This window comes from Myodes glareolus, chromosome 9 (genome assembly GCF_982192425.1).
Source record: "Myodes glareolus chromosome 9, mMyoGla1.1, whole genome shotgun sequence".
Lineage (NCBI taxonomy): Eukaryota > Metazoa > Chordata > Mammalia > Rodentia > Cricetidae > Myodes > Myodes glareolus.
Genome location: NC_142034.1, coordinates 19,195,056 through 19,316,951, shown reverse-complemented (window position 1 = coordinate 19,316,951; position 121,896 = coordinate 19,195,056). Strand labels below are relative to the sequence as shown.

Genomic DNA, 121,896 nt, shown 5'->3' with positions numbered 1-121,896 from the left:
CAATAAGGAATAATTCCAAAAGTATGTAATTCCACATGCTTGATTCCACTTATATGAAAATTCGGGAAAAGGCAAGCTGACAGAGGCACTGAATCAGTGGTCAGCTGGGCCTGGGATGGCAGTGGGATGAACCACGATGAACCCAAAGGGACTTGATGGGACAATGGAAATACGCCCAAACTGGACAGTGATAACAGTTTTGCATGGCTTTGTGAATTTGCTGAAGATTGTAGACTAGGAAGTATCCTTACCGTGGATGACTTCACTTTTTTTTGGGTTTTGGTTTTCAAGACAGGGTTTCTCTGGGTAACTTTGGAGCCTTCCTGGAACTCACTCAGTAGACCAGGCTGGCCTCCAACTCCCAGAGACCCACCAGCTCTGCCTGGGATTAGAGGCCTGTGCCACCACCGCCATCTTGACTTCACTCTTAACAGAGCTGTTTTGGTGGGGGAGGGGATGAGGAAGCTAGTGGAGCAAAGGTCTAGCAAGGTCTCCAAGTTGCATTTTTAATAGACAAGGCAAGGCACAGCCCAGGTGGCTGCTTGCATTTTTGAAAAGGAGAAAAAGTGTTGGAGGACACCCTCTGCATGGTTTTGTATTTACACCTCTGTGCTAATACATGTCTATATGGTTTGCTTGTCTGCGCCTAGATCTTTCTGGAAGAATTGTTGTACAAAGCTGGTAACAACAGGTGCTGGGGGCTGGGATTAGATAAGCTGGAGGAGCTTTCCTTTTCATGATGCCTTTTAAATTATAAAATATGCTCAAAACTTAACCCTGGAGTCATTTTTTAATCACTGTTGTTGAGACAGGGTCTCAATATGATGCTGTGACTGGTCTCAAACTCTTGGGCTCTAGTAAACCTCCCTACCTCAGCCTCCCAAGTGGCTGAGATTACAGGCTGAGCCATGCCCCTCAAGGCTCAGTCAGTTTTAGGTGTACAGTTCAGTGGTATTAGATCAATTCCTATTCTCTCCCCCTCCCTCCGTGAGCACTCACTCGGAACTATTCCCACCATCCATTTTCAAAGACCTTTTTATCTTGCTGCACTGAAACGCCACACTTTAGATTTGCCACTGGCAAATCCCATTCTACCTTCTGCCCTCTGTGAACAAGGCTACCCTGTGTGCCTCATACAAGTGAAATCCCACTGTGTGTGTGTGTGTGTGTGTGTGTTTGTGTGTGTGGTTGATTTAGCAGACCTTCAAGTTTCATTCTTGTTACATTTCAAAAAATGCCTTCTTTAATTTTTAAATTTATTCTTAAAATTCATGCATTTATTTGTGTATCTGTGTCTGTGTGAGTTTATTTGCACCATGGGCTAGCAGGTGTATGCTGTCTAGCAGATGACTTTGAATCCCCGTATTACAGGCTGTTAGGAGTCCCATGTGGTTGCTGAAAGCTGAACCCGGGTCCCCTGCAAGAACAGTGAGTGATCTTCACGCTGAGCCATCTCTCCTGCCTCACTGAACTGGTATTTCAGAGCATATGAAGTGCTGTTCTGCTATGGCATCCCCACCCGCTGGACTGTATTCTTATTCATCTTCATCTTGCCTTCCTATCGAGCTGTCTATTTATTTATTTTGAGATAGGATCTCACTCTGGAGGCCAAGTCTGGAACCCACTATGTAGCCCAGGCTGACTTGGAACAGGAACAATCTTTTGCCTCAGTCTCCTGAGTGTTGGGATTGAAGACATGTTTTTGTTTTCATTTTCCAGTCTTAACGATAGCTGATACAGCTCGTCTGTACACACGGCGTCCTGTTCACTCATTTATCCTGTCCTAGCGCTCGAAGTTTCCACCCTCTGGCTCATGTGAGCGATGCCAGTATGAAAACAGGTGCGCAATTATCTGTGAGACCGCTGTTAGCTTACATTTTCTAACTATGAATGTCTTATGTAAAAGACAAACTAAAATTAAGGCAGGTGTAATGATGTGTGCCCGTAATTCCAGCATTTAGGAGGCTGAAGCAGGAGGACCATTGGACGTCCAAGGTCAGTCTGGTCTACAAAGTGAACCCATCTGAAACAAGGACAAAACATAAAAAGGGATAGTGCAGGATACATAGAAAGGGGAGTATGCTAATCTTTTACATGGTCCATTTTGGAAGCTGCTGAAAATCCCTTGGTCTCAGAGGGGCGTTCCCCTAGGAGCTGGGGACTAGGAGGTGCATCCCCCACCAGGCTCTGCAACAGCCTGGCCCAGTTGCACCCGCGGGGGTCTCTCTGAGTCACAGAAGCTGGCCTCTGTCGTGCCCTCGCCGGCCTCCCGCCGCCCACCCGCTGCCCTTGGCCCGCCGCCTTCCTGAGCTCACTCCGCCGCGGGCCGGTGACTCAGGGCGCATGCAGCCCAGGAACGCCCGTTCACAGGATTGGGGGTGCAGCTCGCCCCGCCACGTCCCGCCGGCTTGCAGCCTCTGTTTTTCCTCTCTGGAAACTCCTTAGCTGCCACCTCTGCTTGCAGCCAGCCTCCTCCCGGGTACCGCTGCACCCACGCTGTAATCTCCATCCAGAATCCATGAAGGAATTTAGGATGCTAACTCTTAAACTAATTGGGGAGTGGGAAGGAGCAAAGTTATGGTCCTCACTTCCCCACTTAATGAGGATATTGGAGAGGTTTGCAGCAGAGAAGGACCTGTTCTAGAATACAGACTGGAGCAGTCAGCACTCCCAAGGTACTATGTAATATACATCGGATGTGTGGCCATCTCAGACTTTGGAAAGTTCAGGGCCCACGGACAACTTCTATTCTTCCCCTCCTCCTTTTTCTCCCCACTCCCTCCCCCATACATAGGGTCTTACTTTCTAGCCCAGGCTATCCTCCTACTTCAAGAAGCTTAGAATTTTTCCTTGCTTTTCTTCCTTCCTTCCGTTTATGTTCGTGTGTGTGTGTGTGTGTGTGTGTGTGTGTGTGTGTGTGTGTGTCTACATGTACATGTAGGCCAGAGGTCATTCTTCAGGTGGTTCTTTGCTTGTTTTTTTTTTGAGGCAGGGTCTATCTATCATTGAGACCCCAGAAAGTCCTGGGGTTTTTAATCTTGGGACCCTTTTGTCTCTGCCTCTCCAGTGGTGAGGTGAGTCACTGAGCTGACATTTTCCGTGTGGATTCTTGGGATTAGGATCAGGTTCCAGGCTTCCATGTCAAGCACTTTACTGACTAAGCTATGTCCCCAACCGTAAAGTTTCTTTCTAAAATCTAGGGAGTTCTGAGTTTCCAAACAGTCTGGTTCTAGGGTTTGGAACTGGAGACACTGGTTCTGTTCATACCTGTTTCACAGAGCAGGGACAAGCTCACAAGACTGCTGCAGGATTCAGCCCCACTCCACCTGGGGGCCTTTGTCACCCAGTCCTTCTGGTCCCCCTCCAAGATAGCATTCTTCATGTCTGGTACTTTTCCCTGTGGGATTCCAGGGCCCAGCTCTGTGCCCCTTCTTCTGGGCACTTACTGGGAGGAAAGAGCTCCCAGCTCAGGTAGCACGGACCTATACTTCCAGCTACTCGGGAGGCAGAGGCTTGAGGATAATGTGAACTGAAGTTGAGAGAGAGATATATGAGAGAGAGAGAGAGAGAGAGAGAGAGAGAGAGAGAGAGAGAGAGAGAGAAGTCTAGACCCATGTTAAAGACCAAATGACCGAACTTTTTGATTTGAAAGAGTTAGACCAGAATCAAATTGTCCTGGGCTATTTTTTGTCACTTAGAAAGCCTTTCACTGCCCACCCCATGTCTGACCTAACAGCTATCTGTGACGATCAAAATCTTTAAAATGTATTCTCAGCCAAACACTAGCTTCCACCATCCCAAAAGCATAACAGTGCCCTCAGACACCGTCTGAATCCCATAGGGGTGTTTCCCACTTGCTGGGCACACCTACCTGTGGCCCCACAAAGGTCTTGGTAATTGTTTTGAGTAACAACTTTGTCTTGTAACTGATAAAATCCCCGTAAAACGACTTCCACGGTGGGCCATGTCTTTCTGGTCATGTACATTTAACTCGAGAACCAGTACTTTCTTTCTTTGAGGGGAGAGATGTCATTCTGTGTTGCTGGTTGCAAGTTCACAGCTTGCCTGGGTGACTCAGAGAGACTCCGAAAGTGAACAAAGGTCTGGAGCTTTGTGTTGTGGGGCACGCCTGTAGCCCCAGTGATTGGGAAGTCTGAGGCAAGAGGATCAGGAGTTCAAGGCCATGCTCCGCTGCACAGTGGCTTCAAGGCTTCTGAGGCTTCCAGGTCAGCCATGAGAACCCTAGTGAAACCAGGCAAAATGGTTGAAGAGTTAACTCGATGGCAGAACTCTTTCTAACCTAACAGTCACAAGCCCTCAGTTCAATTCTTAGTTCTACAAAAGGAACAAGAAAAGTAGGCCTTTCATTGCCCAGGGTCTAGCCTTGGTTTAGTGACCTTTTGGCTCTGTGAGTTTAGACAGGTTAATTATCCCTTCTGTGTTCCTGGACGCTCATTTGTAAAGGGGAGCAGTAATAAATAGTAATTCCTCTGTCCTAGAGATGGTGTGAGTTAGAGAATGTGGCTTGGCCCAGGGCTACCAAATACAGCATTGGACTCCTATTGTGTGATACATGGCTATATTAAAAACAAAAGAAAACAAAAAAACTTGTTCACTATTTAACTGAAATTCAAAATATTTTTAGTTAATAATCAATGCTACCATATCAAGCAGAAGTCTATACTGTCTTAATAGCTGGGAATGTTCAGTTGAGAATAGGATTTTTTCTTTTTCTTTGACCTACAGTAGTGGTTAAGTGCTATAATAAATATGTGGAATTTTCTGGAAAAAATAAAACAAATTTAACTGGGCATTCTGAATTTGTCCCTTGCTAAGCTTGGCAAATGTATCCTGCCATGGAATTAATCCCCAGTATATATTAGCTGCTGTGTAAACAATAGGCCTCGAGGGGATGGGTTCTAGCTCAGTATTAGAACTTGTACATTAGCACTCATGAAGATCTGGCTCAGCCCTCAGCACCGCCAATAATAATGATGATGATGTCATGGGGTGTTTATTCATTTATTTCTTTAGCAGTTACGTATTGGCATCAACACCTCCTAATGTGCAAGTCACAGTTGTAAGCCTCGGGGACACAGCAGGGAACCAGCCCTGGTGCCCGTCTTCATTGGTACTTCCAGTCTGGCAAGGAAACAGAGTATTAAATTCCGACAATGATTAGTAATTATTGTGACAAGCTCCGAGAAGTCCCAACTGCAATGCCAGTCTACCATGGCCCCCACACTGGTCTGGGGGGTAGTGGCTCATACTTTCCCATTTCTCCCTCCCCTTGCTGCCCCCACCCCCACTGAGAAAAATCTTGGGAAGGATCCACTGGCCCAGGGAAGGAGGGCGGGTGTTGGAAGGGGGCGGGGCTCAGCAGTGGTACCGCCCACTCTCAGCAAGCTGGGTCAGGTGAAGCTGAGGAGAGGTGATGGCGTGGGGGGGAGGTGTCTGTGGAACCGCAGGGCAAAGTGTTCCTCCAGCCTGTAGGCTCTGGGTAGAGGATGGGGCTGGGGGGCGGGGGTTCAGAGTGACTGATCTCTGGTGGTGTCAGGGCAGGAGAGGACCATAAAGATCAACCGACCTGACATTTGATGGATGAGGAAACAGCACTAAAGAGGGAAGTGACTTCTGTAGGTCACACAGATCTTTCCTGGTGGTGTTGCCACCAAAACCCAGGCTGATTCCCTGCCAAGTCCCCACTCCCTCACCAGAGGTGGAGCTAAAGGAGAAGGCCCTGTGAGTGCTTGGCCCTTTCTCCCTCCCTGGGAATCCCCCACGCAGGGTCACCAGAAAGCTTGTGGCCCCCTCTCTCCCACATCCCCCAGGCTGGTTTCACCAGGCCTTCTCTGCATCACGCAGGGGAGTTACTGACAGCCAGCCTCAAATAACAAATGAGGCCCTAGAGGAGTCTCATTTCCTAGGGGTTGAGGTGGCTATTAGCCTAACATTCCTGATGCTCGTTAGCCAGCTCCTGGCGAAAGCCCAACTGCCTAGGAGTGCGCCTTGCTGCCCCATCCATCTGGGAGCAGGGGCCCCCTGGGCACACAGACAGCTCTGGGGACTGGGTGGATGGCTTAGTCCATGAAGAGCTTGCTTGGCTAGCATGAGCCTTAGAATCCATGCACCATGCCTGGCCTGGTGCCATGTGCTTGGGATCCTAACTCTGAGGAGGCAAAAACAAGCAGATCCTTTGTGTTTACTGCCGGCCAACTAAGCTAAAGCGGTGAGCTTCAGGACGAGAGACCCTGTCTCAAAGGGGTGGACAGTGTTCCTGTAGATGACACCTAAGGGTGTCCTATGACCTCTACAGGCACACATACACATGCGCACCCATACACACACAAACCCATGCGTGCATGAACTCCAAGCAATAATAAAATATTAATCTAACCCACAAGTGCTTTGGGCCTTCTTCCAGTGAGATGCTGTGTCTGCTGTGTCCATGTTTTCTCTCATCAAAGCCGAGTGGACCAGGTAGAAGATTTGGGGCCTCCACAGCCTTCTCACCCCACTAGAGCCCTGGCTGTTTTTCCACCTTAGCCAGGTGGGGGTAGTCTGCCAAAGATGGCCTTGGGTTGGGTCTCTATGAAAACAAGGTTAGGGGGACGGGTCTCAAGCGTAGTTCAGCTCCCTTCAACTTCTTCAGGGACACCTACTGCTAGAGCCCTCAGTTGCTCTATGAACATAGTGAGGGCATGTGCTTCAAGGAAACCCCCAGCAGTGACTAATGGTCTGCAACGTCGGAGCTAAGGGACCTGCTAACAGCCATTATCAAATGCCAGGAGGCTGGACTGGTGGAGAAAGGGTGAGCAGCCGCTGGGGATGCTGGGAGTTCCTTGGTTCAAGCTCAAATCACTTTTAGAAAAGCTCATTAATCCGTACCAAAGGCTTGCGACTTCTCATTCACCTTGGGAACCTCTATCCTCCTCAGCGTCCCTGGACATCCACGACCTAGGACCTCTGTTCATATTCAGGCACCTGTCCTGGCCTGCCCTTGGGATCCTGACAGGATGCATCCTCGGCTGTGGCCACTAAGAGCATTTCTTGTGCACATTTGCTGCATTCCCTTTTAAAAAGTGGGCCTTGCCCACCTCTAGTCCCCCCCACCCGCCTTTCTCTTCTACCACTCTGTCCCCAGGGATTGATCTCTGTCCCCTTCACGGCCCACTTCCATCTCCTCTTCTAATAAATCTCCTAAGTGATCCCTGTCGCGTGGCGTGACTTCTCTTCGTGGCGTTTTAGAATAAATTACAAAACCTCTGTATCTTTTTCTGTCATCAGGGTCTCTGACTGGTCCTCTGTCTCAACCAGGTGCAGAATCTGCCAAGGAGTGGCCCCATCTTGACCCAGCTCCATCTCTATGCCACTTTCTGGACTCCTTCGCAGTCCTTTTTGGTGACCTTTTGTTTCTCAGGTGACATCCCATCTACTTGCCCTGTGGAGGCTTCCCAGCAGCTAAGCTGACACCTCAGGGTTGAGATGTGGGGTGGGATCCTTCTGCTCCTCTCTGCGGCTTCCAAGCTGTTCCCCTTCTATCTCCTGGCCTGTCTTTATTTATTTTGCAGTGTTAGGATGGAAGCCATGCCCCAGCTAAAAATTTATTTCGAGACAGAATTTCTCTGTGTAATTCAGGCTGTCCTCAAACTCATAATCCTCCTGTCTCAGCCTCCCAAGGGCTGGTGTTAGAGGTGTTCATCACCGTACCTGCCTATCTCTGGCTCTGCCAAGCACACCCCAGTCACCCATGTCTTGTGATAGCCTCCACTCTGTCCCAGCCACTCCCATTCAGGACGGGGGTTGGGGCTTTGGCTTCTAGCTCATTGCCTGGCATCTGCCCCAGCCTCATTCCTGATGGTTCTGGGACACATGCGTTTGACCTCCTCACCTCTGCTGAGTGCTTTTCCCACGCTCACACCCTGGTCCTTGACGGTGCTGCCAATCATTCTGCCCTGAATTTCCAGTCCCTTGCCTTCCCACTTACTTTCTCTGAATCAAACTTCTAAGCTCCATGTTTCTATGGGACATCATCTCCACTCTTCTTTGTTCATGTCCTGTGCTGATATTTATGGTCTAGCACTTTTAATCACCCTCTTGCTGAAATCCGGGTCATTGCTACCCACTTCGTGACCTCTTTGCCAAATAGAGCCTTGCTCTAGGGGTCCATGGTCTCCCTACTTATGCTGGGGAAATGAGAAGGGACTGAGGCCAGGACACCTGGCCTAGGTACCTGACCTCAAGTGCGTGATGAGTCTTTCTCTGCCCTACCAGCCAGCTCCCAAATAATACACGGAGACTTCTTTATTAATTATGAAAGCTCAACCTTAGTTTAGGCTTGTCTCCAACTAGTTCTTATTACTTAAATGAACCCATTTATATTAACCTATGTTCTGCCTTGTGGCTTTTTACCTTTCTTCCCTCTTGTACCCCTGTTTCCTCTCCATGTCTTCTCGTGTCTCTGTCTTTCTTCTTCCCAGAGCTCTCTCTGTCCAGAAGTCCCAACTCTACCTCCTGTCTAGCTTTTAATTAAACCAATCACAGTGGCATAGGTTTGCACAGTGAAATCATATGTCTCACAACCCAAATGTGCATCGGGAGCTCTCTGGTGTCCTGGTGTGGATACCCACAGAGCAAGTCAGCATGGAGAGAGTCGGGAGGAAAGGGTGCAGGTAGGACACAGAAGTGCCAGGTTGGGGGTGTGCAGGTGGAGGGCAGCCAAGGCTCCAGCAGGCAGTTGGTCCTCACGCTCCTGTCTCCGCATAGACTGGAGCTAGAGACACTAGAGATGTCGCTGTGCCTTGTTCAGCCCTGCAGACTTGCTGACTGGCAACCAGAGGTGGCTGAATGTGTAGGTAGAGCACTTGCCCAGTATGCCAAGGGCCCGGGGTCCTCTCAACAGTATCACAAAACCAGTCCCCAAAGACACAAAGTCAATCAGACTACAGCAGTTCACATCCATGGAACCTTTCAATGGGTTTACATCCCGCCGTAAAATGAGTCCAAAAATCCACAAGTCTTTTCCATACCAGCTGCTGGCTTCCTCTTCACCTTCTACTTCTTTGTTGATCCCCATAGAACATTCCAGATATCAGTCACCTTCCTTCTGTTCCTCAGGAGCCAGGACACTGTCTAACTCTAGTTTGTACTTGCTAGGAGCTTTACCCATTGTATCCCTTCCAGAGAGCCTGCTCGGCCAATTGCCCTAGTCACTCCCTACTGTATCCCTGTTTGTTGTGTTACCATGGAACTGACTTTCTCAGCTTGACTCCACGGTGTATGCATTTATCCTCCCCTCCCCATGGGGGTTCTTGTTCTCCAGGCTCTCTGTCATTACATATTGAGCTCCTGACATATGTTGAATGCTCAGTATATATCGTTTTAAATAAATGAACACATAGCTTAACAGATGGGTGTAAGGAGTGGGTATGGTTCCTATCTGTTGCTGTAAGGACGAGGTACCCTACAGGATAGATGGGAAGTCCTCTGGCAAACAGGTCGTGTGCCTATGGAGGGATCTCTGCATCAACAACACCACACCTGGCCTACTGTAGGTGTTCAGTGGGTGCAGTAGGAAGCAGGATTTTAGGGGTGAAGTACAAGGTGAGGTAGGTGGGGTTTCCTAAGAGAAATAGGGAGGACAAGGCTTCCAATTGTGCTGCCTGCTCTTTGGCTAGCCTTGTATCTTGTCTCCAGGCCCTGCCCCTTCCCAGTGCTTATCCAGCACACAAAAGGTCCTGAGTTTAATTCCCAGCACCAACCACACAAAAACATCCTTGAACACTAATCTCTAGGAAGTATTCCCTCACGCTTGCCCTGCTCCAAATCACCTCTGTCTCCAACAGACCATTGACCCCTGGAATGTACATATCACCCTATGGGCGAGTTTCTGTCTGCATCTGCCTCCGTGTGGGAGGCTGGGATTCCTGCCTCTCCATCTTACTCTGTCAGCACCACAGCCATGTGTGATGCTCACTGTGCCTGTGAATTACACTCCACAGTAAAAAAGTTGTGGCTAGGGACAATGTAAGAAGTAAAGACAATATACAGTGTCAATGCTTGTATATTTGGGGAGAGCATGGGGTATTGGGAGGAAGATGGAGGGACACACAGTGCCATGCTGGATCTTGGAGGGCAGTGCAGGTTTTCCTATAGCACTTTCCTTCCTTCCTTCCTTCCTTCCTCCCTCCCTCCCTCCCTCCCTTCCTTCCTTCTTTCTTTCCTTCCTTCTTTTCTTTTTTGGTGTTTTGCTAGTCAGGGTTTCTCTGTGGCCATGACTGTCCTGGAAATCTCTTTGTAGACTAGGCTGGTCTTGAACTCACAGAGATCCACCTGCCTCTGCCTCCTGAGTGCTAGGATTAAAGGCATGCATCACCATGCCCATTAAAAATAATTTTATGTCCATTCATTCATTCATATCATGTGTATGCATAGACACGCCACAATGTATATGCAGAACTGTAGCATGAATAATAAAAACCCAGAGACAGATATTGGCGTTCAACCCGAAAACTAGAAAAGCAAAGCAGCTAAGCCACTAGAGAAGTCTTACCTCTACCAAGGCTGGGCGACCACAGACTAAGAAGATGAAGCCTTTCTCTCCTCCCATTTTATATTCTCTCTAGTGCTGGGATTAAAGGTGTATGACTCCCTAGTGTGAGGCACTACCCCTTGGATTTGTTTCTGCATTGATCTTGTGTAGCCCAGGGTGGCCTTGAACTCACAGAGATCCATCTGCCTCTGTCTCCCAAATCCTGGGATTAAAGGTTTGGGCCACCACTGCCTGACCTCTAGTGTCTTAACTTTGCCCTTCTGATCTTTGGGAAAGCTTTATCTATTAAAACATAAATAAAATATCACTCTGGAGGACACTTATCAGAACTGGTTCTCAGTGCTCTCTCTTCTTCCACCCTGTGGGTCCTGGTACCAACCTCAGGTCCTCGGGTTGTGCCATGAATCTTATCTACTGAACCCATGCTATTTTACTTATTAAGAGGGTCTGACTCGATTTACCAAAGTTCAAGGGCAATCGTGGGCTTGCCACATATGAAATTATATGTGAACCAGTTACTCCCCGCATACCCTACCCCCAAAAGCTTAAAATATTCCTGCTTCTCAGCAGTGAGCACCTGGTTTCTAGGGAAACTGCTGAGCTACCAAGAGGTTAAGTAGAAGTCGGAGGCACTCTTCTGGGTGACCTATCCATATAGGGCACTAAAGGGAACTGGGATGACTTGGGGGCAGCCCTAACCTTTGAGGATGATGTCATCGTGACAACTGCTCACCCACAATACATCTCGTGGTCCAGTTCTCTGTGGAGAGGCAAGAGCCCAAAGCAGGAATACATGTCTAGTGGTCTCATGAGCATGCAAGAGGAACTATGCCCAACCCCCTCCAACCCTCTGTAAATACATAGGTCTCAAGATCCTGCTCTTAGCTGGGTCTGAGGACACATGTCTGTAAACCAATGCTGGGAGGCAGAAAAAGGAAGATCATCTCAAGTTCGAGGCTAGCCTGGTCTGTGTAATCAGTTCCAGTTTAGGCAGGGCTGTGCGGTGAGGCCCTGTCTCCAATAAAGCAAAACATGCTCCCCAACACAAAAACAAATCTGAACTCAAACCACCAACCAAGCTGAACTTTCTCCATAGCACATGGCAGGGCCCAGAAAGCCAGACAACTTGAATTCTATCCCAGGGATCCAGGCTCCCCAAATGTCTGCCATGGGCATTCTGCCAGCAAGACACTTAAGTGTCTCAAACTTCCATTTTCTTAATGTTTCGTTTAGTGATTTACTTTTTGAAAAACCTAAGTCTGAATAATTTTTTCCTTTTAATTATGTGGTGTGTGTATGTGTGTGTGTGTGTGTGTGTGTGTGTGTGTGTGTGTGTACATGTATGTGAAGGTGAGACCACAACCTCAGGTGTCCCTCCCAGACATGTCTTACTGCCTGGTCTGGGAATCCCACAGACAAGAGAGACCCTTCTGTCTCTGCCTCCTCAGTGCCAAGCGTATCAGCCCTTGCCACCGCACCTCATGCTTGGGCAGCTAGCAGCTTCCTGACGGCTCTCTCCCACTGCCCCAAGTCTTGCTGATTTTGAAGTTTACACAAATCAAAGTGTGAAGACTACTCTCTCTGCTCATCCTTGTCCTGGCCTCTTTGGCTGGCTCACACTTTTGCACAGTCCTGTGGGCGTGCCACGATGCACACTGTTATTTTGTTATAGGTACACAGACTGCTTTCAGCCTGCAGCTCTTATGAACCAAGCCATTGTGAAAATTCTTATTGGTGACTTTTGATCAGCACAGAATTCCTGCCTTTCTTCATGTGCTCACCTTCATTGGATGCAGCCAGTTTCTTAAAGTCAGTGTTTATACACGCACGCACACACGCACGCACACACACACATGCACACTCCTTGATTCCAGCCACTGGCGTTCTAATTGACCCACATTCTTGCCAACATGTGACATCAAGTCTTTGATCCCATCTCTGGTGGGCATACAATGAAACCATGTGGTGGTTTTAATTTGTTTTTCTCCTTTGCCTAATGAAATCAACACACATTTATTAGCCTTTTATACATCCCCTTTCGTAAAGCATTGAGTGGTTTTCCAGATTTTTCTATGTGATTTTCAAGAGTTTCTATTGAATTTCCTGCAGGTAAGTGAGAGTTTATTGTATATTCCAGATATTAATCTTTTGATGGACGTGATCTACGATATGATCTCTCCAGTGAACTCTACTTTGTGGTACAATATTGCTGTAACTAGAACCCCTGTAGCAAATATCATAGGTGCTGTAAAATAAGTAGAATAAAACCAGAATATGCCATTCTTACATTCTAGTTAGCTAGCTTGCTAGTGGGAAGCTATGGTCAACATCCTGGTTCATATTCACCACCAAAGAGTATAAAAAATGAAAAGAAGGTTGAGGAGATGGCTCAGTGTCCTAGGCCTGAAAGTGTGAAGACAGAGTCTGAATCCTCAGTACTCACGTAAAAGCCAAGCAGTTGTGCTGGCTGCTGTAATTTCAACACTTACAAGGCAGGGACATGAAATTCCTTGGACAAACTGGCTAGCCAGGCTCACCAAATCAGCGGATGCTGGGTTCAATCACCAGACCCCGTCTCAGAGGGTGAAGTGGAGAACTATTGAGAAAGACAGCCAACATGAAGTTCATACACACACAGATACATACATGCACACATATGCACATCAAGAAAATAGTAAAAAATAAGCCGGGCAATGGTGGTGTACTCCTTTAATCCTAGCACTTGGAAGGCAGAGGCAGGAGGATCTCTGTGAGTTCAAAGCCAGTCTCGTCTACAGAGCGAATTCCAGGACAGCTAGGGCTACGCAGAGAAATTCTGTCTTGAAAAACCAAAATAATAAATCTTAGAAAATAAGAAAGGAGTAAAAAGAGGATTCTAAGGACCTCTGGAAACTTTCTTTTTGATGTAATGGGAAAGTTTCACAGAGTTAAAAAAGAAACAACTTCCCAGTGTTGTCACCCCATGACCATGGTCATCCTTCTGTGCCCTCATCACTCTGGATAGGAGGTCCTGGCACCCCCTGTAGTCTTACACTGCCAAACCGGCATGTGTGCAATGGCTGCAAAGAGGGTCTGCAGGAGCCATTGGCGGAATGAGATGGCCAACTGAGAAAAGCTGTTTGGCTGCCATCGGGTGTGGCAGAAAGGTGTGTGGTGATATGGTTGTGTGACAACTGGTGGGAGCTCCTGAGCCAGGGGCAACTGGGGCTGAACACAGGGGAGGGTCTGTGAGATGTGCCCTGTGAGGTGTGGTGATGGCAGGAAGACAGGAGTAGCATGCAGAGGGGAGGGAGGTGATGGAATCGATCCGGGGAAATGACCTGGAGAGTCATGGTTCATTCATTCATGCGTGGGTCACAGGGCGCAGCAGCGTGTCAGACAGACAAAAGTCTTTGTTCTGATAGACTTTCCGGTTTATGAAGAAGATGGACTGGAAGAGGCAAAGAAGAGGAATTGTGGAAATGTTGGACAATCTTTCCTGGGGAGTTATGAACACAGGCCTACTTACCTTCATCAGGCACCAACAACGGCCCAAAGAGATTGTTCCAACCAAGTCTGAGTCTTGTTAGTGGAGAATGACTATTGGGGTTACTCTTCAGGAGTATGGGTGCCTCAGGCGGATGCATCACGAAAAGGCCCGCTTCAGTCTGGGTCAGATGACTCATATAAGGGACATTTCGAGTTCCCTGTGTCGCTTGCAAAGTTCTTGTACATTCTTCTACCTTTCTTAAGAATTTCCCGAGCTTCCTTCTCTCCCTCGCTCCACCAGGAGGGAAAGCTTCCTTCTGCAGCACACCCAGGCCTCCGTGGTGCATGGATGCAGGGGTCTGGACTACAGGCTTGGTTGAGACCTGGCAACGGAAGGGCTGCAGTTACAACCCTGTGGGTGGGTGAGCCTGCCAAGAGTGAGGGGAGCAATGGCCAACACTCGGGAGGAGAAGAGACCCTGAAAGCCAGCCCTTGGAGCGACGGGTTGTGGTGGAAACAGGTGACTGAAAGGGAGTTTCTAAGATTTGGTAACTGATCGTTCAATCAAACTTTAACCCCTTGTTGTGCCAGGCTCTGGGCAACCAGAGACGAAAGGGAAGTCTCTCGGGGAGACAGGTGTGTGAATTAGAGTTAAGCAAAGTGCGTGAAAAGGTTCTATTCCTATGATCTATGACTGACATGCACACAGTACCCACTGTGCAGTTACAGAGGACAGGGACTTACTTTTGAGCGTGATATGTGTCTGTGGGTGTTTCTGGATGTAGCTGGGTGCCCCTGGATGTAGCTGGGTGCCCCTGGATGTAGCTGAGTGATCTTGTGAGGCCAGAGGTTAATAGTAGGTACCTGTCACTCGGCAACGTGCCACCAGCTGGACAGGGGCCAGAGGTTCTGCATTCCAGGGCCCTGGCGATGTTGAGGGTGGGGTTCTCTTCTGGATCTACAGCGTCATCTGGTGGCAAAGCTCTTTAAGATCCTCCGCCCAGGCTGGATGCATACTTAGTGTATTCGAGAAAGCTCGGAGTGAAGGGGCTTCTGGAGAAGAAGGTGCCCCGGGTGGTGTGAGAAACAGAGATCCAGTACCAGGACAAAGAGAGGAGGGCATAAGCCACCGGGCACTCGGGAGACATGGAGGTATGAATTAGAGTGGAAAGGAGGAGGTGCTTAGACAGCCTGAGCAACACCCACCTTCTTCTGAGGGACACCCCCCTTCTCCATTTCCAAGCTTTGTCTCTTCTTGGGGCTAAGACACAGTGAACAAGACACTTGGGTTCTCTTGGCTCACACAAGTACCAAAATTCCCCTTCTAGCTCTAGGCGTGTCTGTGTAATTACCCCTCGGGTAAAAGGCCTCTCGTGCCCCCTGCTGGCAGCTCTGCTCCAAGCATCCCAATCACTCACAGGACAAGGAAGTGCCTGGTGAAAAGCTAGGGCTGCGGGATGAGGGTAAAGGCTGCGAGATGAGGGTGGGGTGTGCAGTAGGGTAGGGTGGAACACCGGCCTACCAGGGTCGGGGACTGGTTTGTAGTATTCATCTGGACCCCGGAGGCTTCCCAAGTGGTTCACCTCCCTTTATCTTTTACTCCCAACTGGGAGCGACTCTTCAAAACCTAACAGAGGCAGACCTGGGAGCCATAAGCCTCTAGGCTGGCTCTTTCGAGTCTGAAGGCTCTGTCTAGTGCAGAGAGTCAGTCTCCAAAGGTTATGCGCTGTGTGAGTCAATCTACACGACAGGTTCAAACGCAGACACGAGACGCGAAGAAGAACCAGGTTAGAGAAGAAGCCGAGCGGGAAAGAAGCGGGGAGATGTGAGGGAAAAGGGACAATGGAAAGGGGGCCCAAGAGTTGGCTCGGCGCTTATGAGCACTGTTGTTCTTGTATAGGACCCTGGTTCAAGTCCCATTCAGTTCACAACGGTAACTCCCAGATGCCCACCCTCCTGGTGCACATACATACACACAGGCATAAATGCTCATGCACATAAAATGATAAAAATAAAGTAAAAGGAAATTCCTTTCCTGATCCACCAAAGCAAACTGTCTCCAGTCCAAGAGTGGATTTTTTAAAAATTATTTTATTTGTTTATTTATTTATTTGGTACAGGGTCTCACTCTGGAACTTTGACTGGCCTAGAACTCACTATGTAGACCAGGCTTGCCTCCAACTTATGGAGAGCCACTGGCTTCTACCTCCTGAGTGCTGAGATTAAAGGTGTGTGCCATCAGGTCTGGCAGAAATGGGGTTTTTGAAGTGGTGGAACACTTCTGTTTTGATTGTGGTGGTGGCTGTGAGAATCTGTGCTGGTGACAAAATATAGAACTCTACATAAAGATTCACAACACAGGGTGTGCACAGGCCAGTGGAGTCAGTGAGCCCCATAGCACAGCAGGCTGAAAGGAATCATCGCCTCCCGGGGTTGATGGGGACAGTAGGGTGTAATAGCATGGCGGGGTTGGATGCTAACAATGGCCTGAAACTTCAGCACCAGGAGATTCAATGCTCTCTTCAGACCTCCTCACAACACACCTGCACACATGTCTTACACACACACACACACACACACACACACACACACACACACACACGATACACAGACACATAAAAATAAATACATCTTGGAGGGGGAGGAGGGGAAGACCTTTCTTGGTGTTCTGCGATCCCAGCACTTAGGGTGTGGAAGCTAGAGGACCAGAAGTTCAAGGTTACCTTTGGCTATGTTCCAAGTTGCAGGCCAGTCATGTGACTCTGTCTCAACACCGTACCTACCATAGGACACTGGAAGGAGATCTGGCCACACGGTCCTTCTGATCATCTCCACCTAGTGGTGCATTTGAGTAGAACAGGATGAAGCTGTTGCTGGTCCTCCACTTCCACCCTTTCTTAGTAACAATAATAATAATAATAAATCTACAGGCTCCCTCACCCCTCCAGGCCTGCAACAGACACCCCAGCTTGGAAGGCCCAGGAAAGCAGGCTCGCTTCCATCCCTCTTGCCATCCAAAGAGTCTCCTTCTGCTTATGTCTGACAGGGACACTCTGCTACCACAAATGCTCTTGCCCCTAACTATAAAAAGTCCCTTTCCCGAGGCACTGCTGGGCCGAGGTCTTGGAAAAAGGCTGCTCCAGAACCCTGGGATCAGGAGACTTTTGGGCCCAACATGATGGCTAATGCTGGCTGTCACTCCCCAGAACCTAAACTAGCCTAGGAACTCGGGAAGAAAGATTAACGTGATTTCACAAAAGTCCCTGTACTAGGTTCAGGGCTGGGCAAGCTGCACACATCTCACTGTGTATCCATGCATGTGGAGGTCAAAGGGCAACTTTTGGGATTCAGTTTCCTCCTTAAGTGGTCAGGTTTGGCAGTAGATGCCTTTACCCAATGAGGCACTTCACCAGACTCAAGCCTGAGGCTTTAAGTTGGGACAATAAGATAATCAGGGCTGCGTTTTTAAACCGAGGCTGAATTTGGGGGCCTGAGTGTGTGGGATATGGAAGGGGCTAAGTGGTAGTCCAGGCAGATGTTTGCTCCCGAGACCAGGCTGGTGAGGGAGGAGAGTTGGTAAGGAATGTGCCAGGATGCAGAGATGGACTGGAGGGAGTCTGCCGTCTTCCCCAAGCTTTAACTTGTCCACCTGTCCACCTGTGGGATGGCAGAGCCATTTCCTGGGAGAGAAACCCCATAGGAGAGGAGGACTCGCTTTGGGGAAAGCCATGAACCTAGGCTGAGTCTGAGGTCTGTCCCAGGGCAGACATCACTGATGCTGTGGGTGTCATTCTGGGAGTGAGGACAGGAAGCAGGGTCTGGTCTGAGCATTCCTTCTTCCCATGCTTGGCCAGAGGTGGGAGGAACATGGGGGGACAGAGGAAGAGATGTTTCCAGGAAGGCCTGCATGTCACAGGAAGTCACTGAACCTGGGGACTCAAGGTGTCTCTCACCATGGGTGTGTTGCTGAATCCACAGGAGGGTCTGTGGTTTGTGCTGTGCAGGGGTTGAGGACGGTGAACATGGACACCTCTTGAAGTCTAACTGTACACATAGGTACTTGCCGTCAAGTCTGACAACCCCGGTACCCCAATGGTGAAGGAAAGGACCACCTTTTGTAAGCTGTCCTTTGACCTCCACACACACATGCCATAGCATGCATGCACCTTCAACACACATACACAGTATGAAAACAAATCAATGTAATAAACTAAAACTTCTGTCTTTGAGAGGGGGAGGATAGCTGTGGTTACAGACAGGTGCATGGTGGAGGGTTTCCTAGGGTGACTGTGACTTCTTCCCATGGGTGGCAGGGGGAGTAGGGGATACTGTGGGTACCACAATATCCTCTCCTCCTTGACTGAAGCATCAGCTTCCTCAGAGGGTGTAGGCCCGGCTTGTTAGGAGTGGTGACCAATAGCTCTAATCTGACCTTCTGGGATATGCTTAGAGCTGATAGGAGATGCTCTGGCCAGATCTGTGCTGTCCATCAGACAACGTGGGTGGTTACTAGGCAGCCGGCAGACTTGGCTTCTTGCCACAGGAGGGACAATGCATAAGCTCACCCAGAGTTTCTGGGAGCTTGGTCGAGTCTAGACATGGGGCCCAGTCTTGCGGCCTTCATCCCTTCGCAGGGGTCGGTGGGCACCAAGCTGACCTCCCTGCTACTATTTCCTGGTGACTTCAATTTGGCACAGTAGCTCAATATGGGAAAAGCATGGAGAACCGTGGGTATGTTTAGGAAAGAAAGGGCACTCGTCATCCCCAGGGTTGAGCTAAGGAGAGGAGGGGTTGTTCTGGGGCTCACTGTGGTTGCTGTGTTTTTACGTGATTGCTGGGGTCAGAGGCCAGCCATCTGTGAGAGGGAGAGAGAGGCAGACTGGGCTGTGAGGGGAGCTCCTGAAAGCCAATGATGGGAGAAAGCACAGCCCTCCCCTCCCCACGGCTGCTGATGAAGATGGCAGGGGAGGTCCCCAACAAGTAAGATGCGGGGATCATGGTGGGACCCAGCAACAGCTGCATACCCAGGAGGACAGGAGAAGCTCTAGTTACGGATCGGAAGCTTCCCGATCCATAGTGAAGTGTGAGCCCCAGTGTGAAGTGATTGGAAAAGGGGCCTTGGGGAGCGCCATGGTTTAAGTGGTTGCTGTTGGAATCGGAGTCCTTGTGTGGAAGCACCAGACCTTTAGCCTCACGGCCATTTGAGAACGCACTGCCTGCAAGCTAACGGTGTCCTCATTCCACCCCACCCTGCTGCAGCCTCATCGTGAACATCCAGCTTCCAGCTTCGTGAGAAGTGCATTTCTACTGACTGAGTGGCTTAGTCTGCGGTGTTAATGGCAGCACTAGCTAACTAAGCCAGTGTGGCCACGGACACACGTGCGCAGTACTGTCTGTCACAACCAGAGGACATAACCCAAAGATCCTTCTTTTGGCAAATAATTAGGAAAAGGTAGCTGCTGGTCCTGGTGATGCAATGTCAGTACTTGGGAGGCGGAGGCAGGATGATCAGGAGTTCAAGGCCAGCCTTAGCTCTACAATGGGGTGGGATGTAGACAGACCAAAGATCAGTGCAGGCCGTTATTGAAGTACATTCACCAGAGTAGGAGAATAAACGTATTTTATTTAACAGTTGTTAGGTTGCCTTAAGACTTTAAATATGTAGGTGTATGGTAGGAGGCCTCCATTTGTTCTCTTCTTGGCCCTGCTAGCATCAGGGCTGGGCTTGCCTCAGCCTTACTCACTGGGCCCTAAGCTCCAGAAAGCACGTGTAGACCCCTGTCCCAGAGCACAGTGCTCGGCACACGAGGGCCCACAATAAATATTGACTGCAAGAAACCAAGGGGGACATCGGAGTAAAAGGCTGGCATAGTATGAATGCTCAATAAATATTAGCTATTATCCTTTGTTGAGTTAGTGAGGGTGGGTGGAGCTATCAGATCCATAAACTGAGGTGTGTGCATGGGGAAGGGGGCAGCTGACACATGCTCAACTCTCTGTGCCCGAGGCTGTGACCTTTCTCCAGTGGGCCCCTCCCAGCTCTGCACGGCAAGTGAGTCCTGGGTAGGCACCCAGTCAGGGTGCAGGCAGGGGCTGAGGGCTTCTATTTGTTCTGTTTTTCTTCCCCCAGAACAGCTGTGGTAGGTTCCCTGTTACCTGAAGGGACCCCGCCCCCAGGTTCTCTATTGCCTGAAGGGAACTCCCCACCCCCCTCTCCTGCAGGGTGCTCCAGCCTGTTTGCTCTGCTCAGCCCATCCGTGCTGCAGAGGGGATGGGGAACCACTTCCTCCTCTAGGGGCTGGGTTTGTTGTGGGGAGAGCCATTGCAGGGATTCAGGGATTTTGGAACCTGAAGTCATTTGACTTCTGCTACAAGCCCCAGGTCCCTGGAATCATGCATGGTGGGCGCCGGGTAAGCATGTGGTGGGCATGAGGAACATGGAGAGAATAGGGGTGGCCCAGGGAGAGAGGAAAGCGGAGGAAAAGCCCTCAGGTGGCCTGCAACAGTGTGGCACAGGAGCATAAGGCTAAAGAAAGCAGTCAGTGGCCTGGGCTGGCGGCCAGGGTCAGTCCTCCCGTGGCAGCAGGGACAGTGTCAGTAGCTGCTTCGTGACCAGTGCCGGACCTCCTGCATAGCGCGGGGCCTACAGTCTCCATCCAGGCCTGGCCAGATGCAGGCCTGTGGAAGCCAGAATGCCTTCATCCAATCCCTCCTCCCAACCGCGGCCGTAGGAAGCCCTCATCCGCCCCCACCCCCGGAACATCCTCGCGTTTGCACAATAGGCGGCGCTGTAATCAAGAAAGGGCCCTAAGGAACCCCAGATGGGGATACAGCAGGGAGAAATCACATTTCATGAACTGCGGTCATGAAGGGGGTCACCGTACCCTCTGAATCGAGGGGTGTAGAAGTCACAGTGCAGCGGGGTGGGAAGCGGAGAGCCTCAGAGAAGGTCCAGCCTCATGGCCTCCAGCCACCCAGGGTCCGCAGTCAGTGCGGCGGGAAGATGTCTGCGCACTGCTGTAGGATGAGCTCCACCACCTGGTTCTGGAAGACCATGGTCATGGGCATGCTGGCCTCCTCCATCTCAGGCCGCAGCAGCGTGGGCCCGAACACTATGGCCACATTTTGCACGGTCATACGGTTCTGCTCGCCATGCTCGATCACCCTGTAGTGGGAACGGTGGGGCCAAGAGCTCAGAGGCTAGGGAGTCTTTCAACAGGGGCCGCGGCCACGACCAACCTCCCACCCCTTTCGGCCCTGGGAAGTTTGGCTTGCTCACCGGCACAGGTGCTGGATGAGCAGTCGGAGCGTGTCGTGGTTGGGGGTGGGCAGCGTGCGCACCAGGTCACGTACACAGCGGCTGCGCTGCGCTGGGTCCTGCAGCTCTGGGTGAGGGAAGGAACCAGAGGTGATGGTCTGCTGGCTGTGACAAAGGCGGGCCAACCTCCCCACCCGTCCTCTCCCTAAGCCGCTCACTGATGGCTGCTATGAACTGGTGGAAGTGCGAGAAGGGGAAGAGGGGTTCTGGCAGCTCCCGGAAGAAGAGCTTCAATGCGCCTGTAATCACGTGGACGTCCTCCCAGCGCCCGTCGTCCAGGTCCAGGCGCTCATCTGCGGTAGGGAGAGAGCGGGGAGAGGCAATCAGCATCCACTTGTGTTTTCAGCCCCCAGAGTAGGGACTGGGGAAGAACCTCACCGTGATCCACCTTATAGCGCAGTTTCTGGATGGTGGCCAGGTTCCCACTGATGCGGTACAGTCCGTCGATGTCCAGCCCTGCGGGAAGGGGAATGGCTGAGCCTGGAAGGGCTAGGGACCCTAGCAATTTCTACTCAGGATCTGCCCATCTGCTTCTCCTTGACCCTGTGCTCCCCCAGGGGTCTCCACCCTTTGCTCCTAGAAGCCGGCCATGGAGCTCTGCCCTGTCTGTGCATGCGTACATACCCCGGGCCTCGACAGTGCGGATGCATTGCTGCACGAAGCGTGGCACAGGACTCCTCTCGCGCTCACACAGCTGAGCCAGCGCACATCCAAACACCTGGTCTGGGGGAGAGATTGGTCAGCGCCGCCCAGCCCCGTGCCACCTGAGCCCGGATCCCGGCGAGTTGCAGGTACCTTTGATGTAGCCCTTGTCCCGCAAAGATTGCAGAGTGGGTCTTCTCTGCAGGAATTTGCGGAGCTTGTACCGGACTCTGCTCAGGTCGCTCTCCAGGCCTCCAGGGCTTGGGGAAGGTGAGGCTGTCATAGACCGAACTCGGTCAGTAGGTGGCAGTGATAGCACTGGCCCTAGATCCCCAGCCAGGGCATCACTTCCCGTATCCCCCCTCCCTCCCCGAGGGGACTCTTTGGCTATCTCCCCACCTGACCCCATTGCACACCTGCATTCTGCCGCACATCCTCCTCCCGCCAGCTTCCAAGGCGCTCGCTGGACCCGAAATCAGCACTGCTGGGCTCACCTTCCACCCCCTGGAGCAGGTCTGCGGACTAGAATCAGACAGCCTCAGAGAAGCAAGGCCTGGGGCCGGTTGGGGCCTCTCCCGAGCATCTCTAGCCTGGAGACATCCCAGGAAGAGACAGATTTCTCTTGGCAGGTTAAAGTCCTGGAACCAACTTCCACCTTCCTTGGCTGCAGAGTCCTCCAGGAGCTGCGGGGTCATTCTGCCCTCTCCCTTTCTTTCTTATCCAGGCCCTCTTCAGCAGCCTCCCGGTTCCTGACCTCCTCACAGTTTTCAGTCAACTCTTTACATCATACTCTTTATGAGTGAGACTGGTTCTCACTCATAAACTTGCCAAACCATTGCTGATCGCACCAATACCTCCTGCATCTGGATTCCTGCTTCTATTAGGACAATCAAAATCTGGACCCAGCGCTAACTCTTCTGGAATCAAGAATCAAATACTATGAGGTCATTTCTATCTAAATAGCTGTTGATTCTGTTGGTCACAGCTGGGGATCAGACTCAGGACCATTTGCATACTGGGCAAGTCCTCTGTCACTAAGCTATACATTCACAATGCATGACTGGCACTACCAGGGCTATGGCTCAACGGCAGGGCACTTGACTAGCAGACACGAGGCCTTGGATTCAATCCGTTGACCCTTTATCTTCCAGTTCGAGCTGTCACTCCTGCTAGAGTCTGGTTCTCGGGGTACTTATGCACTTTCCCGCCTGCCACCCTTAAAATGTGAAGCTTCTTTGGGTTGCGGCTGTGCCCTCCCATGGAATCCTGCAAGACCAGCCCCAGAGCGGGAGTCACAAGCCTCTGGACAGCCCCTCTCATCAGCAGATAGGCTGCTTTTGCAGAAATGGCACTATTCCATTGGTGTCATAGGTTCTCCGTGCATAGCTTGGGGTCCTGCGTAAAAGGCCCATATCCCTCTCAGTCAGCCCTGGAGGTCCCAGGCTCTACCTACCAGCTCCTCGATGCCTTTGGCAATGGCCTTGTGCCAGGTGCTGATGATGGCTTCTGAGTCATGCTGGATCAGGTACTCTGAGCCATCTCGGCTTCGCAGCTGAAGGGACACAAGCCAGTCAGTTACCCCTGCTCCCTGGGTCTGTCTTGGAAGAAGGCTTGGAGTGCGTGTGCGTGTGCGTGTGCGTGTGTGTGTATTGAGAGAGAGGCGACCTGCCCCTCCCCAAGAGACTCAGAGTCTAACAGAGTTTCAAAGGCCTCAAGTCAGATCCAAGTTTTCCTCTTTGTTTAATGCTGTGGGTGACAATGTTGGTGGGCGGACTAAGTGGGGTCACTTTCTTCCCGAGCACACAGCCAGTAGTGACAGATCAGAGCTCGGCCGGGCTCCTTGCTGCCGGACATAGAACACAGCAGGCCTCCCCCAGGGCATTGGCAAAGTGATAGAAAATTCCTGCGGGAGCCTGGCTGCTGGAATGCAATAAAAAAAAAATACAGGGAGTAGAAATAGATTGTGATTGGCCGACTCTAAACACAAGAGTTGGCCCAGCTGCAAGGCCTAGCTTTCGAAGTGCATATCAATCTAGCCCTTCGGTCCAGAGTGAGGCAGAGTGAGGCAGAACCTGGCTCAGACAGTGGGGAATGACTTCTCGAGTCAGAGAAAACGGTCTTTTGGTTGTTCTCCTTTTAAAATTATCAGAGGTCAGAGAGATGGCTCAGTCAGCTGTTAAGAACACTTCTTGCTGTTGCAGAGAACCTGGGTTCAGTTCCCAGTGCCTACAAGGAGGCTCACAAGCATCCAGTTCCAACACCAGTTCCAGGGAATCCAATGCCCTTTTCTGACATCTGTGGGGTACCAGGCACACATGTGGTGCAATACATACATATATACACACATACATGGAGGTAAGACATTCACACATTTAAATAAATATAGACCTGAATAAAGCTTGGAAAATCATCAAAAATGAAGCATGCAAGCTCCCTGCAGCATGTCTGGACTGTGCGTCTGACTTTCCTCATAATAAGCTATCAGAAGCAGACCCAAGGTGCCGGCTTAGCTCCCATGGAGCTCTTTGGAAGGGCACATATCCCTCTAGAGCCCAAGTTCATAAAGCTACACATTAGAAAGCTCTTTAAGAACCAAGAGTTAGGGGCTGGAGAGATGGCTCAGTGGTTGAGAGCACTGGCTGCTCTTCCAGAAGTCCTGAGTTCGATTCCCAGCAACCACATGGTGGCTCACAGTCATCTATAATGAGATCTAGTGCCCTCTTCTGGCCTGCAGGCATACATGGAAGGTGGAAGGAATTGTTATATACATAATAAATAAATAAATCTAAAAAAAAAAAACCCAAGAGTTAGGACAGTTGGATTCCCAGGAACCTAGAGAGGACCCTTCCCCTAACAGTAAAGATCCATGTGACCGATCGTTGTCCCCTTTCTCACTTGCTGCCTGGAGAAATGGATCTAAGTTTCCCTCAGAGACCACCAGAGCAACTCTGATTCACTGTTTGCTTCTAGCTTCTCCCCATCCTGGACCCCTAACTTGTTTTGCCAGATACTGGCTACTTTTTTTTTCCCCTTTGATAGTGGTGGTGGTTTTTACCAGTTCACTGTCAATGGAGTTTGTTTGTGCATGTGTGTATGTGTGTGCATGCATGTGTGTATTGTGTGCGTGCATGTGCAGGAATGTATGTGCAGGTGGAAGCCAGAGTTCAACCCCAGGTGTTGTCTCAGGTGCTGTCTACTTTGTTTTTGTGTTATGACAGGGTCTTCTGCTGACTTGGAATCCAACATTTAGGTTAGATTGGCTGGCCAGCAAGCCCCAGGGAATCCATGTCTGCTTTCTGTGCCACCACACAGGCTCCTCAATCTGTGTGACAAGTACTTCACTCACTAAGTCATCTCCTCTGCCCCTCACTGCCTGTGCTTTTCTGGCGTTCTGCCTTGCAGCTCTTAGGGACGGTCAAAACTCCGGAACAGCGAAAGGCGTGGTGCTACGAGGCCTTTGCCAGAGTCCTTTTGCTCTACTTGCTGGGAAAGCCGACCAACTTGTCACTAGTCTATTCACTGGGGACCCAATAAAAACTGGAGTCTGGGCTCTGGCCAGTGAAAGCAGGTCCCTGGCTCAGCCCATCACAGTGAGCGGCTAGACTCAGTTCTCGGTCTCAGACTGGTAGCTGAGAGAAGGTCCCTCTGGGGATGGCAGTTTCACCTCCTAGAGCCCTGCTTCTTACCCTCAGTGGCAAGGGCTATTAGCCCTATACCCAGGGTGGGGACGTTCAGACAACACGATAAACCTGAACTCCAGCTGGGGCGGCCTTGACTTTGAGTCTTGAGTACTCCAGCCCCACTTTCTACAGGACCCCATTCCTGGGCCCTGTCTGCAGTGGGATTCAGGGGCCCCTCCCCCCCAATCCCACCACTCACCTCCAACACATTCTTCTTGCTGGATTTGTCTTTGGGGGCCCAATCGAGAGAGGCCCCCTTCAGTTCGACCGTGTATTCAGGAGTGGAGAGCTTGGAAGGATGCCTCTGTGGGGAAGGAAGGAATAAAGGAGGCAAAATTACAAGAGGCACCCACCCAGACGGGCTTGCTAAAATACCTGGACCGACACACCAGGCTCCTAGAGCATCTTTGTCCTAGAACCTACCAGCCTGCAGAAAGGAAAAGAGGAAGGAACCTAGCCCCATTTTGTGAGCAGGTATGCCAGGCCCCAGCCGCCCAGCTCTCCAGACTGGAGCTGCCTGTCACCAAGGACTGTTCTGCAGGCCCCAAGCGGCTGGAGTGCTTTGTACTGTGGTGAACCTGCCAGCATTCCCCTTCTTTGTCACTATCCAGCTCCTTGGTACTTGGGAACCCATCTTCTAAATCAGCCTTTCCTAAGCCAGACCAGAAAACAAGAGCAGTAGGCCTCCCTTGCTCAGTGACAGGTCTCACCAGGCCGCCCGCAGCTGAGGTTTTGGAGTCCTTGAAGAAGGTCAGGACGCCACCCTCCAGCACCGTCCAGGAAGCGCTCCAGTGTTTCTTCCTAAGGACAGAGGAAGTGGGGGTGGGCGGGGTTGAGATTTGCACCCAGTCTGGAGGACTCACCCCACCTCTCCCCTCACAGAGTTTTAAGAACATAGCTTGGGGCACTGGCCCCACAGAATTGGATTCCCACCATGCAATAGCTGGTAGGCAAGGAACCTTAGGTGCCTCAGTTTCCTCATGGGACTTCGCATGAAGTCGCCTCGAGGATTAGTAAGAGCGTGGCATAAGGGAACTTAGCACTTGGGGAACTCTATCACCACAGCCCACTCTGCCACGGTTGGGGTCTGAACAGGCCCTCACCGAAGTCTCTTCCCCTTGTCTACTGTCTTGGTACGATGGAGCACTCCGGCCTTGTCCAGGGTCTTGATCTAAGAGAATGGGGGGAAGGGGAAATGGCTATGACAGGAAAGCAGGAAGGAACAACGCTAGCAACTCCTCAGCTGGACCTTCCCTTACAGGCTAGGCCTGAGGCTCACCGCACCCTGCCATCCTCCCACCTGCTGTCCCTACAGAAGTAGCCACAGGGAGATTCCCCCAGGGCGTCCCCGCTCCCTCTACGCTGGGGCTTACAGGGAAGGGAGGGGTATATTCCATCAACCCCTGACCCCAGACCCCACGGCCCTTTCCCACCTTCTCCTCCGGAGGGCTAGCCTGGGCTGGAGTGTCACTATCCTGGCTTGATTTACGAATGCTTCGAGGGGCGGGGATGGGGACCTGGGGAGAGACACATTGTCACCTATCACCCTCTCCACCTTCCCCAGCTCTCCCTTCCCCAGCTGTTTACCTGGGGCAGCTCCCACTGCACAGAGGAGTCCTCTAGATTGCAGAAATATGGCTTCCCATGCTGGTCCTCCAACCTCACCCACTGTGGACACAGGGATGGTCAGGGCCCTCAGCCCCGAGTCCAGGATGGTACTAGGGGCTGGAGTACCAGACTTAGGACTGAATGGCATGGGGTCTGCCCTTTAGTCTCGAGGGGAGGTCCTAGTGGAGGAAGTCTGGGGAGGGAATGCCAGCAAGGCTATCTAGGTCCGGCTGCTAGCAATGTCCTACCTGCTCTTGAGTGAACTGGTTGGTGTAGAGCGTCTGCTTGTCTGGGGTAATGTGACAGGACCAGCCAGGGGGTGCCACGGGAGAAGTGGGGTCAGGATCACCGAAGGAGCCCACAGGAGAATAGTCCTCTTCCGGGTAATTAGTCAGCAATTCGGGGTAGTCTGTTTCAGGAGTTGGGGGCTGCAGAGACCAGAAGACGGAGTCAGAGGTTCTTCTGCCTCTTCCACCAGATTCACCTATTACTCTCCAGTCCTCGGGGCCAAGAATCAAGAGAAGTCAGAGACCCTCAGAAATGGCCCTGTCTCTACACTCTGGTCCCGGAAAGCAAGAGGTGGGATCAGAAATGCTCAGAGGGTGGCCCCACCCCCATTCTCTGATTTCTGATTAGCATGGAGAGGGGTCAAGGATGCTCGGAAATCACCCCCTAATTGCCCCCCCCCATCCCCTGATCTCTAAGAAGGAGGTGGGATCAGAGGCCAGTCCCTCACCCTCTGAAGCCCCGGGCTTCGCGGGCTCAGGCTGGGTTGCATCTCCAGCTGCTCCTGGGGCTCCTCCTCCAGGTCCTCAGTCTCGTCCTCCCAGGCAGTCTCGCCCGTCAAGGGGTTGTAGAAGAACACCCTGCGACTCTCCTCATCCCAGTACTGGCCCCACTCTGTCTCCAGGCTCTCCCCGCTTCCCACAGAGGCTCGGGAGGTGGCCGGACTGGTGGCGCCTTCAGAGGCCTCAAAGGGTGAATCCCAGGTGGTCACGCCCGTGTCGGGATTATAGTAGTAGGGGCGCCCAGTGCCCGAGTCGGTGTGCGTCTCCCACACTGGGCTGAGCCGAGGAGGAACTGCAGCGGAGCGCGGCGAAGTGGCCCGAGGTTGCCTCTCTACATTCGCATACACTGGCTCCGGGGGATCATCCACCTGCAGGAGCCGAAGGAGATGACTTTTGGGGTAACTTCAGAGTCGCACAGGGTGGCCTTGGACATTTGCAAACTGGGTAACCTTCAGCAAGCCCTGGTACTTCTCTGACTCAGTTGCCCTTGGTGGAAAATGCGTGCTTTGCCCATGCCAGAAATTATGGTAAAAGAAAGGAAACGCATTTTGAAGGAGCTACCCGAAGTAGCGTGTGCCCCAGACGGGAAGGTCAGCTTGTAAATCACAGACACTAACTCAGCTCTCAGGAGTCTGCACTCTGTGGAGGGGAGGCACTGGCAGCAACAGATCAAGGGCCTGGGACCTGTTCTTTGTGGGGTCTCATTTGGAGTCCTTTTGCAGTCGGTGGCCCCACTAAAGGTTCCCACCACCCTTGACGGCTCCAGCAATGGAATCTGTACTGCTGGGGGTTGCTTTGCAGGTTTATGAATGAGAGAGAGCGAGCGAGCGAGAGAGCCAGATAGGCTGGAGAATAAAGGGTCAAAGAAGGAAGAGCACCCCCCCCCCCCCGCAAAGGAGCATGCCATCTGGGGTTTCATCTGGCTAGGCACAGAGGAGAGGCTGGGGTGAGTCACACTCTCTGCCTCCTCCTGGGCAGAGGGGCAAAGTCTGAGGCCCGCAGAGGCCACCCGTCACCTGCCTGGGCTTGGGCTCTGTTTCCTGCCACTCCTTACTTGCCCCTGGCCTTGAACTTTAAGCTCTAGTTGCAGGGCCCCACCCCTCTGCTGGAACTTCTGGGGCTGATTGCACTCAGCCCCTTTGCAGCCTGTCTATGTTCAATTCCACTCAGCTCACCCCAGGTTCTTCAGGTCTCAGCTCTTGAGAGTGTCAGGTTTCAGATCTGGTCCCAGATCTCCCCAGATCCCACCAACAATGCCAAACCCCTACAGAGACAGCCAGTCTATCAAACCCAAGGCAGCAGGAATGCACCTGGCTAACAGTTTTCTAAGAATACACAATGCTCCCAGCAAACAGTACACCTCAAAAACCTAATATGGTGGACTGGGGAGGGGGGCGGAGCTCACAAAGCATGCAGGGAACCCTGGGTCTGATGCCCAGCACTCAGGATAGAGGCAGAACTTCACAAGTTCAAGGCTATCCTTACTCACACGTGGGGTCTGAAGGCAGGTTGGGGTACCTGAGATCCTGTCTCAAAAAGACCCAAATCGAACAAAATGCTGACAATGGTCTATCTGGCCAGGGCAATTATAAGGCTTAGGTTTTTGGGGGTGGTGCTGGGTAACTGAACCATAAGTGCCGGCCTGTGGAGCTTCAGCGCCAGTTCTTTTTCCTTTAAAATGTTTGGAGATTCCTTTTTTTTTCTTTTTTAGATTCCAATTTTTGTAAAAAGTAGTTTTTTGTTTTGTTTTTTTAAGAAAAACACAAAATGGACCGACAAGATGCCTCAGTGAGCAAGCACGGTGACCTGAGTTTGATCCTCGGGACCCACGCGCTGAAAGGCAAGCACTAACTAGCACAGGTTGTTTTCTGTCTTCCATATATGTGCTGGGACACACTCACACAGTATGTGCTGGGACACACTCACACAGACACAGTAAATGTACTAAGATAAACTCGTCACAAATGTTCCTCCTCTGTTGGCCAGGACACGTGTGCAAGGGAAGCATGGCATACTCAACATGGTTTCTCCCTGGGTTTTAGGAAGGAAGATAGAAAGCAATCATTTGGGACTGGAGAGATGGCTCAGTGTGTTAAGAACATTTGCTGCTCTTGCGGAGGACCTGAGATTAGTTCCCAGCCCCCACATGGTGGCTCACAACTCTCTGACTCCAATTCCAGGGGATCCGATGCCCTCTTCTGATCTCTTTGGGCACCAGGCACACACGTGATGCATGTACATACATGAGTGTTTGTACTCACACACAGAAAAATAAGTAAATATTATCCCCCCCCCCCCCCCACGTCACACATCTTACTCATAAGATCCCTCTGCTTTGCCGTGTGGCAGGAACTGAGCCGGACACTGGGAATGCAGCAGAGAACAAATGGACGTAAGTCCCTGCTTGGCAGAATTGGCCTCCAGTGCACACATGGCAGGTGTGGGGTGTGGTGAGGGAAGCTTGTCAGTGACGGTCACCGCTGAGAAAGACTGCAGAGGTAGGGGCCAGTGAGAGGGCTCAGCAGTGAAAGGCACTTGCCGCCAAGCCTGACAACCTGAGTTCGAACCCTAGAACCCGTTCAGTGGAGCAAGAGAACTGACTCTGCCAAGTTGTCCTCTGTCCTCCACATATGTGTGCATACAATAAAAAAATAGGATAAAAAATTAAAGGCGTGGTGAGACACGGGAGGTTACAGGTTCTGACAAGGTGGCTAGCCCCAGGATGCAGGGGCTGGGCTGAGTCACCAATTCTTCTCCATATCCCTCGAGGCTCATGTGGTGGGGACAGGGCCTTCTGCACACTTCTCCTTTCTCCCTGACCCCAAACCTCATGTGTATTCTTGTATGTCAGCTACCCCAGGCTAGCCCACCTCACCAGAAGAAGTCCCTATCCACTTCCTCACTGTCCTCTTCCTTAGGCTGTCCCCTTGGCCTGACTGTCCTTCTCTCCTGTCCTCCCCACGCTGGCTTTGCTCCTTGGGGAGCCTCAGGCCACTGCCTCTCAGTGGAGAGGTTAAAGACACTCATCCCTTTGTTAGGGTCCGGTGGCATTCTGCCTTGAAGGTTGGGGAGTTGCCCACCAACCTGACCCTCTTTTTTCCTTTCTTCCTTCCTTCTTTCCTTCCTTCCTTCCTTCCTTCCTTCCTTCCTTCCTTCCTTCCCCCTTTCTTCCTCCCTTCTTCCTTTCCATGTGTATGTGCAGTACATGTGTGGGTGCACATATGTGTGCATGTGTATGGTCTGAGATTGATAGTGGCTGTCTCCCTTGATGGCTCTCCACCTTATATATTGAGGTGGGGGGTCTCTCACTTGAAGCCAGAGCTCACTGATTTGAGTGTGATCCCCTGTCTCTGCCTCCCCAGTGCTGGGATTATAGGCAGACCACCATGCCTACCTGGCATTTACATGGGTGCCAAGGATCCAAACCCTGTCTCAGACTTACACAGCGAGCACTTTACCCACGGAGCCCCCTCCTTTTCCCCACGGCCTGCATCTCTTGTGAGTACAATGACGTAGGATGATGTGGCAGATGCCACTGCCCCCCTCAGGAGAGACAATGCCCTGAAGTATATAACGGATCTATTCAAGCACTGCTTTAATGTGCAAGTCAGTCCTGTGGCGAACGCTGGAAACAAACGGCACAGAATGTGAGGAAGGATTTGCTGGGGACGAAAGTTTGAGCCACAGAGCCCAGGAGAGTCACTGGGACAGGACAGACACCAGGATGAGAGGGAGCAGAGAGGCCAGACATGCCTCCTGCCCCACACCTAGATACAGTGGGACTGTGACCTTGCTCTTCCAGGATGGGTGGTGGCGGTGGCGGTGGCCGGAAGGGTCCATGGTGGTGTGGAGAGGCTGAGGTGCTGCTGGGCTTTTTGGAGGAGGGGTTATGCTTGACAGACCATTGGAACTAAGGGATCTCAAATAGAGGACACACCGGCAGGTATGGGGGATATTGAAGGGAGACAAAGTTAAGTCCCTGGAGTGACAGGGCTATCGCAAGAAGAGACGATGCAGAGACGTGTGGTGGGGACAGGAAGCATTAGGAAGATGTGCTACCCCAGAGATACCAAATGCTTGAGGTGAAAGGTAGGGACCCCCAAAGAGGGAAGCAGGCAGAACCCACTCCTTTTTGAAGCTGCGGCCATGGAACTATAGTACTCACTGGTCCCTCAAACTCTGGCCTCTGGCCTCTCACTGACCTCTCCATGGGTCCCCCTCCCTCAGCGATGAGCTAAAGGGACTTTCCTCTGCTGGCGGGGTTCAGCTGGACTCTCATTGCTCCTGGGTCTGTATAGGCCCTTCGCTGTGCCTTTTTTTGGGGTGGGGAGGTAGTGGGGGCTGCCAAGCTGGCCCCCACTCTGGAGATCCACATGCTGTCACAGCGTAAAAATAGTATCAAGTTGCACCATGTAGACATGGGCTGGGTGGGGAAGAGGAAGAGGCCTCCCCACCTCTGGTCAGAGGGCTGAGCCAAGAGAGACCTTTAATTCTCACCACAGAGATCCCCCTTCACTTCTTTATGGTTATGCACTCCTTACCTTCAATCTACCCCCCTCCCCAGGCCAGACGCCCCCTCCCCCGCCCCGCATCCTCGTCCACAGTGGCAGAAGCCCTGTCTCTCTTGCCCCAAGCTGGGCATCTCAGATCTCTCTGTGCACCCTCGGACAGGGAAGGCCTCCGAGAGGGAAAGTGCTGAGATCACCTGACATACACCGCTCTGAGCTTCTACAACCAGCTCCCAGCAGACCTGCTACAGCTCCGAACCCAGAAGGCCCTCGGCAATCCCGTCAGAGGCTGAGCCTGTCCCGACTCCTTCCTTCTATCCTTACCTGTGCCCGCAGGGCCCGGCTCTGCCTCCTGGCCAGTTTTGCAATCATGTCCACCATCCCGGCCCCTCTGAGTTGCTGGGATACAGCCTGGGAAGTTTTTAGGGGGTGGAGCCCAGGATCACAACTCTGGGCTGGCACAGGGCAACTGGGAAACAAGAAGTTGCCTTGAGATGGCGCGAGGCTGAGTCTGCGACTGGTTTCCTGTCGGGGCTGCGGAAGTGCCTGCGACAAAGTTGCCTGGTGGGTGGGGGGTGGCGCATATTGGGGTGTTTTCATGTTTCCGGGCCTCCACTGGCTGTACCCCTGCGCTCAGTGCTCTGGTGACAGAGGACGTTTAAATCCCAGCTCCAGATGTAGCTCAGAGCAGCCTGTACCAAGATGCTCATACCTAAGTCACAGGTGGGATGGAAGATGGGCTCAGGCCTCATCTGGCACAGGTGAAGAAGGAAGGACTGAGGAGAGGGCTTCAGCCTGGGCTAGCCTAGGGTACGGCGTAGCTCCTGTGGCTGTGAGGATGTGAAGGGGAAGGTTGTGGAAAGACGTTCAGATGAGGAACGGGTTTGGACGCAAGTGGTTTGGGGAAGCTGGTGTCTAGACTCTGCCAGCCATGAGAACGGAAGGGGCAGTGACCATACCACTGTCTTCCCACTTGACTGCCTGGCTCTGTCTCCTCTAGACTTGGTCACCAAGCTGCACCTGCCCTCTTCCGCCCGGGTGGTCGCACGCACTGATCTTCAGAGGTGTCTCTGCATCTCTGTGTGAATCTGTCCACCCTCCACTGAGAACTAAGAGAATAAACACCAACCAGCTGCCCACCCCCCTTCTGATTTCTCCTCTGTCCACCGCCTTCTGCAGGTGACACTCCAACCCAACCACACACAGTGGACTCAGCACACTCCAGGTGAGCATCTGTGGCTGCTCCACCAAGTGCCTGGCGACCATCTTGTCTGTCCTGCCCTTCCCCAAGATGCTCTCCCTTAATGAGCCCTGTTTCCATGGGTCCCTGGCTTGTTTCCAGCTTAGACTCTGACCCCCTGCCTAGTCTCCCATTTCAGAAATTGCATGGAGACGCGACAGAATTGAAACACTTGCTGAGAACACAGGAGGCTGAGTCTGTGGTCCTCCGCCCTTCCGGCACCCCTGTCAGGGCTCCATCAGAAGCCCCCAGGACACACACACACACACACACACACACACACACACACACACACACACGCCACCGTCCTGGGGAGCCGGTACTGCTCCGGATGCTCAGGCCAGCTCTCAGGCTAAAGTGGCTTCCCTTCTCCCAGCAAGCGGAAGTGATGGCCACAACTGGTGCCCACAAGCACACCATGCTGAGAGTTATACAGCAGGTGTGGCCAGAGCCACAGGCACAGAGCTGCCTGGCACTCCCTCTGCCTCTCCCAGGCTGGCCTCACCATCAAAACTCTCGAAGAGAGGAGGTGTGTGTGTGTGTGTGTGTGTGTGTGTGTGCGTGTGTAGACTGTACAAGAGGAAAATCTTGTCCTCTCGGTTGAGAGGTAAAATAAATGTCCCAAAACATAGGACATATAAAGGCACATGCCTGTAATTCCAGCACTCAGGAGATTGAGGCAGGGCTGTAAATTCAAAGGTAGCCTGGAATGTGTCCACAGTAGCCTCTTGGCTATTTAGTGAGAGTCTCTAAAGAGAAACAAAAGAAAAAGAGGAAAGGGAGGGAGAAAGAGAGAGAGGGCCTAAATCAAAGACTCAGTCAGGGACCAGCAGGGACTGGCCTCCACCCACTCACTGAGCCTGCCCACTCTGCCACCCAGATTGGGTGGCGGGACAGCAGGAAGGAACTGAGCTTTTTGCCTCAATGTTGCCCTGCTACAACTTCCTAGGGGCCAGAGACTTGTGTTTCTCTCTGTATTCAGCCAGGCCAGGCTGAGAGCTACATGCTCACTACTGTACGGGGGCAACGGGAGAGCATAATAGGGGTTTCACTGCAGCATCCCAGACAAAGCCTTTCACTGCTCCCTGGGGTGATTGTGCAGCCCAGGCCAGGTGCCCTACCTCAACCGAATCCTAAACACAGTGGGGTTAGGGCTGAATTATCTCGATAAACAGACATCCAGAGGTGCGGGGGCGGGGATTTCTATAGCATGGGGGCTGTCCTCTTCCCTGCCCCCAGGGCTGGTTTCTGTGAAAACCCAGCTGGCCGCTGAGTTCCCACACCCACAGGGCGCGCTGGTGAGAAAGCTGGGCGTGCTTCTGCTTTCCTGGTTCTGGGTTTCGGATTGGGCGACCTCAGCACTGGACTCTGCCCCAGCCTCTGTATGACCTCCGGGAACTGCCAGCTGAGCCTGCTCCTCCTGGGTGGGCTTCTCCAGGTACGTGCTAGAAGTAATGCTGGCGGACTGCCTGCAGAGCACATCAAGGACCAGTAAGACTGTGACTTCCAACCTAACTGCAGAGGTAGGGAAGTGCGACAAGGGGTGGCCTTTTACCCACCCACTCCTCAGAGTTTTCCCTCGCTTTAATGTAGGGCGCAGGGGCCTCCTCTTCCAGTGGGCTTCCTGGACCTGGCTCTCCAGAGTCTCACCAGCTATGGAGGCCTCACCCCCCACTCCTCTCTCTCTCTCTGACAGAGACAAAGAAACATACAGAGAGAGGTAGAGACAGGGAGAGAGAGAGAGAGAGAAAGTCTCCCACACCTCCCCCTCCATGGCAGTTCACATCCTTATGCCTTGTAATCTTGGCACCAAAGAGGCTGAGGCAGAATTTGATGCAAAATAAAGAAAAGGAAAAGTTCACAAAGTTTGAGCGCACACATCTGCAGCTGTGCACACTGGCGCTTTGATTAACAACCACCAACGGTAGTAACTGATGAGACTTCGATGGAGCTGAGGTCAATTCTTTTTCTTTCCTTTTCTTTCTTTCTTTTTCTTTTTTCTTTTTTCGTTTTTCTTTTCTTTTCTTTTCTTTTTTTTTTAGCTGAAGCATTCTTATTCCCTGAGTCACACTGGCACCATAAGTGACAGCACCAGGCATTAGTCACAGCTCCTGGTGACAGCAGGGTAGACGCATCTGTGACCTTGGCAGCTGTATACATAAGCCTATAGCACAAGCAACTAGGTAGGGTGTACAGAGCACAGGGCCTGACGAAGGAATGCACCTGCGAGCCTAACCTTTAGGGGGGGGACACCTTTAGTGCGGTGCCCCCCCCCCAATTAGGACAGACACTTCCCTGTGAGTGGCCAGTAGCCTCAGACGTTTGGTTGCTATGTCTCTTGATCACAACAGAAAGTCATGCTGGGTGACCAACCTGTTTGCCATCTAGGTTTGGTCAAATACACCCTATGACACCCACAAGACAATGAAATCACCTAACAATGCATTCCTCGGGATGTGTCCTCATGGGTGAGTGACACATGACTGTTTGTCTTAGGACCTTTGTAACAGTTTAGCTAAGTCTATGACAAAGCACTGAGATTTAAGAGCCACAAAATAAATGAAAATACATTTGAAAATGTTTGTATTGAAGATATTTTTTTTTTTAATTTTTTATGGCACCTGGGATTGAACCCAAGGATTCTTGGCGGCTAAGCAAGGGTCCTACTGATCATCTACATTCTAGATTTTTTTTTATTTTTTATTTTGAGACAGAGTTTTGATAAATTGACCACATTACCCTCCAATTTCCAATCTTCCTGCCTCAGTCTCCCAAAGTATTGAGACTGTGAGTACCAACTTGCTGGACTTACATAAATATGATTTAAAAAAATCTTTTTTCTTTTTAAATTGAGAAGCTAAGACAAGGTCTTTTTTTGGGGGATGGGGGAGACAGGATCTTACTATGTAGCCTTGGCTATGTAGACCTGACTAGCCTCAAACTCACAGAGATCTGCCTGCCTCTGCCTCCAGACTGCTGGGATTAAAGGTGTGTGTCACTCTTGCCCAAGTCTTACTAGGTTGTTCGGAGTAGTCTCAAATTCCTGGGGACAAAGGATCCTCGTGCCTCAGTTTCCAGAGTGTCGTAGACACAAGCACGTGATACTGTGTCTGGTTTAAAAAAAAAAAATCTGTAAGACAGGATTTGATTTCCAGCACCGAAAAAAAAAAAAAAAAGAAAGTTGGAAAGAAAATTTATAAAACTAAAGGTAACAGGTGGAGGCCGGAGAGATGGGTCAGCAGGGGTGAGCTGTGTTGCTCCTGCTGAGGATCCAGGTTCGGTTCCCAGCACCCACACTGAGCCACTCACACCTGCCTGTAACTCCAGTTCCAGGGGTCTGACACCTTCTGCTGGCATCTGCATACACATGGTGCAATAAACACACAGGCAAACACGCATACATGTACATTTTAAAATCTAGAAAAAAAAGTAGCAAATGCTAGTGAGGTATGGGGAAAGCAGAATTCCCCTGCAGTGTGGGTGAGATGTAAATAGTATGCAAATCAACGTGAGTGTTCCCCCAAAGCTAGAAATAGCACGGCATATGCTCCAGCCACCTCACCACGGGCATACAGTCAAAGAAACTGAAGTTAGCATGTTAAGAAGACAACTGCACTACCACGATCATTGTGAGCCAACATACAGAATCCACCCAGCTGTCCATCAAAGGATGAGTAAAGAAGACACGAGGGGATGCTAAACACAGTGGAATACCAAACACAGTGGAATACTGTGCAGCCACAGTAGAGTGAAGTTCCCTGTAAGTGCATGAATGAAACTAGAGGACACTGTGTTAAGTGAAACAAACCAGTCATGGTTTGTGTTCCCACTTCACGGTGGGAAGTGAAAAGTTGGCTTTGAAGAAATAGAACACAGAAGAGTGGTTACCAGAGCTTGGGAAGGGTGTGTGTGAGGGGAAGGAATGGTCAGTGGGTCTAGGGGCTCAGTCAGATGGAGGAGTAGCTTTCTGCACTCCAGAGTCCTGAAGAGCACCTGTGCTTGGCACCAAGTAGTTTTACAGTTAAAAATAGCTAGTAGAGAGGGGTTTGAATATTCCCATCACAAAGAAATAATGAAGTCTGTGATGATCAATATGATTACACTAATCATACTTTTATACACTAATGGAAATCTCACTGTGTGTGCTACAAATGTGTATGACTGCTATGTCAATTAAAAAAATAAAATTAGGGCTGGAGAGATGGCTCAGCGGTTAAGAGCATTGCCTGCTCCTCCAAAGGTCCTGAGTTCAATTCCCAGCAACCACATGGTGGCTCACAACCATATGTAATGAGATCTGGTGCTGTCTTCTGGCCTGTAGACATACACACAGACAGAATATTGTATACATAATGAATAAATAAATATTAAAAAATAAATAAAATTATAGAGTCTGAGAGATGGTTCAGCTGTTAAGAGCACTGGCTGCTTTCCGAGGACCTGGGTTCAACTCAACCCAGCACCCACAGGTAACTCACAATTGTCTGTAACTCCAGTTCTGGGAGATCCGATGCCCTCACACAGACAAATGTGCACATAAAATAAAATAAATACTATTTTAAAGTTGGCGATGGTGGCACACACCTTCAGTCCTAGCACTAGAGAGCAGAGGCAGGAAGAGGTCTCAGGTTTGAGGCCAGCCTGATCTACATAGTAGGTTTCAGGACAGCTGGGATTATACAGAGAAACTATGTTTTGGGGGAAAATTATTTAAAAAAAAAACTCTGCATACATATTTCCGCTAAAACATTCAAGACTATTAGCAAAAGGAAGGGCTGATCAATGCAATTACAACTTAAACAAAAAAAAAAAAAGAGAACTCTTAAGGAGAGTTTGGTCAAGTAAGGAGCTTTAAAAAGGACTTTAAAATATATCGTTGTACTCACCAAAAAGATATCACCATCAGATTCAGATTTGTGGGCTCAAGTTCAAGCAGAAGAAATTCTCTCCAATGTCACAGCACAAGTACAAAAGGGTGGGGGAAAAGATAAACCGGCAGACCGCTCAGGAGAGCAAACTCTCAAGTAAAAGAAAACAAAGGAAGCGAAATCCATACAATAAAGAGAGCCCTACACTGACTGACAGGGACGAGTCTGCTGCCCGGCAGGTTCAATAAGTGTCGAGACTGGATGGAGAACTCTCATTTGGTTAGGGATGCAAGGATGGAGGAAGAAGCCATTGATGAAATGGAAAATATGACAGAGAAAAGGGAAGCCAACTCCACCCTCACCCCCAGAGGGGGAAGACACAAGGCTAACCAAGGAGTGCAAACCACGGCAAGAAAATCCAGATCAACAAAATCCTGCAGCGGGAATTGGCTGTTGACCGAAACATGAGCAGAAGGAATGCTCCTGCTACAAGACAGGCGGTTGGCCTAGGTTTCTTTTCGTTTTTCGAGATGAGTTCTTGGTAAGTTGTCCTGGCCGACTTTGACCTCATGAGTCTCCTGCTTTGGCTTCCAAAACGCTGGCTCGACAGATGTGTGCCCTCTACCCCAGTTCATATGGGATTTCAGAGGGGGAAATTTTACAAATCTAGGGAAGATGAATTCTCTCCTAACAGAATGACAAATAGCCAAAATCAACTAGGGAACTAGTCAAATAAGCTGGAATAGACTGGTTACTGATAACGATGGGGGAGGCTGATCTGGAAGGTTTCATGGGAAGAAATTACAGAATCCTTTAGGACTATCTGTGACATCACTCTCTTCCTCCAGGAAGCATTCTGAGATGTTTCCTGTCAATCCCATCATGGGAGAGAAGAAACTTCCAAAGTGCCTTCTGTGGCACCCTGGGGACGTGTTAGCCACACATCTCCTAACGGTACGGTACTTTTGTTGGCCTATCTTGCCTCCTGGACAATAAGCTACCTGCAGCCAGGGCTTTCCTTTCATGGTGGTCCTGTTGTGCCATTTCTGGTCGAATGAGTGAGAGGCATAGGAGCTGCCTTCCCATCAGCCTACTGAACTGCCTCGTGGCAAACTCCCGGCAGGGAAGCCCGGGGAAGCAGATGCTGGGAGAGGACCCCGAAGTTGGCAGAAATAGACTGCAATTTCCCCCGTTACCCCAACATTTAAAAGAAGGTCAAATCATTTTACAGGGGAGGGTATAGTAATTCGTACATGGGGAATGTTCCTGCCTAGGGACAAGGAAGAGGGAGGCTGGGGTCCGGAGTAAGCACGGTTGGCCCCTATGTTTTCCAGGATTAGACAGAGACCTGTAAGTCTCACAGGAGACATCCAGACAGGAACAAAAGATGCAGAATCGGGACCCCCAAGAGCCTGCGGATGAGCTGAGTGGAGAGGCAGCGGATCTGGGAATCCCCTCCACACTAAAGTCCTTCCTCACCTTAGAAACAGAGCTTCCTCAATTTAACCAGGCATTCTTCTGCCCCAGAGCCACAGGCTCTGTTCCAGCTCCCCCAGACATCAGCCAATAGCCACTGTCCCTTTGCTCACCAGCCCAGACCCTTTTCTGGCACAGAGCCCAGAACACATTCCCGACTACCAGTTACTATGGCCATGGGCCTTCCTGTTCCTCAAGACCTGGCACTGATCACCCATCCAACTGACATTCAGCATTGAGGACTGTCCCCTCCCACTCCTGAACAGAGGGAAGGTGGAAAAAAAAAGTCCAGGGTTCAGATGGGAGCGGCAGGAGTGTGCTGGTCCTCGGATCCAGCTTGAAGGCTAGGGGCTAGAGGGAACCAGGGACCAAGAGTGAGGAGGAATTCAGCCCCCTAGGATCTAGAGGACACAAGATAGCCAGCCACCCATCTTGCAGGGCGGTAAGTAGAAGCATTAAGGCTGGAGGTGGGGTGGCGGGGGAGCCCTGTTCTCCCTGCTCTTCGCTAAGCCAGATGGTGGGGCTAGGTCCTGGGACCTGTGGGTTGGCAGGGAGGAAAAGACCAGGTCAGGTATAAAAAGACCAGCTGAGCCACCTGGGGCAGCTTCCCAAGATAGGGCTCCTGAGCGCTGTTGGGGAGACAGGGGTGGAGGGAGTGAGCAGATTGGACAGGACTGAATGGGACAGGGACATCTCACTGGATGTTCTTAATTTGGCCTCCACTCCCTGCTTTTACTGACCCCAAGCTTTTCAGACACATGGTTGGCTGGGACATTTGTCTCAGGAAGTGTACAGGACAGGGAGGGATCAGGCGGGGACTCCGGGAGCGAGGCTAGAGAGAAAGCTGGCCAGTCCCTTTCTCCCCCCAGGATCCGGGTACCCTGAAATCACTCACAGTTCCTGATGGCCGAGGTGGGAGAAATGAGAGCCCAAGGGGCTCCTTCCAGTTCAGGCTGGGTCCAAGCTCAGGAGCAGTGCCTCTGGGGCTGTTTGCATAAGTTCCCAGCAAGGTCTGTAACCTGTCCTGCCAGTGGCCAATGCCCAGGCAACAGGGGCGGGCCCTAGTCTATCGGTGCCCTGGGCCTTCCTACCTCCAAGGCTAGGGCAGGCGTTTTGACCACACCCTAAAATCTACTAGCTAGCGAGGCCAGAGGCCACAGGGAGAGGGTGCTATTGGGGATTGAACCCTGTGTCTTAAACCTGTTAGGCATGACCTTGTACACCCTAGTTCTCTTTTTAACCCTTAATTTGAGAGAGTTCCACTAAGTGCACCAGACTGGCTTTGCATTGCTCTGTAGCTCAAGGACCCTTGAAAACCGGATCCAACTTTCTCAGCCTCCCGAGTAGCTGGGATTATAGACCTGGCCCTAGAGGCCACTTTGTCTCTTGCCTTCCTATGTGACCCTAGCCCTGTCAGGAGTGCTGGTTGTGGCCTCCTGACTATCTAATTCCCCTGCTGTAACCTGGACGTCAGCAGTGCTGGCTAGAGGATTGCAGGGCTGGGCACTGTGCTCAGAACAAAATGGATTTGCTTGTCTTCTGCTCCCACAGTTCTGGCCCAGAGGAGCAAGGCTACTCAGCGCTGGCCACTTTCCTGAGACTAAATTTGGCGGCTAGGGTGGGGTTTTGAGTCAGGAGGCCTGGGTCTGATCTGAACTCACTTCCTCTATAACCCTGTTTGTTTTGGGGGCAAAAGAGTGTCCCATGCCACCTTCCTAGCTGCTAGGCACTGAACTGTGTGGCAGACCTGTGACTGAGGACAGAGGGCTGTCAGCCCCTGGGGGCTGTGTCTCACTACATCTTGGGTTCACGGTGTCCAGCTCCATGGCCAGCATACACCAGGTGTAGTGTGAAGTACTCACATGAACTGTGGACATAAAACGCTGAAGGTGGCAGAGATGCCCTTCTCTGGGTATGCCTGCCGAGCAGCCCGCCCTGAAGATGGAGCTGGTATACAACAGGTCCATCTGATGCCCTGTCACCCGTGACACCTGGCGGTCCACACCTTTGCTCCCGTTTTCAGCCACTCTCTTCTTCTAGGGATCCTATCTAAACGTCCCTCCTCCTGCCTCCTCCCTCCTCCCGGCTCTGCCTTCATCTGCTGCTTCCAACTTTGGGATGCCTTGATTGTTTCACCCTCTTACTCTGACCACAGTGTTTCTCCGTCTTCTCTGCCAAACGGTTGCCCGCCTGCCCGCCGTAAACCCTTTCCACTCACATCCTTCAGCCCCTGACCCACACTGTCTTCTGCAATCCCTTGACAAGCTTGTCTTCTGGTGGCTATGTCAGATAATGTCCCATGGCCTTTGTCTTACTTGAACTTCTGCACATTCGCCTTGACTTTTAGGCTTCTGCTTTTCCTCTTTGGTCCCTTTGTTTCCTCCCGACTTCCTCTTTTCCTCCTTCTGAAAACTCTATTCAGGTGCATCCCATTTTTTCCCCTCTAACCCGTGCTTCCTCCAAAGCCTATGTAAACAATGCCACTGTCTGCCCACCAGTGCAAGTGGGAAGTTAGGTCTCAGCTGCCCAACTGCTTCTCCCTGGCCCCAAATTCCATAACCCTCCCTTTTTCACCATGCAGTATAGCCCTGAAGACAGGAGTCCTTCTCAAACCCATTCCCTTCCTTACTACGAGCCTTCCAAGAGCTGCAGGACAAAGTACAAATTCCCATAAAGCCCTGCCTGAGCCACCACAAACCGTGAGTTAGAACTATAAAGCTTCCATGAAGGCCTGTCCACCCCTCCCCTCTGCCCCGCGCCACAGCACCCTAGCACAGCTCCCTGAGGCCCGAACAGGGTGGGACAGGGGCATCTGCTATCAGGATCCTGTCCCAGGCAGTGTACCTCCCAGGGCTGTTCTGTGCTCCCATCATCCCTAGGACTGGAGGCTCACTGGGGATTTGAGAGACTTCTAATCAATTCATGCTTAATGGACAAACAAGAGTAAGCAAATCGACTTGGGGAATCATGGCGGAGGGCTGTGTGAGGAAGTATGAGTGAGGGTAGCGAGTATGACTGAGTTGGAATATGAGTAGGGGTACATGTGTGTGTGCATCTATGTCTTCTGTGTGTGTGTGCATGCACGTGCACACAAGTGCGTATCTACGTCCTCTGTGTGTGTGCATCTATGTCTTCTGTGTGTGTATGTGTGTACATGTGCACGCATGTGCGTATCTATGTCCTGTGTGTGTATCTATGTCCTCTCTGTGTGTGCGCATCTATGTCTTCTGTGTGTGTGTGTGTGTACGCGCACACATGTGTGTATCTATATCCTCTGGAAAACTGCCAGGCTCACCTTTCAGGAAATTCTTTCCCATGCTGCCTGGGACAAGGCAGGGCAGGGGTGGGGTTTCCTGTGGGAGAACAAACTCAGCATCCCTGCGGTTTGCTGGGGACAGGGTGTCAGGAGAACCACAGCAGAGAATGTGCTACTGTTATACTTGGCACACAGGAGTGAACAGGGCCAGGGATGCTGAGCCCTCTGTTGAAGCCAAAGAGTTAATCAGAGCCAGCAGCAGCCTCTATGCCAGGTCTTTGGCAGATTTCCTGGTCCCTTCTGTGTCAGTACCAGCCCACCTTCAACTGTGTCCCCAAACTGCTCACAGGAACCTGCTGGGGGCTGGAGGAAGGATGGGGAAATGTCAGGGATCCTGGTAGCTGGGGAGATTTCTCAGGAGATTCTGACATTTGGGCGATTCTCTTTTTCCTTGGTCTCAGAGCCTGGATTGGACAGCCACCCTTGGACAGGCTTGCACAGTCCTGGTTCATGGGTGAAGGGGATGCAGCTCCTTGCTTCTTAACACAGTGTGAGCAATCCCTTGGCCAGAATTCTGCACATGTGACCATTTCCCATAGCTAGGAACTCATGGGGGCAGTAGACATATTCCGAACATTACTAGGACCCATAATCTGGAAAGACCCGGGAGTTCTTTAGAGAAAGGAAGCCTGCTCAAGGGCGCCGGAGAATCAAGCGTGGGCATTTAGCCATCTATACCACAGGGGCCTGAACTGGCGGATAAGCAGGACATAGATACTCAAGTCGGTTGAGTGTTGTTCTCTGCAGTGGCCACAAGGAGGAGGGATGATCCGCGGAAACCTGAGCGCAGTGGCGCAGAGCTGCAGGCAACGCCGAGTCAGCGGGACCCTAGCTGCTCTCCCTGCAGCGGCTCCTGCTGAGCGCTTCCACGCCTCATTGCGTTTAAGGTTGACAGCAACTTTATTCCTTGGGTATTGTTTACATACGAGGACACCGAGCTCGTCAGCAGCTGGCAGGTGACCCAGCCGGGTCAAATTCGGGTTTCAGTAGCCTCAAAACCTGAACTCAGCCTTAAGGACAAGCCGCAAGGCCAAGCAGCTGCCCTATGGGGTCTCACCTCCTGGGTGAGGGCACCTGGGTCTCGGTGCCTGAGGAAGTGAGTTCTGGATAAAGCCACAGCGAGTGGCAGATGTCAACCCGTTGGGGGTCACCCTTCCCTCCTTTCTCCCTAAAAGGTTCTAAAGTTTAAGATGACAGGGCCGAGCAAGAGGATTCTGAGGCTTTAAGTGTTTTAAAACGCGCTGTATTCGCTGTCTCAGGTTAACACAACCGGATTCCGAAAGAGAGAGACCTCCCTGCAATTGAACTCGAAAAAAGCCCATTAAGAGTTTCCGTCTTGTTTTGTTTTAAAGGAACCGAAATTTTGGAAGCTGTCCCAAAGAGAAGCAGATGCTCGACTTTCACATCCACCATCTCATCTGACTCGACCTCCACCTTAAGCTTCTGGGGAAGAGTGAGTGAGACCACAGCTCCAAACTGCTCCTCCCAGAGCAGGTGGCATTGTAGGAGCGTTATTCGGTGCTTGAACCTGTCCTAGGTTAGTTAACCTCCGAGCAGGATTTGGGACAGGACCTTGTAATCAAGTTCATTTACATTTTTTTCATGAACATGAATATTCACGATGAATGAGATGAAGGGTCAAACAACGACCTCAGTTAAGAAATCAGCTGGGCTCTGCGCAACTGCGACCTCCCTCCGGTCCCCTCAATCGCGGCGACCTACCTGCTTGGGTCTCTCCTCCCGCGGAGGACAGCGCACGTCCGGGATGGCTTCGTAGACGCTCTCCGAGTCGCTGCGCGTTAGGGGCCGCGGGCAAACCCAGGAGCCCGCCACGCTGGAGGCCTTGAAGTGGCCGGCGCTGCCGAGGAGGCCGGCAGGGGGCGCGGTGCCGCCGCGGGCCAAGTCGTCCAGGGACTGCGCCGGTCGCACCGGCGCCGCGGGCCGCACGTACAGGCAAGCGGGCCCTCCCGGCGCCAGGCTGCTGGGCTGTCCTCCGGCGCGCTGTCGCCCAGGGCCACACAGGGAGCTGGCACGTCCCCGGGGCTCGGTGGAGGATCCATCGGCACCCACCGGGGTGCTCACGAAGCGGTAGTCGTAGGTCAGAGGCTCCGGGACTGCGGGGCGCGGCTGCGGCACGGAAGGCTGCGGGGCTGGGGCAGGGTCACCGAGTGCGGGCAGCTCGCGCACGTACTGCGCGGGGAGGTAGAAGGGGCGACCCCCAGGCTCGCGCCGCACGTGCCACCAATGCTCGGTACTGCGGCGCAGCAGTCGATAACGCTCGTTGGGCTGGATGGCGATACGGCGCCCGTCTTTGCCGGTGTACTCGAAGGGGTGCTCCACCAGCACGTACACGTCCCCTTCGACGTCTGCCGCCATCGCGGCCACCGCACTTTTTTGCGGGCAACAAGAAAAGGAGCTGCCGAAGTCAGGACCGCGCAGCCGAGAAGAGCACCGCGCCTGCAGCTCAAAGAAAAGGGTTCGAGTCCCTCTCCTGCCCTTGCCCAGTGCATTCGGGCTTCAGTTTTTCCATCTCTGAAATGGGGATTTGGATAAAATCATCTCCAAAGCTCCCGATCTTAAGGCTCCATTCTGTGACGTTGATTGTGAGATGTGGGTCTCGCTGCGATCCCGTGGTGAGGAAATTGAGGATGATAGGAGTTCAACTTTACTCTCCAGGGAACCTTGGCTCAAAGACCTGCGGGGACTGCAAGGTAGATAGAACATTTGCCTGAAGGTTGGTTGAGCCTCGTTTTTCGGGTCGCAAATTGGGAATTAAGGCCCCTTTCCCGCCGCTCCTCCGTCCCCGTCCCGCCCCACCCCAACGCCTCCAGCCTGCTGGGAATCCGTGGAGAGCCCTAAAGTGCCCCCTCCCTTTAGGAGCCTGCACTCCGGGAGAGCGAGGTAACTAGCTCTGGGGTGCAGGCTATGGGGCAGCCCCAAGTGGCTCTTAGGGGCGTCCCTGCCTTACTTAGCCCCGGGACTTTGACGTAGGGGCTTGGACAGCTAAGGCTGGAGAACCGGTTCTCTGGGTTTCTCTTTCCTTTCTCAGTGGCTTCACCACACACGTGAATGAGGAGTCCGGCCCGCCCATCCGGGCCAGCACCGCCCCCTGCTCTCCAGCTCCCAAAGCTTCCTGGTGTGCGCACCTGCGTAGGATCCCTACCCTGCCTGCCTGCCTGGGAGAGTAGCTCCTACGGAATGCATTGCGATAGTGTCACCAGGATCCCCTAAAGTTCTTTGGAGGAATCATCATAACGCCCCACCCACCCAATGCCTGTTCAGTGTATGGGGAAAGAGGGACGATCCCAACTTGTGTGCCTTCAAAAAAGTGAAGCCGGTGGCCTACTCCGGAAGTACTGGTCACTCCAAAACTCTACTCCGTTTACTGCTCTACAAGATGGCCTGGGGGCCAGCAGCGGGGAGTCCACCCTCTTGCTGAGGTTGACTTCATGTTTTCAAGAATTCCTTGTAGGGGGAAAGGGTGCAAACTGAGTCAGTGAGCACCCGGAGCCTGAGAGGCGGTGTCACGCTAGACCAGAGCCTGGCGAGCAAATCCTGGGAGAGTGAACACTCGGTTTACGCCCCCTTCCCTAGGACCCCAATCACACACTCACGTTAGCTGGGAGGGTCTCAGGCTGCCCATGGACTGAATGGGCGGGGCTGGCGGAGGGTTGCAGGTGAGGTCTCTACCATCACTGTGGGCGGGATTTCCAAGGGATGAGACCGAAGAAACAGCGCAGAACAGAGCTGACACAGAGAGGAGAGGCGGAGACCCACACTCAGTAGGGTTGTCCCCAGTCCCCAATACAGCTTGTCTGGGAGGGTGAGGAGGAGCCATAATGTCTGTGCCGGGGCCCATGGGAGAACTGAGACTGGGTCTCCAGGAAAAAAAAAAGGCACGAGGTAGGGGGTTGCGTGGAAGAGGTGCTGACGGGTAGTGAGCGGAGCTTAAGGGTCAATAGGTCCTGCTTCTCCCCTCCACCCCCGGAGGGATTTGCTGCCCCCGAGGCCCTGCGTTTCGCGGGCGCGATGCTCTGGGAATGCCCGGCTGGAGATGGTTGTCTGGTCCCTGCATGCACATTCTGAGCGAGGTCATTTGCACCCTAAATCACGAACTGCGAGCCTTTTGCAGCTAGACCGAGAGCACTATCCATTCCTAGTGCACCTCCGCCCTCTCAGGGCGCAGCCCGTCCGGGCCTGGAAAAACTAGAGTCCCCTTGCAGGGACGCTCACAGGAGCTCAGTGTCTCGAGTTGTGTGGCAAGGGGACCTACGCCTCAGATCCTTCCCTTATCCGGGGAGAGTGAAGAGAAGGGGAGGGATGCGAGAGCCGGGAGGATCCCTGGAAGCAAGAACGCACCCTGCATCTTTTGCCCCGGTCGTCCCTCGCCATAGCGTTACCAATGCCTAAATCAGCACTGGGGGACTTTAGCTGATCCCCTTTCGCCCCCAGACAGAAAGGCAGCCCCCACGCCTAACGCTCCTCCCTGGAGATCCGGCCTCCGGACCCTCCTCTAGGCTCGTTGCTTTAACCTCAGTACAGCGAGGACAGTCGGTGCGCGGGGTTCCAGGGTGGGGACGGCCACCTGGGGCACCTTTTCCCGCCCTCCCACGACCCAGCACCATCCTCCCCAACACCATCCCTCCCTCAGTCTAGCCCGGCCCGAGCACCTCAGAACTTTCGCCCGCTGGCCTAGCTTCCACTTGTCCCGGCAGCCGCGCGTGGGGTCCGCGTCCGGTGCTGCCTGTTCCACGGCCCTGCTCCCGCGGTGCCCTGTTTCCTGTTCAACAATATAACCGGCGGAGAGCGCTCGGCAGAACTTCCTCCCAGGCTGGGGTTGGGCTGTGCAGCAAGAGACAATCCCCGGTGTCCTGGCTTCCTGTCCCCTCTGGGCCGGGCCAGCGCTCCAGGAGCACAGACACCACCCTTCCCCCTCCTTCCTTGGGATCCTGGGCCACACCTGGCTGTCTCCGGGGAGGAGGCGGCGGCAGGGCCTTGATGGAGATCTGCGGGGGAGGCAGTTTCTCTCAACTTCTGACCAGATTACCCTCCCACTGACCCTCATCGTCGGAAGGGGGAAAGAGTCCTTGTCCAGTACTCTGCGGGCATCTTGGGAGCCACCTGGCTCTTGGGAAAGCCGCCTTCCCACTCCGAGCTGTGCCTGGAAACATTTCTGACAAGGACAGTCTCCAGCACCAGAGTATCCATTCTCTCTGCCTCCAAGAAGTAAGGGTCCAACTAGGTGCTCCACCCAGGAGCTGCTTAAGGCTCCTGAGCAGAGAAGGGAACCCTCACAGCAGGCCTATGTCTCCCCAGGGCTGAGGGTTTGGCTGAACGCACCCACCCCCATATTTTTTGACTCCCCATTCCTTATCTTTGACTGTCAGTCTTGTCCACTAAGGAGCCCACATTGTGCTGGGTAGGCTCCACCAGAGAAGGCACATGGCAGAAGAGGCTGAATGAGCTCTCTCCTTCCACCCTACCTTGTCTTTCCCTAATTGCCCTAGTCCCCGGTCAGCCAGTCAGGTCTCTGGGTGTACAGGGGTCTGATGCCCAACTCTGCCGTAAGCTGGCTCTTAGACACGGGAGTCCAGCTTTTCTGGGTCTCAGTTCCTCCCATTGCCTCACAGTCTTGCGGTGGAAGGATAAACGAGACAGACTAAACAAAATGATGGTGCGTGCACGACCTTTATTATTTGTTGCTACTTTCAGGATAGGAGGCACTTTCTGGGGATGAGAGCTCCAGTCTCCCCGCCCCCTCTAGACAGAGGGGAGGAAAGGGAAACTGTCCCCAGAGGCCTGTGCTGAAGGTGCAAAATTGAGCCAAAGGCCTCCCGGGCAGTGTCAGCTCAAGTGTCAGGCCGCTTTTCTGGGCCTGCCTCCCCCAGCCTCCAAATCCAGTTCCTCTTCTCTTACTCTAGGTCTCTGGAGAATCTGGCTCATAGATGGCCAAGGAGCAGCCCGCTCACTGGCTGAAGGTCCTCGAGGTCAGGAAATGTAGCCCTAGATGTTGTCTTTTTCTGTCCCATCTTCCCGCGACCTGGTTTCCCTAGGAATTAGTCTCTTTCCTTCTTTTCTTCTTACACAGGCAGTGGGGGGCTTCTCCTGGAACCTCCGGGGAAGGCCAGCAGCAGAAAGGTCTCTTGAGCCTTTAATCCAGGAGCCAGGGCTTGCCCTTCTTGCTTACCCTCTCTGAATCCTTCTCCACACCCAGATTCCTGAGCTTCTGAGCTTTTACAGGTCAGTGTGTGTGTGTGTGTGTGTGTGTGTGTGTGAGAGAGAGAGAGAGAGAGAGAGAGAGAGAGAGAGAGAGAGAGAGAGAGAGAGATCTGTGTTCAGGCATTTAAGGTGGAAGAGCAAGCTTCAACATCCCACTTCCACCCAGGGAAACCTAAATTCTGTCACTTACCTCTTGTCCCCTGCTGCTTTGGCTGGCAAGTGTGCTCCACAGACCCTGAAATGCCAGTGCCTAGGACTAAGGGGAGTGGGTCGAATGGCTGGTGTCTGTCCAGCAGCCGCAGAAGTAAGATTCAGAAGCCAGACTTTGATTAGAAAGATGAGCTCTTTACTGCAAAATCAGTCAAATACCACAGAAGCAGCTCCTTCTCTACATTGCCAAGGCCCACTTGTCAGAATATTGCATAAAATAACATCTCTTACACAGTGTGGGCACCGCTGAAGTTCACGTGAGCGAGCTCTTCTGGTGGCAGGGTAAGTGACTCATCTGAGCATATCAGCAGCTCAGGAGAGGTGAGGGCACGCTCTAGCGCTCTAACGTGTACAGTCCAGGCAGGGGAGGGGCTCCGGCTGCCCAGGGTCGGTTCTGGAATACTCTCATTTAACAAGCCCACAGGGGACAGACTCCTGCCCATTCAGGTCCACAGTAAGGAGGCTCTGATCAGGCTGTGGTTTGGGGGAAGTGTTAATGCTGGCTGTGGGGTGCAGCTATGGATACACTGCATGGTTCTGGAAGCTTTGGTTTCTCAACCACTGGAGAGCGCGGTCTTCCATGATGGGGACAGATTAACTGTGGCAACCTCTACCTGGAACCAATGCCTCCTCTGGTCTATTGCACAATTCTTCAAGCTTTAGGAGGTGACTCAGCTCATTCACCCCCGGGAGGGTGGGGAAACCTCTTCTCTAGAAATGACAGACACATTTCCAGGGAGGCTCACCATTTCACCTGAGGCCTCTGGCTCTGACTTGAGTACTCTGGGATTGCCAGAAGGTCTACGGGGTCCAGGAGAGGTGAAGACAGCTCCCCTAAATGCCTCAAGGCTATGAACATCACCCTGAGAACAATTCTGGAATGCTACACCAGCCCCAAGAGCCTCTTCAGGGCAAGCCTGCTCCTGAGAAGTTCATTGGGCGCTGTAGTGTCCTGCTGAGCAGGCGAATCTGGAGACAAGGGTTGAGGAAGCTTCTACAGTGCAGCTTCTGGACACATCTTCTCTGTTCCACAGGTGGAGCACGGAGCCTCTCCGGTGTCTAGCCTACTCTACCCTGGCAGGGGTTAGCCCTACCATCTACCAGGACTAAGGAGGGTATAGGGATGAGGTGGGCAAGATCACGGTCTTCCTGAACAAGGAAGGCTCAAAGTGCTGACAGTGCTGGTGCTGGTCATTCCCCTTCTCCTGCTGCGTTCTCAAGCCAGCAAGGAGGCAGGGGCTGTGACGGAGGAAGGGGACACTTTCCAGGTGAGGGCACGAAGACGGAGGGCAGGGTAGTCTCTGAAACTGACCAGCCTTGCAGTGATGGGTTGTTTGGCACGTAACACTTGCACTTCTGGCAGTATGTGCCAGAACGGGCAAAGGAAAGGCGCCCAGTCCACAGAGGCCTGTCCGCCCAGTCCCATGCCTGCCTCTGGGCTGGGACCGCTCTCACCCATCTGCTTGGGCGAATGGTTGCATTTCTTAGGTGGTTTAGGTAGGGTCAAGAATAAAAAAAATATTTTCTGTTTAAATATGAAGGGGGGGGGGAAATCAACCTTAAAAAACTAGACCTTTTAATAAGGAATGTGAGTTGAAAGCGCTCACCAGGCCTCATTTCCACAGTGTATGAACAGCCCAATGGAGGTGCCATGAAAGCTAAGTACACTAGGTCGGATGAGAGGCCTTTGCAGAGGCACCGGGTGGGTCCCCACCTCCTGGAGTCGAAGGCTAATGAGGGGCCAGGAGTGTCACTGGGGCTTTCTGGGCCTTCTCAGGAGGCTAGAGCTCTGGGCACACCTGAGAGTGTCCCTTACAGGGAGACAGAGAAGTCTAGGCTACCAAGAAATCCAGTCGGATGGCCTTGGAAGATCAGGACAGCAGGCTTAGCCGACAATTTTCTGTTCCTGGTACTTGCGCCGGCGGGCACAGCGGGGACAGCCCTTTCGCACCACAGCCTGGCAGCTCTGATGGAAGACAGTTCTGCATTCCTCACACCTGAGAAGAGAGCATCCGGGCCTTTGAGTGACAATCCTCTAGACGTGCCAGGCCCAGGCTGGCCAGGGCCTAGACAGAACCCACAGAGAGGCTGTGTTCTGTCTGTGGCCCACACTCACACATACTGCCCTCCAACTCTCTTGGAGAGCACTTCAGACACTGGGCCCATAAGTGATGCACGCCTCTGATACTGCGTATCTTACTTCATTCTTTGTAATGCTGGAGTGTTTATGTGACTTCTTGCCTACCTTTAAACAGTTCAAACAGCCCAGGTCCATTCTGGCACTGGCTGGTTTACCTACTGAAGGTGAGTGGATGATCACCCCAGTTTAGCCTTCCACTCCTACCTGGGGTAAGGGTAAGAGAAGACTGGGGAGTATACCCCTGTTCAGGGGTTTCTAATGATGTGCAGTACTAAATGGCAAGAATTACCACTGACTGCAGCTGGGGCCATAGAAGGTACCAACTATCAGGTGCCCACTTGGCTAATCCTCAGACTAGTGCTTGAGGGCCAGGGATATACTGTCAACCCCTCAACCCATTTGTAGACTGAGCTCAAAGACATCCCACTTCATGAGGCAGCAACCATCGGGGATGGGCTGTGAGCCCTGGCAGCTCTGGGCAGTCACAATCCGGGGCCATCGACAGAGTGGAGTTTGTGCACAAGAGGATGAGGGTTATCAGGGATGCTGGGTCAGGCTGTGGTTGTGGGGGTAGCAGCCCCCGTACCTGACTGTGGTGTCAAACTCAAAGGGAAAGATGATGTCATGGTGGTGGCAGATCTGGCAGATGAAGCCTCGCTGGGTGCACAGGTCACAGTGGTAGACATGCTGGGAGGCGAACTCAATCAGGGCTTTGAGGAATCCTTCATACACCCCCTCTGCAATCTGCAGGGGCAAGTGGAGACCAGTCTTAGGTGGCTCTACTGCATCGCCATAGCACCTGCCTCAGAACTTCCCTAGTTTCACATGGGCAAGAAGAACTCCCTGCATCAGGTTGTTGATGTGGGCATTGGCCTGCACCCGAGGTCACTGGGGTACGGGACCAACAGATAGGATCCCAATTCTTGGAGGAAAGGCCTCTGCTCTTACCCTTGGGATGCTGGAGCCCCTGCTTAGTCCAGGAGGTAGGGGTCAGTGACTGCTCAGGAAGTTGGCAAACAGAGGGCCATTCTCAGGGGTGGACTGTTGAAGACTGCTGGCTGGCCTGAGTTTGCCCCCCTGCTATTTCTCTGAGATTTCTTCAGGATTAAGAACCTTCTAGTAAATCCAGGATTTAGGGGTAGGAAGCATGGAATGCTCACCTGCTGGAGGTCAGCAACACTGAATTTGTGAGGAGACTCCAAGAGATAATTCCTGTGGCTTAGCCTGCAAAGGCAACACAAGCACTTCCTCAGAAGGGCTTCCAAGGTTAGTCCTCCAGTTCCTGGTTTCCTTCTCCTTAGCCCCGCCTACCAGTCATCAACACAAGTCTGGGTTACCAGGCAGGCCAAGAGCACAAGTCAGTCCCCTAAGCTCCTGGTACATTAATTAGCCCCTGGTACCTAGGGCAAGCTAGGTAACTTCTGAAGCTCAGGTATCCTTCTGGGAGACATGGAATTGTTTTGAGGATTAAATAATTTGCTGAACACATTTGGTGCATTGCAAACACGTGACTGCCAAGCGATGAGGAAGATGTGTGCTGACTTGAGGTGCCTGGAACCAGGGTAAGTACCTAGTAATCCCGTGAAGCTGGTCCAATTTTAACTCCCATTTTGAGAAGACAGGAAACACAGGTTAAATGACTTGCCTGAGGTCAGAGTTAAGAATCAGAGCTTGAACTTGACGCAGGAGTCTGGCCTGCATCCTTATCCCCTCCACTGAGTCAGTGCCAGCACTGAAACCGTTCTGAGGACAGAAAATCATGGACGCAGCCCTCTCCCCCAGGTCACGTTCAAGCATCTGGTTTCCCTGACCTCTGAGAGGAACTGATTCATACTCTAGGCAAAGGAGATCTAATTTCAGGTCGAGGAGAAAAAGATGAAGGCAGGACACAGCCCCGCTCAGGTTCCTAACAGATCAATGGCAGGGACCCCAGGTCACATTCTGAGCAGAGAATCCCTGGCACAGAGCCCGGATGACCACACATGTGGGTACTGGTGTAAAGGTATGCCAGGCTGGGGAAGTGTGGGGCCCTATCTGGACTCTGGACACTAGGATAGGACAGTGCCAGGTCCCTGGGAGATGGGCCACACTCTATGATCCACAGGGAGCCCAATCTGGGCCTAGGACGCTGAATCCTACACAGCCAAGTAAGGTGAGGACTCCAATATGCCCCCAGAGAGCCTCCAGCTTTCTGGGAACAGGAAGCCGTCATATAGAGCCAGGAAAACATGGGAGGGGGTACAAAGGCTGATCCTGAGTTGGCAGGAAGGGTGGAGTTGATTTAATGGAGATTATCCCTGTCATCTTCCCTTTGTCCAGTCCGAGGAGCCAGCAGGGGAGTCACTCACTGTACCCTTCGCCTGTCACTGCCAGTGTGGCCTTGCAACTGATTTTTCTGTAAGGTTTGGTTGAGGGCATATACAGAGATGGGCACAGCCTGTCCTGGGCCCCAGTTTCTTTCCCTACACAAAGAGAAGACCCCTCTCAGTGCTCTGGAGCAAAGTTAACTGGCTGGCTAGGGAAGGAGGCAAGGACCCTGCCAAGCTCAGGTGATGGGGAGACTTGCATGGGTGGCCAGGGGTTTCACCTGTTTCATATAAACCCCACTTTTCCTCTGCCCACTAACTTCCTGGGAGCTTCCCAGCCTCCTAGCCCGACTAGTTCCTGCCCAGGCTGGCTTGGGTACCCTTCCTCAGGACACATGTATTACTGACCTAGCTATCTGCCTGCCTGTCTATGGTTGACTAAGGCCCAGACACTCAGTCTATCATGTGGCCCTCTCCACAACTCAGGAAGGCCATATAACCAAGACCAGTGGTCCATCTTACGGATGGGTACACAAACTCAGAGCGCCAAAGATACTTCCTGGAGCCACACAGTGGTCTAGTTTGGGCAGGGGCTGCTCCTACACTCTTCCCTTGCTCTGTGCTCTATCTAAAAGGGACTTCCAGGGGGAAAGAATGCTGCACAGAAATGTGAACCAGAGTTAGAATTCTCCAGCACCCATGTAAAATGCTGGGATGTGGCTGTGCAACCCCAGTATTGTGGGGGACAAAGACAGGAGGATCGATGGGACTCACTGGTCAGCCAGTCTAACCAAAAAATGTCGAGCTCCAGACTCAGTGAAAGACTGTCTCCAATGAATATGGCAAAGAGCAACTGAGCAGGACAGCCCTTTGGCCTCTGCATTCACGTACATGGGTGCATGCTACTTCCTTTCCCCCACGCACACATATACCATGTGTGTATAAACATAAAGCAGGACTCTCACAAGCCTGGCCTGCCCTCTCACAGGCAGCCGTGCAGGGCTGAGGCAGGGTGTGACAGTGAGTCAAGAAGATGGAGCTAGAGACTGCCTGAGCACCCATCAGAGGTTGCCGGGAACAAGTCAGTAGGTAAGGTGAGTGGGGGCCAGCACTCATGAGCCACGCCATAGTCACCCATTTACACAGATCTTCAGGTCTCTGAGGATGCCAGAGAAGGCAGTGAGACTTTTTTCCCACGCAGAGATTTTGCCTCTGGGCAGGTGCACACATTCTTTGGAGCCCTGACCCCTAGAATCCCTGAAAAGAGAAAATGGGTCAACTTCATGGAAAAAAGGAGACCTAGGTACTGTGCTGATGTTAGGAGGCAGAGCTCCCAGAAAGGCTGTCCGTTCTAGGCCCTGTGGAAGGAGGCAAAGCTGGCTGTTCTGGGCAGAAGAGGGCCAGTGTTCCCCTCTGTCCTGCCTAAGTGTCGGGGAGCCATCACTGGACATGCCTGTCCTCATGCCTCTGGGAGAACTGAGGAATGCCTGGGCCCGAGGAGACATCAGACAGTGCTCTCTGTGCTGGCCTCCGGGGAAGCAGGCTAGGGAAGGACAGCCTGTAGACGCCTCCAGTCTCCAGAGAGCCAGCAAAGCAGACACAAAGTCCACACTACACAGTGCACCTCACTCCTCCCAAAGGCTTGCCCTCCCGAGGGCTCTCCAGAGAATACAGCCCCTCAGAAGCCACATCTTAGCCATAAGTTAGGGCCTAGAGGCCCAAGGCAGTCACAGAGACCTATCAGATTCTCCTGAAGTCCCACTTCCCATCCCTAAGCACGAAAAGATCTAGGCTCTGGTGAGCAAGGGATTGCTAGAGGATGTCCTGAGAGTGCGGCTATTGTACGTGCTGCAGATGATCCAGAGGGGAACGCTGCCAAAGCAAGCAGCCAAGGGATGAGCCAGGCCAGCATTCTTCTCAGTTATACCCTTTACCACTATGCCCACTTCCGTTCCTTCTTCAGCCAAAGCACTTCCTGAACGCTCCATGCCTGGTGCTTTCCTCCATGGCCCGCGTGTGCAACTCCTCAGCCAACCTTCCTCTTCTCCTCCTTCCCTAGGTGACTTCTATTTTCTTTTCAGAAGCCACTCCCTCCAGGAAGCCCTTCTGATGCACCCTCCTGTCCCCTATGCACACCTGGAGCATCCTTCCTCTCTCCCTCCCTCTGTCCCCATTGGAGGTGCTGCTGGCTCGCCTGCTTCCCGCCACATCAGTGGCTTTCTGAAGGGAGGCCTCGGGTCTGCTTTACCCAGCACAGGCACTCGGAATGGTTGCTCTCAATAAACATTTGTTGAACACACGAACGAGTGAACATACAACAAAACCGCACACCACCCTCAGAGGATACAGTGATTTCACTGCCAGTGGGAAGTTCCCACCTTAGCTCTGGCATCTCCCGAGTGCACACCCTGCCCAGGCTTTGGCGGGTGTGTGCACACAGGTGCATGCACACATAAAGAGTGCTCACCACTTACCTTTTGCTCAGCTCCTTCAGGGCACCACTTCTGCACAGGCCCAGGTAGTCCCCCAGAAGCTTCAGCTGTTCCCGGCTCCTGCCAATGAGGTGCATGCGCTCCACATGCTCATACAGAGAGGCGTTCACCAGCTGCAGGTTGATAAGGGGCTGGGCCCGGATCTGTGCCAGGAACTTCAGGGCCTGCCGGCAGACCTGAGAAAATCCAGGGAAGACCTTGCCTGTTCAGCTAAGGCTTCTGGCTGGATGCTGTGTTACCTAGTTCAAACCTGCCTGTAGCCTGTCCCCAGTGAATGGTACTTTCTTCAAGTTACAGAGCAGGAAATAAGGTCAGAGAATTGAGGCCACTTGACCAAGGTCACACAGCTCAGAAAAGTGTCTAGTCAATATTGGAAAGTAGCCTGACTCTCAAACCCTGTTGTTGTCTGATTCTGACCATGCTGAGACGAGGGAGGAGTCCCTCCCCATGGGCCTCACAGACTCTTTCCACACTTTCCTGTCCTCCCAGCCCCCTTTTCCTGCCTACAGGAAACATGCTGTCCTCTGGGCCCTAACTCAGGAACCAGGTGACTCCGCTGCCATCAAGCTCCAGCAACAGGAAGCTACAGAGTAGACAGAGCTCCATGACATTCCTAAGTGACCTCAGCTCTCGCCAGTACTTCAGGATAATGTTAGAGGGTCTCAGCTGCCAGCATCTCCACTTGGAGATAAATGATTGCTCTATATTCTCTCATCTGAAGAACCATCCCTGGGGAGGCGGCAGCGCCTATTTTACAGATGGTGAAACAGCCTCAGAGAAGCGAAAGTGGCTCATCCAACTTGCCTGTGGATGGCAGAGGCCAACAGGCGTGGTCTTTCTCATGGGGCTTGTCTGTGGCCAAGAGCTAAGATTTGCTAGAGGAAAATCAAAGCACACTTCATGAGATTATTTTGAGTTTAGACTAAAAGCTATAACTGCATTTCCCATGTGCCAGAGCCCTGAGGTAACAGCCCCCAGTCTGGACAAAGCCCGGTAGCAAACCCTGACGACTGGGGTCAAAGTGCTGCCCTGTATACTGAGCCTAGCCTTCTCCCAACCCATCTCTGGCTCAGCTGAAACAACATCCAGCAATGTGTGCTAAACACTGCCCAGTCCTGCACACGGGCCTTCATGCTCCCCAGAGGCTGTTTGTATCCTGTGGGCATGGAAGAGACAGGCCAAAGCAGAATCCTGGTCCTGGGGTGACATTCTGCCAGGTGCCAGCTGGATCTCAGCACAAGTGGGTCAGCCAGCGCAGCAGCAGCAAACAATGAAGTCCCAAACCCTTGGGCCAACTACTCTCTGCTTTGAATTTCCCTGTCTTTCCCAGTAACTGCTGAGGGAGAACTTTCCTGGTCCCAGAAGCATCTAGAACAGGACTGCCATGTCCCAGTGCGGGACAAGATGAGGCAGATTCCAGCAGTGAATGGGGAGCTCCACAGATGCAGCAGACTAGGAGTGCTGTTTTACTGCCAAAGGGCTCGTGTGCATCTTTGAATTTTGAGGTGTACACTCCTCTATGTAGTGGACCAGTTAATACTAAGGGCAGGGGTGGAGACAAGGTAAACAACAGAAGGCCAAAACAAAGCCAGTGTTGGGGTTTCCCTCACCACAGGGGTGAAACTAACTCAGAGTCACCATTCCTGTATGGCCGGGCACAGCCAAAGTCAAGACTGCAGCCCACAGGCTCTGACAGAAGCAAATGGCTCCTTCCTTATGTTTCTATGTCCATGCCCTTGGGAGGAAGCCAGGTCTTACTCTGGAGAAAGACCCTGGATAAGTGGCCCTAGGGACGAAAGTGTAACAGGCTGTGAAGACAGAAAGGCACAGTTGACAGGTACTAAGAGACTATCACAAGCAATCAATCTCCTTCAGAAGTATACACGATAAAGGTGCCCAAGGACCATCAAGAGGGCTCAGTAGGTAAAGGTGTCTGCAGTCAAGTCTGATAAGCCAGTTCAATCCCCAGGTCACACACGGTGGAAGAAAGAACAGATTAGTGTTTGCGCATACCGTGTGCACACATACAGTAATGAAAAAGTACCAAAGATATAATATTAAATAAACAAAATGTGGTGAAGCAAGGCAAGTCCAGATGCTTATGTAAACAAATACTCTAAAACCGAGCACGTCCATTTTACAGACCAAAACACTGATGCTCAGAGGTTAAAGGCTCTGACTGTGGCTATCTTCGATGATAACACCTAATTTTGATGTGTCCTTTTGGGCCTCTCTAAGTTGTAAGTATGACCTAGAAAAATGCTTTGTCCTCCCAGCAATGAAGTGCAGTTGGCTTGCCCCCCCGCCCCAGCTCATCAGCACATGCAAAGCTATCTAAGGGGTGAGGCCTGCTGGCTAGCCCATCTGTATGTCCATCCACCCATCCACCAGTGTGCCATACCTACTCTAGCCTAACTTTCCCACTGATCAACCGTCAACAACTCTGTTGCTATCTTAACTTCAGGGAACTGTCCTGAGGTAGCCACTGGGGACCAAGGCAGAGTGTTACAAAGCCTTGTTCAAGGGCTGCAGATAGACACCAAGCTTTCAGTCCCAGGTCTCAGGGCCTGAACTGGTGACTCCGGCTCCCCTACAGCCAAAGTCCTCCAAACAAACAGCAGCCTAGGGGATAATGTTTCCCAGTCACCGAGCAGCTCTGTGCAGGCAATGACAGCCTGGCCGAGACACTTACCGGGCGCTTGGTGAGGTCCCAGTTGTGTATGATTCTGGCTGGGATCACTGAGGCATCGTCTTGGTGGCAGAAGTCACAGTAATACAGGCCAGAGAAGGCACAGAGCTTGGGTCGCACAAAGGAGAAGCCGATCTGCCGTGAGCAGCCTAGGGAAGAGATGGTGGGAAGTGAGCAGTGGGCCAGAGTCAGCTTCATGTAACATGGAATCTGCTACAGTGGGAAAGGCCTGCTAATGTAAAGATGAAAACAGTCACTCATGGGCTGGCAAGATGGTTCAGTGGGCAAAGGCACTTGCCACCAAGCCTGATACTAAAGTCTGATCCCTGGAATCCACATGGTAGGAGAGAACTGAATCCTCTGATGTCTTCTCTCAATAAATATGCATTAAAAAAATCACTTGTATTTCTGCCACTTAAAATCAAAACTTTTTTTTTTTTTGAGATGTATGTGGATGTATGTATGTAGGCTGGTCTTGAACTCAGAGACCTGCCCGCTTTCTGCCTTCTAAGAGCTGGGATTCAAGGCCTGCACCATGTGCACCATCACCCCTGGAAAAACTGTTGATTATGACAGCATACTATTAAACAATAATTGCTGGGTCTGGGAGTCCTTGGAGGATGAGGGAGGCGGATTCTGAGATTGAGGTCAGTTTAGGGTCACATAATAAGAACCTGTCTCAAAACAAACTCACAGGAAGACATATGTCAGGTCACATCAAGTCTAAGGGATAGGCGGCACTCAAATTTGGGCTTGGTTGGTCACAAAGCCAGCATTCTCCATAGGCACCTCTGTTAACTGGCTCTGCTGCCTGCTTCCGGATGCCAACCTGTACTCCTACCTCTCCACTGGCACTTAGAAACAAGAGTACAAAGCTAGAACCTTGACCAGCAGTGACGGATCTGTGGGCAGAGGTCCAGTCACAGAAGGTGGGGAAGCTAGTAGGAACAGCGTGGCTTAGACATAACATGTTGTCTGCTTGAGCCTACAGTAACATTATCTCAAGACAGTGGGCAGTGACAATTTAGTCACGTGGTCAGTAATCTCTCCATACCAGAGAGCAGCCAGAGTCAGGAGTGCCAGGTCAAAACACTAGCATTTCAACTTAAATGCTTAATCACCCCCCAACTCCCACTGGCACAGGAGGAAAAGGTGACTTTAGTCTCAGGACCAAAGAGCTGGCTTTCCTGCTGATCAGCTGCCTCCTTCTGACCTTCACCTAACTTTCCTAAGATTCTGTTTCACTGTAGATCTTGGCTACTGCCAGCATTTTGTGAGGTCACGACAAAGTGTAAACAATACAAGTGCCCTGTAAACTATGAGCTTGAACACGAACAGCATTGGTTGGCATCTTTCCAGCCACTGCCAGTACGGCAGTGTAGAAAGCCTGAACTCCCTGGGTTCACAGGTCTCAGATGGGAGGCTGGCAGGTGACAGCCACAGTGCTCACACCCACATACAGGAGCCTCCCCCACAATCGCAGAGTGTGAGTGCTAGGGCAGGCAGAGGTTTGCAGGTGTTTTCTGCAGGAAGTTCTGCTCAGCCACTTCACCCACCCTCCAGGGGCTTGCCACAGGCCACTTCCTTCCAGGCACTTGAAGCAGGCTTTCCTCTATGGTCCCTTGGGCTCCACCCCAATGGGACAGCTCTATTCTTCTGTAGCAGGGTAGCCGACATCTTCCCCAGACACCAAGTCCAGGAGATAGATGGGAAGAGGTACCAACGGAAGGTAGACAGCGGAACATCCACTGGGAGGCCCTCTGGTGTCACGCCCATGAGCACAGGACATGATCATCAAAGTCCAATTCTGCCTCTCACATATACTAAGACCCTGAGACAAGATAGCATCTTTGGACTCCAGTTTCCTCACCAATACTAAAACGAGAGAAAATGTAGCCCCTAATTCTACAAGGATATGCTGACTGAAAAAATGAGATAATCCAAACGAAGCATCTGCCTTTGTACCCTGCATAGGATCAGATCAGATCTCTCCCATGATGATGCTGACATAGCAGACTCCTTCACATAGACTAATACGCATATGTGGAAAGGACAGGAGAGTCAACAGATATGATGACAAATGTCTGTAATCCCACTGCTTAGGAGGCTGAGGCGGCAAGAAGTCAAGACCGGCTTGGGCTACGTAGTGAGACTGCATCTCAAACAAACAAACAAAACAAACAAACAAACACAGGAAGAAATGGGAGCGGGTGGGCGCAATAGTACAGGCCTACAATCCCAGCACTTAGGAGGCAGGAAGACCAAGAGTTTAAGGTCGTCTTCAGTTACACAACAATTTCAAGGTCAGCCTGGGCTACAGGAGACATGAGGGGAGGATGAGCCCTCAACCTGTGGAGCAAGATACTGCCCAACACAGTGGCTCAAAGTCAGAGGCCACTTTTATACTAAAATAAATGGAAAATTCATTTCTTAGTTATGAATAGTCATACCTTAAGCATGCAGTGGCCACATGTAACCTGTAACTACGGTTGGAAAGCACAGACCCAGATGCTTGCATCATTACAGAAGCCCTATTGGAGAGCACTGAATACCATGACTTACAAAAGCATGCATGCATACATGCTTCGGAAGGATCTTATACCCTTGTAACAAAAGTGTAGCAATAGTATAAAGCAGGGAGGACAGAAGGGCTCAGGAAGCAGGACTGCTACCCACAGGTCCACCCAACAGTGGGAGGTGTCAAGTGACAGGGTAGGGGGCTGTCCACAGAGGACACTGTGGGGGAACAGAGGCCACGGGGTAGGTGCCATCTGCTGTATCATATATGGGAAGGATGAAGGCCCTGGTGGGGAGCCCAAACTGAGGACCCCACAGGAGGAAGAGCATAGCCAGCTGGGGTTGGTGAGAGAGTCAGTCAGCACCTGCACAGAAGCAGCCCTGGGAGTCAAGGCCCTTCTCAGTGGGGATGGCCACAAGGTACTGTAGCAGGAAGCCATTCTCCCGGGTGGCAAACTTCAGCACCTCCTGACAGTTTTCATCCAGACTCCCCCCGAGCGTCACGGCCTCCTCTGCTGACTCCAAGTAAGATGCCAGCACCTTTCGGACCAGGTCTCTCCACAGGGCGGCCTCCTCAGTGTTCTTGGCCTGTAGTTTCAGGACGGCCTTGGCTGTGATGATTTTGAAGAAGGCAGGGCCTCCAAGGCTGGTATCTGGCAAGATGTCTCGGATGGTCTCCACTCCATGGCTGTCACTTAGCATCTTCTCATTGTTTCTCACACGGAAACATTTCAGAGACTCCAAGGACAGGGAAAAAATATAGGGGACCCAGGTCCGGTCTGCATACAGGTACAAAAGGGACTCTTTGATAGCATCTGGCTCTGGAACCTGGGCAGATGTCCAGTCCAACTGCATGCCCTGAGCAGCTGCAGGCTCTGGGTGCAGGGCTGAGTGAGGGGGGAGGTTGTCTGGTGGAGCCTCTAGAGCATCCTCAGGCTGGTCTGGGTACTGGATATTCACCCACTCCTCCTCCTGCTGAGGACGCACCTTCTGCAGAGCTTCCCGCACACGGTCAAGCCAGTCCTCAGCCTCATCCTGGGAGGAGGCACGCAGTGCCAGCTTCTTGCCAGAGAAGACCAACTCAAACCGTCCATCGCTGTGGGCTGGCCCCACGGCCTCACATCGTAGCAAGGAGCAGCTTTCCACGCAGGTGCGCTCCTCATCACTCAGGTAGAGGCGGAGCTCCAGTGGAGACAGCTCGCAAAAGAATTCCTTCCAGATGCCCATGGCCCCTCGTCGAGCCACTGTGCCCAGTTTCATGAGGCCCCGGAATGGGTTAGATAGGCCTAGTGGAAGCAAAGAGGCACTTTAGACTATGGATCTGTCCTTTTGCGATCTTGACAATTCAAAGCCACAACTGATACCCAATAGTCTTCCATGGGAGAGTGACTGCCATTAGAAGCTGGCCCCAAGCACTTTCAAATGAGATCCTGAAAGCCAGATAGAGTGTTGCACATCTCCTCCTGCTGTCTCCACAGCTGATGACCTCCCCTCCAACATCTCCCTGAAAAGACTCCTCCATGGGCCTCCTCACTGCACCGCCTCTCAGTGTCTGCGCCTCCACCCACTTAAGGCCGTCTCTCCAGCAATTCTCCTCCTCTCCAGTATTGCCCCCTTCTCCTTTCTCTACTGGATCATTCCTGTCCCCCACCATGCTGCTGTCATTCTTTCCACGCTTAGACAGTTTCTCTCGGTTCCCATCTCTAACTGCCACCCTGTTTCTCGGTCTCCTTTCCCAAAATACCCGGGGAAACACCCACATCTGCTTCCAGCTTCCCCGTTCCCATTCCTTCCTGAACCTGGTCCACTAGGGTCTCATCTCCTCATGCTATTACAGCTGCCCCTTCGTGGCCACCAAAGCCCACCATGTGGTCAATCCAAAAAGGCCTCCCTAAGGCCCTCATTTCTAGCCTTCATCTCCCTAACCCCCTAAGCCCGGAGCACTTGGGGCTCAGTACTTGTGCCTCAGCTCCATGGATACCCTCCTCCTAGCTGTTCTCATGTGCTTTCAGGGATTTCTGTGAACACATGCACACATAAGTAAGTAACAATAAAATAATATATGTTTAAATTAGCTGGGTCATGAGATGCTCAGAACAAAAGCCCAAGCACTTCCTAACAGTCCTTGGTCCCACACACCTCATCTTTTCACCACCACTCCATCTCCTCTGCTCACCATGGTTCCCTGGACATGTCAAGCATGTTACCAGAAAGGTGCTTTAACCACCTTCTCCCGGCTTGAAATGCAGATCACTCCATGCTCCCTTCACCCTGAACGTTACCTCATCCATGAGGATGGCCTTGGTCAAACGCTAGCAAGGCTTCTCTCCCTCGGTCACTATGGATGGTTCCCCATCATCACCATTTGACCACACAACATTTACTGGCCAATTTTCCTATATTCTGATGGGGGAAGGGTAGGGAGGAAGCTTCCAGAAGATAGGACACTGTTCTCAGCACCCAGGGCAGTGCTGGGCACAGCAGAGAAACACCTACTGCATGAACACGTGGTTAGGTAGGCGAGTGAGGACCTGTGCACCGCACGCTGCTCATTGTTCCCGATGCCCTGGAACTACTCCCGAGCAGGAGTCTAAAGGACACATGATTCTCTCTTTCCATCTGGACTAGCGTGTCAGGGAACCTAACAGCCGACACATGAAGCCCAGACTCTCTGTGGTGAGAGACTACAGTCAGCCATGAGAGACAAGCCCAAGAGAAGCCAGCACAGAGACCAGCAAGTCCTCTGCTGACTGCCTACCACCAGAAAATGAGTGACAGAACCAACCTCAAGTGAAATCTGGAGGTATGGTGACTCATGCTTTTAATCTCAGCACTAAGAAGCTAAGGGAGGGGACTGTGACAAATCTGAGGCTAATTCAGGATGAGCAGTTGAGTTTCAGGCCAACCTGTGTACAGTGTGAGACCTGTCTCTCAAAACAAAACAAAACCAGCTGGGTGTGCTGGCACAGGCCTGTAATCGCAATACTTGGGAGGCAGAGGCAGGTGGATCTTGTGAGTTTGAAGTCAGCCTGGTCTACATAGTGAGTCCCAGGACAGCCAGGGCTACATAGTGAGACCCTGTCTCAGAAAAACAAACAAACAAAAACCAAACCTAAACATTCTGAGGGTTACTGAAAATTAAGTGAGGGTTATTTAATGCTTGTAGGAATTTTCAGGGCATGGAGCTCAAGCCATTCCATAAAGAGCACATGGAGGGCTGAACCGGACAGCGGGTCTGATAAAGCTGCTAGGGCTGCTCCCTGAACCACCCAGACAAAAGGCCTTTAGAAGGAGCCAGTAGGATAGCTGGCCTTCAAGGCAGGCTCTCCTCCAAGTTACAGAAGGATTCTGTGGGCTCTCTGCAATCCTAAATGTCTTGATTTCGTTTTCCACAGACTGGAGACTGAACCCAAGGTTTCACACCTTAGGTCAGTGTTTGATCAATGAGCTATATCGTCAGTATATCATTTCACTTTTTTGAAATAAGGTTATGTTAAGAGACCCAAGCTGGCCTTGAACTCACTCCTATGAAATTGAGATCCTCCTGCCTCTACCTACTGAGAGCTAAAACGGTAGGTCTATGGCACCCAGCTGGGCTTTGCTATCCTAAACCTCATTGACAATATTTCCATGTCAATATATGACATAAACTAGGAGGAGCGGCACACACTTAAAACCCCAGCACTGGAGAGGCTAACACACAGAGAGGGCTGTGAATTTGAGGCCATTCTCAGCTACACATTAAGCACTAAGTGAGCCAGGACTATAGAGCAAGACCCTGCAAAAAACAAACCAAAAACCAAAAAAAAAAAAACCAAACCAAAACAAAAAAAAAAACCAAAACAAAACCAACAAAAAACCACTTTTATATTTTGTAATGAGGCCTTTTGTTTCTTCTTCCTTCTCTGAGGCACAGGTGGCCTGGCTAGATGGTGCTGCTGAGCCCTCTGAGTGCAGCACCCTGTGGGCAGTTCTGCCACTGCTCTAGGACTGTGTGAGGGAGTGCAGCACCTTCCCAGAAGTGCTTCCCTGCCTGCCGCCTAAGTGTCACCTTGCCTCCACACCCTGGAAGGACACACTACCCTTCTGCAATGGCTACGAGGACTGAGATCCGTCATTTGAAAGACACAGTCCCTGGGGATGGGACTCTAGAGACACCTACCCATCTGCCTCCGATGCACCACACAGAAATTTTTATGATCTTGTGCCAACACGGACGCTGGGGCTGCTTTGGCATTCCTGCAGTCTGGTGAAGGCACACATGCTTTGTCTAACGCCCCCAGGGAACAGCTCTTTCTTGGTCCTTGAGAAAAACACCTATGGAGAGCAGGCCTTGACTCTGGAGTCCCATCTGGAGATGTGGAGCGATCAGAAGCACTCTTGGGAGCATGCTCCTGGGGAGGTCGGCAGAAGTCATCTTCAGAAATCCAGCTCTTGCTTTTCTGTAAGAAAAAAAGGAATGAGGCAGTCTTTTAAGAGTTTTAAAAATATTTTCTTACAGTTCACATATAATAAAATATGGGGTTAGAGAGATGGCTCAAGGGTTAAGAACACTTGTTACTCTTGCAAAGGAACCAAGTTTGGTTCCCAGCACCCACACTGGGAGGCTCCCAACTCCCTGTAACTCCAGCTCCAGTGAATCTGTCATCTTTTTCTGGCCTCTGTGAGCAAGGGCATGCTCATGCACACTTTCATAGATAAAATACAACTTAAAGGTGAGTGTGCAACTCCATGTCTTTGGTATACTCACAGAGATGTATACGTATATCTAAGTTTGGAATATTTTCAACACCCACAAAACAAACAAACCCCCTACCCAATAACAGACGTGTCTATCTCCCAAGCCCCAGTCTTGGACAGATTATGCTTAAACTCCATATTTAACTGAGACTAGCAAGCTGCTTTGCAAAGTGGCTCTACCATTTTACGTTCCCATCTGCACTGCATGAGGCTGACATTACGGGGGTAGGAAGAGGCACGGAGGCCAGAGGACAACTTTAGTCACTTTTCTCCATCCATCTTTATGTGGGCTCTGGGGACCACACTTCGGTTGTCAGGCTGGAGTGGGAGGCTCCTTTACTTGTCTGCTGAGCACTCGCCAGCCCTCTAGCTTCCTTCTAAACTCTCCAACCTCTGCCACTATGTCTTCCTGCCATGCTGACCTGTGAAGTGTTCTCATTGCAGTTCTGATTTGCATTTCTTTAATGCCTAATGGCAAGAGAACATCTTTTCATACTGGTGATCTCTACCTTTCCTTTGCATTTTTATTTTGAATTGGGTTTACGGCTTTGTTGTTAGGGTTGACCTTTGCCTCAGCCCCAGAAGACCTGCTGAAATCTTAACCCTCAGATGGTGATGTCTCCAGTCACAGGGTCAGATGCACATGTACTTCATCCAACATGATGGATGTTTTTCCAAGAAGAGGAGACATAGTGGCACACACCATTCCCAGGACTCTGGAGGCAAAGACAAGCAGATTTCTACGAGTTCAGGGCAGCCTGATCTGCACAGTGAGTTCCAGGCTAGACCCTGGCTCAAAACTAGAGAGGAAAGGAGAGGACACACACAGAGGAGGGAGAAGCATGGGATCATGGAGGGAGGGAGCGGAGAGGTGCACCTATAAGCCACACAGAATGCCAAGAATACTAAGACCTAAGGGAAGACAGGGCAGAGGTTCCTCCTCTGCAGAGGGAACCAAGCCCGCGGACATCTGGCTCTGGACCTGGCTTCTAGTAACACCGAGGAGCACACAGCTGCTGGCTTACGTCATCCAATTTACGGTACTCTGCTATAGCTGCTTTAGGGAACCGATAAAAATTACAAGAGTTCTGGGCAGATTCTGGACACCAGAACTGTATTGGGCTATCTGATTAACCAATAATTTCTCCTATTCTATGCTGTCTTTTTTTTTTTTTAATTCCTCTCCCTCCCCTTATTTTTGAGACGCTGTCTACAGCCAAGGTTGATTTCAAGGTCATTACATAGCCCAGGCTAGTGTTGGACGACCCTCCTGCCTCAGTGTCTCACGCACTAGAACTACAGGCGCAAGCCCCTTTGCCCAGTTTCTGTTTTCCTTCTCAGTGGTGCCTTCTGGCGCGCAGAGATGTTTCAATTTCAAGCCTAATTTAGCCAGGTTTCCTTCTGTCTGAGCTCCTGCTGCTTTATCTCAGAAGCCACTGCTGAAACTAATGTCACCAAGATTTACGCCTACGTTTTTGCTGGGAGCTTTATTGGCTCTTACAGCTCTGTGACCCATTTTGAGTCAACTTCTGTGTGAGATGTAAGGAAGCGGCGCAGCTTGATTCTCTTGCTGGGGAAATACAGGGGTCCCAGCACTTCAGGCTCTTTGGTCTTGGAGATTTGGGATGAGGGAGGTGTGGTATGTGGGGTTTAGTCCCAAATTATTGCTTCTAATTCTGCTCCCCACATTAAGAAGGTTCTTGTAGCCCCTAGCAGGGAGGTCCCCCCCTTCCCTTCCCCCCATCTACAATGTGAGTCTGTTCACTGACAGGGGAAGTTGGGGATATCTGGAGCCAGTCAGCCTGTGAGAATATTGTTAAGTTCCTATTTTTCACTACTGTAAGCCCTTCTGCCTTTCTACGCTGGAACATGAAAGAGCAGAGGCAAGGAAGCTGGCTGGTTGCACTGACTGTCTATACAGAGGAAATGAGTCACCCAAGGGCAGGACTCGCCCCACTGCTCTGTTAAGTGCTACCAATCTCACTCTGACATTGCTATTTCCAACCCCTAAATCAAGACTGCCTTCCCTGCTGATGTAGACAGGGAGGCGGGGTCAGGCTGGGCTGTGTCAGAGGGTTGGTCTGGACGGTTTAGTGCATTCAGATGTGACAAGACTCCTGAAGCAAAGAGGCAAGTTCTGATTCAGGCACTGGGGGGAGCTCTCCAGAACCAGGCCCCCAGGGCCTCTTCATGTGACTTTCAGAGACGGCAGGTGCTTCCTTCCACTAGGGACAGGATGATGTGTCAGAAGGGTGGCTGCTAGGGACCAAGCAAAACTGGTCTAAACAAAGAATGTCTGGGTCACCAAGACCCAGATGATTCCCCAAGGAAAATGGGTATGAGGACCAGCTCCCAGGAGCCAATGGCTATCCTGGTGACCTCACACACACCTGGTGATCCTGCCCTGTGCAAGCCCCAGGAGGAGAGGGCTCTATCCCTTAGGATTCCACCAGGGTCACCTCTCACCACAGGAAACCCCTGCTCACAACCTCTTATCTCTCAGGCAGCATATCACCCTATCCAGGGAAATCTGCTCACCTCCATCCTGTAAGGCTGTTCCCAAATACCATTTTTCTTGATAATGTCAAGCAAAAATGCAGGGCATTGAGTCATAAACGATAGGAGACCTTTCATCCGCACAAGTGTGTGAACAACCCCGTGGAGTCAATTCTCTCTATCCAGTGATGGAACTTGGGCCGCTAGACTTGTATGGCAGGTATTTTGACTCACTGAGCCATCTTCCGGTCTAAAGGACGAACTCCTGACTACCCAACTGCCTCCACTGTACAACAACAGAGGTGGGCAGAAGGATCAGAAGGGATGGAGACAACTGTGGATTCATAGGTTCGTGTGTGTGTGTGTGTGGACTTCTCTATCCACTGAGCAGAGGGAGACTACTAAGAAATGTTCAGAGTCCCCTGACCTCAAAGCAGCCACCGGGAGAGGATTCTCTAGAGAAAGGCTCTGTTCCTCTCAAACAACAATGGGAAACAGTGGGGCAGGTCCCACTGAGGGAGCACTGAGGGAGTATCTGCTTCATGGGGTGGGGCAGAGAAAGAATACCCGAGCAATAATGGATCATGGCAATCACATGATCACCAACCATCTGTTTCCCTTTTCTCTTACCTCGTTCTGCCACCCTCCCATGTCTGCCTGCTTAGGGCCTCACATCTGGCCAGCTCTGTTCCTTAAAACTGTAAGGAGATCACCACTGACCTGGGAACTACATCAGAGCGGCATCTGCCATTACGAATCCAAGTCAGAGGGAGGGATGCCACCTTGCACTACTAGGTACCAGGAGATGATGGTTAAGGGATGCAGTTGTCTCTGGATCATCTTCAGAAGGACCGGACTTTCTGTTCAGGCTGTCCTCACTATGCCAGACAAGGGGACTGCCTGTGTGTACAACCGCAGGAGGGGATCCCATGTCACAAACAGACAGTGTGTGGGACAGTGATTAGGCCAGGCTTAGTCACCCATAGGAGCTCTCCACTCCCTTCCTCCCTAGCACTTAGCTGTAGTGTAATTATAATGTACATCATCAGTTGTCTAATCTGGTGGCTGACCCCAAAGGCCAGGACCCTTGTCTGCCCTGTTTTATCACTGCATCCCTAGCATCTATCATGGTGCTTGGTTCACAGTCAACGCTTTGTGCTGGATGATTATAAACAAAACATTTGACAAAGAAAGGCTGAATGGTTCTCAGGGCTGTAAAAGCTTGATGATGACTAGACTAACTCTGTCAACAACAAAAGACAACCAAAGAGGGATTGATGAATTATTCCACCTTCTAAATAAGGTAGAACAGATAACAAGGACAGTCACGGGGATGGTGCTTTTCCGACCTGGGGGGCAGAAAAGGCTGGGACAGCACTAAGGCACAGGAGACAATCAGGAAGGGTCCAGGCACAGGGGACAATCAGGAAGGGTCCAGGCACAGGGGACAGTCAGGAAGGGTCCATGTACAGGGGACAGTCAGGAAGGGTCCATGTACAGGGGACAGTCAGGAAGGGTCCATGTACAGGGGACAGTCAGGAAGGGTCCAGGCACAGGGGACAGTCAGGAAGGGTCCATGTACAGGGGACAGTCAGGAAGGGTCCATGTACAGGGCACAGTCAGGAAAGGTCCAGGCATAGGGGACAGTTACTGTAAAAGCTGGAGCCTATAAGGAACTTGCTTTATCTAGGGTGCTGACAGGAAGCTAGAGGGTCAAAATTTTATGAACGGGGAAGAATTATGTTGAGAGGTCAGCTACCCAGTCCCATCATCTCTGGGACTCTGACGAGGCACCATATCTGCGATGAGGTGCTATGTCTGAGGCTGCAAGCAGAAGCAAGGCCCTTGGCAAGGGTGAACGCAGTATGGTCAAGGTCACACTTGGGAGCTCAGTATCCTGTCTGCAAGAGCTGCAGACCTTCCAACTTTTGGCACACCTTTATGATTGCCTAGTTGAGGCCTCATAAAATGCATCTTCCAGAAGTAAATCTGGAACCATTTCCAGAAGGGTAAATACAGAGAATCTGACTCAGTTATAGAATTACATGATTTTCATAGTCAGAGTCAATACTTTGAGGTAGACCAAACAGATGTCCACACAGAAAAATATAAATTGGAGCCAGAGAGGTGGCTCAGTGGGTAAGGTACCTGTAGCCAAACCTGACGACCTGAGATTGATCCCCAGAAACCACATGGTGCAAAGAGATAACTGACCTCTAGAAGATGTCCTCTGATCTCCATTTGTGTGCTATAGCACACTTAAGTGGCCACACATACACATTCACATGCACACATACACTCAATCAACAGATGTAAATAAACAACAAATTGACTGCTACCTCACAACCAAGCATGGGGAAGTGAAAGCAGGATAATCAGAAAGGCTTAGTACATGATCAGTATGAGGTCAGCATAGGCTAAAACAGACCCTGTCTCAAAAATCAGAAAACAAAACCAGAACAAAAACCAAAAACCAAAGCACATGAATTCAACTTAAAAATGACTGGAGAGATGGCTCAGTGGTTAAGAACACTAGCTGTTCTTTCAGAGAACTCTGGTTTGATTCTCAGCACCCACAAGGTGATTCACAGCCATCTGTAACTCCAGTAACAGGGAATCAGATGTCCTTTTCTGGCCTCTGTGAATACCAGGAACACATGCGGTGCACAAACATGAATGCACGCAAAATACATGAATGCACGCAAAACACCAATACACATAAAAATTTTAAAAAACAGAATATTATGGTGCTTATATGGCCTTATATAAGCAAATGAAAGGGCATTCTTTACTCACCAGAAACCTAGAGATTAAAAACACCATGAGCTACCACTTCTCATCCACCAGGATGGCTATAATAATAGAACATTTGAAACTAGATAATTACAGCTGTTGGTAAGAATGCTGAGAAACACACTGGTGGAAATGTAAACCAGGCCAGCTGCTTTGGAAAACAATTTGGCAGTTCCACAAAAGGTTAAAAATAGAGTTACTATATGATCCAAAAATTCTATTAATAGACTTTTATGTACCTAAGAAAATTAAAAGCATGTCCATAAGAAATCTTGCACACCCATGTTTATAACATTATTTGTAGCACCCAAAAAGTATTAATAACCCAAATGCCCAACAACACATAAATATCACATGACTTAGTCACACACTGGAAAATATCACCGAGTATTTATTGCTTAGTAGAAACAGGGATGAAGAACTGATATATGCTGTAACATGGGCAAACATTGTTATTGGTTTATTTTTGAAATAGGGTCTTCTTATGCAGACTAATTTGGCCTCATGATCTTCCTGCCTCTGCCTCCTGTGTGCTAGGCTAATAGACATGAGTCAACATATTCAACTGAATTAATTCTTAAAATATCAAGCTTAGGGGCATGGGAAGATGGCTCAGTCAGTAAAATGCTTGTCACATAAACATGAGGACCTGATTTAGGATCCTCAGCACCCGTGTATAAAATGATGGATGCAGTAGCATACCTATGGGTTCCACACATACATGTGTACATATACACAAACTGCTGAAGTCAATCACAAAAACATGTTATCCCATTTACATGAAATTTCCAGAACAGATAAATCTATGGGGACCAAACTGAGGTCTGAGGTTGAGGGGAATAACTGTTACTGAAGTTTCTTTAAATGGGTGACTTAATATTCTAAAATTACATTGTAGTGATAGCTCTACAATCATAAGTAAACCAAAAATCACTGAGTTACACTCCTATGTGGTGTGTGAATTACACCCCAGTAAGTCAATGTAACAGTGCTTATTTTACACACCACATCTGAATCTAGACTGGCCACATTTTTCTTTCTTTTTTTAGAAACAGTATCTCACTATGCAGCCTTAAATTCAAGACCTTCCTGCTTCCACCTCAAAGCACTGAGATTATAGATATACGCATGACACTAGCCATCTGGTCAGGACACAGTGAGTACCTAATAGCCACTATTGGTTTAGTGACTGCCACATTTGACCACAAAGTTCACGACCTGGGCCATGTGAAAAATGAGTATTTTTAGAGGGCATTTCAGTATATTCAGTACATTTCAGGATCTTATAAAAAATTTAATTTTAAATAGTAAAAATTTTAAAGCTTAGGCAGGTGAAATGGCTTCTCCAAGAGTATACACTTGGAGTCACTCCAAGAGTGAATGGTGGTAGCTTCAGTCTTCACTGTTCAGAGGTTGACAGTGTTTGGTGCCTGCCTGTAATCACAGCACTTGGGAGACTGAGGGAGTACTGAAAGATCACACATCAGAGGCCAATCTGGGTACACAGTGAGTTCAAGACCAACCTGGGCTACACAATGGGACCCTGTCTTAAAAACAAAAACCAATAAAAACCAAAACAACAAAATCCAAGCAGAGTGTGGTATGAGATGGGAATCACTTTTCTCATGGACTGGTTGTGAAGACAAGAAGAGATATTTATGGGAATCCATCAGTGCAATGCCTGGATCCTCTCTACTACTGACACACCAAGACACATTGGCTCATCATTACCACACTGAGAATACTGTCCCAGTCAGGACAGGGAAGCTAACGAGATGGCAGAACCACTCTGGGTCACCGGATGGGGAAACTTCAGCTCTGAGTCATTCCCGAGACTCCCCTGAACAGCCTTGACACTCACCGGACTGGTAGGAGAGGAAACCACAAGCTTCGGTCCAAATCCATCACATTCCAGGGCCGGTGGACCACTCCCATGGCCAGCTGCTCGGCCCACAGGACTAGAAGGCTGCTGGTCTGAAGAGCTCTCTGCAGGGGCAGCTTGGGTAGTGCCCAGCTGCTGCACGTCTGGGGTCTCTTGGGGAAGCAGCTGATGCCTGTGGCCACCACTTGGGGTCCCAGAGGGAACGTGGGCAGGAAACTCTGCAGGTCCCTCAAAGTGCAGATGTGCAGCTAGGCTGTGGAGGGACAGCGGGGTCTGGAGCGTGGTGGCGGTCTCTGTCTCTTGGCTTGGTCCGCTGCTCGGCACAGAGTTTACCTGAGCTTTGCTGAATTCTGACAATACCCTAGAAGTTTTTAAACAAACAAATCTGTGTGACAAGTTGGTGGCTAGGATGTCCACAGCTACTGGAGCAGTGGTAAGAATAGAAAGCTACTGATTATTTTAAAACCAAACCAAACAACACTCTAACTACCCACTCCATTCCTCAGCTCCCACACAGCTCCCCATGTCAGGTGGCACATTCACATGGCAGAAATGAGAACTTGAGTGAGTGGGAGCTGAGTCCAAACTGAACAGTGTGGGCCTAGAGAATCTGGTTGGCCAAATGTGGGTGTGTGGACAATGACTCCCTTAGTGTCACTTGTGGTAGAGCCTCAGCGTGGGGCTCCTTGATAGCTAAGAGCTGAGGCCCTGAGGGTCTGCTCTCTGAGAGAGGGGACAGGAGAGGCGAGGTCGTACTTTGCCTGGGGTCAGTCATGGGGCACCAGGGCTATAGTGAGGTACAAAGGCCCTCAAAGGTTTCCTAGATATAGAGAAGCTTCACGTCCCCAAAACCTCTGCTGGAGCTCAGTGATTTCCCATATGGTGTGGAAGGGTGTGCACAAGCCCAAGGGTGTAACTTACTGGTGTCTCCTTGTGAGGTTACTATCCCTTGTCCCCTCCGAAGGACCACAGAGAGCCAACATTACTGCCTTTGTATATGTATACTTCTGGACCTTCTGGAATGTGCCCTGGCTAGTGATTGCTCCTCCCTCTCCTAGGCTTCTGGGAATCCAAGTTATGTTTTTAAAATAAACTATTGGTTATTTCCTCTTTCACTTACAGAACAAGCACACTACGGATAAATGCTGGTTCAGAAGGCAACAAGGCTGCCTGCAGCGCAAAGATGGCCTGAGCTCACCCCCAGCTTAGATGGGGTAAGTGCCCCTCAGTTTGGGTGGATGGAAATGATCTGGGGATGCAAAGCACTCGCCTGTTCACCAGAGCTCTGCTCTCGCCTACCCCATGCCAATCCCACTGACATTCCAAGACAACAGAGTCAGCAGGTGTCACCAAACCAAGCCATTACAACCACATTTTCACACATACACTAGTGCATTCCAGTTGCAACAAATGGTGCCGTGAAAAGGAGCCAATCATGGAAAAGAATAAAGTTGGAAACCTAGCCCCACCACTTATAAACTTACCTCAAACACATTAAAGACCTCAATGTAAGAGCTAAAGCTATGAAACTCTTATAAGAAAATATAGATATAAGTGTGTCTTTGAGTTAGGTAATTCTCAGATGTTACATCTAAACCAGAAGCTACTGGTCAAAATAATAAACTGGGCTTCATCAAAATTAAAAACCTTCTGTGTGAGACAGGGTCTTTCCAGGTAACTCGGGCTGATTCTTCTGCTTCAGCTCCCTGAGTGACAAGATTGTAAGCATGCACCGTCATGCCTGGCAAAAATCAAACTCTCATGATTCATAAAATACTATCAAAAAAGTGGTTGGGCAGTGGTGGTGCATGCCTTTGATCCCAGCACTCGGGAGGCAGAGGCAGATGGATCTCTGAGATTGAGGCCAACCTGGTCTACAGAGTGAGTTCCCGGACAGCCAGGGCTACACAGAGAAACCCTGTCTCAAACAACAACAGCAACAAAAAGTGAAGCCAGCCTCCGTGGGGTGGTACACACCTGAATTTCAAAACTTGGAAAGCTAAGGCAGGAAAACTATGAATCTTGAGATCAGCCTGGGCTACACAGTAAGTTCCAATCTACAAAGTGAAACCCTGTCTAAAAACACCACCACCACAACAACAGTAACACACACACAATAAAAGAGAAGAAAGGGAGACAGAGGGCTGGAGTGCACAGTTCAGAGTGGTAGAACACTTGTACATTATATGCAAAGTCCTAGATTTGATTGCCATCCTGACGGGAAGAAAGATAGAAATGACAACTCATAACATGAGGGAAAAGACTTGTACCATTCAATACTCAGAATATATCAAAATTTGTTGATATGGTCTATAAATGTTTGTTTACATTTAAAGGGGGATATGCTATAGAAATTTGCATTGGTATGGATTTTGGTTTACTGATACAAATTTAAGGTCAATTTTGTTATACTGTGTATATATATATTTCTGCTCTTGATTAAGGTATTGTGATTGTGCAGTTCATTTAAAAATGTAATGTATAATTAAGAAATATAGGTAGAGAGTCATCTATAATAGTCAAGCTTATAGTCACATTAGTTAGATTTTCTAGTTGTACAGAGACGTATCTCAGATGGCTAGGGATTCTTCAAATCTTTCAAAGACTATAGAATACGACATTTAAAGTGTTTCAAGAATTTAGGACTTTTCATGATAGTGAGATGCATCTGCTCCTGGTAGTACCAATTACTTCAAGAGGATGATGGGCATCAAAGAAGCTCCTTATAGAGTTGGCTAGCCATCTGAGCAAGAAACTGCTCTTGCCTGGATTGCTTAACTGGACATGCAGGACCCACAGAGAAATGACTGCTGAACTTGCCTAAAGGTGAGATAATCCTTTGGGGTTCCTGCTTCATGAAAGAGTCTGCAAGACATTCTGCAGGACATAGAAGAAAGTGACTGACAAACTGCCAATATAGGTAAAACTGTCTTTGAAATTTCCTGCTTCATAAAATAGTCTGCTGGATACTATGGGCCTGTAGGCTGAAGATGGGTGCCCCAATGGCACAGAAGAACTTTGGGTGACTGTCCAGGCAGCAAGATGTTTCTGTCATTTTTAGAGTTTTGGAAGTTGCTTATAATGCACTTCCTATTAACTTTGATGGAGTTGAAGAATTTATAGTTATAATTTTCCTTAGATATGATAAAAGATAAAGTAGATATAACGTTATAACTGTAATTCTTGCTTGATACCTGTTTTGTTGTATGTAAATTTACTATGTTAAATTTAAAACCTTCCTTTTTATTTAAACAGAAAAGGGAAGGTGATATGGGAGTCCCCTCTGTGTGCTTTGAATACCACTGGTGAATAAAGAAACTGCTTCAGACCTATAGCAGGGCAGAACTTAGTTAGGCCGGGAAAACTAAGCTGAATGCTGGGAGGAAGGAGGTGGAGCCAGGTAGCCCCGATGGAGACAGACGCTGGGAACTTTACCCAGTAAGCCATGGCCACGTGGCAATACACAGATTACTAAAAATGGGTTAAATTAAGATTTAAGAGTTAGCCAATAAGAAGCTAGAGCTAATGGGCCAAGCAGTGATTTAAATAATATAGTTTCTGTGTGATTATTTTGGATCTGAGCTGTCGGGCGGCCTCTTAGAACAAAAATTCCTACAACCCAGCAATAAAATGACAAATAACTGAAGCGAAAATCGGCAAAGAGATTGAAAATACTTCTGTGAAGATATCTTCAGTAAGTACATGGTAAAGCGCTTGGCACCACTGGCCACCAGGGAAATGCAAAACAGCTGTGAGGATGCACTGCTTCATATTCACTAGGATGGCCACAATCAAAAACAACAAATGCTGGCAAAAACTTGGGGAAATTAACTTTTTTAAATTTATTTTTTGTAGACAGAATCTCAAACTTGCTATTTAGCCAAGGTTAGCCTTGAACTTCTGAGTCTCCTGCCTCTACTGCTCTCATTCCCAGCTAAGGAATTAGCTCTTGTATGTTAATAGTAATAATATAAAATGGTACCGTTGCTATAGAAGCAGTTTGGTAGCTCCTCAGAGTTCCATGTGGCCCAGCAACTCTTCTCTATGAGAAGTCTGGACACGACAGCTCAGCACCATTACCTTCAGAGTCAAAGCTGGAGAGCAGTCTGTTAACAGGAGCGTGACAAACCGGGGCACACACACCAAATGGGATAGTATTCAGTCATGATGCATGCCGGAAGATATTAAACTAAGTACAAGGAACCAGCTATAAAAGGACACCTAGAATAGGCAAGAACAGAGCAAATGGCACTGCATTGCCTTTTTCTTTCATGACAATAAAAATGGTCTTGAGTTACACAGTAATGATCTTGTAACTGAGCATTTTGGCTCACGTCTGTAATTACAGCACTAAAGAAGAGGCAGGAGGATTGTGATGAGTTTGAGGTTAGTCTGGTCTACACAGTGAGTTCCATGTCAGGCTACATAACAAGATCCTATCTCAAAAATCTGAAAGGAAAAAAAAAACCGGTGAATTTTATGATGTGTGAACGTGATTATCTTCATAAGACAGACAAGTGGGAGGTAGAAAGATAGCTCAGCAGTTAAGAGCACTGGCTACTCTTGCTGAGTTCAGGGTTTGATTCCTATCACCTACATGGTGGCTCACACATGCCTATTATTGTAGACCCAGGGGATCTGGTGCCCTCTTCTGGCCTTCACAGGTACTGCACACATGTGGTATACAGATATACATTTAGGCAAAACATAAATATAAAAAAATGTAAAAAATTAAATAAGCAGCAGATGTGAGGGGGAAAGGAACCTTTATATTATACAGTATTAGTCTAGAACTGTGAAAATCAGAATGGGGGGGTTTCCTCAAAAAAACAAAAAGAGAACAATTACATCCCACCAGCCACACTAGTCCTGGGCAGATCTTAAGAAGTCCAGCTCTGTTGACAACGGCTCAGTCACAGAGGCACCCAGCTACTCACCCGCAGATGGCTGGGTAAGAAAAACATGGTAAGCACACAGCTGCAAACAAGAGGAAACTGCACCAGGACAGGAGAATGGATGGGACTGAGGCGATCATGGTATGAGAACTAAGACTCAGGAAGACGCGCATTGCATATTTTCACCCACATATAGGATCTAGATTTAAAAAAAGACAATGAAATCAGAGAGGGTAAAATCACAGGGATGCAGTATGGGAAAAGAAAGAAAACCAGGGAAAAAGAAAAAGTAAGATGGCCTAATAGAAGAGGGTGTGATCAAAAACATATGCTTGTATGAAAACGCCAAAATGAAATTATTTTTTAATACTATGGGGGGCATGAGTGAGGGGACAACTTATTAAGCCAGGTGTGGTGGCTCAAGGTCTTTGTTCCCAACACTTGGTAGGCAGAGACAGACTTCTCTGAGCTCAAGGCCAGCCTGGTCTACAGAATGAGTTCCAAGTACAACCAACACAACAAAATGAGATGCTATTTTAGAAGTAAACAAACAAACAAAATCAAAAGTGCAGTACAGTGGCTCATACCTGTAATTCTTCTGACACTGCCCAGGCTGAACTTCACAGTGAGTTCATGGACAGCCTAGGGAAATCTTGTTTCAAAAATGGTTGAGCATAATGGTGCACGTTTTTAATCCCAACACTTGGGAGGCAGAGGCAGGCAGATCTCTGTGAGATCAAGGCTTGCCTTGTCCATATAGTGAATTCAGGGAAGCAAGAGCTATACAATGAGACCCAAGAAAGTTAGGGATATACATCAGCGGTAGAGTTTACCCAGCATAAATGAACTCTAGGTTCAGTTCCCAGTACTGTCTCTCCTGTCCAAAAGGAAAAAAATTGCCGGGTAGTGGTGGCACACACCTTTAATCCCAGTACTCCAAAGGCAGGAGGACCAAAGAGGAGGACCTCTGTGAGTTTGAGGCCAACCTGGTCTACAAGAGCTAGCTCTAGCTCCAGGACAGGCTTCAAAGCTACAGAGAAACCCTGTCTCGAAAAATAAAAAAAAAAAAAAGAAAGAAAGAAAAAAGAAAAAGAAAAAAATTTAAGGAAAACCTAAGAGTGTTACTTCTAGGGAGTGGAAAATGCTGGGTTCTTCTCTTCCTCCCTTTTTTGGTATGTGGGAGAGAGAGAAAGATCATGTATGTGCAGGTACAAGCGTGTGTGCAGGCTTGAGGACACCCTCAGCTATCATTCCTCAAGCATCATCTACCTTGTGTTTCTGAGGCAGGGTCTCTCATGGGCCTGCAGCTTGCCTAGTCTAGTAAGTTTGCTGGCTGGCAGTGAGCTCCAGGGATCCACCTGGCTCTTCCTTCAGAAAACTGGGGTTACAAACAGGCACCACCACTCCCAGATTGTTCAACATGGGTCCTGGGGACCCAGTTCAGATAAAGTGAGTACTTTTCCAGCCAGACTTCTCCCCAGCCTCCTGTCTGTGCATTTGTATATGTGTGTTCACAGAGGTGTGCACACACCTTGGAGAGCAGTTCTGCAGAGCCAGGCAGGGTCTCTGACCATGCAGACCCTCATGGAATGTGGGTGGCTCTGTTTCACTCTAAATTAGGGGCCACTGAAGAAAGTGCAGAGTGAACTCCAATGCTGAGTCATTTCCCTTGGAAAATGACATCTGACAAACGTTGACAAAGTTTGCAGTGGAAAGACAGCACTAGTTAGAGGGGATGGTCAACACCAAGGAAACAGAAGGCTGGTAAATGGACAACCCAAGCAGTCTAGCGCCTAAGTCCACAACCCTCCATAATCATAGTACAGACCCAAAGAACATTCAGCCCTCTGCCCACAGGGCAAGCCATAATTTACTTTCTGCAAACAGAACCCTTAGAGAAAATGAGAAAGGTTTATTTTGAAGTCATGTTTTGTACTTTGTTCAACCTGCAGATGTTTTAAGAGCTGAAACATTAAGGACAGGATATTTATACCTAATTAACTTAAATATTCAAGTACCATAAAGAACAAACTCAACCGAAGTGCTGCTGAGGATCTAGAAATGATAATCCCTGCAGCTTACAGGCTAACATCACGCCAAGTGTGGTGGTGCTTTTCTGTGAACCCAGCTCTGGCAGATCAAGAGTTCAGGACCAGCCTAGGATACATGGTAAGACCCCATGTTTAAAAAGAAAAATACTGGACAGGGGAGATAGCTCAGCAAGGAAAGACACTTACTGTGAAGCCTGAGGACCTGATTTTGATCTGCTGGACTCACATGGTGGAAGGTAAGAATTAACTCCTGAAAGTTGCCCTCTGACCTCTACATGAGGGTATAGCATACTCCCCTCCCCCAGAGGGTAACTCTGGGGCCTGGCTCTGAGAGTGACAGCACTGACCCTGCACTGCCTTTGTGTGGTCAATGCTCCAGCTACTCACATCACTGCCTGGTGCTTTTCTATACATCCTGACCCTCAATTCTTTCAGAGTTTCCCCAGAAGAACCACGTCAGTGATTCCCAGACAGGGGGGATAGCCACTGACTCAAAGACCTTATGCTGGAACTTTCCAGTCTTGAGACTCCTGAGAGATAAAGGCAAGACGCATGACAAAGAGAAGGCCTGAGTGAGGTGAGCTAGCCTAAGTAATGTTATATCACCCCCACCCCAGGATTTCTCACGGCAGAGATGGCTCCTTGGGGTTTCTCCCCAATGTGCTCAATCTAAACTCCATCTGACATCTGAAATTGCTATCTCATGGACTCTACTCTACCTCTGGAGTCTACCATTTTCACATGAGCAACTGACTGTCAGGTCTAAAGAAAACTCTAATCCCACAAACTCTAAAAGGTGGTCCAGAAATGAGCTCAACCTAAACTATGGGAGGATTCCTGGTGGTTAGAAAAAAGCCAGCATTCTGGGCAGTGGTGGCGCACACTTTTAATCCCAGAACTTGGGAGGCAGAGATAGGTGGATCTCTGTGAGTCTGGGGTGAGCCCGGTCTAGAGTTCCAGGACAGGCTCCAAAGCTACACAGAGAACTCCTGTCTCAAAAAAAAAAAAAAAAAGAAAAAGAAAAAAACCAGCATTACTCAGCAACTTGTAAACCCAGTTCCCATCTACCAAGAGGAGTCATTTCCCTTACCTCTGGCAGAAGGGACATACAGATCCATTGACATAAACCTGTAGTTGCATAGCAAAGTACATACTGGCCTCCAGGCTCCCTCAGTATCACAAGTACATACCATACATTCCGAAGTCCACACTAGTATCCTAGATCTTCTCACCTGCCCAGGTTTTCCTCCTCCCAGATGCCCATTTGTCCGCTCTAAGGGCAAGGTTCCCCTCTGCTGCTGCCATTCTCACTAGGCTCTCTCTGTTTTCTGTCTCTGGCTGTTCTCCCTTCTCTCACAGATAGCCCTGGCCATGTCCAGTCTATGCAGCAGTCTATGCTGCTGCCGTGTTCAGTCGATTGCTTTCTCTCAGATGACTCTTGGTATTGTCTCTCTAGTATTTACAATAGAACCGTCCCCTTACCCACACCATGGAGCGATCGTGTCGGCAGGGTTTTTACTGCACCTCGCATACGTTTACTACACAGGCAATGATTTGGCTCAGACCACTCTATGAGAAATCTGTTTTAAAGATGGAGAAACGGTCCAGAAAGAGTCAGCAATTTGACTTACATTACTCGACTTGCAAATTGTGGAGCAGGCCTGGACACCAGGTCTTTGTGAGCCCTGCCCATATATCACTGGTTCTGAGTTGATCCTATGCCAGGTGGCAACCTGGAAGGGCCTGAACCAAAGCTGTAGGGTGTACAGTAGTAGTGAAAAGGTCCTAGACAGGAGTTGATGGAACACAGACTTGAACTCAACAGAAAGTTACTAATACCTGTAACTTTGACAGTACTTTCCATTGGTGAGACTGAGAGATCATGGGGACACTCCTGGTGGAGTGTTAGTAGACAGTATTTGCGGAAACTGCAAACCAGCTTCTGGGAGCTGACAGAACTCAATGCCCACTGAGTGGAACAACAGACATAAAAGGAGAAGGAAGAGGCTCTGACACACCACCAACACACAGGCACTACCTTTTGTAGGCCATGGAAGAAACAGGAAGAAAACTTAAAAAATAATAAAGTAAAAACAATGTTTCTGTTACCGATACATTTAGGAACTTGGAAGCATATGCACTCAGGAGGTAGAAGCAGAGTTCAAGGCCAGCCTGGGCTACAGTACGAGACTCTGTCTCACAAAAATAAACAAAATTAAATGAAACCCAAAAAGCTTTGGGGTTTGGGGATGTGGTTCAGGGGTAGAGAGCTTGCCTAGCTCGTGTAAGGCCTGGTTTGACTCCCTGCCCTGCGTGGGGTGTGGCGGGTGAAGAAGGGCCAGCTAGGGCTGGCAGTACAGCTCAGTGGCAGACAGCTTGTCTAGCACTGGGGATGGGTGCAGCTCAGCCCCACGTTCCCTCTTTGGCGAAGTGAGTTAAAAGAGTCTTCTACATGCTCTTCACACTCACTTGCTCTTCACACTCACTCGTCCCCATTTGTCTCAGGCTTTGTGTCTGCCAGGTGTTCTGAAGGTCACAGCCTACACACTCCACTTCACTGTATTTGCTGAAGTTGTGTATGCATTCTGAACTATCAGCATTTAGAGGGAACTGTTATTCCCTCTAGATGAAAAAGACATATTTTACATGCACCTCAGAAAGGTCAAGGTCCAACTCTAAGTACTAAATCTACTCTCTAGCTGGGAGTGGCGGCTCACACCTCTAATGCCAACACTCAGGAGAACCTGGTACTGTAGCCTGGACTACAGAGGGAAGACATTTCAAAAAACCAAAGCAATCTGATCTCCCCACTGAGCTATTCCTCAGTTACAGTGAGAGCCCTGTCTCCTCTGACTTCTTTACACCCCACAGCGTTCAGGGACAATCCCATGCACAGAGGCAGAGCAATGGCTGGAGGGGCTACTCACTCCTGCAGAGACCTGTCAGAGTCATCAGCATTCGCTGGGCCCAGATCTGAGTCGTAGGACATGGGCTCCTCAGAATGGTCGGGACTCTTGGAGCCATTTTCTTGGAGCAGGCAGCTGTCAGAGTTTAGGCTGCAGGACAGCTGGGATGAACTGGCTGTGTCCAGGCTGAGAGAAGAGGCAGTGAGCTTCCTGTTCCTGCGGATCTTGTGGCCAGAGTGTTGGACTTCGATGTCCTCAGAGCCCGAGGAATGGGAAATTGAATCCAGAGATTCCTTCCGCTGTAATTCTGCCCCAGAGGTAGTGAGAGGTTCGAGTTCAGAGAGGGGACAAAGCCCAGAAAGAGACAGTGGGGTGAGTGTCCATTCATTTAAGATGGCCGACTTGTAGGAGAGTTCAAAGGACAAGGATGTCAGCCCTTGCAGGAAGCTCAGGAGGAACTCACCCTCTTCGGCATCTCGTAGCAGGGCTGTGGGCTGATAGTACTCGCACAACCGTGCGGGCTCCTGCAGGAGCAATTTCAGATAGCACTCCATCAGACCATCATTGAGGGCCAGCCGCAGCCAGGCCCGGCAGCGGCCTACATCCGTGTTGATGAAGACCAGGTGTTCCAACTCTGAGACGATGTGTCTGGAGAGGAACAGAGCAGATCAAATCTCAGAGACACGGTTTTAAGTCACTGTTTAGCAAGAACCAGTGATAAGTACTGCAAACATAAACACACTTAAACAAAACAAATTCTGGGGTAACGACTCGGGGGATTCAGAAAAGCTGAGCTGTTGAGTTACAGCTACCAGATGTCCTCTACTACGCCAAGACATATTTCCCAACCCTTAATGCCCGGGGAATAAATCCAGGGCCTTGTGTGTGCTAAGCGAGCATTTTACTACTGAGCTATCCGCTCTCAGCCCCAGGCTACTGCCGCCACAGGAAATACGTGGAGTTCAGTACCTTTGTTGGTGGAAAGGGAGTTTGGGCCCTGCTTCTGCTTAGAAAGGGCACTGTCTGGGTTAGGCCCTGAAGACTTTCCAGAAAGAAAGATGGATAAACTTTCATCACAATGGACTATTAGAGAAGACATAATGGGCAGAAAAGCAGCAGACCTATCGGGGACTGGGAGAGTTCCCATTACAACAGGTGGAGGGGTGCTGGTCAGGTCACAAAGCCAGGCAATAGCGGGGGCCTTGACTGTCACCTGATCAGGCTATATGGGAAAAAGACCCCTTACTTGGCTGTTAAGCTAAAGCACCTGGGAGAACTTAGCCGGACACATTCAAGGCTTTGACCTAGTGAACTGCTTGGGAGCTAAGTGGTTCTGCACAGGGAAGTGAGCTGACCACAGTAGTACACATTAGAGTGGACCTTAGACGCACCAAACTCAGTTCCCAACTCTCCTGCTACCACAGCGTCCTGTGCAGGAGTGCACCCACCATCCTCTGGACTCAGTGGCTAAGCTCCAACTAACTGGAGCACAGTACATGTTGACTGGCTAACTGAACTAAGGAGACACTGAACAAGACACAGAGAGACAGCTGTAAAAGCATCGTCCAGGGCTGGAGAGATGGCACTTGCTGCACTTCCAGAGGACCCGAGTTCAGTTCCCAGTACATACACTGCGTGGCTCACAAGCACTCATAACTCCAGCTCCAGGGAATCTGATCGCCTCTTCTGGATTTCCTGGGCACCCACATGCATGTGGCATATACACACAGACACACGTTTATACACATAAATTTAAAAAAGAAAAACAAAACATTGTTACTCAGAAGAGAGCTAAAAACCCAAGGCAGGGCGGTGGCAGCAGGCAGGAAAATGCAAATCAGAGACTGACACGGCATCTTCAGGCTAAGGTTGGCATTTCACATGCTATGGAGGCAGTGCCGGCTACCAACTTAGAGCCTAAGAAGTCAAGAGCAAGGTCAAAGACAGGGCCTTGGAGTGAATATTCAGTCACTATCTGGCTTCTTGGCTAAATGTCAGACACAACTTATTATGAGTATAAAGTTTAGAACCAGGAGCTGGAGAAATGGCTCACTGGTAAAATCACTGGCTGCTTCTGCAGGGACCCAGGTTTGATTCCTAGCACCCATATGGTGGCTCAGTCATCTCTAGCTCCAGTTCCAGGGGATCTTGCACCCTTCTTTGGCTGTGTGCTTTGCACCAGGCACATACATGGAGTACACATGTTTATAGGGAAATACTCTATATACATAAAATTTTTAAAAACTAAGTTTAGCAGATAGAAACTCAAACATTCAAAGGCAAGGTCAGCAAACTTTCCCCGTTAAAAGCACCAGAGAATATTTTAGTCTTTCAGGCCACACAACTCGGTAGGAAGCACATGAGTCAGCCCAGTGTAGTCAGAGGTAGACAGTACTGGTGAGAAGCAGCAACAGGCTCTAGATGAGAGAAGAGCGTCTCAGATCTGGAGATAAGTCTTCCTATAAGGCCGTGCATCGCCAGCCCTACCTCACAGTGCCTACACTACAACACTGTGGTTTCTGACTTAGCCACCCTCAAGAGAGTTGCGTGCCCTGCACTCTGAAGCTCTTCACGGCGCCAACCCCCTCCAGGGTTTCTCACTTGTGGGTGACGGCCTTCAGGAGGGGCCAGAAAACAGGCTGAGGCAGGGGCTTCTGATGAGTGTGCTTCTTCCTCTTCCCCCCGGGCTCGGCACGGATGTGCTTGGCATGCAGGCCGTGAATAAACACGGCCTCCAGAGCACTGCACATGGTGTTGGCATCTCCGTCTTCACTGGTGACCACTGTGTCCAGAGACACATACTGCTTCTGCAGGGCTTTCACGGATCCCACCAGCTTCTTCTTGATGACCTAAGAGGTGTCAAAGACAATGGCAGACTTAGGGGTAAATCCTACACAAAGTCCCTGGGATGTAGTCCACGGCCTGTTTTTCCACGCGTGTGACCACAAACACCTACGTACATAACCCAAGACTGCTGCAAAGCTATCTACTGTGGTAAGTAAAGATCCAAAAGACAGAGAAATGGTTTGTACATGTTTTTTTTTAAAAATTAGAATTATTAATTTTATTTTATGTATGAGTGTTTGGCCTGTATGTATAATAATGCGTGCTTGGTGTCTGAGGTTAGAAGAGGGTATCAAATCCCCTGGAACTGGAGTTACAGATGGTTGTAAACCATCCACCATGTAGATGCTAGGAATCAAACCTAGGGCCTTTGCAAAAACAAGAGCTTTTAATCACTGAAGCATCTCTCTTGTCCCAATCTTTTTTTCTTTTCTTTTGAATGGAACTTTAGCCTTGTATTTAAATACTAGATCCATGTAGTCACAGCTATGTTAGTTTGGGGGCATTCTGCAGAGACAAGCTAAGGAGGCAGAGAATATTTTTTTAGAGCAAAAACCAAGAAAGGACTAGGGGTGTGGCTCAATGCTAGAGAGTATGCTTAGCAGACACAAGCCCTGGGTTAGATCCCCAGCACAGTGGGGGAAAAGACCATAGGAGCCTAATTACATTAGCTAAGAGCCCAGGCCTACAGGCAAAGGCTTAAGTCAGTACCAGCTGTTTGCAGACTCCTCACTTAACCTCTCTGAGCCTCAGTTCCCTAAGTTAAATGGAAATGATATTACGTGACCTGTAACACTGGGACACTGCTTCTTCTTTCATTTATTTATTTATTGTGGTTTTCTTTTTTTTTTTTTTTTTTTAAAAAAAAAGGGTTTCCATAGACCTGGCTCTCTTGGAACTCATTCTGTAGACCAGGCTAACTCCAAATTCAGAGAGTTTTTATTATTATTACCATTATTATTATTATTATTACTATTACTATTATTATTATTATTGATAAAGGATTTCTGTAGATCTGGCTGTCTTGGAACTCACTTTGTAAACCAGGCTAGCCTCACATTCAGAGACTATCTGAACTATCAAGCCCAGTGGGTGCATTGCTTGAGGGCAGACATTGGGTTTCATTTCTCCTTGTGTCCCCAACAGTTACCACTGTGCCTGGTACAAATGTAGAAGGCATGCATTACAAAATGTACATCAAGGATTGTGGAAATTTAGCATAAAATGTATATAATTATAATTATGAGTCTATTAAAGTCATATTAGTGTTTGGCAAAGAACTAGACAGAACTGCAGAAAAACTGGTTTGTAGCAAGTATTACATTATAGATAAACAGTTCACTTTTATTTTGACTTGGTCTGAAGAGTAAGTGTTCTTTGGAAAGCTGAATTTAAAAAAAAATAATTAACTAGTTATAATTCACATTAAATTCTCCCATTTAAACTACAAACTTCTGGTTACGGCAGGTCTTCCCAGGCCTTGGTCATTATCTCAAATTTTCTCAGGGACCCTAAAAATGTCTTCATCCACATTTAGCAGGAAGCAGTCTAGAGAAAACAACATCCACATTTCCAACAGTTGGGTTGTTGGAGGCTTTTGGTTATTTGGTGGGTCATGGAGTTTGTTATATTTAGGGGAATATAGGAATATAGAATAAAAACACAACTATTAATCCCATATTTTGCATTGCTATGAACTCTATCAGTATTGCATACTTATACAAATTAAATTTATTACATTGTAGACATGTTTCTGCTCTTGTTTAAGGCGTTGTACCTTTGCAGTTCATTTAAATATGTAAGGTAAAAGTCTAGTTTTTGAAAGCTATTATTATAAACTATTTAAGGTATTCATAATCAAGAAACATAGGTTAGTAGTCATGTATGACAGTTAAACTTGTAGATATGCTAGGCATGTTTTCTAGATCATACAGAGATACATTTTAGATAGATAAATGATTTTCAAACATTTCAATGACCTAAAGATATGGGATTTAAAATTTTTTGTTAACCTAAGGTTTCTCATGACAACGAGACACATCTGCTCCTGGCAGTGCCAATTTACTTCAGGGACGATGGGCATTGAAGAAACTCCTTATGGAGTTTGCTTTCATTGTGACAAGGTTAGTCACTGGGCAAAGAAACTGTTTTTGCCTTTGACTGCTGAAAATGTGTGTGTAGTCTGGACATGCAGGACACACAGGAAAAAGACTATTGAATTTTGGTTAAACAAAGCAGGACGGTCCTTCAAAATTCTTGATTTGATGAAAAGCAAAGCAAACACTCTAGGCCTGTAGACTGAAGATGGATGCCCCAACGTTGCAGAGGAACTTTGGGTGACTGTCCAGGCAGCCATATGTCTCTGTCATTTCTAAAGTCTTGGAAGTCGCTTGCAATAAACTTTCTGTTTCCTTAGGTAATATTAATTCCTTCTGGGGTCTTAGATGGAGTTGAAGACTAGTTATAGTTGCAGTTTTCTTTAATTATGAAAGGAAATAGGTTAGATATAAAATTTTGGATTTACTAAGATAGGTAATGTATTTTCTCTGAATTTGCTAAATGCAAATGGACTGAATATTGCAAATTAATTCTTACTTGATAATTATTTTTGTTGTATACAGTTTTACTATGTTTAAGTTATAACCTTTCTTTTTTTTGTTTTTTGAGACAAGATGTCTCTGTAGCTTTGGAGTCTGTCCTGGAAATAGCTCTAGAGGTCAGTTTGGCCTCGAACTCACAGAGCTCTGCCTGCCTCTGCCTCACGAGCACTGGGATTAAAGGCATGTGTCACCGCTGCCCAGTTAAAACCTTTCATTTTTTATTTATACAAGGGAGAAATGTGTAGAATATTGTTTTAAAGTATGCTATTTTTGTTTATGCTGTGGAACATTTGTTTAATGATGTAAAATAAGTTGCCTTTGTTTATGATGAATTTGTTTAACTCTGTGAGGCTGTGATTCCCTGTTAAAAACATTTGATGGTTTAATAAAGAGCTGAACAGCCAATAGTGAGGCAGGACAAAAGACAGGCAGGGCTGGCAGGCAGAGAATATAAGTAGAAGAAGAAATCTGGAAAAAAGGAGAAAGAACAAGAAAAGGAGGAGAGAGGTGTAACTGGAGATTTCTCTCCTGTTCTTCAGTTCCTGAATATCCACTCTGAGGCTTAATATTGACTACGAGCTGTTTGGCCAATGGCTCAGGCTTAATACTAACTTATTTTTACATCTCAACTTAACCCATTTCTATTAAACTATGCACTGCCACATGGCCGTGGCATTATTTCACATTTGCTTCTCCAGCAGCTGCAGGCGTCTCTCTGACTCCGCCTTTCTTCTCCCAGTATCTCTGCTTGGATTACTTGCCTGGCTCTATTCTGCCTGGCTATTGGCCAAATCAGCTTCTTCATTAACCGATGGTAATAAAACATATTCACAGCATATAGAGGAACATTCCAAATCAGAGAGGACACTAGGACCCAGCCACCCAGGCAGCCACAGAGTAAGAGTGAAAGTAAGATACACAGAAGTAAGAAAAGGAAAAAGCCTAGAGGCAAAAGGTGGACAGGATAATAAGAAAAGCTGGCTAGAAATAAGCCAAGTTAAGGCTGGGCATTTATAAGGAAGTATAAGTCTCCGTGTGATTTGTTTGGGAGCTGGGTAGCAGCCCCCCCCCAAAAGAACAAAGAGCCCCAAAGAGTAAAAAGAGGAAAGAAAACAACCAACTACAATCTCCCCAGATTAGTTTTTTATTATCACTTTAAATCATAGATGTATTCCTAAACAAACAAAACCCAAATGGTTTTATTGTATTTATTCTGTCTAGAGTTCATTGAATTTCTTTGATCTGAAGATTTAACGTCAATAAAATGTAGAAAGTTTTGGAAAAGGAAATAAAGTTCAGTGGTTTTTAGTATACTCAGAGAATTGTGCAACCTTTACCATTAGCTAATTTTAGAGCATTTCAACACCTCTGAAGCAAAGTATGTATCAGTGGCTGGGGGTGGGGCGGAGTAGCTGTAGGATAATCTATTTTCTGCTTCTAGAGATTTATCTATTCTGGACATTTCAAAGAAATGGAAACATACAGCATATGAGTTTGAGTCTGGCTTCTTTGACTTGGCATGTTTTCAAGACTTATCTATACTATAGCACATATGGGTATTTAATTTCTTTTTATTATCAAGTATATCCAACTGCATGGATATACCATGCTTAACTTGGCCATTTATAAGAGGAATACCTGGCTTGTTCCCACTTTTTGACTACAGAGCTACTGAGTGTTTGTATCCACATTTTTCTAGAACTGATAAGCCATAGAGCTTGCCCAATGGCACAGGCTCGCAATCCTGGCACTTACAGGCTGAGGCCTTTCCTGTGAGTTTGGACGGCAGCCTAAACTACATAGTAAAACCTGCCTGAAAATCCCGGAACTGTTTCATCACATAAAACCTATGCTCCGTACGCCAGGTTGGGGATGTGGCTAGGGTAGAGCACTGCCTACATTTGTGGAATCCTGTATTTCATCCCCAACACTAGAAAGAAAAGAACAAAAAAACCCCAAAAGCTCCATTTAAGTTTTCTATGAAACACTGAGCTGTTTACCAAAGTAACCACAATCTTAAATTCCCAGAGACTAGAGGAGAGCCAACTTTTCATGCTTTGTTAACACTTGCTATTATCTTTCTGATAACAGCTACCCTAATGGTGTGAAGTAGCACCTTACCATAGCTTTGCCTTACATTTCCCTGGGTCTAACGGTAATAAACATTATTTTGTGTACTTACTGGTCATTTGTATATCTCCTTTGGAGAAGTCCTTTGTCCACTGTTTAACTTGTTTTTATGTGTGGTGTGTGTGCATATATGTGTCAGTGTGTGTAGTTGAGTGCACACATGTATGTGAAGGCAAGAAGTCAATGTTGAGTCTTAGTCATTCTACACATTATTTTTATAGATAAGGTCTCTTACTGAACCTAAGCTCACCAATTCATAGGTTACCTGGCCAATGAACTCTGGGGATCTGTCAGCACCTTACCCTCCCGGCAACTGGGATTATAGACATAGGCTGCCAGGACTGGCTTTTATGTGGGTTCTAGAATTCCAAACTTAGGGCTTCATGCCAGCACACACAACTGAACAGCCATTTCCCAGTCCTGAGATTATCTTTTAACTGCTGAGCTGAAGTAGTTCTCTCTATACTCTAGACCTTTATCAGACATATATTCTAGATCTTTATCAGACATAACACCTTTTCTTTTTCTGTGGACTATGTCTTTTCATCTCTCCCTCAACACTTTATGAATAGTGTCCTTTAAAGCAAAGATTTTATCTTGGAGTTGAATTGTAAACACTATTTCAAATATATTATTAGATTATGTAAAAAACACAAACTATTCCTAACTGAGTACCAACCAGGTGCCGTATCAGGGAAAGCAGGAATAACCAGACATACACCTCCAGGGCGGGGTCTGTGCAGCCCCTGCTAGGAGGCCAGGGCTCTGATCCAGCTCCACAGGGCTCAGGGTAGGACAGGGATGACTGCGAAGGCCTAGCTGGAAGCCAACAGGGAGATGGGAGAAGCCGACCCTCTAGTGGCCAGGAGAGGAGAGGCAGTTCCCTGCGGACTGTAGTTCCTTGTTGACAGAAGGTTCTGGTAACTTGGAGTAGTACTGGGAAGAAAGGATGGGGGGGTAGCCACTACAGGGTTCCACTGAGCTCCAAAGCCATCTGACCTCCTTTCCATGGACACAAGACAGCCAGTCCTGCGTGCCTAAGCAAATCCAGGGCCAAGTACAGGAAAAATGTTTTTGGAGGGGTTCTAGTAAATTGGTCACAAACATCTTTGCTTGAAAAACTCCTAGAAAATAGTACATGTTCGAAGATATATATAAGTCTTCAATTTACCCCCATTGCTGAAACAGCTAGTGAGAGCAGCTGCTTCAGACAGAACCAAGGGCTTGTGCAACTGTAAAGTGCACGCTGCACAACCATGAGGCCAGGCTGGGATCCCCAGCACCCACATCAAAAACCGGGCACCGTGACACCTGCAATCTCAACCCCGGAGAGAAAGAGATAGGAGCATCCCAAGGACTGCTCAGTCAGTCGAACGGAATCAGCAAGCTCCAGGTCCAGGGAGAGACCCTGTCTCAAAAAGAGGGCGTGGGGGACTGGCAAGAAGGCTCAGTGGGTGAAGGTACTTGTTGCCAAGTCTGACAGTCCCCAGAACCCACACGACGGAAAGAGAAAACAGACTCCACTAGGTTTTCCTCTGACCACCACATATATGCCACAGGTCACATGAACAGGCACATAGACAGACAGACAGACAGACAGACAGACAGACAGACAGACAGACAGACACACATACATACACACACACACTGATCTAGAAAGGTTAAGATCTCCTGGAAGTCTGATTTTGTTGTAAATTTTTTCTCCACCTGAAGCTTCTCTGGACAGGCTCAGTTATTTCAAAATAAGAAAAGTAGATGGAAGTTGGGGATGGTGATACATGCCAGAAATTCTAGCACCTTGGAGGTTGTGGCAGGAGAATCAGGAGTTTACCCTTTGCTATGAAGTGAGTTCAAGGCCATTCTAGGCTACTACATGAGACCCTAAAGAAATTATTATTATTATGGTTTTTCAAGACAGAGTTTCTCCATAGCTTTGGAATTTTTTAAAGGTAAAAGCTGATGAAATGGTGGTCCTGGACAGCCCTTCCCACCTTGACCCTATCTTGCCCACATACCTGGATGGCAGCCCGAGGGTCCAGCCCACTCTCTACTGAGAGCATTTCCACTCAGGCAGCAACTAGCAAGGAGGTTCACATGACACCTGCAGGGACAGAAGAAGGATAGATGAACATGCTCCCAATGTACCCACACAACCACAGCCCCTCCCGACAGGCAGCAGGTAGCACGCAGTCAGACCAGGTCCCTAAACTGCAATGACACAAAGTGAAAACTGAGACTGGATTTTAAGGAAGGAGACAGGCCAGAGGTTCAGTCCCTGGGAGGGGTGAAACCCTTGCACCACAAACGGCAGGCAAGAGCTCCTCACACCAAAATCTGTGTAGAAAGTCAGGGCCTGTGAAGTAGGAATTTGCAAGGCTTCTCTGACAGTGGGTTGAAGCCCCTATCAAGTGGCACACTGAATGTGGGGTTGCAAAAACTTGCCAACAGAAAAGGTTTCTGAACGCACAACAACTAAAAGTTAATTCAAAATCAGTGCCTCACGAACCTGAAGTATTTTTGGCAGAGATCACATGAGTTGCATCACATGACTTCATCTGCTGTTCTGAACATGCAACACGTGTTCTGCACTACACAGGAGCTCGCCATACATCATCAGACATCATCATGAGCACTGACTGGATAACCTCAGCCAATCTCTTTTTTCCCTTAGACAGGGTCTCTCTATATAGCTCTAGCTGTTTTGGAACTCTATGGCCTCAAATTTACAGAGATCCTGCCTCTGCTTCCTGGGCCCGGGATTAAAGGTGTGCACCACCGCACCCAGATCTCAGCTCAGATTTGAGACAATTTGCAGTGTTTATTGTATAAAACTTTATGCTTTTATAGAAACATAATGGTGTAATTATAAAAACAAAGGCTTTGAATATTTCTTCAGCACATAAGTATCAATTTATTATAGCCTGAATTTGATGGTTAAACAAACACAGGCATCTTATCAGTATGCAAATTTGTTTTAATCTTCAATAAACAGTACAAATTACATATATACCAAGGCATTTTTAAATTTATTTATTTATGGTTTTTTATTATTATTACATGTTTTATTTGTCTACCTTATACACCCACCTATTGGGTCATGTAAAAATTCTCAGACAGAGGGATTGTGAATGTGAAAACTTTAGAAGGCCTGCCAGGGTATGAAGGAGGGAGGGGCTTTCATTGAAGAGGCTAAGAACTGGTGGGATCATATGCTGGGCCTCACAATTCACATTCAAGGCTGGTCTTGTACTCCACTCCTGACCCAGTCCAGGGTTTTAAGCACACCTGAAGCAGCTTTGGGAGACAGCAGTCTCTCCACACTTCTGCTTCTGCACTGGGCTGCAAATCTTTAGCCTGGGTGTCACAGATAAATGTGTAAATGACCAGCACGGGTTCTGACATCACAATTTACCAAGAAAGCATAGAATTTTGTCTCAGGTGCAAGGTCTGAACATGGTGTGTTTGGGTAGAAATGGTTTCTCTGTCATTCCAGTGACTGTAGCTACAAACCATAAGCAGAGACTGCCACTGCCCACAATGTGCGTATGTATTCATGGCTGAAGATTCCAAGGGCCAGGTGCCTTCTTCCCCTGGCCCAAGCCTGAGCACTCAGGCTTGGTAGGCACATTCATACGCAAACAAGTGTCTAGAGAACACTACAGCGCAAATGTTTATGCTGTCTCACTTAATTACAACACAAAGCTGTTAACATCAGCAAGGGATGTTATACCAAAAGCCTTGTTTACATGTCTCCCGTGACCCCCCCAACGGATGCCATTTTGTAATTCCTACCTGATAGAGGAAGGAGGACAGGGAAGTTAAAGCAGGTCTAGGAACACAATTACACAGCGGTGGCTTGGCTTCACCACTCAGAGCAATGCCAACCCCAGCTCCGAGGAAACCCCAGACTCCTAAGTAAATGCTGTCCTCAGCTAGACCTTGAGTGGGATGGGGGAGAGTGTACTTCAGCTGCAGCCCCGAGGAACATTATGGGCAGTCTGGCAGGAAGGACTTCAGGGCAGAGAGGAGCATAGGCCCGGGAGGAGAGAAACAGAGTGGTCCTCAAGGATGGGACCACGCCAGTCTACGCCTTCCCTAGATGGCAGTAACAACCGCACAGGAGGGTGGACCTCTTAAGACAAGCCTTGTCCAGGGAGACAGGTGTAGAGAAGCATGGCCCTTATGGAGAGGCTGCTAGGAGAGCTCTTGGCTGACTATAAAGGCTCCGACAGAAAAACTCTGGCTTCATTCTTCTACATTCTGTTTCTCCTCTCCAGGGATTCTCAAGCCTTCAGGAGACCAGCTCCAAACTCTGGTTTCCCAGACAGCAGAAAAGGTATTTGCTGCGGTCAAGCAGTCGCTCTTCACAACACGGCTGTCCTGGAGGTTGCGTTCCTTCGACATTACCCTGTGCAGCCCAGAAGACAAGATCCAGCTGCTGAGGTGCTAGGGCCCCGTACTTCCAGGGCCCAAGCCTCTCTCAGTCTCAGTCTGGCTGCTCTAGACCTAGCCCTCAAACTCCAATTGCTCTTCTGTAGGCCAGGGTGAATAGGACCCTAGGGTTTAGACCTCAACAATGTAAATAATAGTATGTCAATTAAAGCTCTGGGAATTGATTAGCTGAAAGTAATAGTGCACTCACATTATTAATGAGGACTATGGACCAGTAATAGCTTTTAAAAACAAACAAGCAAAGTCACTCCAGGCCATGCGATCTCAGTATTTGGAAATAGAGGTAGAAGAATTAGGGGTTCAGAATCATGACAACCAGCCTCAGAAAACCAAAACCATGCTAAAACAAAACACAAATCCCAATATGGTGGGCTTATTCTTGTAATCTCAGCACACAGGAGAGGAGGCAGAGGCATGAGGATTGCTGAGTTCAGGGCCCCTCTCAGCCATATTGGGAGTTCCAGGCCAGCCTGGCTACAGAGGCTTCCATCTCAAAAAAACAAAAACAAAAACAAAAAAACTAACTGGGGCTAGAGTGATGGCTCAGCAATTAAGGGCACTTACTGCTCCAGCAGAAGTCTGGGGTTTGGTTCCCAGCATGCACATGGTGGCTTACAGCAGCCTGCAACTCCAGTTTTTGGGGGACTCGATGCTCTCTTCTGTCACCGTATATGGCACACATACCTACACTCTGGCACACGCACATACATATAAAATAAAGTGATTAAAACAAAACAAAGCAAAATGCAAACTAAACCAAACCAAAATAAACTGAAGAAAGCCAGAGTACACAGGTCCCAAGTGGAAAGAAGTAACTATCGCCTGAAACTGCCTAAAAAGCCACAAAATGATTGACACTAGCTCGGGAGCCCAAAGCAACCATTTCGCAATTCAGAAAATAAGTTATAAAAAAAAAATTCAGGTTTAGACTGTCATTCAGTACACCTTAACCACCCCCCTCTTTTTTTGAGTCATTTATGATGACCTGCAGATCATAGTGGCTTCGAATGCAGAGCTTCTCCCGCCTCTGGCCTCCCCAGTGCTGGGATCAAAGACACGCACCATCATGCCCAACAGTTTGACCGTTCTTTGAAAGAAGCTAAAACACTAGTTACTCCTGTCCAAACCACAGTGCTTCGTGGAGACAAGAATGCATTCACTCATGGACACTGCTCTGGCTGCTGGGTTAGTGATCCACTGCCCACCCGGTGGCTCGAACCTCAGATCTACCAGCACGTGGGGCTGGTGTCACGTCCTCTCCTCAGCTATTCTTCACTAACACCAAGGACAAGACTGGCTTTCAGGAGGACACCCATGCAGAAGGAGTAAAGAGAAAACTTGGGCAACAATACTGAGGGTCTCCACCATTACTCGGGAAAGGTTAGCAGGGGAAAGGTGGCCCCAAATTGTACTAGCTCTGCCTCTACCCCAGGCGCTGATTCAACCTCCCATGGTTTTCCAGTAAGAACAAAACTTCTCTGACCTCATTCTCCAACTTTATTTAATGCTTAGAACAGTCCTGTGAAAAATGGTCGTGTCCACTTTAGTGGAGCGCACAGGCTCAGTAGAAATCCCAGGTCTCCTTAGTCCTTTTTACAGCTCAAGCCATCTCGGGCCAAAAGAACTCAGCAGCTCCATTCTATCAAATAAGAACTAAAGGCAGTAAGACACCATCTTTTTGTTTTGTTTTCTTTTTTTGGTTTTTTGAGACTGGGTTTCTCTGTAGCATTGGTGCCTGTTCTGGAACTAGATCTTGTAGACCAGGCTGGTCTCGAACTCACAGAGATTCGCCTGCCTCTGCCTCCCGATTGCTGGGATTAAAGGTGTGCTGAGATTAAAGGCATGTGCCACCACCGCCTGGCAGTAAGATACAATCTTACCAGACAGATTTATAGCCCCAACCAGCCGAGCCCAGGTCTTCTCCATAACACCAAAGTTTCAGAACTGTCCTGTCTTAAATATCCAACATGGGAAGGGTTTGCCCCAGTTCTAGCTAGTACAGTCAGTCATCTTACTTCATCTACACGCTGAGGAAGAAAGGAGAGAAATGGCTTAGATGAGACTTAGAGAGTGGATAACACGGACCCACTGCTCTCTGTATCCTTTCATTTCTATACCCATCAGTGACCGGAAAGGTGTCTCTGGGAGACACCTCAGTCACTCCACAGCCCTGTCCTACTGCCTGAATCACACACCTGCTATTCTGACCAGCCTTGTGCCTGTGCCATCCAGCTGCGAGACTAGCGGATGAGTCATAGTATCTCAGCTGGAAAAGCACGGCAAAGTTATCTTCTGATTCAGAAGGCAGCTGACCTCTCGGGCATGTGAACGCTGAGTGGGTACACAGCATGCCCTTCCTTCGGAAGAAAGCTGATCTCTAGACAAGTGTCCCGAAGGGCTAGGACGGGGTAACGAGAACAAGCCTTTAAAGCGACAACTTCAAATTAAATGCTGCTGGAGGGAGAGGTCAGAGCCAACACTAGGTGGGTGAGGGCATCTGTCCCTGCTGGACACATTTCCTTCCAACTTGCCTTTAATCCAATGCCACACATCTCGCCCATATTCTTGTTCCACACAGTATAGGACTTTCCTCCTTCTACCCTCTTGGTTTTTGTTTTTGTTTTTGTTTTTTTTTTCAAGACTGTGTAGTTCAGGCTGGTCTCAACTTAAAGTCATCTTCTTTCTGCTTTCTCCTCCATCAATGTAGAGAGTACAAGGCCTGGCAAGTGCTCCATCACTGAGCTATACCCCCAGTACTTAATTCTTTACTTTTGAGACAAGGTCTTGCTGTGTAGCATAAGCTGACCTTGCACTCAAATGTAGTGTAGGAAGGTCTTAAACTCACTGGGAAAACTTTTGAACTCTCTCCTCTCAGTCTCCTGGGTTCTAGGGTTACAGGTGGGAGTCACTATACCTAGCTTTGCTATAGAACCCTAACGCTGCGTCTACTCCGAATGAATGAAAACAAGAACTTTGAGACTCATTCATCGCTGTGCTTCCTTCCTCTTTTTTTTTCTTTAAATATTTTATTGGTATTTTAACCTGTATGAATGTCTGTGTGAGGGTGCTGGATCCTGGACAGTTGTAAGCTGCCATATGGATGCTGGGAATTGAACCCGTGTCCTCTAGAAGAGCAGTCAGTGCTCTTAACCACTGAGCCATCTCTCCAGCCCTATCATCACAGTGTTTCTAATACCTAGGACTATGCACACACTGGTACTCAAAAGAATCAAAAAGGAAAAGAACAACAACAAATCCAACTCTTGAATGACTTAATCAACAGAAGTAAGGCATAAAGAACAGGTACATCTCTTTGACAGGCTGTGGGAAGCTGAGACAGACCACTTAGCCATGGTAGGGCTAGTAGGGAATTTCTGCCAGTAGGCTATGTGGTCAATAGGTCAAAAGTCATTACGAAAAGTTGCACCATCAGGAGAGGATATTAAAGACAGAATTGCATTCAATCTTCAAAGAAAGAGACCACTCACCGTGGCAATGAGAGTCTCTTAGGGCCCTTACAATTGCTAATAAGGCTGGAAGGGTGTGTACAAGATCCTGGATTCAATCTCCAGTACTGAGAGTGGGGGCTGGAGGTGGGAAGGGTCTGCGATCATAGATAGCTGACCCTCCAGAAGCAAGCCCATCAGAACTTGGAGGAAATATACACCAAAAAGTCCCCAGGGGGCTATAAATGCTGAGCACATGACCTTAAAGACACCCATCTGTTACTACTGACAGGCAACTCACCCTCACGTGTTCCTACAAGCCCCGGTGGCTAAGAGTAAATGATCCAGGACCTACAAAAACAGAAGCGATTTTACAGTCCCTGTGATCCTCTTAGTCCTTTAGCCTACCCAGGGCCCACTGTCTGTACTCTTCACAGCTTACAACACGCTTCTGAAGGCCACCATGTCCCTGGGTTCAATAATAGGAAAGGTCTGCATTCCGCTATGCAGAAGGGAACACTGGGAGACTTCGTCCTCACAGGTGCGAGGACACGGGCAGAGGACACACTTACCACTAACTCCACAGTGCTCCCTGAGGCTCTCCACTGAACACCAGCCAAAAAGCAGGGCTGGTTTCCACCGCCCCAGGATGAATGAGCGGGGTGAGTGGCCATCTCTCACCTTCCAGGTATCTGAAGGGCACCTACCATTACAATAGCAGGCACAAATGATTTAATATGAATGCCAGAAGAGCCCTCTGTGGAGACCCGTCGAGGAGAGCAGACACCAGGAAAAACCTCTCACTCAAGAATGGAGGGAATGCTGGGCGGGTGGTGGCACACACCTTTAATCCCAGCACTCGGGAGGTAGAAGCAGGTGAACCTCTGTGAGTTCAAGGTCAGCCTGTTCCAGGACAGGCTCCAAAGCTACAGAGAAACTCTGTGGGGGGGGGCAATGGAGGGGGTAAGCTCTATACTCATTTACCAACTAAGTGCCTACAGACACCAATTCAGATGTTTACTTCACTGGTCTGGGCAAGGAATAAACATGGGGATGAAGAACAGCAGGCATGACAGGTAGGAAGCTGTGCCCTAAGTTCCCTAAGTGAGAGAGCACTGGATCGGGAAAGGAATTGACAATGGTTGGTTAAATTTAGTTAATAGTAACTAACTCCTGGAAGCCAGACACGGTGGCTCATGTCTACCATCCCAGCACTTGGCAGGTGGAGGCAGGGAGGGCCAGAAGTTCAAGGCTAGCTCTGGCTAGTTAGAAGGCCCTTGTCTCAAAATAATGACAAAAACAAAACATCAAACACCCATATCTATCCCCTTCTGTGCTAAACCAAAGGAACAAAACAAAACTACGTCCAGGAGTAGTGGCCCATACCTCTCATTCTAACACTTGGAAGGCAGAGGCAGGTGAATTTCTGTGAGTTTGAGGCCAGGACAGCTAAGGCTAAATAGAGAGTCACTATCTCAAAGAAAAAAAAAAAACAATCAAAAAAGTCAGACTAACAGGAATGAGTGTGTGTGGGAGTTTACTACGATCCAAGTACATTACAAGCGTACAAGCGTGTATGAAATTCTCAAAGAATTAATATGCATATATTAAGACTAAAATAGCAAAAGGATGGGAGAAAGGTGGCAGGAACCAAGGCAGCAACGTTGGGACAGTTAAAAAAGATTTAGGCAGAACGGTGTCCTCGGGATAAGGCCAGAGAGAAATTACCTCTATGGTCCGCTAGGAAGTTAAGGTGAGAGCCGGTAAGGACAAGAAGCACACGAAACTTGCGATAAAGCTGAGGTGACAGCTCAACCGGAGACCACTTTAGTAGAGGGTCAACTGGAGGGACAGACGTAGGGTGCTTGGGATGAGGGAGTAAACCTTGAGAGGCTGCGATAAGAAATCTGAGCCAGAATGGAGAGACGAGGGAAGGTACAGACGGCTGAGCGATGAGAGTGATGCTGAACTAAGAGGTGACGAAGGGATGTGGCTGGGACTAGATTGCAACTGGGCTAAAGAGGGGTCACTAGGGAGGTGACACTTACGCAAAACCGGTGGTAAGGGGTCCCACCTGGCTCGGGGCTGAGGTCGGCTGCGGTGGAGACCGAGGGGAGGGACCGGGTGGCCGCTGGTTGCGGTGGGAGCAGGCCCGGGCGGCGAAGGGCCGAGGTTCCCACCCCAAGGATCAAGGCACCCAGAGGTCGCGAGCGGCCGCGAGGCTGCAGACCCACCGCCGGTTCGCGTCACGGCCCGCCGCCCCTTGCTTCCCTTCACTCCCAGACCCAGACTCACCATAGGTAATAGGGGCAGCAGGCGGTGCTCCTGGGAAGGCGACTCCCTCAGCTTGCAGCAGAAGCTGCTGCTCCAGAGGCACTGACAACAGGAAGCGGCGCGCGGCGTCTGACGCCATCACGTTGGTTCGCTTCTCCGGCCCCGCCTCCGGCCCGCGAAGCCAATCGTGAGGCCTAGAGAAGCCGAGGGGCGGGGCCGAAAGCTTTTACCTGTCTTTGCTGGGCGAGGGTTTAGGTGCAGGCGAGCGATCCTGAGGCTCAGGAACCCGGGTTTTGGGCAGCGCAGAGAGAGGCTCGGAGGACTCGGAGCGTCCAGGCCGCCTGCCTCCAGCAGATCCACCTCAGACCTGACCCTCAACCCCATCTGTGCGATTTGGGGGCTGACGTTTCTTCTCCTTAAGCCGAAAATGCGCACTTGTGGGACCACAAACCCCAGTGTATCCGCAAGGGAATTAGTACTGGAGGGGGCAGATCCTGGACCCAACTGGGACCTTACAGTCTGGTTTTTCGGAGCCAGGAAACAGTTGTTTTGGCTTGTCTTATACCACGCGATCTCCCTGAGTGCTCCTTTGGATGTGTTAGTTTAATTTGCTTGCGGTCAGCCCCTTGAGGCATGAAGCCCGGAGGACCTGCTTTTCGTCTTCTAACCGTTTAATTGCTTTTGTTCCATTACAGAAAGTGACACCTGTCTTTCCGAATGGACTCCCGAAGAAAACTGTCGAGAGCTGGAGCGTGGCTAAGAAAGGGCAGGGCGGGCGGTGTAGGTACTATACCCTTGCAGACTTTGCCCAAAAGTGTGGGCCTAAGTGTGGGCCACAGAAGTGGGGAATGTTAAAGAGAATCCTTTAAGAACTTGCCATAGTGAATATGCTTCAGTCCCTGTGAGTTCATATGAGCTTTGCTCATGTTGATTAAGAAGGCCTTGTTTTCTTGGTGTCCTCCATCCCCTCTTATACCCTTTCTGTTTCTCCCTTGGGGTTCCCTGAGCTCCAAGGGGAGGGATTTGATGGAGGCATCCCATTTGGGCCTGAATGTTTCAAGGCCTCTCACTCTCTGGCTGTGGGTCTCCATATTTGCTCTCATTTGGTGCAGGAGGAAGTTTCTCTGATGATGGCTGACCAAGACACCGATCTGAGTATAGCAGAGTATCATTAGGATTCATTTTATTACTACTTTTTTTTTTTTTTAAAGACTTAGTATTTGGTTTTACCCTAGGTCTCTGGGCTATTTAGTCTCTGGTTCTTGGTCACCCCAAGCATGTCGGATATGGGTTCCATCTGAAGTTAAAGTCAAATCAGTTACAGGTTGGTTACACCTACAAGCTTTGGCCGCCGTTGCCCTGGCATATCTTGCAGGCAGTGCGTCATTAGGGTTTATTGCTGGCTAGGTGTTTGGTTTCACATCTGGTAGTGTGCAAAGTACCTTCCTGTACGAAAGGCCCTAGGGCAAAGGCTCAATATAGGCACAAAATCCCCGTCTCTAGGTCCAGTGAGTTGCGTAGATGTTGTTCAGCAATGGGACCTTGCTGTCAGTATGTGGACAGCAACATAGAGTCTTAGCAACACCCTGGACTGTTTGAGGATGTCCATGGGGTCCCTTTGGCCAACAACTCAGTTAGATGTAACCCACTCCCTGTACTGACATTTCATTTGGTGACAAGAGATAGCCGGGTGGGACTTTGTCTCCAATGTTATTTGGAGATTCTGTTTAAGATGCCTTCACGCAGGATGATTTTTTAAAGCTCCATCCATTTGCCTATAAATTTCATGTCATTTTTTAAAAAATGGCTGAGTAGTACTCCACTGTGTAAATGTACCAACTTTCTTTATCCTTTCTTCTCCTGAGGGACATCTAGATGGTTTCCAGTTTCTGACTGTTTTTGACTAGAGAAGCAAGGAACACGGTTGAACAAGTCTCTTTGTGGTAGGCTAAAGCGTTCTTTGGTATTTGCCCAAGAGTGGTATAACTGGATTTTGAGGTAGAGTCCCATCTTCCTGAGGAACTGTGAACATGGGTCTGCCGCAGATCCTCCATGTTTATATTTTGGCCCCCAGTTTATGCTTTCATTGGATTTCTGAGTGCAAACGAGTGGGTCTCTGATTCTTGTGCCTTCTCTTGGATTCTTTTCCTTCTGTTCATTTGTCCTTTCATGTGGTCCTTTTTGCCTTGTTACATTTTATTTTGTTATGTTTAAAACATGAATGAAGGACTAGAGAGATGGCTCTTCAGTTAAGAGCACTGACTGCTCTTCCAGAAGACCCCTATGGCAGCTCACAACTGTCTGTAACTCCAGTTCCAGGAATCTGACACCCTCACACAGACATGCATCTAGTCATATAAATTAAAAATAATTTTAAAGAATGAATGAAAACCTAGCCATTGGGGTTAAGGTTAACAACTGAACTGTCATTTATACCAGCTGGGAGAGGGAAAATCGGTTTTCTCCGATGGAGAACATCAACCACTCTAGGGCATGCTTCACGTTCAGGAGTAGTTGACCAACATATAATGGATTCCATAGTTTTTTGTTTGCTTTTATTTGGTTACAGTTTTATTTTTCTTTTTGAGTGTTGTTTTGTTTTCTTGACATTGTAGTATTGGGCTTTTTCTTTTTTTTGATTTTTTGAGACAGGGTTTCTCTGTAGTTTTTGAAGGTTTTTGTTGTTTTTTGAGAAAGAACTTAAAGTTGGAAGGAGAGGATCTGGAACAACTTAGGGGAGGGAGGATATGATCAAAGTATATTTAAATTTAAAATTACTTTAATTAAAAACATAATGAAAGAGTACACAGAGTAGCTGGATTATAAACTTCTCTTATGATCTACCCCAATTTACTTATTCTCTCTCTCTCTCTCTGTGTAGGTCTGTAGATGATTTTATATAATTTTCTCTCTCTTCCCACCTTTATGTGGGGATGGAATTTAGGCCAGGCTTGCCCACCAAATGTCATCCCCAAACCCAAACTCTCCTGGCCTGAGCTTTGGTCCAACTCACCCTGGGCTTCAGCATCTAAAGGCCAAGGGCATAATGTCTGCTTCTCATTTGGGGGTTACCAGGTCAATAATTCTCTCAGCAGGAGTGAACCCTCCTCCACAACTGTAGAATGACTGGGTCTGAATGTTTGGGGGCACAGGTGATGACTCAGAAGGAAAATTACAAATTAAAGACACATAAACTATTACTTTGACCTGGGCAGTGATGGGGCATGCCTTTGATCCCAGCACTCAGGAGGCAGAGGCAGGAGGATCTCTGTGAGTCCTGAGACCAGCCTGGCCTACAGAGTGAGTTCCAGGACAGCCAGGGCAAGACAAAGAATCCCTATCTAAACAAACCAAAACAAACAAAAGCCAAACAAACACCACGTGATCTTGGTCTTATCTGACACGTGCTCCACTGGTCTAGCCTTACTTCCCAACCCTTACATTACTTAGGAGCAGGTTTTTCTAGTTTCTCTCTCATTTTAAAAATCTACCACCAAAGTCCTGGAGGTCGGGCCATCAGTTTTTATAACGAGATCGAAAATCATCCATATATATATATATATATATATATATATATAATGTATATTATAATCATTATAATCAAGACACCTCATGACACACTCACCCACCATCTTTTCTCCTTTATCAGCCTAACCCTGAAATAGCTTGACATTGAATAACCCTTTGTAGGGACTAGGGAGTAACTGTCGTGAGTCAGAGTCCCAGGGTACCCTTTATACCCATGTGCCTGAGCCTGGTACCAGTAGACTGAAGATTTGGTGTCAGACACCTCTGGGCACAGACCTTAGCTCTAAAGGGCACAGTCTCTTTACAATTTATTGAGGAAGTATTGACCGGAATGTAATAACCTTCAATAAACTGGTCTGTATTTCATGAGTCACACGGGAGGCTGAAGGGACAGACTGAAATGCATTCGGGAATATTCCCGAGTCATTCTCTAGGCAGAACTTGGTGCTAAGCACTGGGGGAAGGAAGGGGGCTGAAGAGGAAGGAGATATTGTTCTTGCCCTGTCAGGGATTCTGACCCCATAGAGAACTCAGTCCACCAGGCACTTCCTGTCATGATAGTGAACACTAGAGGAATGAGCCCAGGTTATACAGTTTCCAAACCAGGACCTTCGCACACTGAGGGAGTTCCAGCACTTCCCAGCATTCAGTCTCATTGTGGCTGGATTGTCCTTTCCTGTTTCCTGGCATTGGGCTCCCCCGCCCCACCCCCACTGACTTGCATTGGCCTGTGGCATGACGAACAAAGTGAGCATGTGTTTGCAGAGGCTTCTTGACACTGCACTGGTCTCTGTTTTCACAGGAGAGCCTCTCTTGGGTATCTGCTGCCTCTCCAGCCTGGTACAGAGTCAACAGGGTGGAACTGGGCTGCAGGGAGTTGGAAACCAGCCAGCAATATGGCGTCACTAACATAGCCAGCTGAAAACCAGAAAGGATTCTTGTTCTAACCCCTTTTTATGTTTTTAAAAATGTGCAAGATCCCCAGCGGCAGTAGGCAGCAGAAATGCTGTTGGTCCCAAATGGTGGTAGTGGGTCATGTGGCAGCAGACAGCGGGCCCTGGGAGCAGCCAGTCCCAGGCAGAAACGGCTGCCAGTCCCAGAGCAATGGCTGGTCCCAGGCAAGGAGACACATGGCGGGCGGGCAGGAGACAGAGACTTGGATAGACAGACCTCAGAGTGATGTTGAATTATTCAGGGGATTATGGAGGGGGAAGGAAGAAGGGGGGGAGAGAGAGAGAGAGAGAGGGAGAGGGAGAGAGAGAGAGAGAGAGAGAGAGGAGAAAGAGACAGAAGGGGGGGAAGCGAAGAAGTAGGGAGAGAGGCAGAAGCAAAGCTGCCTCTCTGAGAGGAAGACAGAAAAGGGAGTGCGCTCAGGCGGGAAGCTGAAGATCTGCCTGCCTCAGCGGATGGGGGAGGGAGTGGGCGTGGCTTGTCTCGTAAAGAGACAGAACAACCATCACAACCCCTACAGTTCAGAATGGTTTGTTCCATCGAGTTACTGTGGCAATGGCTAATTCATTCCTTTTATTAGGTTATAAGTTCACACTGAAAGAAAGAACCAATATATAGTTGGCTAAGAAAGAAACTTATTGCGTTCTTGTGGAATAATGTGGTTAAGAAGTCCAGGGCAGGGCACCCGGATGGTTCTGTGATTACAGGTGCTTACTGCTGCTGCTCCTGCTGCAAGCCCGAGTTTGATAAAGGGAACCTACATAAAGGTTGAAGGATAGAATCAGCACCACAGAGCTGTGCTCTCACCTCTGTATGTGCACTGTCCCCCTCTGCCATATTCTTACCCTACATATACAATAATAAGTCCAGGATGTAGCTCAGTTGTAATTGTCCAGCTCATGAACCCCTGGGTTCCATCCCAGCACTGAGGCATGATGGCACAGTCCTGCAATCCCAGCACTCAGGTGTTTTAAACAGTAGGGCCAGAATGTCAAACTCTATCTTAGATACATAGTAGTAGGGCAGCAGCCTGAGCTACTGGAGACCCTGTCTCAAAGAATGATTATTTTAGAGAGGAAGTTTACTATTTATGGGGCTGAGGCAGGAGGATCAAGGTGAGTTCAAGGCCAGCCTGGACTACAGTGTTGAGACCCTATGTTAACCCCTTATCCCAACAACAACAACAAACAAAAAGGCCAGAGTACAATTGGTAGTCCATGGGTGAGTCTCCTGGCTTTGTCTTTTCAGAGTAAAATTTAATATATTCATATATATTATTAATTGTGCATGCCATCCTTGTACAGGGTTGTGTTATTAATCTCTGTATCTTTCTATTTTTACTATACGTATTGCCAAAGTGAGCGCTTAAAATAAAATTTGGTTGTGTGTGTGTGTGTGTGTGTGTGTGTGTGTTAGAAGGGAACGTGCCACCGTGTGCATGTGGAGGGAAATGAACGGTTTGTAGGAGCTGGTTTTTTTTTTTTTTTCTACCATGTAGATTCCTGGGACTGAACTCAGGACTGAACTCCCGGGCTGAGCCCTCTGGCTGGCCCCGGGTCTGCCTTACTTCCTTACTGCATCTTCCTTGCGAATCTGCTTTCCTCGGAAGCTTTTGTAGCATCTGTAGTTTCCTTCAGCGCAGACCCAAACTCTCCACAGATGACACCAAACCCTCCTTCAATGTTACCGTGTATTAAAGCCTCCACCTTTTCCTCTTTCCACCTCTGCTGTAGGCTTCAAGTCCCACCCCACTCAAAGGACTGGGGACTAGGGTGTGTTCCCCTCTCTCCTATCGCCCAGGTCTCAAAATGACAGAACTTCACCCCATGACATTAGGAGCCAGAGTTTGCGGGGCCTGGTAAGAGGCCCTGAGCTACAAGGTGGATGTCCATCTGGGCAATGTTACCTGTGTCAGGCAGCCTGAAGGTGGGACCCCAGTCTCCCTGTCAGACTTAACTAGACACCGGCCGTCCTGGCACTGACTGTTCTGTCCTGCCCCTCACCAACTCCTCTCCCCGATGACCTCCAGCATGGAAGAAACCAGAGAACCTTTGCCACCTACCTAACCTGTGGTGTCTTGGTAGTGTAAGTGAGTGTGCAAGGCTTGAGAAATACATCTCTGGCTTGGAGATTGATTTCAGAAGGGAGGCAGGAGGCTGGGAAGGGGAGGTGGGAAGGACCTATTGCTTAAATAAGTAGCCCAGTGCTGTCCAAGTAAAAGGGCAGTGCAGGAGGGAGATCTTGCCTAGCGTCCTAACATGCACGAGGCCCTGCGCAGACAATATTTGAAGAAGGGGCACTTGTTTATAGACGCTCTCCCTGCCCCCAGTGGTTTGAAAAAGGGCTATGCTTTCAGTGGCCTGCAGATCATCTGTCCTTCGTTACAGAGAGAAAACCTAAGGATCAATCCCAGGTATCTCAGGAGCCATTACCTTACCTGCTGACTGGCCAGAGTGACACTGGGTCTCTGACAGTTAGGCCTCTACCATGTAACTCTTTGTGGGCCTCCCTACTCTTCCAGAGCCTTGAACATCCATTTGTCGAGTACAAGTGGGCGTGGCAGGCACCAGGGTACTTTCAAGTACAAGGTGGGGTTTTTCTCATCACGCCTGGATGTAGAGGTGTGGTACAGAGTTGGACCAGCCCAGTGGAAATCGCCACTTCATTCTGTGCAGGATCAGGAAACCCAGGAAGCACACACTTCAACTCCCAGAGGTGTTGCTGGTAATGTGCGCTTGTGTGAGATGCATTAGGGAGAGAAGAGATGGTGGCCGTCTGATTCCTCCTCTGCCGTCGTGATGTGCAGCTCCAGAGGCCACCTGGACACCCCCACACCAGTCGACAGCCTGGGGACCACGAGACTACAGTGACCTTGGCAGTGTTCCAAAAGATGCCCCGGCTCCTTGACATTCTGGAAAGCAGCTGTGACAAAGGAAACTGAAAGCTAGAGGTACTGTCCCTCACCAGCTGTCGCCAACCCCAGTACCTTCAACAAAGGGCACCAATGGCTTGGACAAAATCCCTTTGGGGACACGAAAGTAGAAGACAGACTTCTGGAGAAGGGGAGTAGGAACTCCGGTGAGGAGAGACGACATGGCGGTGGAGGAGGCACATGCCGTCAAAGTGTGTTGTCCAAGTGGCTGGAGAGATGGTCCGGTGACCAAAGACCACGTGCTGCTTTTTCCCAGAGCAAAGCTCGGCGCACAGCAGTCATGCCAGGTGGCTCGCAACCAGCTTTACCTCCAGCTCCAGGGGGAAGTGATGCCCTCCTGTGGACCCTGTGAACACCTGCATCCACACGCACAAACCGTGCACAGCTGGTGCACAGCGTCAGCAAAGAACTAAAGCAGAAAGTCACAGCGAGGCCCATTCCTTCGTGCAATCGATTTACTGTAATAAACGAGGACACACTAACATTATATACTAAAGAAATGAAAATAGTCTTTTTGGTTTGAAATGTTAATAATGGCTTCTAGTTTCTTGTCTGAGGGAACGTGCCCCGTCAGGAAACACATATTTGGTACCTGCTCCCCAGCTGCTGCACAGAGCTCCTAAATCACCGGGACATTTCCACTGCGGCTGGAGCACCATTTGTTTGGATGAGGTCACTTTTGGTGGGCTTCTGGATGAAAGTTAGTCATCAGCAAGAACAAGCCACAACTGCATGCCTGAGATGGTCAGCTTCAGTCCATGTGTCCTGGTGAGAGTAAGGAGGTGGGCACAGACAGGCCAGGTATGGGGACACACACTGGAACCCCCACCCTCGGAATGCTTAGGATGCAGGTTTACCAATTCTGGGCCAGCCTGGGCTAATAGCAAGACCATGTCTCAAAAGTCAATCAGGTTTGTATGATGAAGGCTTCCATAAAAGTCCCCAAACATGGGGATCACAAAGGTTCTGGATCGATGAACACATGCACAGGGAAGGAATGTTCCGCCCCCAGCACCATGCTCCCGGAGCCTTCCCAGCTCATCTCACCTATGCACCTCTTCCCCTGGCTGTCCACTGCTCCCCAGAATTATTTGTCAGCAGTAGGAAGGGAACTGTTTTCCTGGGCTCCAAGTCATCCTAGCAAGGAATCACCCTGAGGTGGCCGTCTAGCTGGTAGGACGCTCTAGTGACAACCTGGACTGTGACTGCCATCTGAACAGGGACTGCGGTAGAGCTGAGCCCTTATCTGAGCAGTCTGGCACTAGTTAACTCCAGCTAGTTAACTAGTTAGCACTAGAGCTAAGTCCAGCTGACTCTAGGACCCAAAGCTGGTGTCTCCAGAGAGCTAGAAAGTTTCTTGGTGTACCCCCTCTCCAGCTGGTGTCAGAAGTACTGGGAATCAGTGAAGTGGCAGAGAAAAGGGTGCTTTTCCTGCACTTGGGCAGTTGAAAAATAGACCCACAAATTCCATGACTCTTTCAAGAGATGGTGTCTAGCGTCCTCTTCCCTCGAATGTGGAAACTTTGGAGCTGAGGGCAGTGACTCAGGTTTATGCTTACAAGCAGTCGATGCTTCTACCCTTAGGTGTAAAGGAGGGGGACCGCTCACCTTATCCTTTTGGGGGGTAGAAAATTATAACTGTTACTGAAAACCTGATTTGAAAAAAAAATAAGCAACATAGAGTCTAAGTGGCTTTGCGGAAAGCGGTCCGCTGGATCCATGTCAGCTGCATCCTGAACTCTCAGGACAGACTCTAAAGCTATAGAAAAATCCTGTCTAGAAAACAAAACAAAACTAAGCTCATGAAACTACCTATCATGGAGCCAGAGAGGGCCCACGAGGACTGCCCCTCCCTGGGGATTTACAGGCAGTTAACAGTTAGGGAGAATACTTGAGTCCCTTGCCCTTCCCCAGTGGCTTTAGAGGCAGTTAACAGTTTCTAGGGGGTGGGGCTCATGATGCCCCTCCCACTCCCTGTGGTTCTCTGTTGACAGTTAGCAGAAGCTGGTGTGAAGTAGTAGTAGAGAAAGAGGTTGCTCTTCCCCTCAGCAGAAGATGGTGTGCAACATCCCTTACCCTTGGATGTGGGCTGGCATTGTTGATTGGCGTTCAACTGGTCGTGTGCTGAGGCAGTAGTGAAGCTAGGTGCTGTCTAGTGCAAGACCATGAAAAGATCCTCTCTTTTTCCTCCACCTCTCTGGAACCACCACGTTTTAATGACATTCAGTCAAGTAGCTTGCGGGGAAAGACCCGCGTGGGCAGGAACTGAGGGGTCCTCACAGCGACCAGCACCGCTTGTCAGCCATGTGGGGGGCTAAAACGCCTTGCAGATGGATCCCACAGCCTCTCTGAAGCCTTTGAAGGGCCACAGCCCTGGCCCAGATCAAACAATATCATCAAAAACTTGTAGCTGGCAATGCTAAAACTACTTCTGAGCTCTTAACTAAACACGTTGTGAGGAGCAGGTGCTTGTTGTTTTAAGTCAGTTTTGGGGGTGATGTTGACATCAGATGGAGACCCTCTGAGCTTGGGGAATGGCTGGGAACTTTGGCCCCAGGTTCTGTCTTCCCTTCCATCACACAGTCCCCACTGATTGTCCTGAACACACATTCCCTTGTCTTCTGTCACATAAAGGGGACACTACTAACACATGCTGCAACTATAAAATGAGGTGACATTGGGGGGGGGGAGGGACTTGCAGAATGATGATGGAGCATGCTCAATCCCTTTTCCTGCAGCCCTGCCACCACCGAGGTTTCTCTAGAGCCGGGTAGAGACATGTCTAGCTTACGGTCCAGATCTAACCGCTCAAGTTCAACTGTTTACATGGGCTCTCCCAGGCTGCCTCGCTCTGCCTCCTCCCAACTGCCACCTCTCCTGTGCCAGCCATGGGTTGCCTCGCTTCACCATCTCCTGAGAGTCATCTGATGTCTTGCTTGGTCTTGGTGGCACCAGAACTGCCATTCCACGTGTCCAAACACCTCCTATTTCTGGCTACAGCTGCGGTGTGTGCCTGGGCTGAGGACAGGCCCCTCATCGACAGGCTGGCTGGTCAGGCATCACTTGGCTCTCACAAACTCTGCTTCGTTTTCTCCCTCCTGGGTTGAACTTCTGTTATTTTCCTTGCATGTTCCCTCTGGACTTTGTGTTGCTCCAACTTTATAATCTGTCCACCCACACCCCATTTTAAGATCTATGTAGGAAACAAAGTACCTGGGGTGAATGCCTCACTTAAGGAGCTATGAGTCAAGTTGCCTGGATTGGGAGAGCTCCATGTAGTTTACTGTGTGTATAACTTGGATGTAAGACTCCATAATCTAGCCGGGTGGTTAGTGGCGCACACTTCCAGCACTTGGGAGGCAGAGGCGGACAGATCTATAGGGCTAGTTCCAGAACAGCCAGGGCTATGCAGAGAAGCTCTGCCTCAAAACGACAGCAACAATAGACTCCATAAACCACAGCATACCAAATACAAAAAAGGAAAACACCAGCGAAAGCAGACAGCTAAGTGTGCGAAAAAAGCAGGCCCAGAGATTCAGGCAGAAAGGGCAGGCATTAAGACTTCATAAAGCCAGTACCCTAATCTCCGGCCCAACAACCTCAACCCACAGATGACTGTGTGGCCGCCTTCCCATCGGCAGCAGCTTGTCTAGAACAATGAAGTCTGTCATTGGGATCCGGAGTGGGATCTGTGCCACCATCTCCACCCCACCCCTCAGTCTTGGCCCTTGGACCTCTGCAGCCTCACATGAGCCTCCCAGGTCCAGCCGTCTCAAAGCATTCATTCCCTGTAGCGTCTGGCCAGTGTTGGAGGTCCACGGCTAGGGAAACCCAAAGTTCTCTTCAGAACCCAGTAGGCCATCATGTAAACTAAGGCTGTGAAAATCCAATGAACTTCCTTAGTCTAAAGTAGGAAAGGACTTGACCTTACCGTAACATGGCACTCGACACACCCAGAAATCGTTACGTAATAGCAGCCACCCCTTTTGAAAAAAGAAAGGGATCCCATGCCAGCGAGAGAAGGCAGGAGTTAAGCTTAGTGTTACTTAATCCTTGGCCCTGGCCTGCAGCTGACAGCTAGACCCAGAAGCACAGGAAAGCCACCCAAGAAAACTACAAAGCCACCTGAGGAGGAAGGACAGTGAAGAACCCCCTTCCCAGGTAGACAGAAGATGAAGTCTGCAGGCTGCATCTCCCCAACAGTGACTGGAGGGGGAGCCTCTGGAATGTGCTTACCCACTCTCCCGGCATGTGGAAACCCATTTTGTCCTCAGAGAAACTTTTTTTTGGGTTGCCATGTATAAATGGAAATTTTAGAGGGCACCCATTTGGGGTGCCACAAGTTACCAGGGAAACTGTGGTCCCCAGCTAATGAAAGAATTCAAGAAGAAACTAAGAATACTCCAGAACAATTTTATTGGCAGTTAAAAGAAAAACCAACAGATTCAACGCAATGCCCATCAAAAGCCCAGCAAAATTTTTTACAGACCTCGAAAGGACGGTACTCAATTTCATACGGAAAAGCAAAAGACCCAGGATAGCCAAAACAATCCTGTATAATAAAAGAATTTCTGGAGGCATCACAATCCCTGACTTCAAACTCTACCACAGAGCTACAGTACTGAAAACAGCCTGATATTGGCATAAGAACAGACAGGAGGACCAATGGAACCGAATAGAAGACCCAGATATCAATCCACACATCTTTGAACAACTGATTTTTGACAAAGAAGCAAAAAATATCAAATAAAAAAAGAAAGCATATTTAACAAGTGGTACTGGCATAACTGGATCTCAACATGTAGAAGAATGAAAATAGACCCATATCTATCACCATGCGCAAAACTCAAGTTCAAATGGATCAAAGACCTCAATATAAAGCCAACCACACTGAACCTTATAGAAGAGCAAGTGGGAAGTACACGTGAACGCATTGACACAGGAGACCACTTCCTAAATATAACCCCAGCAGCACAGACACTGAGAGAAACAATTAATAAATGGGACCTCCTGAAACTTAAAAGCTTCTGTAAAGCAAAGGGCACGGTCAAGAAGACAAAATGACAGCCTACAGAATGGGAAAAGATCTTCACTAACCACACATCAGACAGAGGTCTGGTCTCCAAACTATACAAAGAACTCAAGAAATTGAGCACCAAAAGATCACATAATCCAATAAAAAAAATGGAGTACAGACCTAAACAGAGAACTCTCAACAGAAGAATCTAAAATGGCTGAAAGACACTTAAGGAAATGTTCAACATCCTTAGTCATCAGAGAAATGCAAAAAAAAAAAAGTTTTTTCTCAGAGAAAAAACAACTCTGAGATCCCATCTTTCACCTGTAAGAATAGCCAAGATCAAAAACACTGATGATAACTTATGTTGGAGAGGTTGTGGGGAAAACGGAACACTTCTGCATTGCTGGTGGGAATACAAGCTGGTACAGCCCCTTTGGATGTCAGTGTGGCAATTTCTCAGAAAATTAGGAAACAACCTTCCTCAAGACCCAGTAATACCACTTTTGGGTGTCTATATCCAAAGGATGCTCAATCGTGCCACAAGGACATGTGCTCAGCTAGGCTCATAGCAGCTTTGTTTGTCATAGCCAGAACCTGGAAACAACCTAAATGCCCCTGACAGAAGAATAGATAAGGAAAATGTGGTACATTTACACAATGGAGTGCCACACAGCAGAAAAAACAATAATGACATCTTGAATTTTGCAGGAAAATGGATGGAGCTAGAAAACATTATTTTGAGTGAGGTAACCCAGACACAGAAAGACAATTATCACACGTACTCACTCATAGATGGTTTTTAAACATAAAGCAAAGAAAACCAGCCTACAAATCACAACCCCAGAGAACTTATACAACAATGAGGACACTAAGAGAGACTTACATAGATCTAATCTACATGGGAAGTAGACAAAGACAAGATCTCCTGAGTAAATTGGGAGCATGGGGACCATTGGGAGAGGGTTGAAGGGGAGGGGAGAGGCAGGGAAGGGAGCAGAGAAAAAATGTAGAGCTCAATAAAAGTCAATAAAAAAAAAAAAAGCAAAGAAAAGAAAAACCAACCCCAGGGCAGACAAGCTATAAATCTCAGCAGCTGCATGGAGGAGGAGAACGGAAAAGAAGAGAGAACTGTGATGTTTGTGTTAACAGCACCGTGGAGAACTTAGGTGTGGGGTTCTTTGAAATGTTAGGCTTCTACTCAGAGGTAGATTTCTTTTTTTTTTTTTGACAGGAAGGAACAGCTTTCCCTTCACGGGCTTCCAATGCTCCGATGCTATGACTGTTATCTCCTCCCCAGGTTAGCAGCTTCCACCCCGAGTTCTGGAGCCACCGGCTTCTGGGTCCTTGCCCTGAGTTCTGGGCCTCATTACCCTGAGTAGGCGCTGACTTCTTCCCTGGGTCAGCACTGTCCCAAGTTGTGGGACTCCAAGCTTGTGAGTCCTTGGCCTGGGTAGGCTCTGACCTCTGACCTTTTCCCTGGGTTGGCAGCATGCAAATGTCAGAAGTTTTCAGAAAATGTACTCTTGAGTTTTTCTACTCCATTTGGGTCCTGAAAGGATGGCTAATGTGTGTTTGGGTGCTACTTATGTCATTGACAGCTCTTCTTTTTTTTTTGATAGGGTCTCATACTTTAACACTCAAGCTGGTCTGTACCTTGTTGTGTAGCCTGATGGTATAAGCTGATCTTAAACTCAAGACAATCCTCTGGCCTCTGCCGCCCCATGCTGGGGTTATAAGGCATGATCCACCATGCGCAGCTAGCCGTGCCCTTTAAACTGCTCTTACAGCTCCTCACCAGAGGCAGGCTGCAGGGTGAAATCCTGAGTCTGTGAGCTGTGCTGTGGACTTGGGCTTTGCACTTGGAGGATAAAGCAGCTAGGCAAGCAGGAGCGGCCCCTCCCTCACCTCAGCAAGTCTGCCTATGAGAGCTGATCTGCAGGAGAGCAAAGGGCTCCTGCCCAGGGTGGCTTCTTCAGAGGGAAAAGTTGGTTCAGTGAAATAAGTGGGGCTATTGTCATGCTGGTGCCTGGGCTCTGCTCCAGGACAAGTCACCTGCAAAGATCTCCCCAGCGGCATTGTGGGCCCTTAGAACAGGCTTGGAAAACTCCTAGAAGTTTTACTTTGCTTTCTAGGAAGTCTTTTTCTATAAGGCGGCCACTGCGATTTAGTGACCCTGAGTGCCGTGGGCCAGAAGGACTTGGCTCAGTGTCTGTAGGGCAAGGACTCCTCTGATAAGGATGGGATTTTCAGTAATGATGCATAGAAGTACCTGGGTGATTTGTTTCAGTGCATAAAATAGTGGATTTCGTCATGACACCACTACCCTTCCCCTCCTATGCTGGTCCCCTTCCTCCCCCATCAAGTTGTACATTTCCTTTGATGTCACATGTATGTGTATATTATATATATTTATACATATATGCGTTTAAACCTAGTTACCACATATGAAAGAAAACATGTTATCTGTCTTTTCCCCATTATTCCCTGTTGTTCTCCATCTGTTTAGACTCCTTTCTCACCCCCCATAGTCCATTTTCTACTTTTATGTTACATATAAATCTAAGTTAAACTGAGTGGTAGAGTATGTGCCTAGCAAATGTTAGGTCATGGGCTTGGTCCCAAACACACACACACACACACACACACACACACACACACACGTGAGAGATATATGTGATATTTGTCTTTCCGAGTCTAGCTTATTTCTTTCTAGTGAAGTTTTAATCATGTATGTTAAAAGCAGCAAGGGATGTTGAACAATTTCAAACATGAAGGCTTTACATGCTTCAAAAAAACGTTCAAATGTTCTTGGCAACTTATTCAAGAACAAAATAGAGGTGTGAGCAGATCACAAAGCAGCAACAATATTCAAAGCAAATCACAGACACAGAAAGAAATACACTCTCAAGAGTTATATGGCAGTCTGGAGGCGAGAGAGAGAGAGAGAGAGAGAGAGAGAGAGAGAGAGAGAGAGCATGATAGAGGCTTCAACCTCGGCCTGGAAGTGTCAGAGAAGGAGTGAGATGGTGGCTGTGGCGGCCCAGAAGCACCAACAGCAACAGCTTTCAGAAATTATGTTAAGAAGTCCCTCTGGGAAAGAGCACCTGTGCCCCAGGCAACATCCCGTGCTACCCTCTGTACGAGGTACCCCATCGCATCAGCCACAGACCTGCCTGCACATAAAGGAACAATCACCAGAACGCTGGCCCCGCCTGCACCTGGAGGAGTGACCACTGAGGCTCTGCCCTGCCTGTTCCTGGAGTCACAGCCACCAGCTGCACCAACTGGAGGAAGAGAGAACCCCTGAAGCAGGCTCCACTGGTACCGAGTGGAGGAGGAGATGGGGAGACAATAGCGCAGAAATACACTCAACAACATAAAGAGCAATACAGAACCCAAAAACTAGTGGTCCTGTAACAGATGCTGAACATCCCAATGCAAATAAGCAGAAGAAAACAACCTTTAAAAAACTTTATGAAGATGATTGAGGCCCTTAAAGAGGAAATGAAAAATTCTCTTAAAGAAATGGAGGAAGGGCTGGAGAGATGGCTCAATGGTTAAGAGAACTGGCTGCTCTTCCAGAGGTCCTGAGTTCAATTCCCAGCAACCACATTGTGGCTCATGGCCATCTGTGATGAAATCTGGTGTCCTCTTCTGACATGCAGGCAGAACACTGTATACATAATAAATAAATCTTTAAAAAAAAAGAAATGGAGGAAAAGACAATTACAATGGGAAGAAATCAACAAATCCCTTAAAGAAAACCAAAAAAAAAAAAAAAAACAAACAAAACCAATCAATCAAACAGGTAAAAGAAATGGTTCAAATTTTAAAAACAAAAATAGAGGTAATAAAGAAAACACAAACCAAGCGAATTCTGAAAATGGAAAATCTGGGTAAACAATCAGGAACCACAAATGCAAGCATAAACAACAGACTACATGAGATGGAAGAGAGACTCTCAGGTGTTGAAGATACAATAGAGAAAATAGATTCAGAGCTCAAAGGAAATGTTAAATCCAACAAATTTTAACACAAAATATCCTGGAAATCTGAGACACTATGAAAAGACCAAACCTAAGAATAGTAGGGATAGAAGGAGAACTCCAGTTCAAAAGCACAGAAAATATATTCAACAAAATCATAGAAGAAAACATTTCCAACCTAAGGAAGGACACACCTTACATGAAGCTTACAGAACACCAAATAGATTGGATCAAAAAAAAAAAAGTCTTCTTGCCACATAATAATCAAAACACTAAACATATAGAATAAAGAAAGAATACTAAGAGCTGTAAAGGAAAAAGGCTAAGTAACATATAAAGGCAGACCTATCAGAATTACATTTGACTTCTCAATGGAAGCTAGAAGGTCCTGTACAGGCATTATGCAGACATGAAAAGACCACTGATCGAAACTTTCAATCACCATAGACGGAGGTGACAAGATATTCCAAGATAAAACCAGATTTAAACAATATTTATCCACAAATCCAGTCCTATAGAAAGTACTAGAAGAAAAGCTCAAACCCAAGGAAGTTAACTACACCCACAAAAACACAGACAATAGATAATCCCACACCAGCAATCAGTGGTCATTAATATCCCTTAATATCAATGGACTTATTAATCCACTTATATAAAGGCAAAAGCTAATGGCTTGGATACAAAAACAGAATCTATCCTTCTTCTGCATACAAGAAACATACCTCATTTCAAAGACAGACATTACCTCAGAGTAAAGGGTTGGGAAAGGATTTTCCAATCAAATAAACCTAAGAAACAAGTGTAGCTATCCTAATATCTAACAAAACAGACTTCAAACGAAAAGTAATAGAGATGAAGAAGGCCATTTCATATTTGTAGCAAGAAAAATCCATTAAGATGAATTCTCAGTTCTGAACATCTATGCCCCAAATACAAGTGTTCACACTTGGAAAAGAAATATTACTAAAGCTTAAATCACACATCAAGCCCCATACCTAATAGTGAGAGACTTCAACACTCACTCTCACCACTCCACAGGGTTGACAGACAGACAGAAACTTAACAGAGAAATAAGAGAATTAACAGATGCCATGACTCAAATGAACTTAACAGACATCTATAGACCATTCCACCCAAACACAAAAGATTATACCTTCTTCTCAGCACCTCATAGAACTTTTTCTAAAATTGACCACATATTCCATAACAAAGCAAACCTCAACAGATACAAAAGAAAAAAAATGAAATAACATTCTGTATCTTATTGGATTGTCATAGCTTAAAGTTAGAATTCAACAACACAAATTTCAGAAAGTCGACAAATCCATGGAAACTGAATAATGCTCAACTGAATCAGCTCTGGGTCAAGAAAAAAAAAGAAATGAAAGACTTCCTAGAAATCAATGAAAATAAATGTACAACATACCCATACTTATGGGATACTATGAAAGCAGTACTAAGAAGAAAGTTCATAGCACTAAATGCCTACATAAAGAAATTGGAGAAATTCCATACTAGCAAATTAACAGAACACCTGAAAGCTCTAGAACAAAAAGAAGCAAACTAGGAGTAGATGCCGGGAAATAGTCATGAGGACTGAAATCAATAAAATAGAAAAAAAAAGGGGCGCAATACAAAGACTCAATGGAAAATAGATTTGGTTCCTTGAGAAAATCAACAAGATAGACAAACCCTTATTCAAACTAACCAAAAGGTGTTGACAGAGGTTTCTGTCCCACCCAGACCTGCAGCTATTCAGTCCCAAAGAAACACACAGAGGTCTACATTAATTATAAACTGGTTGGCCTATTAGCTCAGGCTTCTTATTAACTCTTATATCTTACGTTAACCCATAATTCTTGTTTGTGTTAGCCATGTGGCTTGGTACCTTTATCAGTGAGGCATTCTCATCCTGCTTTCTCTGCATCTGGGTGATGACTGCAGACTTAGCCTTTCCTCTTCCTAGAATTCTCCTGTTCTGGTTGCCCCACCTATACTTTCTGCCTGGCTACTGGCCAATCAACATTTATTTATTTATTTATTAAAAATTTCCACCTCTTCCCAGCCTCCCTTTTCCCTTCCCCTCCCCATAACCCCCTCCCCACATCCCCCTCCCTCTCTAGTCTTAAGAGCAGTCAGGGTTCCCTGCCCCATGGGAAGTCCAAGGTCCTCCCCCATTCATACAGGTCTTTAAAGGTGAACATCCAAACAAACCAGGCTCCCACAAAGTTAGTCCATGCAGTAGAATTAAATCTCAATGCCATTGTCCTTGACTTCTGAGTCAGCCTTCATTGCCAGAAACGTTCAGAGTGTCCATTTTGATCACATGTTCCATCGCTCCCAGTCCAGCTGGCCTTGGTGAGCTCCCATTAGATCAGTCCCATAGTCTCTGTGGGTGGACGCACCCCTTGTGACACAGAGGAAATCCAGAGAATCGTTAGATCTTACTACAAAAGCCTGTATGCCACAAAATTGGAAAATGTAAAAGAAATGGACATTTTTTTGATAAGTACCATATACCAAAGTTGAACCAAGACCAGGTGAACCATGACCTGTTAGTCATAAAGAATTAGAAGCTGTTATCAAAAATCTCCCTACCAAAAAAAAAAAAAGCCCAGAACCAGATGGTTTCAATGCAGAATTTTACCAGAACTTCCAGGAAGAGCTAACACCTATACTCCTTAATGTATTTCACAATATAGAAACAAAAGAGTCATTGCCAAACTCTTTTTATGAAGCTACAGTTACCCTGATACCAAAACCACACAAAGACACAACCAAGAAAGAGAATTACAGGCCAATGTCACTCATGAACATCGACGCAAAAATTCTCAATAAAATATCAGCAAACCAAATCCAAGAACACATTAGAAAAATTATCCATTATGATCAAGTAGGCTTCATCCCAGAGATGCAGGACTGGTTCAACATATGCAAATCTATCAATGTAATCTATCATTATTTCTGAAAGAAAAAAAACCATATGATCATTTCATTGGATGCTGAAAAAGCATTTGACAAAATTCAACACCCCTTTATGATAAAGGTGTTGGAGCAATTGGGGATACAAGGATCATACCTAAATATAATAAAAGCTATCTACAGCAAGCCGACAGCTAACATCAAATTGAATGGAGAGAAACTCAAAGCCATTCCAGTAAAATCAGGAACACAACAAGGCTGTCCACTCTCTCCATACCTCTTCAATATAGTGCTTGAAGTTCTAGCAATAACAATAAGACAACATAAGGGGATCAAGGGGATTCGAATTGGAAAGGAAGAAGTTAAACTTTCGTTATTTGCAGATGATATGATAGTGTATATAAGCGACCCCAAAAACTCTACCAAAGAACTCCTACAGCTGATAAACACCTTTAGTAATGTGGCAGGATACAAGATCAACTCCAAAAAATCAGTTGCCCTTATACACAAAGGATAAAGAAGCAGAGAGGGAAATTAGAGAAACATCACCTTTCACGATAGCCACAAAAAGCATAAAGTATCTTGGGGTAACTCTAACAAAGGAAGTGAAAGACCTATTTGACATGAACTTTAAGTCTTTGAAGAAAGAAATTGAGGAGGATACCAGAAAATGGAAAGATCTCCCTTGCTCTTGGATTGGGAGGATCAACATAGTAAAAATGGCAATTCTACCAAAGGCAGTCTATAGATTCAAAGCAATCCTCATCAAAATCCCATCAAAATTCTTCACAGACCTTGAGAGAACAATAACAAGTTTATATGGCAAAACAAAAAACCCAGGATAGCCAAAACAATCTTATACAATAAAGGAACTTCTGGAGGCATTACCGTCCCTGACTTCAAACTCTATTACAGAGCAACAGTATTGAAAACAGCTTGGTATTGGCATAAGAACAGAGAAGCCGACCTATGGAATCGAATAGAAGACCCGGATATTAACCCACAAACCTA

At 48.9% G+C, this 121,896-nt stretch overlaps 2 protein-coding genes, 2 long non-coding RNA genes and 1 other non-coding gene across 14 annotated transcripts; 1 reads left to right on the top strand and 4 right to left on the bottom strand.

The window, feature by feature from the left end:
• Positions 1-13,246: 13,246 nt before the first annotated feature.
• LOC146893319 (uncharacterized) lies at positions 13,247-15,419 on the bottom strand. Its single transcript, XR_015003440.2, has 3 exons — positions 14,885-15,419; positions 14,061-14,403; positions 13,247-13,982 (listed from the first exon to the last, which is right to left on the bottom strand). It is a non-coding gene; the product is annotated as an uncharacterized LOC146893319 (long non-coding RNA).
• A 4,204-nt stretch (positions 15,420-19,623) lies between these two features.
• Arhgap27 (Rho GTPase activating protein 27) lies at positions 19,624-45,840 on the bottom strand. Of its 5 annotated transcripts, none has more exons than XM_087909902.1 (16): positions 45,187-45,840; positions 28,005-28,424; positions 27,517-27,696; positions 27,248-27,328; positions 27,094-27,177; positions 26,764-26,831; positions 26,371-26,461; positions 25,860-25,964; positions 23,434-23,532; positions 22,397-22,502; positions 22,134-22,256; positions 21,963-22,061; positions 21,717-21,794; positions 21,497-21,631; positions 21,300-21,405; positions 19,624-21,185 (listed from the first exon to the last, which is right to left on the bottom strand). In XM_087909902.1, the coding sequence occupies exons 1-16, from the start codon at positions 45,838-45,840 to the stop codon at positions 21,008-21,010; spliced, it is 2,607 nt and encodes an 868-aa protein (XP_087766028.1). In that variant the 3' UTR covers positions 19,624-21,007. The 5 variants fall into 5 exon arrangements, 4 of the variants coding, with proteins under 4 accessions (XP_087766028.1, XP_087766031.1, XP_087766030.1 ...); XM_087909905.1 differs by lacking the exon at positions 45,187-45,840 and adding an exon at positions 41,044-41,196; XM_087909904.1 differs by lacking the exon at positions 45,187-45,840 and adding an exon at positions 32,889-33,604.
• On the top strand, positions 35,069-46,817 carry LOC148120774 (uncharacterized). 2 transcript variants are annotated; one of them, XR_015738740.1, is made up of 5 exons: positions 35,069-35,242; positions 39,521-39,626; positions 40,007-40,590; positions 44,817-46,198; positions 46,514-46,817. It is a non-coding gene; the product is annotated as an uncharacterized LOC148120774 (long non-coding RNA). The 2 variants fall into 2 exon arrangements; XR_015738741.1 differs by having other exon boundaries at positions 35,069-35,327.
• Positions 46,818-50,007: 3,190 nt separating this feature from the next.
• Plekhm1 (pleckstrin homology and RUN domain containing M1) lies at positions 50,008-101,690 on the bottom strand. Of its 5 annotated transcripts, none has more exons than XM_087909897.1 (13): positions 101,568-101,674; positions 96,391-96,517; positions 93,390-93,475; positions 86,402-86,649; positions 83,822-84,448; positions 73,928-74,309; positions 66,200-66,479; positions 62,403-63,323; positions 59,524-59,669; positions 56,814-57,007; positions 53,194-53,257; positions 52,620-52,777; positions 50,008-51,890 (listed from the first exon to the last, which is right to left on the bottom strand). In XM_087909897.1, exons 3-13 carry the CDS (start codon positions 93,432-93,434, stop codon positions 51,779-51,781), a joined length of 3,177 nt encoding a protein of 1,058 aa, XP_087766023.1. In that variant the 5' UTR covers positions 93,435-93,475; positions 96,391-96,517; positions 101,568-101,674; the 3' UTR covers positions 50,008-51,778. The 5 variants fall into 5 exon arrangements, with proteins under 5 accessions (XP_087766023.1, XP_087766025.1, XP_087766024.1 ...); XM_087909899.1 differs by lacking the exon at positions 96,391-96,517 and adding an exon at positions 99,574-99,623 and having other exon boundaries at positions 101,568-101,629; XM_087909898.1 differs by lacking the exon at positions 101,568-101,674 and adding an exon at positions 99,574-99,591.
• A 5,594-nt stretch (positions 101,691-107,284) lies between these two features.
• LOC125408102 (U6 spliceosomal RNA) lies at positions 107,285-107,390 on the bottom strand. Its single transcript, XR_007234379.2, has one exon. It is a non-coding gene; the product is annotated as a U6 spliceosomal RNA (small nuclear RNA).
• Between the last annotated feature and the right edge of the window lie 14,506 nt (positions 107,391-121,896).

Excerpts from the sequence above, each read along its gene's own strand:
- Arhgap27 (XM_087909902.1), bottom strand. The coding sequence starts at position 45,840 with ATGGCGGCAGACGTCGAAGGGGACGTGTACGTGCTGGTGGAGCACCCC. Across the intron at positions 21,632-21,716 it reads GCGCTATAAGGTGGATCACG|ATGAGCGCCTGGACCTGGAC; the intron begins GTGAGGTTCTTC and ends TCCCTACCGCAG. Across the intron at positions 21,406-21,496 it reads CCAGTTCATAGCAGCCATCA|AGCTGCAGGACCCAGCGCAG; the intron begins GTGAGCGGCTTA and ends TCCCTCACCCAG.
- Plekhm1 (XM_087909896.1), bottom strand. The coding sequence starts at position 93,434 with ATGCTCTCAGTAGAGAGTGGGCTGGACCCTCGGGCTGCCATCCAG. Across the intron at positions 57,008-59,523 it reads GGGACCTCACCAAGCGCCCG|GTCTGCCGGCAGGCCCTGAA; the intron begins GTAAGTGTCTCG and ends GGATTTTCTCAG. Across the intron at positions 51,891-52,619 it reads GAGTTTGACACCACAGTCAG|GTGTGAGGAATGCAGAACTG; the intron begins GTACGGGGGCTG and ends CTCTCTTCTCAG.